This window comes from Lagopus leucura, unplaced genomic scaffold (assembly GCF_019238085.1).
Source record: "Lagopus leucura isolate 7727_CA_CO unplaced genomic scaffold, USGS_WTPT01 Super-Scaffold_100002, whole genome shotgun sequence".
Classification (NCBI taxonomy): Eukaryota; Metazoa; Chordata; class Aves; order Galliformes; family Phasianidae; genus Lagopus; species Lagopus leucura.
In genome coordinates this window covers 731,644-862,550 of record NW_024962263.1, presented here as the reverse complement: position 1 = coordinate 862,550, position 130,907 = coordinate 731,644, and the positions used below count along the sequence as shown (strand labels likewise).

Here is a 130,907-nt window from a genome sequence, read left to right as displayed (position 1 = left end):
AGGAAGGAAGGAAGGAAGGAAGGAAGGAAGGAAGGAAGGAAGGAAGGGAGGGAGGGAGGGAGGGAGGAAGGAAGGAAGGAAGGAAGGGAGGGAGGGAGGGAGGGAGGGAGGATTAAATTATTATTGCAGAAGTCCAAGAAAATGCTCACACAGGAAAGCTGTCCAACCTTTAATTTGTATTTTTTCTCTCACTCTTCACACAATTGTTTCCTCCCAGCATATCTAACCTTACTTCCTACCATTTCATTTACAATTTTACTACACTGCTATAAGAAACTTCATCTGCAAGCTGCAGAGTGACCACCACTTTTTGTGAAGTTCGTGTACCTGCTGCTTTGCTCTTCCTGTGCTGAAGATCACGAGGGCTGAAGATCACAATATTGCTGGAGCCTCAGGATTTCAGAGATTACCAGTTGGTTGCAGAGGCATGGAGAACTAGTGCAAATAGCTACTAGGAACAAGTTGGTTACTTTGCACTGGCTGGTCTGTCGTTCCCCTCCCACCTGTAAAAATTAACCCAACAAAAAGAACACTGCCAAAAAGCTGCCAAAAACAACACTCCTCATTTGTCCCCACCCTTTCTCCCCATCACCCCCCGTCACCGCTGCTCCCCTTACCCCCAAAGAAAAAAAAAACAAACAACTTGCACCACATCTGGGCTATTGCTTAGGGGGGGAAAAATGTAATCTGTCTGTGATAAGCTTAAACAAGAGGATATCTCCTGTCCTGGACCAAAAAAAAAAAAAAGAAAAAAATGTTTTTACAGAGTGAAGAGATACTACATGTGTAATGTTGAATGTAGTTGCCACAACAGGTTTTTGTTTTGTTACCATAACAGCAATTGCCAATACTTTCTCACTGACACAACAAAAATACAATGAGAAGGTCGTTTTCTGCAGAAGTCCAGGAAGTCTTGTTGACTATCCAAACATGATAATTTCCTATGGTAGCGGTGAAAAAACTCATTCAGGAAGAGACAAAACTCAGAGAGGCAACAGTTCTAGGATATATCAGCTTCCAAGACCCGTTAAAAATGAAGAATCCTTCTCTCACTGTTTATATTTTTTAAAATCAAATCCTTCTGTCAGATAGGCTATTGAAAGCCTTTGCAAAATAGGTGTCAAATGCCAATTTTGTCTGCATTTTCTTCCTTCGAAGCAACTTTCCCTTGAAAAGTAGCATAAAAAGAAATCAGGCTTCACAGCATTAAGTACGACTCTTCAAGTCATTCTAGATTGCAGCTGTGACCTCTGAAAGAGCAACCTGATCTGACCACTGATTCAAAAATTCCCAAAAAAGTGCAACACAGTACTGGAATTACACATCTCTGGCTTCCTAGATCACTCCTGCACTGTAAGTGCAACACTGCTTGCACTACTAATACCTACCAGCATTCACATCCATCTCAATTTGTAGATTTTTATGACATTTTCAATTGCAAAAAGTAGACATTTATATACAATATTTTTCAGAAGCAGACTTCAGAAGAATACAATACTTTTCAGCTTCTTCCCCCCAGACTCACATAAAAGCATTGATTGCATGATACTGCGTCCATGACTCAACATGAAAACTAATCAAGTTGTTGTGGAGCATAATACAATTAAAGCCCAAGTCTTCCAGAAATAATATGGGAGATGCACACGATCGAAAAAACAGGACTGTAGATCTTTGGCAAGACTGCTGAAATACTCAGCTGTAGAGAGTTACTCATCTGTAGAGATATTCACCAATATCCTGTGGTGTTTATTTTGCTTATTTGTTTCTCCTGGTGTATTTTAAACTTCTCATTCTTTTTCCAAAAGAAAGAGAAGGGACATAGTTAATAAACTATTTTCTCACACACACTGTAAAGAGACTTATGCAGCTGTGCTGACTGCTCAACCTCTGTTTCAACAAGAATTGTTGTGCTGTCATAAGAACATTTCATTGACACCCTATCATTTCCTAGCAACAATCAATGTTTTGTACATAAAAAGTGGGCAAGATACTGCCTATCAATGCTTTGTTTGTTGTTACTGCTGTTAAATTTTTCTCCCTCTCCCTTTTGAATGGGAAAGATTCTTATCTGGGACGTAATGAGGAACTTCAGACATTGCTATGTCTTGTACTTTATTACCAGAGACAAGAAATCAGATTAGGTTACTGAAAGATACCCTTTCTAGAAATAAAGTTAGTGCTAGTTCATAAAGTCCAACACAGATTGACAGTTTCTGAATCTTGCAACTGTTTGTCCCATGAGCAAACAGAGATCTGGCCATCTTGTTTTTCAATGGACTACTCAGTTCTGCTCTGTGAAAATAATATCCAGTTTTACCATTCAAATTCCTCGTCAGCCAAGCCGCCAAGAATAAAGAATGATTCACTGTTGTCTATCCCCAGTAATAAATCCCTAGCAATGGTGACAGCATACCTGGATTGCTGTGCGTTACTTCTGCAATGTAGCACTGAATGCAGTGCACAGAGGGGCAGCAGAGGACATCCTGTAAATCGCTTTTATGCAGGTGTCACGATGCCTTGATACAGGAAAGGACCAGCATGTGCAGCTATTGAAATGCACGCTTTCTAATTCTGTTCATTTGTTTCAAACAAACGGAGGAGGAAATTCACTGCGACCTGGCTTCCTTCAGACTCTTAGTTAGCAGCAAGCCCACCTCTTGGGTGCAATCCAGTGATGGACAGCAGCTGCTCACAACTCATCTCTTTCCAGCACTGCTAGCTGGGCTGCAGAGCATGTATTGAAGTTGTGCACAGTGAAGAATAATTTTAAAAAGTAATTAATTAATTAAATTAATTACAAGTTTTCAAATTCTTAATGTTCTACAGAAGTATAAGCTTTTTTTTTTTTTTTTCCTTAAAACTTTTCAATGTCTTTAATATGATCTTATACCTCTTAGACAAGAGGAAATGAGACATGGCTTAGGTTTCCTCCCCAGCTTCAAATAAGTAGTGACAGGACTGGCAGAATTGCTTCCTAAAGCTTTTCTTGAACTAGAATAGAATTAACTAGGAAATGCAGCATACTACTGGCACAGAAATACAAGAGAGGGTTTATTTTTGATCTTGGGAATCAGTAAAAAAAAGCATTATTACAAAAAAAGCTGAACAGAAACTAGTCACTCTATCTTAATACATGGAGCATCTTTTCCTTCTAAGAAAAAAATATGTTTAATTTATTAAAAAAATAAACAAGAGAGGAGATGATGCAATCACAGAGTCCAATCTATCTAGAAAGTGTAGGGGAAAGATTTCTCAAAGCCATGTAAAAGATTTCTTGAGGCATTCAGCACTGTCAGTACACCCAGAAAGCAGAATTCAAGTCAACATTTGCCATTTTGGGAAGACAAAGTAGCATACAAGAAAAAAATTTGCTTCTGGGGAGGGCTTTGTGTTAAGAGCGCTGTGTCCCATTCCTCCCTCCTCTCAGGAAAGAAGTTAGTAGGCTCATGAAAAGGGCTGTCCATCAGCTGTAGGATCTGCAGCTCGACATTACTGCACAGAACTGACACTGCCCAAGGGTGAGATACGCTGAACAAACAGGCAAACCTTCCTAGGCACAAAGTGCTTCCTGGAGCAGTAGTAACACGACGACTTCACAGCCATTTGTGCAGATAAACCACAGAAGCTTAAAGGCTCATTTACAGAACTTCAGTGTTTGAACAAGTTCTGCTTGCAACCCAAGATGAATATAATAAGATACTGTATGCTATTTCATTTTTCTATAGTTTACGAAAACAGTGCAAGCAAAACAAACACACCAGCACATTACTCTAGATGAGAACTTGAAAGAGTGGATTTTATTCAAGGACAAAGGTGAGCAATGCAACAGTAACAAGAGTTTCACTAAAAATTTCCTCACCAGCTGTAATTACTAACTAACATATATTACAGGAATCAATTTACATTTACATACAGAGTATGAGAAATTAAGCCAAAAAAAAGCATTAGCTTTAAAGATATTTTTCAGTTATTATTCTCTTAGAGATTATTGACCAAAGCAAGACTGTGTGTCCATGCAAAGACTTTCCAACAGTGAACACTGTTACAGTGCAACAGATCATACTTGTTACTTCCAGGAACACACACTGGCCATTATGCGTGCACCAGTAGCAGACAGCCTGAACACACTGCCACACTGGCAAACACACACACATACTTCTAACAACCCCCAAAACAGAAAAGTCAAACTGTTTTCTTTAAAACTATGGCAAATTGTGGGAAAACGTGTGCAGCAGAGGTAGTGATTTATGTCACTCATACATAAAAGCAGCTACAAGAAACCAGTCATCATCACCATCATCATCATTAAAAAAAAACAACAAACAAACAAACAAACAAACAAACAAAACTCATATTTTTACAACTTATTCCATCTTCACCAGTTAGCACTCAACAAACCTGTGATCCAGAAAAGGTATTAGAATAGCAAAAAAGAAAAAGAAAATAAAAAGAGTCTGTGCAAGGATTGAAACATAGGAATGATAGTCAAGTACTGCTGAGTTATGATCCCACCTAGTGGATGAGGGAAGGTCTGTGGGTGTGTGGTTGCAGCCTACCTAGACTTCAGTAAGGCCTTTGACTCTGTTTCCCACAGTATTCTCCTGGAGAAGCTTGCACAAGTGTACTCTTTGCTAAGTAAAAACCTGACTGCTGGGCCCAGAGCGTGGTGGCAAATAGAGCTGAATCCAGCCAGCAACACTAGTGGTGTTACCCATGAATCAGAATGGGGGTCAGCTCTGCTTAATATCTTTACAGATTACCTGAATTGAGGGGATTGAGTCCATCTGCAGTACATTTGCAGATGACATCAAGTCGGGAGGAAGTTGGGAATCTGCGTGAGGGTGGGAAGGCCCTACAGAGGGATGTGGATAGGCTGCATCAGTGGGCTGAGGCCAACTGCATGAGCTTGACAAGATCAAGTGCTGAGTCCTACTCTTTAGTCACAACAACCTCATGCACCCGTGCATCACTGCCAGCTTGGAGCAGAGTGGCTGGAAAGCTGTGCAAAGGACCTGGGGGTGCCAGCTGACAGCTGGATGAACGTGAGCCAGCCATGTGCCAGGTGAGCAAGGAGGGCAATGGCATCCTGGCTTGCAACAGTGTAGTCAGCAGCACCAGGGAGGTGATCATCTCCCAGTACTTGGCACTGTGAGTCCACACCTCAAGTGCTGTGCTCAGCTCTGGGCCCCTCACTACAAGAAAGACATTGAGGCCTTGGAGCGTACGCAAAGAAAGACGATGAAGCTGGTAATGGGTCTGGGACACAAGTCCTACGTGGAGCAGCTGAGGGAACAGTTTAGTCTGTTTAGTCTGGAGAACAAGAGGCTCAGGTGAGATGGTATCACTCTCTACAACTGCCTGGAAAGAGCATGTAGTGACTGGGGGTAAGCCTCTTTTCCCAGGTGACCAATGATAACACCAGGGGAGGTTCAGGTTGGATACTAAGAGAAATTTTTTCTTAGAAAGATTGGTGAGGTATTGTAACAGGCTGCCCAGGGAAGTGGTAGAGTCACCAACCCTGGAGGTTTTCAAGAGCAGATAGGGCACTTAGGGACACTAGTGGGCTGGGGTAACAATTGGACAAGATGATCTTAGTGGTCTTTTCCAACCTTAATGATTCTGTGATTCTATGATTCTGTAATGTGTGTTCTGCATTCTGCAGTTTTGAACAGTAGCTTCAGGACATCTAACTATGTATCTAATTACATAGGATTGACAACTGCTATGATTTCAGGATCTCTTGTGCCATTCCCAGGACTCTTTTTCTATATCCTCACCTACTGCATGTTACCACTGTCTTATGAAATATAGATTATTCTAGGACATAAGAAAACATTTCACAATTTAAGAGTTCCCTAAAAGTTAGGCTGCACAATCACTTAAGCCCCTACTATTCTGAATTGGAGCAATCTCTTTTGATAAAAGTTTTAATGTACAAACTAGTGAAAGATTGATTTAGTCAAGGAACAACAGATTATTTACTATAATCCAACTATCATCACTAGTCCTTTTTATGGGCTTGAAAAGCAATGCAAAACACCAGCACCAGCTTATTTATCTTGCTTTAAGTGTCTGTGTGGGGAATGCTTGCACCATACGAGTGAAATTGGTTTCAAAGAATCATAGATTTATTTTTGTTCCTCAATGTGTTTTCTTTTTCCTAAGGAAAACTTAGCAAATATTTTAATACTGAAATTCGGTGTAATTAATGTTCTCCACTCTTAACCTGTAATTTAAAAGGTGAGCAAGTAATCTAAATTTCCTGGTGTTTCCTAGTGTTTAAATCCTTGCTACGTAGTTTGGTGACTGCAATTATCCCATGGGCAGGTGATTTCTACAACCAATCAAAAATAATCAACAGGATTGATTTTTTTTAAAAGATAGGAATCCTGCAGTTTCACTTTTTTGATATCCTGAGCTCTTGGCATCCTGGTTGACATCAAGCTAGCCACAAGATGCACCTCTGCATCAGAAGTGGCCATTATTTTTCTGGGGTGCATTGTCAGCAGATCAATAAACGACATCCTTCCTCTCTACTCACTTGAGTAAAGTGAGGTGAGGCTGCACTTGAAGTACTGTTCTGTGCTCCTCCCTACAGGAGAGATAAAGACAGAGTGAGGTGATTTCAGCACAAAATGACAGTGATGATGGAGGAGAGGCTGAGACAACCGTAACTGGAGCGGAGAGAAGTCTCAGGGTTGGGGAGTGGTCTCAGAAAATGTGTATAAATACCTATTGAATGACAAAGGAAGCATACTTTTCAGTAGTGCCCACTGACAGGACAATATATGATTGGGAGAGTAGTTATTCTGACAACCTGGTCACAAGGATATGTCAGTGTCAACTCTGAATCTAGGCCCAAATACAAGGTTTTATCCTGCGGCTGTGAAAGTGCTTCAAAAAATTTCTCCCTGACAAAGAGGCAACTTTTACCTTTCAGCTTTCAGGGAAAGGAAAGTTGGATCCTGGAACTCTGACCTTTTCCTTTACGCCATGGCTGTGTTTTGAAGGCTGAAGAGAAACTGGTTAAAAAGGTGAGTATGTTAAGCATATTGTATTCAAAGACATATGAGAAAGTGGGTGGAAAAGGTATGAAGAGCTTAAACACACAGTAGCAAAACCATTTGTAACAGTGCAGATACAAATTCTGAGGCAAGATCGTGTCAGCAGTTTTTGAGAGCAAAGGAAAAAGAGATCTATGCAACCCTCAAAATTTTATGCCCCCTTAACAACATTTAACATATAAAATCCTGAAACAGTATTTAAAGCAACGGCCAAAGCCCATCACTTTAAAGCCATTGAAGACCTGGATGCAAAAAATATCCAGGATTTACATAGTGGAGAAGTTTTTGTCTCTGAGGGGTGTTAATTCATGTAGTATCATTGCTTTTAAAAAAAAAAAAAAAACAGTGCTGTTCCTAGTGATGTTATTACATACAATTCTGCACTGCTGGTTATGGAGCACATCAGGTTGCTGTTTAATAAGCTGTCCACTCAGACTGCACAACTCACACTGCAGAATCATCTTTTTGACTTACATAGAAAATACTGAGTCCCACTTGCACAGTTCAGATACAGCTGTTGTCTCCACGTTATTTGGCCTTTGCACTCAATTTAGAGTCATTTTTTACAGATTAAAGAGAATAGAAATTGAGTTACTATCTCTTGCAAACTGTGTAGATTTTATAAAAATGAGATCATTTGTGAATGTTAACTGGAGGTCAGTAACTAGATATATATCCCAGGGGCACTGATACTGAGTCCAGTAATGATATTCACTAATGATCTGGATGATGAAGCAGAGTGTATGCCCAGAAAGTTCACAAATAGAACAAAACTGGTAGGAATGTAATGTCTAGCACAACAGGGATTTGCACTACCATCCAGGGAACCTTTGATACGCTGAAAAAAATGGGCTGACAAGGACCTCACACACTTAAATGAGAAGCGCCAAGTCCTTACATGAGAGGAGGAACAACACCAGGCGCTGATATATGCTGGGGGCCAATAAGCTGGAAAACAAGTTGGAAGGAAAGGAGCTGGATACCATGGTGGATGCTGAAGTGAACATGAGTTGGCAAAGCACCCTTGCTGAAAGGAAGGCTGCAAGGATATCCTTGACTGCACTAGGTAAAGTACTGCCAGCAGCCCAAGGGAAGGGATCCTTCCCCTCTACTTGGCCCTGATGAAATCACATGCAGAGTATTGTGGGCTCCTAATACAAGATACAATCATACTGGAGGGTACAAAGAAAGGGCAGAAAGGTGACTGATCTTGTATGAGGTAAGGCAAAGATAACTGGAACTATTCAGCTTGAAGAGGAAGCTGAGGGAGGCATCTCAACAATTCCCACAAATACCTGAAGGGAGGGCGCAAAGAAGACAGAACCAGGCTCCTCTCAGTGGTGCCCAGAGCCAGGAAAAGAGACAGTGAGCACATAAGCATAGTTTAGTTTCATCTAAGCATCAAGAAATACTTTACTGTGAGGGTGATGAAGCATTGGCACAGGTAGCCTAGATGTAGAGATCTCCAAAAGGTGTCTGGATGCAGTCCTAGGAAAGCGCCTTTAGGGTCGAAGAAGAGGGTGAGACCAGAGAACCTCCAGAGCCCCTTTGCAACCTCAGTTGTTCTGTGATGCAATTTAAGAATTTTTTCCCAATACAGCATGTAACAAGAGAATTTAAAAACAAAAAAATAATAATTAAAAAAACTTCTCTTACATATATATGAAAATACTAGCAACATTGTAACCTCTCAATAAAAATATTCAGTAATTGAGAGACTGAAGAGGAAGCCCTTCACTTTATAATCTGTACCTGAAGAGGGAGCTTAACTGTTTTGTTTGTTTTTTAAATATTCTTCCCAGAGGTTATGGCTAATCAAGCATTAATTATAAAGTGGTATTAAAATATGAAAATGCGATAGAAACAATCCATTTGTAAAGCGTGGTCCTCTTGGCTTCAAAAGATGCTGTAAGGTGAATTTACATTCTCAATTCTTTCTGTAACATTTTTTCGTTAAACAATCCTGAAATCCAATTCTTCAAGTATTACAGTAAATGTCTAGGATTTCTTCAGGAAGGGTGTTGTGGGGGAAGGGAATCCTAAACCTTTACCTCACTAACCTGAACATCCACTACCACTTAAAACCTAACATCTGCATTTCATTTGACCTTCCACAAATTTAACGTAAGTTGTTTCCTATTAAATCTCCAGTCAGAAGTAAAGAAAAACGATTAAAATTCCTCCTTCACAGAATTACACATTTGTGTTTTGAAACACATTTACTATATTCACAGAAATCAATCAGCCTATTAACTCCTTTGATGAGTATATTTGGTCTTAGCCTCCACCAGTTCTTCTGCACATTCTAGTCTTTGTTATTCTAACTTTTCTAGTCCAATGTGAAGAGCTTCAGACATTTTGATTTTTAACAGAAAAACAGCCCTCTTAACCACTCAGTTCTGTTTCCAGAACTTTGGCCGCAGGATGAACTGTGGAAACAAGATCTTCATCTGAAAGAAGGCTTAGTTAGGCAAGACAGATAAATCAAGTGAGTACCTCATAAAAATCTTAGTGTTACCTGTTCACTACTAAAGGAAGACACCATAAAAGATGTACTGGCACAGCATGAGAAGGGTTTGAAGCAGAAATCTGTTCTGAGAGAACAAGAGATGTCAGAACTTTTATAAGCAAGAATGTTTGTAAAATAATTGGCAAAGACAGAGAGTAAAGGCTGTATAGGCAAGACCGTATAGGCAATGTGGATGAGAGCTCTGCTTCCTCTTCCTCGCTCTTTATTTTTACAAATTTACAAAACATGGTGAATTTATAACACGTCCAGCTTGCACATACCAGTGGTACACCCCCCAAGAATACTGAATTCCAAAGATTTTACCTTAGAATTACCAAAAAGCAAGCTGCATGCAGAATTCTTTTCATCCGAGCAAATATAAATACTGAAATTAGAAGTATTGTAATCTCTTCCTTTTTCAAGACAAAAGGGATCATAAAAACATCCACCTTTTTTAGATCCAAGGCAGAATTAAACATTTTAAAGCAACTACAAGTACTGCTCTTCTCATATTAAATATTCTCTAGGGTGATAAAATGAAAGATTTACAAAGAGAGGGAAACACAAACCATTTGTACAGATTAGAGGGTACAAGATGGAAAGTAAAAAAACGACCCCAGTTCTTTCAGTTCATTCAGCTCTGTCACTGGGGAAGCAAGATATTCCTCCTTGAGGATGCCCAAGTTAAGACCAAAAGAGAAACTGGAACATAATTCTACAGGAAACGTTTCAAGATCGCTGCCATGATGGTGGAACAATGATCACTTCTTACAGAACAGAAACTCTCTAACACAGCACTTACTGTTTTTCAGTCAAGATTCATACACCAGTAGACAAGACACACTCTAACATACAAAGCAAAAGCAGACATCATGATGCATCAGAGTACCCTTCCATTTTTGGGCTTGGCTTTTTTGACCGGTAAATTATACAACGTTATGCTGGAATCCTCATACAAAGTAGGACAAACTGAGGCTTCTGCCAAGTACAAAAATTTATATAACAACCGTACACTTAAAATACAAAATATATATAGAAGTTCAAATTAGTTAGTAGTAGCATTTGAGGTTTCTGGGGACTGAAGAAATTCATAGGGATCATGAACTATGTCTTGCTGTTCTCCAACACTCAGATGAGAAGGGCTTCCTGAAGAAAAGAGGAAAAAAAGATATCAAAACCTTCATAAGTACAGAAAAAGTGAAAAAGTGTGTGTGTGTGTGTGTGTGTGTGTGTGTGAGACATTGAAATGAAATTTAAATAGGGAGAGCCTGAAAAAGAGAGCACAAGATTTATAGGAATTTACATCCTTTTTGAAAAAGCAATGATTATTGTTACTTTGAGTTGAAGAATTACACAAGATGTAACTTAAGAATGTATGAGATGTTGTTTGGATAATATTAAAAGTGACACCAAATTGTTTTGTTACCCCACTATGCCATCACTAAACTACACAATTGAAAATAGAAGGTTATTGTGGAACCGTATCTGTGACTTGCTACACGTAAGCACATTGAAATTTTTATTTTTATTATGTAGTATCAAAATACTCAATACATTCCTTAGCATTTCCCAAGAGCATAAAAATGCAAGAGCCAGTTGGTATCGATTTACTTCATGTATTGGGTTTATATAGCAAGATTTTGTTATCAGAGGGCACTGCAATCTTTGAGAAGAGATGAGGAGCTGCCCCTGTGCTGGACACAGTTTGTTCCACCTAGCTCCACAACAGACCAGCTGCTTGCCAGTGCCAAAGCTGAGCCAATGAGCAATGCCACCAGTACCCTTGTGGTGACACTTACAAAATAGTAAAAAAAAAAAAAAAAAAAAAAAAGCCTTGCACAAGCTGCAGGAGTGAGGAGTGAAAAAAATGCAAACAAAAACCATGCAGACATCAACCAACATCAGTGAGGAAGGAGGGGGAGGCGATGTTCAAGGCATTGGAGCAGAGATTTCCCTTGCAACCTAAAGAGAAGGTGAATCAGGCAGTCATCTCCTGCTGGCCATGAAGGATGCCATTTGAAATGCAAATTTTAAGCTCAGAGCATCCTTTAAATCATTTCTTCACAGAAATATGCTGAGAAAAAGGGAAGGCATACAATTTTACCGAGCATTTGAATTTAGGAGACAAGTAGTATTTTTGACAGGCAGATTCACTACACTGGAAAATAAGAAAGTTCTCTTTCTGCACTAACATTTTATCTTTTTAAATAACTGAAGAGTGGCAAAATGAGGAACTCAAGAAGTTGGAAGGCCTTTTAACTAGGCCTTTTAACTTCAGGTCACTGACTGCAATCCAGGCTAGCTCTGTATTGATAAGCAAGTAATTACTCTTTGCCATCACTGAGGGATCTGGGGTGCTATGAATTAAAGACCTGGGCTAAAACCTAATGAAAAGCTCTACATGTCACAAAGGAAAAGAAAACCAAGTGCAATCAATTTAAACAGAAGATGACTGAGAGTACCTGTTACAATGTGCAAAACTGATTTTATGGGAAGAAAATAACAAATGTGATATATAATCTAGTCTTGTCAGGAACCCAGGTGTTTCAGCATCCAGCAGGAGGATGTGCACTGAAGGAAGCCACAGGCTGTGAAGAGCCCACACAGGAGCAGCCCCTGGTAGGAACTGTGGCCCCATGGAAAGGAGTCTAGCTTGGAACAAGTTTTCTGGCATGAAGTTCAACCCATGGAGGATTGCACCCCATGGAAAGAATCCATGCTGGTGCAGTTTGTGAAAGATTGTATTTCATAGTAAGGGAAGACACTAAGGAGGAAGGAATGGCAGAAAAGCAGCATTATGGACTGGCCACAATCCCCACTCCTCATCCCTCTAGACCACTCATTAGGGAGGAAGAACTGAGTAAAACAGAGCCTGGAAAGAAGATGAGGAAGGGTTATTTCTCACTACTCTACTCTTATTAAAATTGGCAATACATTAAATCAACCTTCCTAAATTCAAGTCTGTTTCGCCCATTATGGCAATTAGTGAATCATCTCTCTGTATTTATCTTGACCGATTAATTTTTCTTCCACTGTATTTTCTCCCTGTTTTGCTTAGGATGAGGAGTGAGAGAAGGGCTTAGCAGGTACCTGGCAACCAGCATTAACTCATCACCCTTCACAATTGCTTCAATTGTTCTTTATCTAAATCTAAAATAAGTAATTGCAACTAGTGTCTTCTTAGCTGCTTTTGCCATACATGCTTCAAAATTAAAAAGTTATCCTGCAGTTTGAACACTATTTTATCAGAGTAGTTTCTAGCAAAAGATTTATATAAAAGTTTTAAATTGAAGTTTAAAACGAGAGCTGAAATAGTGCAAATTCTGTGACACAGTTAACCTTACCAAGATGATGCTGATCTCTTTCAGAAGTATTGGAGAGGGAACTCAAATTGGATGATGGTCGGGATCCCACTCTGTCAGCTTGAGCCTCATGAAGGTCCTGCAGAAGCTTAGCTGTTTCATCCAGATGTAAATGGTTGTCATCATGATCTAGTTCCTTCTTCACTTTCCCTAAAGTCCACAAGTTAACAACAAAATCCAGAAAAAGCACGTTGACTGACTCATGAATTACTAAGTCACTTCAAATAAATTCTAAAATAAATGAAAGCAAGTATCCTGTATTAGAGTGAAACCCGAAACTTGCACTTTCCTTTGCACTTCTAAAAGGTATCAGACGTAGATCTGTTTTCAGTTTCAAGAAATACACGTAGATGTGCATTTGGACAAATGAGAGAACAAAGGACACATCCCAGGGAAATGGAATTGACTCTTAGTATTTGAACAGCTTAATTAAAAAGAGATTAATTTGTCTTTGTGATCTGTAGATCTCCAGACAAGGAATAACAGATCTAGTCTGCAGCAAAGGTAATGATGCCAGTAGAAGGGTGACTTAAATATCTAACCTAAAATACAGTTAAAATAGAATGTGTCGTTCAGGGAGGTGAAGAAATCCCCATTGCAGAAGGTTTTTAAGAACAGTCTCCATGCACATAATGTCTTCGTGTGAAGACACAAACAAACAAATAAAGCATTTCCCATATCTTTGGGCTGTCTTCTGCATGGATCTCACCTAACTTTCCAATAATTATGGGAAACAACATGCAATAATCACTCTCCAGAAACTAGAAGTTTATTTATAGAAAAACAACAATAGCGATTTTCAATGAAGCAAGGAATTCACAGCCAGACTGACACTGCTAACCATCATCAATAAAACAGCTATTTATTCATCTTCTTACTGAACTACAGTAATAATCAGAGCTTAAATTGCTTTTTTATGGGATAAACCTGTAGCTTTTTTTAATCTTCCAATCACCTTGCTTATGCTTTTTAATAGGTAGTGTGACATCTCTCACGTACCGAAAAAGCATCTTAAACTGTAATTTTTTATTACATTCTTGAAGACATTTGATCAGATCAGCAGCCAGCAGAAATGGGAATGTTATTTGCTGCAGTATTTAAAAAGGGATGCCTAGTCTGTAGGTTTGTGTGACACAACATCCCAGTACATTACACAGTCACCTTAATTGAAGATGAAATCTTTCCAACATCTGATGTTTCTTCTGTTGTTTTGGTTTTTTTTAGTTTGTTTGTTTTGGGACATTCAAGTGGTGCTATCATTGAGCTTCATATTTTTTATTACCTAGTTCCCAATTACTTGAAAAAGATATCATCCAAAGCAGTAACTTTTCTTAGCTAAAACTTCATAGTGCTTCCTATTTATTATTAGCTTACTTAGGCTAATATGAACACAAAAAACACAAGCAAAGCTATCAAAATTGCAAGATACAAATTCTTTGGTTTATTCAGTAGAACAGGAATAATTACCTTACCTAGAAAATGGATGTCCCAAAGATAAAATGAACTAAGTCTTCTTTATCTCTAAGACTTCTAGCTAAATCAGCTGTGGATTTGTTACTACTTTCTTTTAGCACATTTATTTCTTTGCAAATGCAGCTGTTACCTTGCCTAAACGGTACAACTAAACCATAATGGTTTAAATACTTTATTACTTACCTAATGAACTTAACATTGAAATATCAAGAGATACATCTGAATACGACTTCATAGACAGAAAGTCCAATTCAGAAGCGTTACTGTCTCCAGCAGATTCTCCAACCTAAATAAAAATTCAAGAAACAAAGACTAACAACAGTGGCAAGCTGCAACAAGAGCATGAATCCATATTCTCAAGGCGTGTGCATCACCAGTCCCTAAGACTGGAACTTCCATAACCATACTGGTCAACATTTAGCTTACAGGCAGCTTAAACATGCCTCCTTGACAGGCTCTGTCACACGACAGGCCAGGAGTCCATCAAGGGACATGCACAGTAGTCTAAATATCTTTCATCTCAACATCTGGGACTGCTAAAACCAGTATTATTAAATCCTCAGGGATTGAATTTCTTGCCAAATTCATCCCTGTTGCATGAAAGAATCTTGGGAGAAATGTTTTTGAAGGTGTAACTGGTAACAACTTCCAGAATCCCTTTTCCTTCAGTGTATCTCTAGATGTAGTGAAAATTTTATGTAAGTAATAAAATCTGTGAGGTGTGCCTTCCTATTCTAAGCAGTATCAGCTGCTCTATACTTTCGGATAATGAAATGCAGCTTGCAATTAATTTCAACTGCAATGCTTCCATATAATGGCAAAAAAACTTAAGTAAAAAAAATCATTAAGCCTCAAAATATGTTTTATCAGAATTCTGCAAAGCTGCCTGTTCTAGCAGGAATATGGAGGAGGAATATGCAACCTGGCATTTCTTTCCTACACTTCTTGAAAATAACTTAGCAGTTTGATGAAATAACCTACCTTAGTAATCTTTTAGAGAAATATAAACCCTTTATAGTTTCTCCTCAGCATAACCTGTATAATTTTTACATGAATTGTCATGGAATACAGAGCATATCTTCTGTTATCACATAATTTGCAAGACAGAACTAGTACCACTTAAAAGAAAGATTAGCTGATTAGTAACTATAAAAGCCTGAGATAAACATTATTTTCCCCTATGTTCCAACAGACATTTGCAATGGATCAAAAACTGATACTGATTTTCTTTTTTTTTTCCACTTTTACAGCAAGTTGAACCTCAAGTACTCATCATAAGCAGACCAACTATCAGTTTCCTAAGCTTCTGAGTTAGTCCATATGTACTGAATTAAACAGGAGAATACAGAATAATAGGACTAACAGACACTAACTAAAATAACAGAGTGTTTAAGAATCCCTTCTCAGTAGTTATAAGGAAACTTACACTAGATACTGAATTTTTAAAGCTCTGTTTCAGAGCATGCACATCCTTGAACTGAAGCAAAACTGAATGTACTCAACACCCCCATTTTCTACAAACCATTTTACCATGATCTGTTTGGAAGAATCAGGACAGGTGTTACGTAGCTTGTGTTCTTCTTTTATGAGAACTGGTAGAGCCTAAAAAAAATAAAAACATATTTTAGATCTTAGCATTTCACAGACTGGTTTACTGTGATCAGATCCTAAGCCACCACAGAACACTATTCAGCTTTGTGATGTTTGCACAGATCCTTTAAAAACAAAGTAATAAATGAAGACTAGACTCTCTTTAACGGATAATCATACATATACTCAAACAACTGAGAACTAGCTAGGATTTTAACAGGTTTTTTGTTTTTTAATCAAAATATTAAAAAGGTTAATAAATTGAATGTATATTATACAGAATAGAGATGCACATGAAATAAAATTAGGGATCGGAATGTGGAAAGCTGAGAAAATATCATGTTCTTAACAGTAAAGACCAACACACTTTTTCCAGTTAAAAAACAGAGTAACTTACTTTAACTTCATCCAGTGGCTTTACTGGGATGTTTCGTCTCTGAAGAGAAAGAAGAGTAACAATTACTTCTAGTCAACATATTAGAGAAGTCCCTCTTTCATACAATTTCAAGTATATTCAAGTTTCTCACATGAAATGCTAGACACAGTAAACTTTCAAGCATCTGCAATCAAAATTCAGCTGTTACTGCTTTGAAATATCTTAGTCACTACCTCACTGACTTCTGACTCCAGATCACTCAAGGTTGTGCAGATATTCATTCTTACTCACATGAAGCAGCACAAAATACTGAAGCACAACACACCAAAGCACACCACTACTGAAAGACATTCAACTGTACAAAATCTGTATATATATATGCATATCACCACTGAACAGCATTACAAAGTATGAAGAGGCACAGATCATTTGAAGGAATAAATTCTCTGCTAAGAAATTCTCATTGGAAACAATATTCATACAACTAGGTGTTAAAGAAGAAGCTGTCAAGTATGTGCTTTATTTTCAAGCTAAGCTATATGCGCTGCATACACACGTCTCTGCTTGTACAATAATACATAGAAGATTGTTTTAGAACACCTTTTTTTTTTTGAATACTTTCATTTTTCTCCTACTAGCGAGGTTTCATATGCAAAACTTTTTCCAGTGCAGATTTAAAAAATAAAATAAAATAAAATAAAATAAATTTTAAAATCCTCTATTTTTCATTCTCTTGTCTCCTTTTTCCCAGGCATCACCCACCCCATCCTACTGCTCATGCTACAAAGGTTTAGCATAATCTAATTTCCAGGACATCAGGAAGCCTGACTATCCTTCATTTCAACCCTCCACGGTCCCTCCATACCTTCCCTTCTTTTACAATCATTCAAAGCCTGAACATTTTAAGCAACAGGCAATTATTTTGAATTGAGAGGTATTAAGAGTGAAAACAACATGAAACAAAATTTTGTGCTTTTGTCTTAGCAATGCAAATGTGCCCACTACTATTACACACCCACCTGACACTTGAGCAAATTTCTTCTCCAGTCCTAGGAGAAAGCACTCCATCTCTCAGGTGGAATTCACTAACAAGCTACAAGCTTTTCCCTCATACACACTTTACAAATTTAAATGTTACCATTCATAGGCAATATGTATCAGTTACAGCATTATTCTCCAACATTATTTCAAGATTTTAAGTATTAAACCTTCTTCCACAAGGAGTGCATTCTGTGTTTAAACAAATGAAAACAGATCCTTACATCAAGCTTTGTAGTGCAACTCTGAGGCAGAAACTTAAGTCAATACATCAAGAGACAGGCTGCCCACACAGCCTCATCTGGTCAGTTTCCCTCCACTCAGTTGCACACCTCAGCCTCTTCCTTTCTCCAGTGAGGTTCACCACCTGACTGCAGAATTGACTGAGCTGGGGCAACGACAAAGGGAGATTACTTCACTGCTGATTGATTCTGTTCCTAACTTGGTTCATCGTGCTGTTGTACGAACAGCTAAGCATGCACAGCTTAAAGTGACACTACAAAACAATGCCTCTCAGCCAATATTAAAAAACCAGACGGGTCCATCTGTGTATTCATTAACCTGTGACATTTCTGTGCATCAACAGACACACCTGCTTTAGCTGATATACAGTTTTGGAATGATCTCCACTTGTGATCTGGTCCAAAAGATCATCTACTATTTTCTTGCTGTAGTGTCCAGCATCCTTCACAAATTCCTGTAAGCTAGCAGAAATGGGAGATAAGCATTACAGAAAATGTTTATGTTCATAAAAGGTATTTCAATTTCTAATGTGGTCTTCTCCACCTATGCTGTACTGCATTTTCCTCATTCTTTCACTTTTCCATGCTTCTTTACAGAAGAAACTAAAGCTTTCAAGATGCTGTGTGTTGTTTTCTTTTATTTCCATTATCAATGACAGCTCAAGAGAAGATTTACTAGCAGTTTTGAAAAACAATATTGAATATTTATTTCCTTCTATTAAACAAAAAATAGCAACAAAACCAAAAAAAAGAGTTAAGAAAAAAAAAGTCTGTGATTAATTCTTTCACTCCAAAACCAACAATTCAATGCCAAGTGGTATTTTCCTTCTCAGGAAGCTATGAGTGCTTTGAAACACCTTGAAAAACACCACTGCTTTAAACCAAGTATTTAAATTCATCACTGGTATCCAAGCTCACCTACAGTTAGGGTTTAAAGCAAACTGCTAAATCACTAGCAATGCACAAATTCCTGTAGTCAAAATATTTCTTAACAAACAATCTTGCAACAAACTCATAACAGAAATGCAAATTAAAAACAAAACAAAAACCCACTTCCCACCCCCCAAAAAAACAACCAAAAACAAAAAAGGTAGGATGAAAGGTAGCCAGCTTCATGTTTTACTAATTTGGCAATGTTTAGAGACTTAAGGGGGAGAGGTAGAAATTTTTGTGGCTTCTAGCTAACTTTTAGCTTATTTTAGTCAAAAATGACACAAAAGAGATGATGCAAGTCAATAAAAAATGCTGAAGCACTTACCTTAAGGCACACTGTATCCCAGTTTCATCACCATATGCTGAGTATAGGAGTTCCACTTCTTCTGATTTCAAATCATGAAAAATAGAGTTGTTGTGCATGGAAAGGGCTGTACTGGCACTTGTAAGAAAGGTTACTAGGCAGGTAGAAAAGACAGATAATAAGTAATTAACAAAAGTGTAAATGATTGGTGAAAAGCAAGTAACATTTCTTCTGTTGTGAAGCACTGTTGATTGCTCAAACAGAAACCAAGAGCAGTATCTCAAGGACACTTCTGGACTCCAGAATCAGTAACAGCATTAACAATTTTACATACATAACTAGAAAACAAATAATTAATTTGAAAACTTCTGCCCAACCTCCCAAATTTTTCCCGAATTTTCTATTCCTGTGCTTGTGGAGAACAGGTAGAGAGCAAAACTAAAAGCCTTTCTTCAACATCTGAAGGCCAGATTTAGTCAGGAAATTTTAAAAACACTTTCACAGTTTACGTGATATTACAGTGCTAAAAACAGTGGGTTACAAACTATTAAAGGTGGCAGCACTAGGAAAAACAGTGAACATTCTAACCAGAAAGGTGCTCCAGGTTGTGAAATTCTTGTCATAGGATTAACAAAGCAAACAACCAAAAGGGTTTTTCTCCAATCAAAGCATTGCTGGTCCGGGAAAAAAAAAAATTTCTTCACTGAAAATGGGCTACTTCTATTAAAAAGCTAACACTGTGGCAAAACATGAATCAATAAACGTCTCCTTATGTTTATTTAGACAAATAAGTCAATTTAGTCACAACCACATTCTGCTATAAATTCAGTAATTATACATTCTACAAATAATGAAGTGAACTTTTATTCTGACACAAGTGTAATCCCAAATTATTTTGTATCTGGAAATTGTTCAAACGCTTACCATCACCTTAAAATATGATTTGGCATTTACCTTTGTTTCTTCGTTCATCTTTAAAGCCCAGTGTAGTGAAGCCGGGTAAAAATTTGCTTGACAGTGAACTCAGATCTACTGGATGAGTCTCTTCCTCTAATAAATTGATTAAAAATAATTATTTTTTTTTAAATCTCGTGTTTAGGGTTTACTTAAGTGCTTTAAAAGTCACAGTCACTACAAAAGCTGAAAGTATTTTAAGCTGTATAGCTCTATTAAGGATAGGCAGATAAATCTAGGTTCTCCATTTTAATTTCCAATACAAGCTGTAAGTATGTTTCCAGCTCTAAGTACTAAGTTATTTTACTTCTAAGGCATTTACCATCATCTGAGATTCTTTTACTAGCTAATTCATAAACATTCAACATCCAGAAATTACAAAAACAATAAAAGCAACTTCTTGCATTGACTAAGCAGTAGCTCGTGTGTCGAAACCCATCCATATGAAGAACCTTTTTAAGACAGCACAATGGCGGCATAATTCTTCCTTCTGAATCTGATTCTGAAGAACGGGCCCATGAAAACCTAATGAGGTTCAACAGGGCCAAGTGCAAGGTGCTGGGGCAATCCCAGGTATTGATACAGACTGGGGGCAGATCTCCTTGAGAGCAGCCCTGCGCAGAAGGACTTGGGGTCCTGGTGGACGAGAAGCTGGCCATGAGGCAGCAGTGTGCGCCTGCAGCCCGGAAGGCCAGCTGTGTTCTGGGCTGCATGAAAAAGGGGCGGCCAGCAGGGAGAGGGAGGTGATCGTCCCCCTCTGCTCGGCTCTTGTGAGGCCCCATCTGCAGCGCTGCGTCCAGGCCTGGGGCCCCCAGCACAGGAAGGACGTGGAGCTCTGGGAGCGGGGCCAGAGGAGGCACTGAGATGAGCAGAGGGCTGGAGCAGCTCTGCTGTGAGGAAAGGCTGAGGGAACTGGGCTTGTTCAGCTTGGAGAAGAGAAGGCTGTGGGAGACCTCATGGTGGCCTTCCAGTGCTTGAAGGGAGCGTAGAAACAGGAGGGGGAACGGCTGTGTGTGAGGGTGGATGGTGATAGGACAAGGGGAATGGTTTTAAACTGAGACAGGGGAGGTTTAGGTTGGATATTAGGAGGAAGTTTTTCATCAGAGGGTGGTGAGGCACTGGCACAGGTTGCCCAAGGAGGCTGTGGATGCCCCATCCCTGCAGGCATTCAAGGCCAGGCTGGATGTGGCTCTGGGCAGCCTGGTCTGCTGGCTGGTGACCCTGCACACAGCAGGGGTTGGAACTGGGTGAGCATGGAGCTCCTTTTCAACCCAGGCCATTCTATGATCCTATGATCCGTTCTGAGAATTGCTTAATTGAAATGGCTCAAATCATTTGGAGTGTTTTTAATATTGAAAGAAAATAGAAAAAAAATATAAAAAAACAAGTATGCATTTAGAACATTTCCTGTTACATTAAATTTCATTGATTATGTTAACAAATCCAGCAGCTATGCTCAATTACTGAAAAACAAAAAAGGAAATTTATCTGTAGAACCTTAGTATGGAAAAAAAACAACTGTACAACAGAATTTCATACTGTAGTACTAGCTATAAATCTAGTATAATTACTATTAATACAAACAATAAAGAAGAATGTCTGGAGCAGTGAAACATAGAAAGTAGTACTGCTATTGACAACTCATACTGGAGCTCTGTTCTGCTCCCGTTACCACCACTGTCTAAATTTTCAGTGGACTGACTGCACATTTATCTATCACATTTATCTAATTTGTTCAAAAATAGTTAAGTGCATGATGCAGCCACAATGCTCAGTTTCATTCCAGAATGGTTTACTTCAAGAATGAAAAAGAATTCAGACAATCAGAGGATGCAAGGCCTGCAGCTCCCAATAATTTAAGTAAGTAAGTAAATAAATAAACAAACAAAAACATGGCTTGCCAAAAGGGCTCATGCATTCATCAATGCAGCAATAGCTATGCTGTGAATGAATTCCAATCTCAAAATGAACAGAGAAGGAAGTACTAAATCAGCAGGACAGATGGCAGCACAAAGACTACACCATTCTAATAATTACAAGCTTTCTAGACTTATGCATTTTGAGTTCAAATCTGGAGACTGAAAACTTGAGAGATAGATTCCTCTAATAATTCCACAACAAGCTACTGGGGAAAAACCATTGTGGAAATACAAATTAACTGAAAAAAAACAGAACAACTCATTTATCACACACAGGATGTGAACATACATTTAAGACTCTACTACAACATTCAATATTAGAAAGGTTTGCATAAAGATTTACCTTCTGCTTCTGGATCAGATGAATTTACTACACTGAACAATAAAGTTCCATCTCCATTTTTATTCAGATAACCGATCTGTAAATACAATCACAAAGACATACAAGTAATCATTCAAAGAATCTAATCTCAAAGGAAATGTCTGCTTACACAGAAGATTTTTAAAAGTTTTTTCAGCTATATTCAGATCCTGAACACCAGCATGAAGTCCCTTTTTAGCATGGAGAATTTTTAGAAATAACTACTTATCACCTTTTAGCAAATATACTGCTCATTCATGCATCCCATCCGCAACTTTCTGCATTTAGAAGTACTATTGTACACATGCTATCAAATTCTTAACAAACAAGTGCCGTGCCAGACCTACTGGAACACATGTGATTATACACTTGAGTGTTAAGTACTTAACTGGAATCTACAGTGGGCTGTCAAGCTGATGAACAGCCCAGACATGAGGAACAGAGTATCTAAACTCTTCCTTGAGTTGCTCTCTTCAGAAGTGACTGCATCCTGAAAGGCTTTTCCAGTATAGCTAGCAAGTAGTAGATTGGTATTGCTGTAAATGGTTTGTAAGAAAACAGCCTTACTTTATAGGTTTCCAAATGACGTTTGCTCTTAGCAAGTCTTCTTCCTAGCTTCAGAAATACACTGAAGAAGCTAAAGCTTCTACTCTGAGGCTTTTCTTCTTAATCTAGCTGACCTAGAAGTGATCATAGTCAAGTGCCATAGTTCCAAGTACTTGAGTTTGAAAACAACATTACCACCACCTCAATGCAGATGTTTCTTCTGCAACAGAAGTTATAAGATTAGGTGAAAAATGTAGGATGTTGTAATATCTTGAACCTTTCTTAAATTGAAGCAGTTACTACAGAATGTGAAATAATGAGGTATGAGGCCAGATATGAGGCCAATGTGTAATGGCGGTAATAAAGACTCCATAGGATGCAAGGGAAACAGAGTAACGTGTTTATCACAACATAGACCTGTAAGGAAAGTCTGCAGCATTAATTCCAAACCCTAGCACAGAATAGCAAAGGAAACCATTAGTATTACATATCTAGGAAAACCACAGCTCACATACAGGTCATGCTGAGAAAAACGTACTGAGAACCAAGGAGCTTTTCCAATTAGCACTCAGAACAGCACAAAAATCAAACGTCTGGAAGAGTACCAGCATCATGTTCAAGGTGATTAAACCTGTAGTCAGCAGTGTTCAAAATTCCAACACAGACACTGTTATAGTTATCTACTACTTACTGAAGGCTGCCTTGTGACTGACACAAGAACATGCTGTAACTGACAGCTACTACTGCTAGGTACAAAAATAAAAGAGATTCTGGACTTCTCACTGAAAACATTCACACTTCAGAATTTCTCAACTCTTTTAGGGAAAGGGAATCCTAATGATGGTTTAATCTATGCCAAAGTCTGCTTTCTATGGTTGCAACAACAGAAATATTGAATTGTTTGAGTTGGAACCCTTAAAGGTCATCCAGTCCAACTCCCCTGCAAGAAACTGATATCTGCAGCTAGATGAGGCTGCACAGAGCCTGATCCAGTCTGACCTTGAAAGTTCCCATGACAGGGCATCCAGATCTCTGGATAACCTGTTCCAGTGCCTCTTCACTCCTACTACATAAAAAACTTCTTCCTTCCAGCCAATCTAGAACTTCCCTTTTTAATTTGAAACCATTTTCCATTGTCCTGTATGAGAGTGTTGTGTTATTTTAATCATTTTCAATGCTAAGAGTTGCAACTAAGGAAGCCAGATCAAAGACTGAAGATGATTCATTGTTTTCTGCAAGTGAATTTTTAAAGATGTTTAAAACACGATACAACTTGAGATCCATTTAAGTTAGATACAACATGGAATTGTGAACTTTGTCATGCAGCAGACCTTGCTGTTGGGTAGATATCGATTGATCCTATCCCGAGCTTCATCTGCTGCATGTTCCACTAGTGCCAAGACATGTTCTTCAGCAGTGCTATCTGTCAGGCTGCAAGCATTTCCTTCAGGTTCAAATATGCAACTGAAGAAAGAAAAGAGTAGTAGTTGTAGGAATTAAAAGACAAAACACAAGGCTGAATTCTGAGCTTGCTAAACAGAATAGTCCCACTCCTCTCCCAGTGTCTGTCCAATGCAGCGTTTCAGTGGAATTACAGTTACACTATGAAAATAAAGTTTTGTAGCAGAAGAACCAGTCAACTCTTGAACTTCAAAATTTAGTTGTTTCTGTACTTCAGTGAAAATAACAGTACTTGAAAGCATAAATTAGAAATAGATTTCTTACATCATTACAAGGTGAATGATGCGTATGTCTCCCACATGTGTGAATACGCCATTATTCCAAATAAAAAGATGCAGGAAAAAGAAACAGATGATAAGGAAATGGAGAGTCTGTATTTCTGGGTGGGGGGAAACCAATCACTCGATGCTTTTGTGAGAGTCATCATTCAACATAAAAGAAATACTTCATAGATCAGAATCTATTGGAGCATTACATACCGAGGTTAGACCTAAAACCAACCATTTCGGGTACTACTCCTCATACCAAACCCATTTCCCTCACCTGAGGTACCTTTTCCATTTCTTAGCTAAGAATTTTTCTCTGTATAGAAATTCAGACTGAATATGCAAAAAAGCTTTGCTGTTAATGACAATTAAAAAATAACACTTTTCTCTCATGATCCTGTGGTAGTTTTTTTGTTTCATTCAGTAACTATTCATTCCTATTCTTCAGAAAAGGTTATGAAGAGCAGTAAAATTTGCTACATCAGAGGCTTTCTATACTGTACGCATAACAAACAAGAAGTTTGAGTGAATGTTTCAAAGAAGAGTTCTGTTCTAAGATGATCAAGCTAATTTTTAAAGTATAACACAGAGGTCTGAATTACTTTAACACTTTCCAGAATGATGATCTTCAGCTCTCTGCTTTTAACAAGCAGTTATGAAAGCAATCTAACGAAAGCTCTGCTGTACATCAAAAGACTATCACACGGATGCCAAAATACAGTTGGTTTAAAGGTCAAGTTAATCAGAAAAGAAACAGTTCTGGGTATTAAAATCACAAATATTTAAGAGAACAAGAAAGTAAGTTTACAGCATAATTGATCCCAAGGAAACTGGATAGCAGAATAGTTAAGAATAGCTGACAATTCTACTTGACTGCAAATCATGGTTGATTTTGAAGACAAAGCAGTACTGTGTTCTTTGGTAGTCTCAATTTCTTGATCTGTTTGCTCTCTTCCAAAGTTGTTTACTTTGAAAACAAGAACACAGAAGGTGGCAAAGTAGAAATAGACCTCTGTAATGCAGTTTACTTAGAAATTAATCAGAAAATAAATACGTACGATACAAACAAAACCACAGACTGATCAGAAAGAATCTGTATAAAGTCCCCTTTACAGAAAGGTACTTAATTCCTTCACACCTATTAGACAATTACTGAAGAATAATTTGTTTGTTACATAGCAGCAGGTGTATTTCTGTATGGTGGTACCATAGCTCCACACCCAAAAAATTACTCAGTTTAGAATTATTTTTGAAGAGAAGCGTTGCTGTCTCCTGCTGCTACAAAACAACTACACATACCTGCTCTTCCTTCACAGAGAAACAGGATTATGATTTTTTTTTTTCACTAAACCTGTGGCTGTTGAGAACTGTGAAACTTGTATTTAACAAAAGCAAACAAAAAAAAGCATGATTTTGAGGTAAGATTGCTCTTGCCGCCCCCCCAACTTCAGATATATAAGTAGATCTCAAGTAGTCAAAATATCTAACTAGCAATGTTTTGTTACAGTTGTTTTTTTGTGGTTTTTTATTTTTAATATAAAATTTGTCAATTAAATTCCAGATTTAATTCAGTGATTTTCCTTCAAAGTTGGCACTTACCACAAGTTTAAAGTAAAAAAAAGAAGAACAAAGTTTCTTCAAAACGTTAAAGATCTGTGGCTAGGATAAAACGAACATCTCTAACTGCCACAAGAAGGAACTGCTTATATTTTCAGCAAATATAAAGACATGATAAAACATTTACATATATACACATTAAATGTAAGGTATCATTTAAAAGAACATGCAATCATTCCACAAGGAAAGAGGCCACAGGAAGTCTTTTCTTCTCAATTATTTGCTCCTGACTAATATTACAAAAACTTCAACAGCCTAGAAAGCACACCAACGAAAACCTTTACCTAATAACTTCTTTATTTTGCTTTTTGGATTTCTTGGTAGTCTCTACTTGTACAGGCATAACTTCAGGAACAGGCTCCTCAACCACTGTGTCTTCATCACCCAAAAGAGCTGCCTGCTGAGAAAAATCCATGTCCTGCATAAACGACATGCTGCGCTTCAAAGCTAACAGCCGTTCCTAGAATCAGAAAGGACAGAGCGGCAGGGACTTAACCTTTCCCTCATAGCCAAGATGCTATGATAATGGGATGGGATGGGAATGGCCATGGCCTTATTTGTTCTTTATGCCTCATTTTCAATGGCGATGCAACATGATTTGTCATGGTAGCATGGCATCAGAATTTCTGCAGACCAACTATCAAGAAAGAGAAACAAACAAACAATGCATATGCAAAGACAACAAACCATTTCGTACAGGACTTACCATGCAGAACAGCAGCACAAGCCCATGCACACACAAAGCAGCTCACAAAATCAACTCAAGTTTTGCAGATCAAGAACTGTATTTGAGTATAAATTTAGCTTTGTATGCGTGCATTTATGAAATCTCTGAAACCTCCCCCATGCCCACCACATTTGAAAATGTAAAGATTCTTTGTTTATGCAAAATTATGACTTAGATGAGATTTTTGCATTCAAAGTTAAAGCCCAAAGCAACATTTTATAGCTAGGCTTTTCGCACCTAGATCCCAGTTGCTTCCACTGAAGCCAGTAGAATAAGCTCCCACAGACCTCAGTGGTGCAGATGAGGTTGGAAAATAAAGCTGTGTTTATAACACAAATGCTATCGAGCCCCTAAGCAGAGTAATATGAATAGACACAGTAATAAGTAATGGCAGATAGATGAAATAACGTTTAACACTGCTATTAATTACATTCGTTTTGATTATGACAAAAAAAAGAATCCCCAAAACAAAGAGTTTTTGCTTTGTTTTTAAAAGGTCTCTTACTTTGCTCATCATCTTAAAGCCTGTGTGCAGTATCTTCTTGGCTAGCTTGTAGTAAACAGTATCTGGTCTGTTGTAAGTCATTGCATTATCACACATGAGTTTAAAATCTGCCTGTAAAATACAAAACAAAACAAAAAAGCCCATTCAAATACCAAACTCCTTTACTGCACAACTTGCACACAGCACACTACCAAGGCTGCTCTGTATTCTTCTTAATATATAAACAAGTTTAACCTACGTGCCAACGTCTCCTTCTTTTTCATACACACCAAACAAATAAACGTAAAAATCAGTAACAGCACTGAGGGACCAAGTAAAGATTTACATGTTTTTCCTTCCTCACAAATCAGAATAGGTTAGAGAGATACAATAGCAAGAAGATAAAGTATATTATATATAATTTCATTTGTAGGAATTCGTAGTAACTTTCAGCCACTTAAACTGCAACAACAACAAAAGCCTTCAAAACTTAAGAACCAACTTTACAAACGCTCAATGCATGCAACAAGAGAACAAAACAGCCATTTTGTCCTCTCCTATCACATCCACGATCAGGCAATTTTTAACTGAAGCAACTTGCTGAAATCAGCTTTAACACATTCCACTGCAAGCTGAACCAAAAACATTTATTGCAGATCATGAGAGGTTTTTTGTTGTTTTTTTGTTTTTTTTTCCTCCCTAAGGGAAGACTATTTTAACCAAACATTATTGGTCCATTAAATAAAGAACAGAAAGCATTATTAGAAGCTCTATGAAACACTGAGCTGGAAAGACAGCATTACAGTCTTCTGAAAATTTAAGAAGTTGACAAATCAATAACCAAGAATCACACAGTAGCACTTCACAACTTGGACACTAACAAATTAGACTGGGGCATAGTTTAAGGACGTACTTGTTGCTCAGCGACTTCTCAATATTGAAATAATGACTGTTCAAGCAATTAAGCTTTAGTTTTTCTCAAGACACAAATACAAACACCGTCTGTGCAGCAGTCTAGTATATTTGATGATGATTTTGTTCTGTGGCAAAGATCCAACTCCATGGTGGGAGTTAACCTACCATGTTCACAGAACAGATTTTCTGACACAAAGATTTCTGATGAGACTCCTCCTGAATTCTTGCTCTGACACCAAACATTAATACATAAACCAAAATTCTGTCCCGCTGCATTCCTGATCATATATGGGGAAAAAAAGTTGTTTTTATGTCTTGTTCCCCTGCAGTGATGCCAGAGCAGCGCTCCTCTGATGATTTACTACTATTAGCTCCATACCAGCTAAGTAGATAAAGAGCTATAAAGGCTAGTCTGTGACTTCCTGTGACATTTAGGTTATCTGCCTTCATTTACAGAGACCATCACAAAAACAGGAATTGGGAAGGTGGCACGAGGGAGCAAACAATTAGGTAAGAAGGAAATAAGGAAGAGCAGGGGAGCAATGCATGTCGTGATGGTCTTTGAAATAGTGCAGAAAATAACAAAGCTTTTTGTTTGTCCGACTTTGGTATTTCTGCAGCAATTTCTCCACTGCTAAATACAGCATATGGCTCACAGGGAGTCTTCCCTTTGAGCAGGTACTGGCTTCTGACTAGCCTCAGCTGGTTGAAGCAGGTTTATCAGAAGTGGAAGAAAACCATCAGAGCACTCCTTTTTAGAGGTCAAAACCTAAGAACATTTCTGTATTATTTAACAATTACAAAAGCATGAGCATATACTCACATCTAGAAAGGAAGTCCTACCTCTGTCACTGGACAAAGAGGTTGGACACTGGACAGTGATAGATTTCTAGCAAACATTTATCACTCTTCAAAGAGTGCCAGCAGAAAACAAATCCTTCAGAGAAAAAGAATCTGTTAGTCTGAACAATGCAGTAATTCTCATTTTCTAAGACTGCTCTCCTACTGGCATTATCAATGTAACCATAACTGTATGTCAATACAGCCAGGGAGCTCCCATTCAAACATCTTTTTAAAATGACTCAGAAAGACAATTCAACAAGATTTCAAAACACAGATGGCACAGCTGGCTGATTGCAATGATAATATGTATTCTTATTTCCTATGAAAGTCTCCATTTAAAACAAACAAACAATCCCAATTCACACATAACAAAACAGACTAACATTTGTCAAAGGCCCTATAGGAAATCTAAGCTGCTCTTTGCTCACCTTGCTGGAATTTTCTATAGGAGAAAAAACAACCCTGAAAAGCAAGCCAATGTCCTCTGTGAAGCCTCGTTACATCACTTCTACAGCTGAAAGCAATGAAAGTTAAAGGCCGCTCATAGAACTTCATGAATAGGTTAAATAAAATTTCTTTCCTTCCAGGAGCTGACAATACTAAAAAATAAAAAAAAATGAAAAAAACTTTCAGCACTGCCTGCCTGTAGAACGACAATGCATTCAACAAGGTATTACTGCAGTGTCAACAGCCAGTGTAGCTAAGGCAAGTTGCCAATAACCTTGCTAAGTTTCTGCCAAAACACCATCCAAAATGGCAGTTATATGGAACACAGGGTAATTCAAAATGAAAAATACACAGCTGTTATTGTAACGCACTAAAAAAATGTTTCATTATCTCCAATTGTCATGCAAATACATTTAAACTGCCATTTAATCAATCTAATCAAGTCTAAATAGAAAAAATAAATCTAAGTTTCTTGAAATTCCTTAAACTCTAAATATAGGTAGGAATATTGTGTCTAGCAGCATGAATTCCACAGATCTTTACAGCATGTTATTCATTTCCACATTAACCTGCAGTGAACTTTTGCAGAACAGACAATTGAGCTTTGAACGAGCACACATTAAAATAATTAAGGTAAGAAAGACTTCTGAAGTCAAAATGAATCTGAGGTTTGTTACTGAAGTGTTCTGAAGTAACTGAATCTCTAACAATTCACCTTGAATTCAGTGACTGATTTGTATTCGTTTGCTGCAATTTTTTCCTTCATAGTTCCAAAATCCATGGGGTGTTTTATTATCATGGAATATCCTGGAGCGATGGCATCCGTGACTGGAAAAGCAAAAAACCCATGAGGATCTTTCCTAAAAATAAAATTTAAAAAGAAAGAAAGAAAGAAAGAAAGAGTTAACATTTAAATCAGCAAACAAGATGATCATTGTTTCTATACCACACAAACAGAATAAAACAAGTAGTGCCTTATTTAAAACGAAAAAAAATATTAAACAAAACCAATTTCACTAAGCAGTGAGGTATTTGACAAGTTCCCTGCTACAGAACAGAGTTTTGATTTTGCGCATGCAGACTTCTTTGAAAAAGATGAAACCAGCTCCTGATTTACTTAATTATTTCTCATATGCTATCTGTATCTCCACTTACACTCCAAATGGGTGTTTTGGCCTAGTAATAATTTCTTTATATAGTAGTAATTACAAGTAATAATTTCTTTAAATCTTCTTGTTCGTGAAATCCTCTAGAAGTAACTGCAGTCTTTTCTATTTTAGATCTGGTTCTGAATTCAGCTTCTTGTATTTATTAAAAAAAAAAAAAAAAAAAAAAAAGGATGTTGGTAATTCTCTTCAAAAAATATGAGTTACAGAGTTAACATCAGGAAAAAACAAATTTAAAGCATTTCTCCACATCAGAATATTATCAAGCAAGTGATATTATCAAGCAAACTTGCTTTGGCATCGGACAGAAAATGCAAAATACAACAATTTCATGACTCCAATCTTTATTAAAATTCACGGTTTTTTTGGTCTTTAAATTCAGTTATTAGTGCTTTATAAATCTCTAACTGCAATATAGTCTACCCCCAAATCATGCCTTGCTTATCCCCAGGCTAGAATGGCACTGCTGGTAATAATATTCATCAACTAACCTTTAAAAACAATGAGGTCTGATGCAGTTGAAAAGTTACCCAATATATTAAAGCCAGTCTCTGCATGATTTTAAAACAGAAAGCCAGAATAAGGAGTTGTAATCTAACACGTGTGTGCCAGACACAATCAACACAGCCGTGGACAAGATATTAATACCTTTGGAGCTGACGAAGGAAGTGTTCTAGTAATCGCTGGATTGGTGTGCTCTCATTTTCAGCTGCAGTTTGAGATGGAAACACAGGCAAATTAAAGGAACAAATATATGAATATATCTATCAAAACATACCTACTTTAAGTATACAATAACTGTTTCTCTTACTTAATGAGCTTTAAACTCATTTTTGAAAGATAGTTTAAATAAAATTTAACTCAATATCTACTAATAGGTTAAATACATCTATTAGTAAAATAAAGTAAGTTGTTATCCATTTTTACAGAAACGAAAAGTGATATTTAGCTACTCAAACTGCAACATTGGGATGCCCCCATTCTGGTAATGTTTTCATTCGTGCAGTTTTAATGGTTCCTTTGCTATAACACCCATGGAATTAGTATTCCTGAAATACAGCCTATTTTTTCCAATCAAAAAGAAGACAAGAGTGACAGATAGATGCAGACCCACTGGGAAGACAGGTATGGATTAAGAATCCACTTAACGTGCAGATTAAGCACATATAAGTTCTCACAAAGCTCACCTGGCTGAGTTCTGCATGCTCTGACAGGACGATCTGGAGGAGGCTCAACCTCCACTTTTTTCCCAGGATCAAAGTCATCAGTTTCTCCTTCAGTGTCACACTGCTCTTTTTCCCTTTTCCTCTTTTTCTCTTCCTACAACAGCAAAAAGACAGATTTCAGAACATACTTCAAATGCACAATCCTACCTACAGAAAAATAAGAGCCATTTTTATTTGGCATACTCAAGGTACAACTGATCCACGATATGGTTTAAATATTGTCTCTTTTTCCCAATTTTTTCCACTCTGATTAAACACAAAGGCATGAGCAGCACTACATAAAAGTACTGTTCTCTCATTACTCGCTGAACTTCCACCAAATGTATGCTGAACTCATGTAAAACCAGATTATAAAAGAAAAGCTGTTGTAGGCATTGAAACTGTTATGTTTAATTAACAACTTATTATATCGGAGCAAAGTTCATTCTAGATTTGAAAGGCTGGAAATACCTTTCATTCAAAGGATAGCAAAGCATATTTCTGAACCAGCTGAAACACGAAACATTAAATTTAAAAATGGAAGTATTTATAACGATACACAAAACAAATGGATAGGAAAAATATCAGTTAAAAGGAACAAGCATTTACAGTATTTAACAAATCAACACATTGATCACTCTTCTAAACGGCAGAAATGCACCAACCTGGATGGGCATTTTCTACACTTCACAGAAGCACAGAATGGCCAGGGTGAAAGGGACCTCAAGGATCATGAATCTCCAACCCCCCTGCCACACGCAGGGCCACCAACCTCCACGTTTAATGCTAAACCAGGCTGCCCAGGGCCCCATTCAACCTGGCCTTGAACACCTCCAAGGACGGGGCATCCACAAGCTCTCTGGGCAGCCTGTTCCAGTACCTCACCACTCTCTGGGTAAAGAATTTACCCCTGATGTCTGACCTAAATCCCCCCTCCCTCAACTTAAAACCATTTCCCCTCGTCCTACACATATCAACCCTTTCAAAGAGTTGATTCCTCTCCCCTCTGTAGGCTCCCTTTAGGTATTGAAAGGCTGCAATGAGGTCACCCTGCAGCCTTCTTTTCTCCAGGCTGAACAAGCCCAGCTCCCTCAGCCTGTCCTGATAGGGGAGGTGCTCCAGTCCCCTGATCATCCTAGTGGCCCTCCTCTGGACCCTCTCCAACAGCTCCCTGTCTTTTTTGTACTGCAGGCTCCACACTTGGATGCAGTATTCCAGATGGGGCCTCACAAGAGCAGAGTAGAGGGGAACAATCACCTCCCTGTCCCTGCAGGCCACCCCTCTTTTGATGGACCCCAGGATTCCATTTGCCCTCCGAGCCGCAAGAGCACACTTTAGGCTCATGTTAAGTTTTTCATCTATCAGGACCCCCAAGTCCTTCTCCACAGGGCTGCTTTCAAGGACCGCTCCTCCCAGCCTGTACGGATGCCTGGGATTCCTCCAGGCCAACTGCAAAACTTTGCACTTTGACGTGCTGAACCTCATCAGGTTCACCTGGGCCCACCTTTCTAGCCTCTCGAGGTCCCTCTGCATGGCATCCCTTCTTTCATCCGTGTTGACCGCACTGCTCAGCTTGGTGTCATCAGCAAACTTGCTGAGGGTGCACTCAATTCCTACATCGATGTCATTGATAAAGATGTTGAAGAGCACTGGTCCCAAGACAGACCCCTGGGGGACGCCGCTCATTACTGGCCTCCACCTGGACACAGAGCCATTGATGACCACCCACTGTCTGTGGCCTTTCAACCAGTTTCTTATCCATCGAGTGGTCCACCCATCAAATCCACATCCCTCCAATTTGGAGGTGAGGATGTGGTGGGGAACCATGTCAAAGGCCTTGCTCAAGTCCAGGTAAATGACATCGGTCGCCTTTCCCTTATCCACCAATGCCATCACTCCATCATAGAAGGCCACCAGATTGGCCTTCTATGATGGCCACTTCTGAGGTGCTGCCTCCAAACAGCGGTCTTCCTACTTAAATATTAAAAAAAACTGGGGGAGAACTGAGGGGGTCCTTTAGACTGTACCAGACCTGTATACACTTATCTGATCTCAGGTAAGTGAACATGTTTGAATGATGGTATGTCTAAATTCTAAAAATCACAGCTTACTTTTCTCTTTCTTCTTTCCTCATCATCAAGGTGCTTTTCTTTCTCCTTCTCAGACTTCTTTTTCTTTTTTTTCTTCTTCTCTTTATGCCGCTCTCGCTCATGATCTGATCTGTCATCGTAATAACTAGAATCATGTCCTGATCCAGAAAGTTCAGTTACTTCACTTCCTCCAACTTTAAGAACCAGCTTCAAAGGTTTTTCCAAAGGTTTGTCTACATAATCTAAATAAAAAAAAAGAAAAAAAAGTTGGAGATGCTGATGAAAGTGATAGCATGCTATCAATGAAGCATATAGGTGATGCTAGTTCTAGAAACGCTATTGGTAAGAATCTGATACACTTTGAAAGTGTATGCAATATAAAGCATCAGCTAAGAATCACAAATCCAAATTAACACGCAGCTGTTCCACATGCCCCAAAATATCACAGTTCTTGCATCCCACCATAAACCACCGCCTGTAAAACAAACCAACCAACCTGCTTCCAACCTTAGAGCACTCAAAACCTAATCAAAAACAAAAATCAAAACCTACCACTGCTGGAAAATCCACGCATAAATCAAGCAAACCGAGTCTTTACAGTGAAAACCGACAGTCACGGGAACTGTTCCAGTGGAATTTTCTCCTGTCAGTTTGGACTGCTGGAAGATTTTCTCGCATCTGCTAAACGACAAAGCTGTGTTCTGCCACAGCTTAACACCTCAAGCGGCACGAAAACCCCACAAACATCTGAAGAATGCTCCCCCAATAACAGCCAGGAAGGAGCTCGGTCTCCGCAGCTCCCCCGACCCGCCCTCACGCTCAGGCTGCTCCCCGCCTCGCTCCCCCCTCATCGAGAGGAATCCCGCCTTTTCTCTTGTCCCCACCCCCGGTCCCGAAAACGGGAGCCCAGGAAAGATCTCTCGCAGCATCTTCACCCACGTAAACGAGGGTTTCCCCCCTTCGTGCGCGGCGAAGGGCTCCCAAGCTCCGCCGGCAGCCACAAGAGATGAAGACAGGCGCGGCTCCCGCTGCCGCCCCGCGTTCTTACCGCTGTAGGCGGTGGTAGAAGCCGACCGCCACTCCGCCTTGTCTGCTTTATGCTTTTTGTGCTTCTTCCCCATCGCGAAGCCTAGCCCGACGGCCGCAACCTCCCTTCCCCCTCCGGAAACGCTCCTTCTCCGAGGAGGAAGATCCAGGTCAGGGGACGCGAGGCGGGGCTCCTGGGGCAGCGCGCCGCTTTTCGAATCGGCTGCGGTGGCGGCGGCGCCTCGGCTGTGCCGCGTGCCCCAGAACGGGCAGCCCTCGCAGCGGCCCGTGCGCGGAGGGGACGAAGAAGGTGCCGCTCCTCAGCTCGCCCGACTTCAGGTCACCGTCCTCGGGGCCCTGTCCGACGTGAGCTCCTTTCCCTTCCGTGCCGCTAACGCTGAGCGAGGAGCGGGCCGAGTGCCTGTTTATCGCAAAAGAAAGAAGGAAGGAAGGAAGGGGTGTGTTGGTGGACTGGGGGACGTGGTGTTCCCGTGCGAAGAGGGGCTGTTCGCGTTGCTGGCTGCAGCATCACTGAAAGCCTGTTTGTTGCCCCTTTCTCCTTAGGAGCAAGAAGGATGGATGAAGCGGCTGGGGATTTGAAGCAAGCCCTCCCAAGCGCGTGCGATACCCTTCAGATACACGTGGAAGTTCATCAGAAATCAAACAGGTCTCTCTCGGCTTTTAGGCTTTGTGGCTCCTTGCTGTGAATTTTTCGTCTGAATAATAGAAAAAGCGTATGTGCGTGAAAGCGGGAAAGGGAACGAAGTGCGTTGGAAAGGATCTCTGAAAACTGCCCTGATCCAATTTAGTCTGAAGGCAGAGCCTTCTGGTCTTTCAGGTTATTGATTAATCGTGTTTTGAGATTACGTAGTCACTCAGGACAGCTGAAGAGGTGTTTGACCCTCCTGCCTCGCCAGGAGCTGTGTTTTGTTGCTGGCTAGAACTTTGCTTGCGGCAGCTTGTGTCTGTTGCACACACAGCAGTCTTGCTCTGCATTCTCTTAACACATCAGTGAGTTCTTCTGTGTCTGTGAAGTATTTCTGCAGCTTGGGGCTGAACAAAACCATTTCTTTTCACATCTTGTTGGTGGCTGCCTTTTGGGCTTGCTCTAGTCCACTTAAATCTTTTACAGCAGAGCACCAAACTACTCACAGTAATGCAGGTGTGGCCTAACAAACAGCCAGAATCACTAGTCCTTTTCAACAGTTGCTTTTTGTCTAGTTGACCTCTGGTCTGTCCTGTTATCTGGGCAATGAATGCAGAGGCAAGACTTCATTTTTACTTTTATTGAATTTCCAGAGATTTTTGCTAAACCTTATGTCTAGCCTACAGTAGTCTGTCTGAATGGTAGCTTTGCTTTCTAATATGTTGATAATCCTCTCTGCTCTAGCATCATCCATAAACTTAATGCAGTTGCATTCCATCCCATTGTCCAGTGTGTTAATGAAGATGCAAAAATAGTATTGGTCCCAACATTAATCATTCCCTACTCCCTCCCTGCCTCGTATACTTGCTGCTCCACTTGGACTACTAATCACTCTGAACAGGACAGTCCAGGCACCCTGTCCATTTGTCCACTCCTTGTCTTACCAGTTTGTCTGTTGGGATTAAATGGGTGAGTATATTCAGGGCCCTGCTAAAAAATATCCACTGCTTTGAAGAAGAGAATCTTCATCAGGGTTGAAAGACAAGATTCTGCACTCAAATTTTAAAATTAACACCTTTCTAGAATCTTAAAATACTCTTCCTTTTCCTGTAGTTTTCACCTGTTTTACTGGAATTCTCCTTATATCTCTAGACAGAGGCATGCTATCAGTTGTTCATAGGAATAAGGAGGTAATTGAGCTTCCAAGCTAATTTCAGACTAGTAGTTTGGCTTTGAGTTTGTCCACTATTCATAGTAAAACAGTCAACATTTTGATACATATTGATTTCTGCTCTTGGAAATGTCTAGCTTTGTTATTCCACGACCCCTGGTTTGATTGCAAACAGATTGAGCAATGTTTTCTGTAATATCAAAGTTATTACTTTGCAAACAAACTAAATCTATTTGGTTGTTTCTGCAGAATGTTACTGCATTTGGTGTGTGTGGTAGTTTGTTTGTTTGTTTTGAATGGAGATAATTTTCCATGGAGGGAGGCTTACTGTAGTAGATAAAACACTCTGATATTTCAGATACTAGATATTACTTACCTTCTAAAGGTTAATGCCATAAATAACGCTGTTTGTTTCTTATTAGTACGGCAAAGAAAGAAGATATCAGGATGAGTGTCCTAAAACTGTTGAACAGACATAACATTGTGTTTGGTGATTACAAGTGGATGGAATTTGATGATGGCTTCCTTAACAGCAATGTGCAATCTGTGTCAATTGTGGATACAGAGCTGAAGTTGAAAGAAAGACAGGTATCAATCAAAAATGTACAGTTTTGTTCATATGCATATGAGCTAATTGTAGAGTAGTGATAGCCTAAGAACACATGCTGGATGTGTAGAAGAAGGTAGTATCTTTTACTAGACCAACTGGCACAAACAGGGAAAAGTTTTTTGAACTTACACACTCATTATTAAGATCTGAAACAGAAACAGTAGGTTTCAAAACTGAATGTTGGCTGAACACTGTAACTTTCATATTTTCTAATTATCTCTGAAGTGAGAAATAACGATGTACTGAAAGTCTTTTTACATCTCTCCTAGCCTATTGATTTGAGCAAAAGCAGTCTTTCCATTCATATTTTTCATCTGAACGAAGAAGGGCCAAGCGTTGAAAACTTGGAAGAAGAAAATGAGGATATTGTTGCAGCTAACCACTGGGTGCTACCTGCAGGTACCTGCCTGATAATTCTGAAAGATCCAGAGCGATTACAATGAAAGGAAAACATGGAAAGGCTAGAAGTGTTTGTAGGGTCATTTTTTAAAGGTAGTATGCGCATTGACTACATAATTTTGTCCTTTGTGGATGGAACCAATCTCTGGAATTATTTTAGTGGTTTTGACTGAGTCACTTGTTGCACTGCCTCCTACTACAGTCACTACAGGTGATCCTACAAAGTGCCATTTTTTTCTGTAATTGTGGTCAAAGTAATTGATCCTGTGGAATAAAGCTTGAAAATATACAGTCAAAATCACAAATGCTTAACTCTACAGGCATCAAATTTTAATTTGATGACCTACAAGAAATTCATCATTTTAAATACTGGCTTTCCAGAGCCCAGAGCTAGCTACCAGCCAGCAAGGCAGTGCTGCTGTTGCATTCTTAAATAGAAGCCAGTGGGTTGGCAACACTTGAATCTCTCTTGTATAAAACCTTTATCAAAACCACAACAGAAAAGGTCCAAGAGCTGGTAGTGCCTTGTTAACATGATGCACTGTAGGTTCCTGGTTCTTGCATCTTTTGCCTTTCTTTTTCTTTCTTTTTTTTTTTTCTTTTTTTCCTGTGAGAATTGATTTCTGAAATAATTTCAGTTTGCTTCCTGTATGATTGTTTTTAGAACCTGGTAATCTGGGGAAAAGCCTGACATTTTAAACAAATAACACTATCCTGAATTTCTTTTGACAACTAAATCATAAAATACATTTGTTCATAAAGCCATGTGCTAACAACATATTGCAAAGAAAATTGGAACAAGTTTTCAATTAGATATTGTTGCTATTGTCAGTAACCCAATATCTCGCTTTCAGTAAATTTGCAGATTGTTTTTCTAAAGAGAACAGTAATTTGCCTAGAGAGGAAATGTGAAGCTTACATCACGTGTATGAAGTAAGCTTTTTCCCCAAGAGGGAGCAAAGAAATTGAAGAGATACAACGTGCTCAAAAAGCTTCTGGAAAGAGTAATGGTTTCTTCTGCAGCAGAGCAAGGCCTGCCAGTTATTATTCTCTTGTGCCTGTTGAGGTTGGACTCTGTATCTGGAAGAAGTATAGATGTGAGCTTGAGGCCAAAGGAGTGCGAGTCTGACAATTCCTGTGCTTTTCATATTGTGAAAATATTTCATGTTTTCATGTTGTGAAAAGTGTAAATATTTACAACGTTCCTCCTTGAGGAGAATTCAGTCCATAATGGGACATTCCCATTGTATTATGGTTTATAGTTCTTCATCACAGTCCTTTTTGACTTTTTCCTGCTGTAAGGTAGAAAGCAACAGCTGGAAATGGTTGATTTGATCACAACTATAGTTTTGTAAAATACTTTATTTAACTGCTTTTTATTTTCTTCCTCTACCTGTTGATGTAATTTTTAAGAAATGTTGAATATAAGTTCACGTATATGCTCTATGTATATATAATAATATTCCATGCATTATTATATATGCATATGTAATATATATAAATTTAAGTATAGAGCCCTTAGAAAGTAGGGTTTGCTTTATGAGAAAATAACCCGTTTATTTTTTCCATATACTTTGAATGCTGTCCTAGATCTGTTCTTGATCCTTAATTTTGTCTGAGAATAGTTTGAAAACTGCTTTGCAATGCAATGGTAGATAACGAGATCCTGAATTGATCTGCCTTAAACAGCTGTGTAATGTATTGCTTTCACAGCTGAATTCCATGGCCTTTGGGAAAGTCTTATATATGACACTGAAGTAAAATCACATGTAAGTAGAAAATTGGTAACAAAATTGCTTGAGAAGAAGTAAGATTTGAAATGTATCCAGCATGAAGTAGTCTCATCATATGGAGAATTTTCTTGGCAGTAACCAGCTTGAGAGAGAATTCTGATGTCTGCTTAGTATACACTCCTGCACTGTGAAGAGTGGCATAGTTTTAGCCATTTTGCAAATCTTTATATATTTATCAAAATTTCTGTGTATTTTTAGTAATTCTGTACTTAAATGTAACTGTTGTATGCTTAACTAAAGAAGACAAAATTGACATTTTAAGATTAATCATCATATCTGAAATGTGTATTAGTAGATACTACTACAAAGTCTGCACCACAAAAAAAAACAAATTATATATATATATATATATATATATATATATATATCTTAGTTTCCATGTTAGAAGTTTCACTGATGATCATCCCAGAAATTATGCTTCATTTCTTCAGATGTGTTTGCTCAATTAATTAAAAAAATGAAGGGACTTCACTTCTGCAGCTTTTTGTAAAAGTTATTTGAGTGAATGTTCATTTTTTTTATGCCATGGAGCTGGCTGAGTGTGGTTGGATTTCCAGACTCTGAAATGATTCCTGTTGAGTTCCAAAATAGTACCTGTCTTTCTCAGGATATTGCTGGCAAATATGCTTGATGAAGCTCAGCTTTTTTTTTTTTTCTTCTTTTTTTCCCTGCTGTAATTGCTCCATCTTGTGGCAGGAATGCTATTTTATTGTCTTACTAATTCAGGTGGTCAATAGTATTACAGGTAACAGTAATAAAATAAAAAGATGTCAGGTGTTAAATGAGGGTAGCAATCTGAATAGATTAATATCTCATGGGAATATTCATGTAATTGAAGGAATTCTCTACTTGTGAATTCTGCAGTGAATTAACATTTTATTTAGAAGTAAACATTCAAGGAAATTATATGCAACTTCATTCATTTGGAAGGATAACAAGTCTGCAAACACCTGATAGAAATACAGAAGCACCTAAAATATGGCAGTAACTGCTTTGCTTAGTGAGTTGATCACAGCAGACTGAACAGATGTGTAGCTGTAATAACAATTAAACCAGAGTGTGAGTCTCTGACTGTACTTGGGATCTGAACTGAGCATACACTACAAGGGGGACAGTGACAAATGAAAATAATTTCACATCTGTAAAGCAATTAGTTTATTAATGTAAAGGTTCTGAAATCCATTTGTGGCCAGTGCATGCTTTTTTTTTTTTTCCCAAGGGCAGGCAGGAAGTGAATTTCCAGCCTTTACAGAGAAATTGTGGTCTAAGACTGAAAGACTTGAAGCCAGTTTTTGTTGTTGTTAGGGTACGCAGCAGAGATAATTAGCAGATTGCATCCACTTGTAATTGTATTTGCTGATATGTCTCTAATTTGTGTGTCTTTTTTTTTCCCCTGCTCATCTATTAGTTACTTGATTATGTCACGACAACATTACTATTTTCTGACAGAAACGTCGACAGCAACCTGATATCATGGAACAGAGTTGTTTTGCTGCATGGTAAGCATTGTGTGTCTTAAAATAAGTTGATGCACTGACAATCTGTTATGCTTCCCTTCAGGAAAAACCTGTGTAGTTCTTCCATGTAATGAAATTATGTGTTCCTGTGCTACAGTAAGCAGTGCTTCTAGACATATTCTTTCTGTAGCACAAAGTACTATGAAAAGTAATGTCAGAATCAAATCAGTGTTCATACTTACTATGTTTTGCAGAAATTTAAGTAGTAACATTTTATAAATGGAATAACAATAATCAATGTTCTTCATTTGAATCTTTAAGATTTTTTTTTTTATAAACTGCAAAAAATATTGCAGATATTGTGCACATCAGGAACCAGTTTGATGACAGTTCTTTGCAATATTAAAATTCCTTAATTATGTCTCCTTTATGAAAATTTTTGAGGAAACTCAAATTTATTCAAGTGTTCTAATATCACATTCTGTTGTCAAGTATGAAGGCAGTACTCTCACTTGTTTAATTATTACTCTGACTGAAATTGTAATGTTCAGTCAATCCAAGCTTACTATAATATTAATTATAAAAGAGATTGGCATCAACTGAATCAGTTTTGCTGCAAATTGCAGCTTGCTATTGATTGATTACAATTTTGTTAACCGGACTGGTATTCAAAAAATAACACTCATAACAAACATTTCCACAGTGACCTTTTAATTCTACGTAATTTGTAATGTTTAATGCACCAAGATTTTCCTTATGTATATGTGTACATGCAAACACACATATGTATGTGTATATATATACACACGTGTGAAACTGTAGTCGTGAGCTCTTTATTGCTACCGTAATGAAGTTAATACTGGAAAATCCCAAACTCGTAGTGCTAAATACCACATTTGTGCTGTAAAGGCAGTACTAACTTTGAATGGAAGTTCTGTCAGCTATCTGCTGTTCCCTGTTGTTTAGAACCCAAAAGTCAATCTCCATACATTCATACTCTGCTTAACTACGTTTTTCTGTTTAGAGAAAATCTCTGTGGCTTTTCTGTAGGGCATCATGGCAACAACAAAAGGTTGTGCAGTATGCTTCCTAAGATACTCTTAGTTGCCTCATAGTGGAGATAGAGGAATGTGAACAGTTGATGAAACCAGACATGATGGGTTTCAGTTACGCATGCTAGCAGGTTGCGTTTCAGAAAGATAGAAGTTTAAGCACAGGTTTTTGAGAATGCTAACATACAAAAGCCCAGCAAGAGCAAAACTTTGTTCTAATGTTGTTTGATTATTTTGACTCTATGGTGTCTGTACACAAGCTGGTATATCAAAAATGATGCAGCTTCAGAGCTTCTAGAGCACGGCCCTAGAATGGTAACTGGGTATCTTCTCAAAATACCCTGATATTCCCAGTCCTTGTCTTCTGTTGTCTGCAATTAGTGATTTAACGAGATACAGTAGTTAAAAAGATATTTTGTTATCAACAACCTGATGTAGATTCTTTGTAATATATGTATGAATTTGATTTGAATCCAGGCCCTCCTGGAACTGGCAAAACCTCTCTCTGCAAAGCATTGGCTCAGAAGCTGACGATACGACTATCGTACAGGTGACCTTTCTGGAATTTCTTCACTTTAGCTTATTGGTCTTAATTGTTCGTTCTCAGTAGCCCAAAGATGTGTAATACTTGATTTCAAGTGCTGACATTCCTAGCTCTGCATCTGCAATAAAATTGATCCAATATAAAAGAGAGAGAGACAGAGTATTATAAATCCTTCTGAATGTATGATGGTTTGTGTCAAATTGTGAAAAACAAATTCAAATGGCAATATAGTCATTTGTTTGTGCTTATAATATACATCTGTGAAGGTTAAAGAGGGAAGTATCACAGAGTATTAAGCCTATTATTTGTATATTCATGTTCAAGAAAACTTGCTTTTAGTAGCTACCAGTGTGTTTTGTACTGGAATTCTCTGAATGCTGAAGTCAGTCTGTATGTAGGATATATCAGACAAGTAATGAAGTTAACTATAAACTTGTTATCAAGTAGTAGCTGAATGAAAAACCTTCAGACAGTAAATAAACTTCACAGTCTTACTTGGTATACTGGAAATAATGTTGTATGAACAGAGGAATGAACTCATTAACATGGAAACAGTTTACTAAACTGTACTGAAGTAACAAATCAAAAAAATGAAGGAATCCTGGTAGGGATTTATTGTGAAGAGCTAGTGAGACTAGTTACTGGAAATTATAATTAAAAACAAACCAAATGTTGTGTTTTTAGAAGTGAATTGAAGTACTAATTCAAAAAAATTCCGTGGTTGAAGTGGAGGGTTTAAGCCTGAGGGGAGTTACTGACCTTACTGACTTATTTACAGTGCAGTAGAGTTGATGCTTATTTTTTCCTTCATATTTTAGGTATAGATATGGACAGTTAATTGAAATAAACAGCCATAGTCTTTTCTCTAAATGGTTTTCTGAGGTATGTATTGATTAGTAATAGTAAGTAATTAATTGTTGATAGTAAAATTGATAGTAATTAGTAAGTCGACTCTGACAGTATAAATTAAACTGTATCTATTGAGTTTGGTTCATAACAGTGTTTGCATCAAAGATTATTCGGGATACTTAATGTGCTTGAAAATAATTGAATAGAAGCTATATTTGAGGTTTACTTTAAAATAAACAAATGAAAAGTAGTTTTCCATTGCTCAACATGGTAAGACTTGAAAAGCCTGCTAAGGAAATAGTTAAATATATTCATATGACCTCTTTCTAGAGTGGCAAGCTTGTAACCAAGATGTTCCAGAAGATTCAAGAGTTAATTGATGACAAAGATGCTCTTGTGTTTGTACTGATCGATGAGGTATGACTCTAGTAGTATTGAAGTATGTAAAACTTAGCAGAAAGTCTTTAATTATGGGTAAGAATTCTTAAAGGACATTAAAATAATAAGACTTTTTTGTAAACCACGTAATTTTCTACAGAAGAATGAATTTTAATATTGACTGGAAGATTTGAGAGATCTCAAAAGGACACATTGTGATTTAGCAGACATATTCCAGCTGAAAATGAAGCAAAATCTGTCTTAGTGAGATAGTGGAGGTGAACCACTGGTTCACACTGAAATGTACTGCCCACTGCCTCACTGTGCTGTGCTCTTATCTACTGTTTGAATGTTTCAGCCTTTACTGAATCCACCTTGGACAGCATGGGCCAGTACAATCAAACAGGAAGCATTACTTTTGGGGCAGCCCTCGCAAAATGTGCAATATCAATAACATATAAGTAACAAAACATTTACATTTTTTAATACTTTTGTTTTACGTACCTTTTAAAAAAAGGAAGAAAAACATAAAACTAGAGGAATATTTGATTTTTTTTTTTTTTTTTTTTTTTGTGAAATTAACACATCAGTCTGGTTTGATGTTTGATGGCAGTGGTTGCAATTCTTAGTAGATCTCCAGGTATTCATCAGAGATTTTTTGATGAATTTTGTCTCTTCCTTTTCCTCATCCCTGAAAACATGGTCCACAGGACCAGAGGCAATCCATCCATGGGTCTTGAGGGAACTGATGGATGAAGTTGCCAAGCCAGTATCCATCATATTTGAAAGGTCATGGCAGTCTGGTGAACTTCCCACTAACTGGAAAAGGGGAAACATAACCACGTTTCCAAGAAGGGAAAAAAAGATCCAACGAAATACAGGCCAGTCAGTCTCACCACTGTGCCTGTCATGATCATGAAGAGATTGTGCTGAAGGCCCTACTCAGGCACATGGAAAATAAAGATGAGGTGTTTGGTGGTAACCAACATGGGTTCACCAAGGGCAAGTCATGCCTGATGAACTGGATGGCCTTTTGTGATGGAGTTACAGCATCAGTGGATAAAGGAGGAACAACTTATGTCATCCACCTGGACTTGTGCAAAGCATTTGACATGGTTCCACACAACATCCTGGTCACCAAACTGGGGAAAAAAGGATTTGCTGTACTCCCTGGATAAAATTGGCTGGGTGGCTGCACTTAAAGTTAAGGTCAGTGACTCAATGTCCAATAGGAGACCAGTGACGAGTGGTGTTCCTAACAGATCAGTTCTGGGAATGGTGCTGTTTAACATCCTTGTAGGTAGCATGGACAGTGGGACTGAGTGCACTCTCAGCAAGTTGGCAAGCTGAGTGGTGCAGCTGACAAAGCAGAGGGAAGGGCCACCCAAAAGGACAGACTTGAGAGGTGACCCATACCAAACTTGGGTTCAGCATGGCCAAGTGCCAGGTCCTGCACCTGGATTGGGGCAATCCCAAGCACAGATACAGGTTGAGTGGAGAAGGGCTTGAGGGCAGGCCTGAGAAGGAGGATGTAGGGGTATCAGTTAATGAAAGACTCAACACGAGCCAGCAGTGTGTGCTTGCAGCCCAGAAGGCCAATCGTGTCCTGGGTCGCATCAAGAGAAGCGTGACCAGCAGGTTGAGGCAGGTGATTCTGCCCCTCTGCTCTCATAGGTCCCCATCTGGAGCACTGCATCCACTTCTGGGGCCTCCAACACAAGGATATCAAGCTGTTGGAGCAGGTCCACAGTAAGGCCACAAAGATGATCAGAGGGCTGGAGCACCTTCTCTACAGGGTCAGGATGAGAATTGGGGCTCTTCAGCCTATGGAAGAGAAGGCTCCAGAAGGACCTTATAACGGCCTTGCAATAACTGAAACAGACCTACAGGAAAGCTGGGGAGGGACTTTTTATAAGGACAGGTAGTGACAGAACAAGAGAAAATGGCTTTTAACTGGATGAGGGTAGGTTTTAACTAGATATTAGGAAGAAATTCTTTACTGTGAGGGTAGTGACACGCTGGAACAGGTTGCCCAGAGATGATGTGCATGCCCCCATCCTGGAGGCATTCAGGGCCAGGCTGGAGGAGGCTTTGAGCAACCTGATCTAATGGGAGGTGTCCTTGCCTGTAGCAGTCAAAAGTGAAATCACAGCTGTGTATTCTTCACAGTTCAGAGGACTGTGTTTTGCCAGTGTATAAAAATGCATGCAGTTATTTGCCATCACTTGAGTCAGCACTGCTCAGCACTTTTCTCCTCACACCGTGGTTTCAGCTGGCGGTGCATTGATGGCACGCTGGTTGTTGCTGAGCAATGGGTGCGTGCCTGGGGTCACTCCATGGAGAAGAGCCACTGCCTTTACAGTGCATGGCAGGGGCAGGAAGCATTGCCAAACTGAGCGAGGCTGCGAGTTGGACGTGCCTGATTTAGTTCTTCAATACTTCATTAGCTTTCTTATTTGAAGTTCCCATTGCAAAGCTTGTTTTAAATAAAATTTATTTATTTTATCCTTTTTATTTCCCTTTCTCCCTTGATATTCTCTTTGCTCTCTCCCTTAATTTCTATCTAACAAAAGATTTTGAAGGTGAAATTTCAGATACTAAACTGGATCTGAAGGTATACTGAATTCCTTGCCTACTGACAGCATTCCAAATGTGCAGTGTTTTGTGTGTGAGTGTTGGGGTTGTTTGTTTCTTAGGGTTGGGGTTTTGCTATTTTTTGGAAGTCCTATGTTTTTTGTTTTTGCAGGTGGAGAGCCTCACAGCAGCACGCAGTGCCTTCAAGGCAGGCACAGAGCCTTCAGATGCTATTCGTGTAGTGAATGCTGTTCTGATGCAAATAGATCAGATTAAAAGGTAAATTCATTTTATTGCAAGGGCAAAAGGTAACTGTGGTAACTCTAAATCTTAATTCACATTTGGAACGCTAATCCAAATTGGTTAACGAACAATTCTTCATTAATGGTGCTAATTATGAAAGAAATTTGAATCATCCACAAGAACGTTTTGCCTGTTAGTAGGTGAACTAATCTACTAATCTGGGTATGATAAACTACAGATAATACAATTCCATTAAAGCTGTAGAGGGATGACAGATTGGTCATCATATCTACTTTGGAGAGATAAGAATAAGATCAGTGAAGAATGTGTTTGTCATTAACAGCTTCAGAATATCAGTCTAAAGCAGACTTGTACAATGTGTTGCTTATAAGCAATCATTAATGGTTCTTGGTCCACTTTGCTGGATTTAATACAGCACATCTCTTGTTTTATTATGGCCACTTCCTCCTTGGGCAGACTTGGCCCTGCTAGCACAAAGACAGGTGTCCTGTTATTTGGCCCTGTGTTGCTGCTAAAGGTAAGTAGAGTTTATTCAAACACAATACAAAAGCTTCATTGAAAAATTGCTGTGGTTAAACCTTTTCTTTATATTTTTGTTAGAGTAAGGAGTTACTTCTCTTTTAAGCTCACTTTAATGTCATGCAGTGTTGAATGTGTCATGTTAGCAGTTATACTACTTACTTCCTTCTGAAATGAAATGGAAAACACATGGATAAAATATTCCAGTTTACAAGTCTTAATTTTGTAACTTTATGGCAAAAACTGTGAAACTGTGCTGGTAGGCTCTCTTCATGCAAAGTAGTCAGTGTGTACTACTACTAAATAGGGTTGAGAAACTATACTTGCAAAATAGCTGAAGGGAAGAGACTATGTGTTGAAGTAGATTGGTGAAAGCTGTCAAAGAGCATGTAATTATTAGCTGATAAGAATGATGTGGCTGTTGATTGCAAGAAATGGCTTGAGTCGTTTCGTTAAGAAGGAAGGTATTCATTTGCCACTGCCAAGTGGAGCCCATTTATGTACGCGTGACCTAAGAATGTGCTTTTATCTTGAAGGTATCCCAATGTGGTTATCCTGACTACTTCAAATATTACAGAGAAAATTGACATGGCATTTGTAGACAGAGCAGACATAAAGCAATACATTGGCCCTCCATCTGCCGCAGCAATATTCAGGATATACCTTTCTTGCCTGGAAGAGCTGATGAAGGTAATATTTTGAAAGTAGAACTATAAGCCATCCTTTTTTATTAAAGATGATGTTTTCCTCAAACTTCCTAAATAACAGAAACACACAAATTTTATTCCTTCTCTATATTTACAATCTTAGAATTTAATTTTCAATGATTTTTTCAAGGTTTCATACTACAACGTGTAACTCTTCTTTCTAGTGCCAAATAATATATCCTCGACAGCATCTCTTGTCACTCAGAGAGTTAGAAATGATTGGATTTGTAGAAAACAATGTGTCCAGGTTAAGTCTGGTACTAAAGGAAATCTCAAGGTAATGTTTTTTAAATTCTACATGATGAGTGTATGTGTGCGTGTCTGCATTCATATTTCTATATAAACAAATTGTGAAATTATGTCTAAAAGTAATTGTATTTAGTAACAGCTGGAGCCCTGAAACATCTTGAGCTTACTTGTTGCTTGGGGTCTTTGTTTGTTGGGGTTTTTTTTTGTATTGTGACTAGTGCAAAACATCAGCAGATAAGAAGTGGGATTGATCGGGATTTGTAAATATTTCTTGGTATCAAATGTGGCTGGTTTCTGCTCTGCCCTTTGAAATTCTCTAGACAAATTGCTGTCTGACTTACTGAGATGCCTGAAATTTCAGTGGATATCATGGAATCATAGTTGGATCTTAAAGGTCCCTTCCAAACCAAACTGTTTGCAAATCCTGACTAATAGATTTCTCCTCTAGATTCATGAGATGCGTCATAGTGATTGTGGAGGGGCTTGATAAAAGCTTTGGTAGGCAAATGTGACTATGCTATTTCTCTACCCTTTTTTACTTTCTTGCACCATGTGGCCTCCCATACAATATCTGTTCATTTTCAGCTTCTTTTAAAACTGCTGCAAGTGAGCAAACAAGGTATTAAGACTTGAGTTTCATTAGAGTAATTTATGGGTGAAGGAGAATGGAAATGTCATCTTTTAAGAGTGAATATTTAGCATTTAAGAGTGATTATTTAGCATTGTTTATGTCTCTCTTTTACTATAGAAAAAGTGAAGGTCTTAGTGGCCGGGTCCTCAGAAAACTCCCTTTCCTAGCACATGCACTTTATATCCAAGTAAGCTTTTTTCTATTCTATGTATTTTCGGTTTGATTTTGAGCCAGCTAGGAAGGCCTTTGAATCCTTGCCTGAAGTAAATGATTAGTCCTAAAACTTTTTGCTAATCTAAACTACAGTTTTCTACTGCCATAATGTAAAATGAAATTGAAGAAGACTGATATCACTACTGATAGATTGTGACAAACCATTCATATTCGTTCTCTCGTGCTTCATTGCTGAAAGAAACCCCTGTCACTGCGTACATAATACTGATGTGTTCAAACGTTTGTTGAAGCAAATTCTCAGTAATGTTGATTGACTCAAGTCTTTACATAGTAAAGTTAAAGTCAAACTATGCTAGCTGGTTCATATGAGGTTTAGCATTTTGAGTGCTTTGTAACATGACAGTCAAATATTTCCTTTTCAAATAACTGTGCTTTGTATGCCTATTGCTGCGATGGATCTAACAGGATATTTTCATGTTTTCAGTCCCCCAGTGTTACAATGACAACGTTTCTTCAGGCTCTTTCACTTGTAGTAGACAAACAATTTGAAGAAAGAAAAAAACTTGCAGACTGTGTGTGATAGTTCACTGCTTTATGCATTTCTGTATTGTTACCATTGAAAAGTACTTAACTTTGCATACAAACTGCAATTTCTATGCATCTATAAAACAGATTGTCAAAACCTTACAAACCCTGGAATGCTTAACCCAGTTTTTCAAAACATTTATTAATAAACAGTTTTTACAGCACACTGTGCAATTTTATTTCAGTGCTGTGAGGCAACTGAAAATGTTCCTTCTAGGAAGAATTTTTACATCACTTGCAGTTATTAAAAGTGGGCAGGCTTCTGATCCTCGTGTCTTAACTTTCTATCCATAGATTAGTTTTTATACTTCTAGTTTCTTTCAAATTCTTGGAAGCAATAGAAATTCAGTATTTGATATGTGTGCAGTTAATGTACTAATAATTACTTCTGAAGTAGTAATGAACCTAGAAAAGACTTAAAGTGCTCAGTGATAAGCAGATGTTTTATGCTGACATCCTTTTACCCTGAACCTGAATATCAAGGCTTGTTATTTTTTATTACACCCTATTCAAGTTTTTAACTCAAGAGATCACTTGACTGAATTTCTGTAATGCTACTTTGTGTTGCTGCAAGCAGACTGAAAAAAAATTCACTGAAAAGTAACTAAAATATTCTTCTTCAAAAGGCCAAAGCACAGCATCACACCAGACACTGTGAAGAAGAGATCAACTGCCCTAGCTAAAACCAGGATACTAACCTATAAGTCTTAGTGTAACCTTAACCCCAACCCCAATCTGAACTGTAACCCAAATCATATACATAACTCTAACCCCTAAACATAAGCCTAACCCTAACAGTAATCCTAACCCTACTCTTAAACATAACCCTAATCTGTACTTCTAACCTTCAAATCTAATCCTAATTCTAAACCCAAGTCCTAACTGTAAATTTCACACTAATGATGATCCCTATCTCTGACAGGAATCCTAAATGGAACACTAATCATGTACAAAACTGTTGGAAATATCCAAATAATTTTCTAGGACGGTTTCTCTGATAAAGCAGATTTTATTCGCAATTGCAATGGCAGCCTCCTGCAAGTAGGAGAGCCCCGAGAAAACAGCATTGCATCTTTTATCCCCTACTGCCCGCCGCTGATCTCTTTCTCCCCTGGTTCCTCATTGGCTGAGTACTGCAGGTTCACACTCTTTCGTGACACTTCACTAACCATACAAACACCAAGTAGACACAGATCTTGGCTTCTCAAACACACGTGTCTTAATTGACTTCTAGCAATTGTTCTCTTAACAAACATTTTGGTCATAACTTTTTGGATGTCATTTTACAACATAAACATAGACATAGTCTCTCAACTGCTTAATTACCCCCTAACATTTGTGCCCCTTCACACTGTTCTTCATTGTTCTGGTCATTCATCTGCCCTTGCATAGAGATAAGCTCGGAAGGAGGATAGAGGGGAGTACCTTGGAGCCTGTCTGTGGCATCCTAACCTTCCCACAGAGTGAGACAGTTCTGCTTTGTGTAAAGGTCCTGACTCCTTGAAAGTTTGTTCGATGTATTTTATTTCTGCTGGTCTAATGAGCAGCCTTACAACATGTTTCCTAGTTCAGCATACTGTATTCATATTGTTTAGAACATTCAAAATCTTTGCAGCTTTGTGAGAAAGTGTTTACTAGGTAATGTAGTAATTATGTTTCTAAAATATGTTACTGATATGTACGGTATTCTTACTTTCTACATCAGCTATTTCTAAGGATATGTAACAGCTTAATTCTTGAGATCAATTTCCCTTTTCAATGTTCAATGCAGAAACAACACTTTCATTTCCCACAAAACCATAACACTAAACCAAAACCACAACTCTAAACATAATCCTAATTATAATTCGAATCCCAGAAGTTTGTGACAGCCTAACCCAAAATTGATAAACATAATTCTAACAGTAAAACCAAATAAAAACCCTTAAATATGATTATAGCTCTAACCAGTATGTTTAAAACTAGCCCTAAACCTAAAGATATATCTAACTTTAAAGAAAATCCCTAATAGTAATACCTAACAATCTAAGCCTAAAGCTAATTGTAACTAACTCCATCTCTATTTCTAATGCAAATCCCTAACATAAACCATAGAGGTAGTCCAAACCCATTTAAACCTAAACCCTAATCCTAAATTTAAACCAAAGGTAAACCCTAAAGCTAACCCAATGCCCCAAGCCTAATCTTAAAACCTAACCACAATCCTAAACCTAAACATAACCATAAGACAAATACTGAATCTAACCCTTACCGTAATCCTTAACCTCTCCCTAAATGGAACCTGACTGTAAGTCCTTACCCTAATAATCCTTAGATAACTCTAACCCTACTGAAACTTAACACGTGACTCTAGCCCTAACCCACAACTCCAACATCTAACTCTAAGCATAACCCTAATAATAATAAATGTAACCCTGAAAATAATAATAAACCTAGCTATAAACTAGAATTAACAAGTAACCCTCCTGCAAACCTTAACTCTAGCTGTAATTATAACCCTAAACCTAATCCTAACACTCACAGTAACCCAAATCCTAAGACTGTAACCCATGACTGTAACCATTACCTTAACATGTCAGTGTCCAGCCTTTTGCTCGTTTGGGCCACACTGAATGACTAGGAGTTGTCTTAGGCTGCAAACACAAAGGTTGCTCCAAAAGTAACATCTCTTATGTTTCCATAGAACTACAACGGTAACAAGGAGCACAATAACATTGCTTGATTGAGTAAAATTGCAGCTACGAAACGCTATTTCTCAGCACAGTGACCACCATTAGATATGCATTTTTGCCAGCAATGAACAGCAGGCTGTATGCTGCACTGCTGCTGTCGCCACTGCTGAAACACACCACCCACCACTCTGCTGTGCTCACATCTGCTGCTGGTTCCCATAAACATTCAGCAAGTAAGAGTCAATGGGTGCCAATTTTTCAGCGTGGAGAAATTCAATTCTACTCCTCTGCTTCATCTGCACTTCCGTGTCAGACATCTTTTTGTCAGTCTGCCCTTCTGCTGCCCTCTGTCACACAGCAACAACGTGGAACGGAATATTGGTGGCAATAAACCCAGTGGTTGCCTCCACCATGGTGAGCACGTAACGCTTACCATTGCGGATTCATGGCAAGGTGATGTAATCAGCCTGCCACACCTCCCGTATTTGTACTTTTCCATCGCCCTTCCCCCCAGAGAGGTTTCATCCTCTTGGCTTGTTTGATGATGGCACATGTTTCACAGTCATGGATAACCTGTGCAATAGTGTGCGCAGTTAAGTCCACCCCTCGGTCTCCAGCCCATTTGTATGTTGCATCACTTCCTTGATGGCCTGAGGTCTCATGGGCCCACCAAGCTAGAAATAATTCACCCTTGTTCTGCCCATCCAGGTCTATTTGAGCCACTTGAATTCTGGCAGCTCCATCTACCTGATGGTTATTTTGTTATTCAGTAGCCCAACTCTTGGGCCCATGAGCATCCACATGGCACACCTTTACAACAATATTCTTTATTTGGGCAACAATGTCTTTCCACAGTTCAGCAGCCCAAATAGGTTTATCCCTTTGTTGCCAGTTGTTTTGTTCCCACTGCTGTAACCACCCCCATAAGGCATTTGCTACCATCCATGAGTCAGTGTAAAGATAAAGGCCACCTCTCCCGCTCAGCAACATCTAAGGCCAGCTGGACAGCCTTTACCTTTTCAAATTGGCTTCTTTCCTTGCAGTGGCCTCTGCAACTTCTTGTGTAGGGCTCCACACAGCAGATTTCCATCTGTAGTGTTTCTCCACAATGCAACATGCTCCAGCAGTGAACAGGGCAAATGTCTTTTCACTTTCTGGTAGTTCATTGTATGGTGGGGCCTCTTTAGCACACGTTACCTCTTCTGCTGGTGATGTTCCAAACTTTTTACCTTCAGGCCAGTCCATGATGACCTCCAGGATCCCTGGATGGCTGAGGTTCCCCATCCGTGCTCATTGTGTACTCAGTGCAACCCACCTACTCCAAGTGGCATCAGTAGCAAGATGTGTGGGGGAAACCTTTCCTTTAAACATCCAGTTCAGCACTGGCAGTCAAGGTGCCAGAAGGAGCTGCATTTCAGTACCAACTACTACGGAAGCAGCCCGAGCCCCCTGATATTTGGCTAAGACTTTGCACAGTATTTTGCTCACTAGCTGACACTTAGTCCTTTTGACTTGCTTAAGCAATTGCTCCTCTCCTGTTAGAATGCATAAATATCTCTCAGTTTGTTTAAATAGTCCCATATAATCCATTTGCCATGTGGATTATAAAGCTTTCCTTTATCTCTTCAGCATATTGTTCTGCTTTTTAACATTCTGCTCAGTTAGCCAATACGTAGCCGCACCACTGCTAGCGCTTCCACCACCCACTCTTTCCTGCCCCTCTCCTTCTTTTGTTTTTTTCATTAGAAAAAGTTCCTTCACATCTTTAGGGAGTGAAACTGTTCATAAAAGCGTGCTGCATAAACAGTGTGTGTGAGTGAGATAATTTCTTGCTTTCCTAATCTGCTATAACTTCAGAAATTCCACCCTGTGCCACAACAGAAATTGGATGTTATGGCACACGGGAAATTTCTACATTAAAGAGTGCAAGGGCACATTACAGCCTCCCTATTTCTATGGGGGTTGGGATTAATATTTGAACAAAAGACCGGGCGCCAAGGTCATCCACCTAAAACACTGAACCCCAGAATATTTCTCATGACAATTTATAATTGCAGAGCAAGTTGAAGTACATTTGTAGTACATTTCTTCATTTGAAGTACATTTCTCACCTGAGAGTCAGAAATTAGCTTTGGCAGTTTGCTACACAATATTTTGTTCTGCTTCCATTGATAATCATAACTCTTCTATCTGAGTTGCTGTTTCCTACAACCTAGATGTGTTAACATTGAACTTTTTGCTCCCATATAAATATATATACATATACATATACTCTCTTTTTGGAGTGGAGGCCGGTCACCAGCGGTGTCCCTCTGGGGTCGGTCTTGGGACCGGTGCTCTTCAACATCTTCATCAGTGACAGACGATGGCATCGAGTGCAGCCTCAGCAAGTCTGCAGATGGCACCAAGCTGAGCGGTGCAGTCGATGCATTGGAGGGAAGGGAAGCATCCAGAGGGACCTGGGCAGGATGGAGAAGTGGGCCCGTGAAAACCTAATGAGGTTCAACAGGGCCAAGTGCAAGGTGCTGGGGCAACCCCAGGTATTGATACAGACTGGGGGCAGATCTCCTTGAGAGCAGCCCTGCGCAGAAGGACTTGGGGTCCTGGTGGACGAGAAGCTGGCCATGAGGCAGCAGTGTGCGCCTGCAGCCCGGAAGGCCAGCTGTGTTCTGGGCTGCATGAAAAAGGGGCGGCCAGCAGGGAGAGGGAGGTGATCGTCCCCCTCTGCTCGGCTCTTGTGAGGCCCCATCTGCAGCGCTGCGTCCAGGCCTGGGGCCCCCAGCACAAGAAAGATGCAGAGCTCTTGGAACAAGTCCATGGGAGGGCCACTAAGATGAGCAGAGGGCTGGAGCAGCTCTGCTGTGAGGAAAGGCTGAGGGAACTGGGCTTGTTGAGCTTGGAGAAAAGAAGGCTGTGGGAGACCTCATGGTGGCCTTCCAGTGCTTGAAGGGAGCGTAGAAACAGGAGGGGGAACGGCTGTTTGTGAGGGTGGACAGTGATAGGACAAGGGGAATGGTTTTAAACTGAGACAGGGGAGGTTTGGGTTGGATATTAGGAGGAAGTTTTTCCCCCAGAGGGTGGTGAGCAGCAAGGTGGAACTAGATTAGAGCCCCTGTGTTCTGGTTGCTTTCTATTGAAATATTCATTTCACTGTAAGCAATTTATATATTTGTTACCCTTCCAAATAAGCAAAGCTGCATGTATTTATCTTGAATGTTTACTTTTAAAAGCAATATTAATTCATTTTGGAACTATCTAGAACCTGAGATGTGAATTTATATTATTTTTTACCTCTAACAACACTTCATATCATTTTTTATTTTCTGTTACTGCTACTGGTTAAGTAGTTTTGATCCATTTCCCTGAGTAGGATGATATAATAGTATTTCCTGTGAGATCTCCATGCCCAAAGATGCAGCAGGAGGAGAAAAACAGAAGAAAAAAACAAAACCAACAAATGAACTTCATCTAATATGTTTGTTAGTATTACACCGGTTGCTGAGGAAGTTATGTGAATATGGTGTTCTTTCTGTTCGTGTGTGAGCATTCATGGACCAACTGGTGCAAACTCTGCAATATTCCAACATTGCCACCTTTGCTTTGCTGCGCACAGAAGCTGATACTCAGTTCCATACTCAGCTTTCAGGCCGTAATGGACTGACTCACACAGATGAGCTGAAGGAGCCACTGCTCCTTTTGTGGTGTGACAGCAGTGCACAGCTATCTGGTGCGCAGCTCATCTTTCTCATCACTGCTAGCACTGCTGAAACACACCACCCAGCACCTCGTTATGCTCATGTCTACTGTTTGGTCTCCATAAATGTTCAGCAAGCAGCAATGAATGTCAACAGGGGCAATTTTTTCCTCAGAAGAATTCAGCGCTCAAACTATTTACCGAGTACAAATAACAGATCCGAGATTTTTTTTCAGAAGAGCTGTATTTTCATAGCAGCACATGCATGCAACTCTGATCGAAATACACACATTTGAAAATGAGATTACACTTCATTGGTCAATTGTTTACCAGTTGCTGTAATTTTATCTCCAGCAGGTGGCAATACTGCATCATGGAATTCCTATGACTTACATTGTCTTAATTGGGCAGTATTCCTTAATCTGCTAGTAGTTCACATGAAAGAAACGCTTGCAGCTTACTATTACCCTCACCTGGAGCCTTTTAATTCCTTGCCTGAAGTATTTTAAACAGAGAATGTTATTTAAAACAGACGTGGCAAATCATAAACTTCAGGGAAATACTTTACAGAATGCAAAACATGTAAATTTGATTACTTTTATACATTTCTAAATGAAGTTTCCTGAACCAGGGACTAACCCCATCAGAAGCAACATAGCAGCATCTTAGTAAGTGAGGAAGCAAACTTTCCCTTTTATTTAGAAGCAGAACAAAGATAAAGAAAACAGAAGTTCCTTGTATTTCTGTATGTTTAAAAATAACACAGCATTACGATTTGTTGTTTCAGCACAGATTAACACATCATGGTATACTATACACATCCTAATCCAGTCAGGATTTACTAACCCACTACAGAAGTGTTCTCACAGGTCTTCAAAATATACTTTTAAATATAACATTTTAGCAGGAAAACAACCACACCTCGATTTTCATTTTTCCCATGTGCTCAAGCTCTTAAATGAAGCTGCTCCAATTACATCAGATAGACTTTATACATTTTGTTCCCTTCATTCGAAAGAAAATTTAAAAAAAAAAAAAAAAAAGAAAAAAACCAAGGTTAAGAATAAATGGTGATGACTTCACGTCCACTGCCTCGGACCAGGAGAACTCTGTCCAGGCCTTCTGTTAGAACTTCCAAAAACTCCATGTCTGAAGGATTGTTAAGTCAAAGGATCACGGAACAGAAGCAAAACAGCTACCAAAGATTCAAGACCTGATGTACAATTACACAGCACATTCATCAGGGAGCTTCCCCTTTACTGTCTGTTATGCTACGGCACTTCCACCTGCTTATTCAGATGGAAGTGAGGATTAATTTAGGGGATTTCCATGGGAAAACATGTTATTCTACCCTACTTACCTACAGAAAAAAGTAGTTTAAAGGACAAGTAAAAAACAGGAATTTCTTACATCAATTCAGTTGACAAAAACCCCGTGGTTGATAATTCCAAGAGTTGATAATGCTAGCACTTTTTTGTGTGTGTGAAAAGCAAACTAAAGCAAAGTGGAATCAAGTTCCAAGAAGTACACGAGCAATATTGTAAAGGATACAGTTTTCATCTCCTTTTCTGTTTTTAGGAGGTCCAGGCATATTCAGGAGAACTAGCTGAGCATGTTGCGATTTATTAAGCACCACTCCATTGAGCTTCACAGCAGTGTGCATTCTTCTCACATTTGACTGATTCCTAGCACACAAATATTTTTAGGTACTGACACAATACTCACATAACTGAATTAATAAATTCACATGTATCTCATACATCTGAATTTTTAATTTTATCTAAAATGCATTTAAACTTCAGCTTAAACTTCAGGGATTTTTTTATTTTAGCATATGCCTTCTGTGACTTATTTTCTCTTCAGAAGAAAAAAAGTTTCCTTGTTGGAAGTTCCTGAGGAAGTCATGCTGTTATTTATGTAACAAAATTAGCCAGAACTGGAAATGAGTCACATGAACCAGTGCAACAGAAATACCCAGTTATCAAAGACATCCACTGTCCTAAAGCAGATCCTTTACTGCAGTTGCTCCAAAAGGGAACTTTGGAAACATGGTGACAGCAGATCTCAAGAGCAGAACTGACAGGCTGACACAAAATGCATCACCATATCCCATGCAATTTCCTTAGCACTTCTACTGCAAGACTGCTGGTTAAAGCATAACCCTGCTCCACTCTGCAGTACCCACAGACTGTCTTAGGTCAGGGAGTGGACTGGCAAGTTAGTAGCAGCAGGACATGAAACATCCTCTGAATTGCCTGACCACGTCCAATTCCAGTAACAGCAGTCAAAAATGTAGCAGAAATGCTCCAGCATTGTTTCAGATCAGGAAACAATAGAAATTATTGATATTGCTATTCTATAGTTAAGTCCCATTTTCCTACTAACAGCTGTTCCCTTCACACATTCCCTTCATACAGCACATCTTGAAGTGTGCATTTATCCCTAGTGTTGCAGGTGCAAATATAGAGGGAAAAAAATGAAAAATGGAAGACTAAAAACTTAGCGGTCAATGGAGACCAATCCCACCAATTCCAGTTCTCCTTAAGAGATACAGTAACATTTCCAAAGCTAAGTTTATCAGTCTGCCCTGTCATGGGGCCATACGTCCCAAACAAGAATAAACTGTATATAGAACACATATAGAACAACACAATACTTGAAGGTCAGCTTTTCAAAGGCAGAACAGCATCTTGATAAGAACTACGAGGAGAGAGATAGAAGTAATTGAAGAGATGTATAAGTCCTGAAGTTCTCTTAAAATACAGATAAAATGCAGGGGAAGTGGGAAGAGCATAAATGTGTGGTGGGGCAGACAGGATTTCAGTGCTGAAATAAATGGTTGAATTGTTCACTGTGTACAGTGTGAACTGAGCTCGCTTAGCTTTCAAACACTGGTTGAACTGAAGTCATACATGGAACACAGTGTAAGCCTCCTAGTTTTCTTAAGCTGCTCAAACTGGAAAATTCACAAAAAGCCAACGCTGACCTCTGGGAAAAAAAAAAAACAAAAAAACAAAAAGCAGAGCAGTCTTAAGCTGGTTCTACCCAAGTACAAAAAGGGATGCAATGTCCAAAAGTGCAGCGACCATGTGCACTGATAAAGGCAAGCCTTCTCTGTTCTGAAGACAGAATGGTATGCAATCATAAAGGCTACAGTTGAAGCTGGAGTGTCTATACCACCTACAGCAGCACTGTTCGAAGCCTCTACCCACACACAGTGGCTGAAGGGGAAGTACAGGAAACAACTAGAACTTCTGTTGTAGGCACAGGGAGCAGATCTGCTTGCAAGAAGCGTGCCCAGACAGTAATCTTCTGCAGCAGGTAGCTGAGCATCAATAGGCAGTGAGAAGTTTGCACATCAGGGAACCTGAGAATGAGTTATGTGTGTCCATGCACAGTCTGCATCGGACCTACAACCAGAAACTCCCCCTCAAAAATACACTGAAAGGAACAACGCTCAAAACACAGAAAAATGTAAGCTTGTTATGGCAAGGACCTTTAGGAAGGTGGATGAGACCTTCCCTGCTGCCTGAGATGCCCTTGCAGAACTACTTCACTGCTCCAAAGACTGCAGAGGAAGGACCCATCATGTCACAGTAGACTCCAGTGTCAGTTGAGCCACTTGGTCTGTTCCCAGTACACTGAACAGTGCAAACAAAAGAAGTATTATGGGTGATAGTCATAGGGGTTTCTCCTTCGTGGCAAGCAGAAGCACCCATTTGCCAACCTGATTTAATCTCAGTAGAGGCTTGCAGCATATCAGGGACTCACATTAGGAACATTACCAGGAGATTACCAAGCTTTGAACAGCCCACAGACAACTTATCCACTGATGTTTTATCACGTGGGCATCAATTACTGTCAGGAGCATCCCAGTCATGTCATGAGGGGCTATAGAACCCCTCTGAGCAACTGCAAAATGCTCTTTGAGCACACAGTCTTCTCTTTGATCCTACCAGTCAAAGGAAAAGCCTTTGAAAGGCCTATTTGAATCTGGCAGATCAGCAATGGTTGCAGGACTGGTGTTACAGCCAGGGATTTGGCTTTTTAGACCATAGTTCTCTTTAAGAAACCTGGTTTACTGGGCACTGATGAATTCCTCCTGTCAGAGAAGTGCATCTTTGGTTATGGGCTTGTCAACAAGGTATATTTGGTATTATGATGAGAGTCTACTGCAGATCACCCAACTAGGTGGGAGAGGAAGAAGACAAATTCTATAAGCAACTAGAATACACACACAGTCACAAGTCCTTGTGTATCAGATGCAATGGGTTTATGAAAGGCAAGTCCTGCCTGACTAAATGATCTGCTCCAACAAGAAGGTGATCTGCCTAGGTGAGGAGCAGGATGTGGCTATTAGTGAAAATTTTAGTGAAGTGTTTTGACAGCTGACAACTTTATTCTCCTGGATATTAATTTACTCAAGCATATGCAGAAAAGACTACCATAGCTGGTGAAAGGATTAGAAAGCATGAGGACTGGCTGTGGAAAGCGGGATCGCCAGGTTTAGAGGAAAGGAGGCTGAGGGTAGATGTCACCTGTCTCTACAGTTATCTGGAAGGAAGGTGTCAGTCTCCTTCCTCTGGTGACAGTGACAGAGAGCGAGAAACTGTCTCAAACTGCACCATGGGACATTTAGATTGGACTTTAGGAAAAATTTCCTCATGGTGAGTGTGGTCAAGCATTAGAATGCATTGCCCAGGGAAGTGGTGGATTCCTTCTCCCTGGAAGTAATTGATAGTGGCGCTAATGGGACTCAGTAGGTTAGGTTGACAACTGAACTTGATATCTTGAAAGTAAAGAAACTTTGTTAAAGAAACCCCAACATAAAAGAATCTTTGATACTATGATTCAATTCTTTAATTTTCATCTGCTTGTGTCACTCCCAATGTATATCCATACATGGATGATAGAAAAGCCAGAATTGGCATTAAGTGGAAAGTTAAAGCTCTTTCTGATACAGCTAGCTGGACCATAAGGATGGAATTTGTTACATGAGGGAATATTTTTTCCAGACTAAGTATATATTCAGTTTTTAGGGGTAGTTAATTAGAAAACTAAATATTACTCTGGTGGAGAAGAGCACTCAAGTCTTGCATTCTTACAGAAACTAAAGTAATTCCTCTGTAACTTACCTTGAAAAGAAAACTGATAATATTTACACACAAAAAAACCCAAGCCATTAACAGGTCATGATGCAAACTGTTTTTCAGTGATAAATGCTAAAGCACAGCATAGAAAACAACATACACAAACTGCAAATCATGGCTTAGGAACATGCAGACAAAGAACAACACCACAAGAGCCAGGGAACAAAGCCTAAATTGCTTAAATGAAAGGAAATTTAGAGACTTACAGATTTCCCCATTCTCTATATGGGAGGGAAGCAAATGCATAAGAAGTTATTTTTATAGTATCGAGAACATTTTAATTCACCAGTAATAATAACTGTACAAGCACATCAAGTTCAAACTGTAATTTATACTCCCAATGATACGTAGTAGTTTCTAAATAAGAGTAGTTGAAGTCTACACTCTGCACAATTCTAAAGAAATAAGAGGAAATCTTTACAGGATCCTATTTTTAAAAAACTAAACACGCAACAACAACAAAACTCCTAAGAATGAGAGAATAATGGAGGCCAGAATAAAACAAAATAAAGGTATTCTAGAAGGTGATGGCCTCATTTTGCAAGGTGTCTGGAATTTACAAAAGATAAACTCTTTGCAAAGAGCATGGCACATTCACAATTTCGCTTTAAGCATGTGTAGAAAATTGACTAGACCATGCCTAGAACTCCTTTCTTACAGGCCTCAGAAAAGATGCACGCGTGCAACTTGAATCACAAAAAAAAGAAGGAAGTGAACAAGCTGATGTCCTTTCTTTAGTTACGTATGCCTACTATACCAGGCCTGACACAGGAAGTAGCTCGTGTTGAGAGTCTTCTGTTTGAAAAAGACATTAAGGAATATAACAGTTTCACCAGAAAAGATTGAATATATCAAAACATACATATAGAGCAGTATAAAACTTGTGGCTATACACTTAATTTACAGGATGAAAACCTAATGTCTTTTTCAAGAAAAAACAACCATATGAACTAAATATTTTGAAGAATTCATATCTGCTTCTTTGTACTTGCTGTACCCCCCAAAAAAAAATTAAGGCAAATAATATACAATAATTAGGTATTGAGGAAGGAAACAAAACACTTCAATCAAGAAGCTGAAAATCTTAAAAGCCTGATGCATTCGACCTTCATTCATGACATTCTAGTAAATATTTTAGGTGCGTATTAACTGTTCATTAGAAACACTGTTACCCCACCCAGCCCGTCTCACAAGGATGGCATTTAAGTTCATGGAAAGATCATATGTTCAGTCAATGTCAGATAAACCATGATCTCTTGAAAACAGACTGTGGAGCTCAACACAAACACACCTACAGAAAGCAAACAAGAAAACCCCCACAAAAAAGACAAGCTTCAACCACCACGTGTGTACTTACGGCTTCATGCTGAAAATATCTTTAAAACCTGACACATTTGTGTCTTTGTTTTTATGTTTTTCAGCTACAAACTTCTCTTTAGTCCAGGTCATTTGCACTTTTTCTGGCATGGCAGCAGCCACACTTGCTTTGACAGCTGGAGCTGAGCGTGAGGCTGTGTTTCTGTCATGGATCAACTGAGCCTGGCCACACACAGAAAAAAAATAAGATTATAGGTTACAGGTTATTAATTCTTGAAATGCAATTTCACTGCAGTGTAGCAAAAGAAGGAAAAAAAGAGTACCTTATTTTGAGAACAAATACGAGACAAACATCAGTGTTTTGAACTGGCATGAAAGGAAATTGCTTGTAGAAGTCCAGTTATTTATCTATGCAGGTGAACTTCAGGCTGGGATGTGATTTTTACAACATACTGAATAGTCTGAATCCAGTTGGAGGTTAGTCATTAGGACAATGCACTATCAGTTATTTTTAACTTGCTCTGACACTGCTATAAACACTGTAGTTCCCATCAAAGACAGAACAAGTTCACTTGCAGTTTGAATGAACGGGCATTAGGGGAGCAGTGATTGGTTTTGTGGTGTTTTTCTTGGTTGGAGTTTTATTTTGCTTATTTTTAAAGTTTTAATAGCTTTGAACTCTCCGCAGCGACTTGTCAAATCATGAACTGAGTCCTCCATTCTATTCAAGAGCTTCAAGTGTTCACTTTGGTCCCTCCATACACGTGACAACTCAGGAGAATTGATTTCCTTCAGTCCCAATGACATGAATAAAATGAAGGCAAATAAGAGAACTGTTTTCCATCTCTAAATACTGATTCCCCCAGTGGTTCTTGGTTTGTAATTTCAGCTGTTTTTAACAGTGTAAGAGCTCCTAAGTTTTTCCTAAATTATTTCTCTAGTTCCTAGTCTAACCTCGAGGATTCCCAAATCCTAGAGTTCAATTCTGTGGTTCACATATAAACACCACTTGTTTGATAGTCTTCATATCTCGCAGAAGACTGACTGATGAGTCAAGTCTACCAATCAGAAGTTACTGTGAATACAGCAGCAATTCTTATAACAGAACAAGTTAACAAATTCAGGCAGATTCATGCTGCAGAGCAGTAACCAACGTGCTAAAACTAACAGCTGTGAGGTGACTTCAATTGTGCTTTAATAGAAGCTAGAGATGGGCCCAAGAAAAAATCTGCACCTATAGCACATGTTCATAAAACTGCATATATAAAAAAGGCACATTTTTCAGTGCTACTTTGTAGCCAAATTAATTATATAGAATAAAGCATTCTTCTCACACTTCAAGAAGGGGAACAAAGGAATACACCACTTCTACAAACTAGGCACTGAATCTACCCAGATAAGCAACACTTGAAGTGCACACTAAAAGCATTAATTACAGCAGTCCATTTAATTTCAAACTCTCTATGTAGAAAAGTAGCTGTGACTCTTATGGAGTAACAGTTGCATATCAATACGCAAAGAAGCCTTTTCTACTTACAAAAATCCTAATACATCTATACGGACTTAGAAAATTCAGCACTTCGGTACAGCAACTATAAAGAAAAAACAATGCTCTGAAAGCATGAAATATTAATCTAACACCCACTATTAACATTTTTAAGAGAAGAAACAAATATTTATGCTTTTAACAAAAACATGCTCTCAGACAACAAATATTTCTTTTATGGAAACTAATAGTGACAAAATAAAGATGTCATTACTGTCACAAACATCATCTAGAGAAAGAAGGTACAGTTAAGAGAGTACTAAAAGTTTATGAAGGACTGCTTTAAGGACAATGAAAGGAACTTGTTCATTGCTAGTCTGGTTTGCAACAGTGGCACTTCAAGCGTTGCAATGGAAAAACCTACAGAGTGCTACTTCTAGCTACCTCCTCCTTTTCATAATCATTATTCAGCAGTGCCTGTACATCTTGGCCAATGGATTGTGGACTAGAGCAGCTTTTTCTTCTGACAGAACCTCGAGATTCATCAGTGATGCTCTGAATCTGGGACAAAAAGGTTACCAGTGACAAAAAAAGAGCCCAAGAAATAAGATGACTGTATCATTCAAAATAAAAATTGCCTTTTTTTTTTTTTAACAGCCCTTAGGTTGTTATAAACTTGGTTTGTTTTCACAAGCATGATATTTGTTATACACATTACTTATTGTGGGGTTCTTTTCATAACTAACTGCTAACAGTTTCAAAGTCTCTACACAGAGATTTTGTAAATCGTGATATTAAATCCTTTTGTCTGTATGAGTACCTGAAGTACACATGCATGAAAGTCTCATCCTTTCTTACATACGATGATTCAGATGAACAGGTTTCATTCACTCACAATCAAAATGTGGACAAAACATAAACAGACGAAAAAACTGCTTTTCAGCTCTAAATATTGATTTATTCCCCAACAGTTCACTAACTATAATTTCCCCACGTTTCTCTCAATCTTACCTACCAGCCACAATCTACAGAGCACCAATTAAAACAGTTCAGTACAATTCAATTCAATACAAAGCAGAGCTGTGATGGATGACTTCTTTTCCACAGCTTCAACATAACTGCTACCTGGCCCAACAGTTAGGACTAGTCACAGAAGGAAGACAACTGCAATCAAGCAAAGTAGCAACAAAGTGAATCTGCATCTACAGTTTCTTTCATATTTGCAGAAATATTATCAAACTGAATAAACGTCTGGCACATGGGCCTAAGTCTGCAGATCTTAAGCTCAGTAGGCATTTGTTGTGTTTACACTTAGATAGAAGAAAGCTTGCTCAAAACTAATAAGAATAGAAAAGAGCAAACAAAAGGAAGAAGTGCCCTGTGTTCCAAATCCACAAGAAAACCCAGCCATCACAGGGTCAAGACCAAACAAAGCTCCTTTAAAAACAAGTGAGAAAAAAGGAGAGGGGCAAGAGTGAGAACTCAGATATAGGAACAGGCCTACGTGAAAAACAGCAAAAGAACACTGTTCAACAAGTTCTCTCTTTGTATAGGTTTAAACCTGGTCTGAAGATGTACAAACACAAAAAGAAGGATAAAATATTAATTTTGTTGGTAACAAGAAACAATAGAAGTACATGCACTACTGAAAAAGCTGGAACATTACTGCAGTGCTGAGGAAAGGCTGAGGGAACTGGGCTTGTTGAGCTTGGAGAAGAGAAGGCTGTGGAGAGACCTCATGGTGGCCTTCCAGTGCTTGGAGGGAGTGTAGAAACAGGAGGGGGAATGGCTGTTTGTGAGGGTGGATGGTGACAGGACAAGGGGAATGGTTTTAAACTGAGACAGGGGAGGTTTGGGTTGGATATTAGGAGGAAGTTTTTCATCCAGAGGGTGGTGAGGCACTGGCACAGGTTGCCCAAGGAGGCTGTGGATGCCCCATCCCTGCAGGCATTCAAGGCCAGGCTGGATGTGGCTCTGGGCAGCCTGGGCTGCTGGTTGGTGACCTGCACACAGCAGGGGTTGGAACTGGATGAGCATTGTGCTTCTTTTCAACCCAGGCCATTCTATGATTCTATGATACTAAAGAGAAAACTATTTTAGAGACTATCATAAAACTTGAGTGAGGCTCAAGTTCTCCTAATCAGAAACAACAGATGAATTACTTTTTATTATCATTCCTGAATAAAGACTTCACGGGAGAGCAAATAATACTGGTTGTTGAAATTACCAAGGTACGAAGAAAGAAACTGACACTGTAATGGTGATGGTTACATTCAGACAGAAATGAGTAATAAAAACAATGGAGAACAGGGTAGAGGAGGAGGAGAGAACAAAGGATTGAAAGATTTCAGGTGACCACCACTCTGGAATAGTGCAGATTCCAACTAAATCACAGAGCCCAGGAAGTCTTTTGTCTCCACTACAAATTTATAAGCCATAGATTATAGTGCCCTGAAGTATCCTTAGGTTGCCTGTAGTTTTCATAAGGAAATTAAATCCTAGAGCCTGCTGTAGATTGATTAATCACTCAACTTCACTGGAAAATTGTTTGTGTGATCAGTAATTCAAAGCAAGGTATGACGAAGATTAAAAATTGTTTACTAAAGAAATACAGGAGAGGTCTTTTCACTAAAAAGGCATTGCATAGGCTCAGTCCAAAAGAGAACCAATAAAGAAAGGAGAATTTATGGCCATGTATTAACATAGCATTACAAGGCACCTTCAGGAAATCCTACAAATAGGAAAAGAATAAATAAGGATAAAAATAAAGGAAGTGCACAGACATTACGAATTAACACACAAAAAAACCCTAAGCTGTAAAATAAGCTACAATTTTTATTGAACAAAAAAAAAATCTAGTTATTTCATAAGTGAGCAGCTTAACACAATAAAGACGTTTTCTTTAGCACAGGACAGAAAACACCACAAATGACAGAAATGCCAAAATATTTAGTAACTTTTATACCACTAAAAAGTGTTAGCAGTGGTTAATAGAATAAATGAATGGATGGCGATCAAAAGAGAAAAAGGATCATATTTTAATACTGGGGAAAACACAGTTGCATGAAGCTAGTTACTACAGAATGCAAAACATCACTACAAACCAGCAAGAGCAGGAGAAGAGCAAACATGTAGGATTATAGTTAGTGTTCTGCTAACAAAGACACAAAACTGCTTCTGACAGGTACTTGGCAACACCAGGTATTCACAGATAGGCCAACAGACACATACAGAAAAAGCATCTAGCTCACCCGACTGGTGAAGGGGGGCTCTCTGACTACACAGCATTCTTAGAAAGCTGCCTAGGTCCAACAGATGCTCTCCCTCCTGTGCCTGGCCCTTACATGAGCACTGGGTGCCTCCACTCTGGTTCTCTCCTGTCACAGGAGCACAGTACAAACAGTCTGCCTGTGCTCCCTGGGCCAGACAAACCCTTTCACCAGGTGCTCAGTCACCAGTTCAAGCCATGACCTAACCGTTTCCCTACAGATACTCAGCCTAATTTTGGCTCCAGGAAGTAAGCTAAACAAAAAAGCTAATCGGTCCAGTTAAGTAATCATATCTCATTATTAGCATTATTTATCTCAATCTTGGAAGTGTTCCAGATGTTCTACACACTGCCACTCAAATACCTGCACTAAGCTTAACAAAAAGAACTGGAAAACTCTAGAAACTTTTATCTAAATGCAAAAGGAGTTATGTTTAAGATTCTTTTATTCTTGTAAGTGAAACCTGCTGCAGAGAAAGTAAGATAGAATGCAGCTATAAAAGCTGGTTACAAACAGATTAAAATCTTGGATTAAAAACAACCAAATAATTTTTAGATTTTTCATAGAATATCTTGCCAAGTTAGAAGTTCCTACCTCTCTTTCCCTTTCATTTTTTGATAGCTGCATCTGTTTTAGCATCTGGGATCGCTGTTCCATCATTAGTGTCTTCTCATATGTGAATGCAGAAATATCATTTTCAAACTGCAAAAATGATTGACATAAGAAATATCAGAAGTACTACTTAAAAAAAAAAAAAATCAAAAACATTGAGACACTTGTACCCCGCTTATTCTTGCATTCATTGAACCCTGGATTCATGAATGGCTTTAGAGTAATCCCAAGAGTATATTTCATTGATCATTTCTGTTACCTGAAGATTAAGCTTTAAGAATGAAGACAATCTTCTACCATTAACTATTATACAATACTAACAGCAATGTAGTATCAGCTGAATTTGAGATTCACATGACAGACTTTCCACTGTTCTGTTCCAATATAACTGCAGAAGCAGGTAAGGTAGCTGTTCGTTTAAACTACCTGCACCGCAGACTCCAGAGGATGTTTGCATAATGGTGTCTTTGAAAACAGTCTAGAGCTACAACATAACACACTGTCCTTTCTCCAGTGAGAACTGTTCAAAAAGAAGCACTAATGAAGCAATTTCAGCATATATTCCACCTGGAGTCCAGCTCTGGGGCCGACAACACGTAAGCACAACAAGCTGCTGGAGCGGGTCCTGAGGAGGGCCATGAAGATGAGGGCTGAAGCACCTTTCCTATGAGGACAGGATGAGGGAGGTGGGGCTCTTTAGCCTAGAGAAGGCTTCAGAGGACCTTATGGCAGCCTTCCAGTACCTGAAGAGGGCCTACAGGAAAGCTGAGGAGGGACTTGTTCCAAGGGCACGTAGTGACAGGACAAGGGGAAATGGCTTTAAACTGGAAGAGGGTAGATTTAGACCAGATATTAGGAAGAAATTCTTTGCTGTGAGGGTGGTGAGACACTGGAGATGCTGTGGATGCCCCTACCCTGTGTTCAAGGCCAGACTGGATAGGGCTTTGTGCAACCTGGTTAATGGATGTCCTGACCTACAGCAGGTGGATTGGGGCTACACGATCTTAAAGGGCCCTTTCAATCCAAGCCATTCTGTGATTCTCAGATCTAAATCTAAAACATAACCTAGAGCTCTTACTAATGTCAATGACATTTAAAGTATTTCTTATAATTTGGAAGATTCCTGTGCTTAAATACAGGCAAGATAAGAAAGAAATACATTGTGCTTCCTATATGTGCTTCCCATCTGCTTTAAATGTAACTAAGGGAGTCTTTTAATGGCACTCAATCTTTCAAGCTTCTTTCACCTGTGCATGCCACACTTATTTATGTTAAGCAATTCTTGTAACAGTCTATATTTGTTTTATGGCATGATAAACATTTTTGAGAGGTACGCGGCTCAAAAAGCTCCTAAGAACACCAGGTCCTGGGAGGAGCAACTCACTCCCACAACCCCTTCACTACACTTCAGATGAGGGCGTAGAAGATATGTTTAGTCTTAGCAATGGAAATGAAATCACACTTCTCCTTATTTGCCAGATGAGTGTGCAGGTTACAGCTTTACCTCTTTCTTTTTATCAGGTTATAACCAGTGTTTAAAAAAGAAGGAAGGAAGTTATGAAATTCAATTTATCACAATTTGAACTGTGAATCCATATCTATGTAGTCTTGTTGTTCATTGCCAAAGAGACTGGCAGTGCCACAGAGGCCAGAGATTTTTTATTCTAGAGATACATTTGTACATCAGCTGGAGAAACATATGTTAGTCACATCAACAATTACCAGTAATTCAGGCTTTTGCCCTCTTGAATGAACTCTTATCTACAGACCAATCTTCATAAAGTAAGTATTAATGCATATCAAAATTACTCACCTCTAATTGACACACCATTAAACTCACTACCACATCTGGCATTGCAGCATGGTATGATAGCACTGTGTTACAAAGCAACTTCTTTTTCTTGGTGGGACTGAAGTCTTGCATTTCTTGCAGCACTGTATTTGGGCTAACATGCTCGGTTTCCAAGTTTAGTCCTAATTTCAGCTTTATTAAAAAAAATGTAGTAACATACCATTTCAACAACTTCCACTTCAGCATTGAGGCGAAGATGGTACAAGAACATCTGAAGATCTTTCTTCATTTGGATGCTGTTATCATCCATTTGAGCAACCGTGAAGATACGCATCTTACATTTTCTCCAAACCTAGCCAAAAATAGTTTATTTTTATCTGTTCATATTACAATGATTGCAGACTCTGAGCATATTTCATTGGAGAGCTTTATGAAGACCTGCTATAAGAAAATGGAATCCAAGCTGTTTCTTATTGTACTTGCCTTGTGTTGACGAAGAAGAAAAGGCAGCAACATCAACATTCCACCATCATGAACAATCCACCAGATGTCTATGTTTCCTTCAGTAAAACGTTCTTGATTTGTTGGAAACAAGTCGATGTTTTTAGCCACCAATAAAGCTTGCTGAGCTGCAGTTGTTTCTCGTACAGTGTCTGCAGGGGAAAATAAGACATTTGATCAAGAACTTCTAGTTTTCATTCACAATGTTTGTTTTAAATTCAAAAGCTTAAATCCAGCTGAGTTTAGTGGCTAATCTGCTTAAGAGGAAAAGAGAAATCAATAGTTAAAGAGACTGAGGACTGAGAAAACCCACTCCACATTAAGTCAGAATTCAGGAAGTACTGAATGTCAACTGGATATTCAGCTTCACATCTTTTTTCCCCCGCAAAGGAAATCAGTCATACATCAGTCATATAGTTGTCTTACAATCATGTAAGAGAAAATAAAAAACAAATACCAACAAAATTTTTCCAAGAGAAGTGATTTTCTGTCTGCTTCCAGGACTGTGGCCATGCCATCAAAACTGTATTGTGTTTCATTCCTCCTAGGCCAGCTGACTGAATTAAATGTGATATTCCATCTCTGAAACTAGGAGATACCACAATCTGGCAAAATCCTTTAGTCTTTTCGACTCCCATTAAAGCTTTAACATTCTGTGGAAAAGGAAGATTACACATGAGGAAATACAGTCATCAACACAGATAATAAATACCATGAAGAGTAACAGCAAATATAAGCAAAACTTTAGATACTAACGTACAACCAACAAGATACCACTCTAATTCCCTGGCAGTGAACTGATCCTACAATTGAAGCCTCAAATAACACTACATAAGACACCAGAGGGTTTTCATTTGTTATTAGTCTTTTTCTTCCAAAGAAGATATGAATAAAAACATATTGACAAAGCTTTATTTATTTATTTATAAAGCTAATAAATATTGCTTCTGGTGAAGCCAAAACTTTATTGATTGATAAAAAACCATTTTTATGGGATTGCAGATCCTTTCCTTTGGAATCGGAAGGGTTTGGGAAATGGGATGCCAAAGACTTCAGGAGTCCTTGAGAGCTCTGATACTGAGAGGCTGATTCTGTATTTATCCGCTCCCAACATGGAAAAAAGAGATGTGCAGACTATCAGAATCACTGGCTGAATAATGACAAAAACTGACTGTATTTAAATCCCACAGCCCTTGATTTCAGTATGGCTCTCCTTCATTTAAACACTGACATAGACACATAACCAAACAATTTGTAAACACCATTCAAAACAGTATCAAGGTTGAGCAGGAAACAGTTTTGGCATTACCCACGCTCCCCAACAGCACGACTTTGAAAATCCCATCATTAATGATTTGCATGGAAGTTCAGCACAGTTTCCAAAGAAAACACTGAACCAATAAAACTTGGAATTTTGGCAAGCATCAAAATACTCAGGTTTGTTGTTGTTTGTTTTTTAGGGAAATCATTCAGAGGTTCAAAGGAATAGATTTTTAGGTTCACAAAATAACAACCAGCAGATGCAATAGCACTAAAACATTCCTATATTCTTTGAGCTGAAGCAGCCTGTAAAACAGATTGAATCACTAGGTTTGCTCACTGGCTTGGATGTTTTGTCAGAAACTAAGAATGCTGAGAACTATCAATTCTGCTCTGCATTTGACCAGACCATTACCATGCAGTTCACTCTGACCACAGTCTCCTCGAAAAGGTTATCCCTAACTTACCATCTTGTTTCTGTTTTCTTCTCAATGAAGGAGAGCTTAATCCTAACAACTCCTGACCCCTTCATACTCCTCATTTCATAGCTGCAAACTCGTAACTGTCTCACTGTGTAAAAGTTCTCATCCAGTTCCCTGTGTGCTGTTCTTTAAGCGTATCTCCATCTCTCCTTCCCCATGACAACTGGAGGCCAGAAGGCCAGACAAAAGAACTGTTGTTTAAAAAGCAAGACAATTATCTGCTCTTAAGTCCTATGCCTGACCACACAAAGACTCCCACTCAAAAAGTGCAATTCCAAGAGAACCCTATAAAACACCAGTAGGGAGACATTTGATTACAGAACGCCTGGTGCAAGCTTAGTGTGTTTCACATGAGAAATTTTGTTCTATGTAGAAAAAAATCTTCAAAGAAATTGAAAGTAAAGCTAACAAATCTGCCTGTCCAAACAGTATTTGTAGGGCTGTATCAGTTTAAATGCTTGGTTTTTCTCATTTCTCTTGAAAAAGAAAAAAAAAAGGTTTTCCACAAGTCTTCTAGAAACACTATTTTCTAGCAGAAAATTTCCAAAAATCAGTAAGCCCTTCAGACACTCCATCCTTTGAAATGTCTTCAATTCTATCCTAAAAGCAACAGCTGACTTCGACACCAGCAGGTCTAACTTCTCAGAGGATCATGGGGATTAGGTTTCCCTTAAATTCATTTCCAGCTCTTGGATCTATTTTTGAGATATCAGGTCTGAATAATTCACAGGAATCTTTACATAGAGTTGAAAAATTCTTCAATCGAAACAGCAGACATTTCAACTGCTTCTCATTGCCATTAACCATTCTGAAAGACATAACAGCTAAAGCCTACATGGTATTTTCTTAAAATGTTTCACTGTGCTCTGTAAAGGAGTAGGAGAGCTGTGCATAGATAAGCAACTGTACATCCATATCATTACCAAAGCATCAACACTGGAACTACTGGGGTATACAAAGTAGTAAACAAGTTGATTTAGATAGAACAGCAATGTACGCTTGCTTGGCACTGAAAATCAAAGTTGATCAGTGGATTCTGAAACAGATCTTCAGAATTTCTGTATTAATTTCCAGTTTTCATTCCAGTGACAGATTTAAAATCTTGGAGTTCAGATGTTTTTAGGTTTTTTCCACACAGTTGAAATAATGCCAACGTCTGCATTTCTTAAATGAATAAATCAATTTTCTTATGGAGTGTTTTTTTAGAAATATATCACCCAGATTTTACAAGAATATAAAATAAATTGAGCCCGTCTGGCCCTCAATGCTGAGAAAAATTAAGCAGCATCAGTATTGACTCGTTGGGAAATTTTGAAAGACATTTTGTTACAGTAGAGCAAACTTTTAAATTTAAATACGCAAACAGATCAATCAAAACATTTTTATAAAAGGCTTTTTTTTAAACTGTACCTGAATTCAGAATATCAGATTCGATATTTAAATACTAATAGAATTTACAGAAGGCTTGTAAGCTGACTTTTACACACCTCTTCGGCTTTCTGAGTTTCTACACATCTATCCAAGTAGGTTCCTTGAAGCACAGATCCCACAATAGTCAGCCCTTTACCAGCTTTCAGCTGAGAAGTGAAAGAAAGCAATCGCGGATGCTTCACCAACTGTTCGCAATCCAAATTTAACAAGACCAGAAGTTGGGGTCTGCCAAAAAAAAAAAAAATTACATGTGACGCATACATACACAGAAGTGGTAAAGAACTGAAAAAGTAGAATTAACAAGTAATAAAGTGCAGATTTAGTGCTTAATGCAAAAGTAGTAAACATCAAGTAAGAAAAAAAAATCACAATGAGCAGTGGCTGCCACAATTCAGGTACACGAGTAACCTGAAAAAAATCCAAACCAAACCAGTACCACCAAGAAAATTGTTGAAGCCGAATTATCACCCCCTGGAGGTTTTCTCGTGCAACCTGCTGCTTGAAGCAGTTAAATACTGAATTGTACTCCAGAGTGTTTAGGTCTTGGTCCCGTTGGATCTTGAAAACTTTCATGGCAGAGATTCTACCACCTCTTCCCATTATATCGCTTTCTCTTATTCTCACACCATATAGTGCTGTAAAGGATCTTGCTCCACAACATCTCCTGGGGACTGGATACGTATAGCTATTTACACTAGTTTTTGGTTCCACTTAAGCCTCCTTCAAGCTGTGTAAGACGAGTTGCCTCAGCCTTTCCTTTCAAGGGATGTGCTCCAGTGCCCCAACCATCCTGTTAGTCCTCTGCTGAACATGACACAGCTTACTGATGTCTGGTTGATGCTGGGGTGCCTAAAATGGGGTGAAATATTCCACGTGTACTCTGAAGAGTGCTGAGTAAAGAGGAATATTTGCTTATGCCAAGTCATATTGATTGTTTACTGCGCACTGGAAACAACAGATCCTTTTGCATCATTCCCATGCTGTACCACTGCACTAGGAAAAGATGTCCCATGGACATGACTTTGAACTTGTCCTGGATTTTCAAGATGTTCACATTGACTCATTCCTACACCTGACTAGGTCCTTCCTAAAGATAGTCATACCCTTGACTGCACTGATAGCACCACAAGTTCAATTTAGCCTCCATGCTAAATGTGGTTGCATTCCGTTTCCTTTATTCAATATATAGTATATAGAGTATAATTTGCATACTTTCCCCAAACTGAATCTAGGATTTTCCTCTAATTACCAAAAGTTCAAAAGAGCTGCAAGAGAAATTGAATGTACTTCCCTCCTCAACATCAGATTTTAATACGGAAGGAAGTCTTGTTCTAGCAATTATCTTAACAAAACAAGAGAATAAGTCATCTGGAACTGAAGTGATGGCAGACATTTAATGGAAGCATTGTCACATTGCACTAATGGTTGTCAGTGCTTGTCAGTTCACACAAAGTATAAAGACTAGTGGCTCACACATGCTATAGAAGCTGCTCATGTTTAACAGCTCCACAACTAAAGATAAAATAATACTGCTGCACTGAAGGGCAGAAGACCATTGCTTCCACAGGGGTGAAATCACAACTTGTGATAGTTTCTTTTTTCGTGTGTTTCACTGATTAAAGAGTTAATTTTTGCTGCATAAATTAAGAGTGACAATGTGTAAAAATGCATTTGTTTTTAAACCTTAAGTCATTCTTTGTGTTGGCTTAAAGGAAATTGATAGTTTAACAAGTAAAAGGAATTAACTGGAAAAATAGCAATGGGCACTTACTCCCATTAGATACAAAAAAGCTCCAAATGTAAAATTTTGTGTTAATGAGACCTAACTACTCTCAGAAGTGCTGCTATTAAATGAAATCTGCCTTACATTATAATAGGTATTAAAAAGTTCTGATACAAGTTGCAGCTTGTTAAGTCCCTTAATGGACAACCTTGCAGCTTGTTCAGATAATGGGAAGGGTCTGGTTTTGTACTGAACAGATAAGGGAGGTTCAACAACTTTGTATGGAATATGTACGTACGTCTGGGAAGACCTCTGCATGTATATAAATTGAAGACCTTTTTGTGCAAGGTACATGCGATAGGAGGACAGTATCCCATGCATCCAGCACTGGTATTAAAGAATGCCTACTTTCTAACACTCCATAGTGAGTCTCAGAGAGTTTCTTGATTGATCACTTTACAGTAACAGCAGTTCTAGAAATAATGATTCCTCTGTAAGTTTTCACAACATATTTCTGTTGAGGTTTAACCTGGCAGGCAGCTAAGCACCACACAGCATTCTGTTCCCTTCCAAATAGGACAAGGGACAGAACAGGAAACAAAACAGAACTTGTTGGTTGAGATAAACTAAGACAAAAAAAGGGAAACAGAAATAAAAATGTGATGATAACAATACATACATATATATATATATATATATATATACACAAAGAAATTACTCACCACCCACTGAACAACACCTAGCTAACAATACTTACCACTGTCACCCCTCTAACAAAGCAAAGTCTCACCACCCTTCGAGCTACGCCCAGCTAATCCTACACAGGGACCTGGCCTGCTTCTCACAGCTTTACAGCCTTCCCCATGAGGCCACGTGGTATGGAATAGCCTCTTAACTAACTCAGGCCAGGTGTCCTCAGGCTAGTTCTGCTGCACACCATAAAGGCATTAGCTCTTCCCTGCCAAGTGACCTGGTCTGGCTGCAGACATGCATCCGTTACTCAGCAATACCCGAAACAGTGCTGTGCTATTAACACTGTTTCAGTTGAAACCAGGACATTTTCACAGGGAATGACATATAAAAGCAAAAGAGCCTTATGCACTTGCAGCACATGTTTTTCACAGATACTCTAGGATCAAAGGTAACTTGCTTTGAATCTGGAAACCTCTAATTAAACAATATTCTGCATTTTAGAAAGCCATGTCAACAATGCATGGATGTCAGTTCAATTTTATCCATGTAATCAGCAATCTGCAAGGCTGATTACGTGCTACTCATAAATAATATTCCTTTACAGTGAAATTACAGAATTGTAACTATATCTATTCCACACTCAAGTTAAAACGTGAATTTAATGTTGACTTTCACTTTGGTCATTAGCATTACCAGTAGTGTTCCCAATAGCTTCAGCCTTATGTGTGAATTATGTGTAAACTCAGACGGCACAGGACTTTTACCTCCAGTTTTTGGTGTGAGGAGGACCATCTTCAACACGAAGCAAAGCATAGCGAGCTGCATTCAAAGAGAGTCCTCGTATTCCATCACCCCACTCTTTTTCCGCTCTTTGGTATGCAGAAGAGATTTAATTAACATGGTGCACTTTATTTATACAAATTAAGAATATTTTCCCATGTGAAAGGTAAAAAGTATCAAAAATAAGTTGTGTCTCCCCCCTCTTTTTTTTTTTTTAAATATGAAGGCTTAACAAAAATCTCATACTGCAGATTTATATCCCAGGTCCTTTCAAGAAATCTGTTTATAATATTTTTAAATATTTATTATGGTTTATGTTATACATAAAAGGTTTTAGTTTGTAATAATGGGAGCCTCCTAAGTTGCTTTCAAGCATTAGAATAAGCAAGATTTTATTTCCTATGTACTAGTGTTCTACCTTCTCCCCATATCCCTACTACCTTCTCTATTTCCTTTCTTTCTCAGCTCCTTCCAGAGAAACCTAGATCTTCATCCTTCTTCCCCAAACACTTTCCACCTTTACATTTTTGATCTCTCTTCATCCCAATGCAAAACTATTCCAGGTGACAAAGGACAGAAATGTTAGGCTAATGTTGCAATTACACTCTTTTATGGAAATGCTACTTTGGCTAGATCGATCTTCCTTCTCCCTCCTTTCCTCTCTGCCCCACTCCATTTCTCATCTCACCCATGCCTCCCTATTTCCTTTCATGAATTCTCACCTTCCTTTGTTATTTCTAGACCTCTTTCAAAATTTAGGTACTAAAAGTCAAAATTTACCTTAGAGAACAAGGTGGCAACTATAATGTGCACTGACAGATACACAGAAAGTTTCTTTTACTCAGTTACCCAATAATTAAAACTCTTTTTTTTTTTTTTGTCTAGATAACAATTTTTAGGATGCTTCAAGGTCTATTCTCCCTCACTCCTCCCACAAAAATCAGACTCTGCATTTATAAAGGCAGAGACTGAGTTTGACCAAAATGGAATCATTCCACAGGGTAGATGCAGCAGCCACGTTTCAACATTTCTAGAGTCTGTGTATGAATGTGGATGTATGTACAATGTTACATATGAATATACCAATAGACACACATCAGCAGAACTGATCATTTCATTGGACAAGGTAAAACAGACAAGAGAAATTTCCTGTTGAATCTAATAACAAGGAGCTGTTAGGAGGGCTGCTTCAAAAGTAACGCCTCCTTTTTGTTACATCAGCCCACGATGTCGGAGGCTAATGGATGTTGGTGGTATGGCAGCAGAGTCTGAACCTTCCCTGAGTATTCTGTTACATTCTGTTGTTGTGCAACAGATTGCAGCAGAGGGGAAGTCTGACAAAATGACATCTGATGTAGATGAGCATGTGAATCAAATGTGTGGAATTGAATTTCTCCATGCAGAAAAAATTGCCCTCACTGACATTCCTTAATTCTTGCAGATGTTTATGAAGACCAAATACTGGATGTTTACACAGTGAGGTGCTGGATGGTACACTTCAGCAGTGATGGCAATGATGTGAAAGACAAACCATGTTCCAGATAGCCACACAGATTTTTACGAGCATGGCATGCAGGCTCTTGTTCACTGCTGGCAAAAATACATAACTAGTGGTAGTGACTACACTGAAATACGGTATTTTGTAGCTGAGAATTTGCTTTATCAAATAGTGTCACTGTGCTCTTTTTATCTGTTGTAGTTTTCATAGAAATAAATAGGAGGCATTACTTTCAGAGTGACCTATGTACAATCCAGGAAAATCCTCTCCAGGTGAACATTTATTCTGCAGATAGTGATATGAAAAGATGGAGAATCTACAATATGGAGTAGTTTACATCAGTTGATCTACAAACATTTGTGCTTCATTACTTATCAAAATACCTAGACTCATTTCAATTTTCTGGTCTTGGTCTTTTTCTTGGCTAGCATCTTTTGTCACCAGATGTCGTTTCCTTGGTAATGGAAAATGTACACACTGATCAAGATTGCCTCTAAATTTTATGTATGTGTTTATTTAATGAATTGAATATGCTCTTTAACTCCCCTACCTCCTTGCATTTCTGACAGGTGTGGCTCTAAAAGTATATTGCAAATTAAAGATTATCTAGGCCTTAAAAAATAAATCATTTTCAGTGGGTGTTCTGGCTTAATTGCGATCCATTCTAAAAAGTGCTGAAGTTGACACAAAAGAGCAGAGTTTTACCACTTTCACAGAAGTTCACTATATTTTTGTATTAGTTGCTGCTTGGTGCCAAAAGATGATCACAGAATCACAGAAGAGGTTGGAAGGGACCTCAAGAGATCATTGAATCCAACCCCCCTGCTAAAGCAGGTAGCCTATAGTGGGTTGCAAACACAGGCACCTAGACAGATCTGAATATCTCCATAGAAGGAGAGTCCACAAATCCTCTGGGCAACCTGTTCCATGCTCCATTCTTCCACATGCTTACATGGAACTTACTACGTTCAAGTTTTAGGCCATTGCTCCTCATCCTATCACTGCACACCACTGAAAAGAGCCTGGCCTCATCCACTTGCTGCCCATCTCCCTGTAGATGTTTATAAACATGAATCAGATCCCCTCTCAGTCTTTCTTTCCCCAGGCTGAACAGACCCAGGTTACTCAGCCTTTCATCAAAAGGGAGATGCTCCCTGAATCATCTTTGCAGCCCTCTGCTGGATTCCTTCTAGGAGATCCCTGTCTTTTTTGAACTGGGGAGCCCAGAACTGTGATGTACCTCTACTACCGAATTTAACACCACAATATTTGTTTAAATTAATATTTCCCAGCTATATTGCTTCTTATTTTGATTAGTTATATTTACTGAGTGTTTTGGAACTGAGCTTCCAGAGAAGTAAGAATTTTCAGACTTGTAACCTTTAATGTAGATGGAATCTTACCTTGTTTCAAAGAATATTCTTAGTTCTATTGCTTCAGTTGTACATATTTTATATAACAAAAATCTTTTTGCTGAATATTAAATATATTAAATATAGAATAAATAAGATATTTGGTCTTACCCTCTATATTCTATGTATTTGTATATACATCCTGCGATTAGCATGGCAATCAAAGCATAGTACCAAGAGCAAATGAACATCAAGGCAAGACATAAACTCATTCCCAGGAATGAAAGAGTCCTAAAAGAAACCATTTTTTCCATTTTTTAAATAGGCATGCATATATTCTACAGTCAATTTCTTACTTAACTCCCCAGAAGACCTCTCCTTACCTTCCAATGTGAATTCATAGGTAAGTATAAGTAAAAATACACCTTCACAACTTTAGTTTATAAAAAATTACATTCTGAAGTCTTTTGTGTGAAACAAATGCAATTGAACTACACATAATAAATTTAATACACTTATCAGTTCTGAAACTCTTACCATTCCCTCCAAGTAGGATCAGTTTCAAATCATTTTGTCATCACTTACTATGGATTGGTTGAAATTTCTCAAGCAATCCGAAGGACATTATGTTACTTAGAGCAAAAACAGTTGATTAATTTAAATTAATTTTGACTCACAAATTATTTTTCCACTTACATTGTGATATGTCTCTTGTTTAAGGCTTGTCTTTCAAAGGCTCTCAAGAATGACTGAGCTAGAAAAGTCATAGAAGCATGTCCACACTGAAGTTTATGTGCCTGCTTTGCTTCCACTATAATTCAGACAGATGTAGCTCAGCTCAGAACCAGGCAGTTTTCTGGTTACATTTAGTTAGATACTTGAATTTCAAACACCTGCTTTCAAAGTCAGAACTTGCTTTCGCTGTACTGACAAGGAAGGCAGAAACAAGTTTTGTTTGGTTCCTTTAGTTTGCTTTTTTATTATCATGCAAGTACTGAGACCAAATGCATCCAGTTTCATTTCAAAGAAATGCTATCTTCTTTTCTGAGTACATCAGTCTAAATATATTTTTCAGCTGCTCTTTCATAATTTCAGCCAACTGAAGATACTGGTTTCACTTAAAAAATAGTCCCATCCCACTTCTGAACAAGCATTTTGACACTTGCTTTTTCTTAAAAAAAAAAAAATGATTATGTATTCACACAGTAAGTCAGTTGGCTCATTGGGAAAATGTAGGATAGGAGGAAAACTGTTGCCAAATTTTACAACTCTGCTTTTCCTTCCTTACCATGGTCCATCCTATTCTTGGTACCCTCCCATCTGCATTAGATTCTATGCTTTGTACTTCCTAATATTTCTCACACAATCCCATTATTTGTGAGAGCAGGTGCTTTAAAAACAAAGCAAAACAACCAACCAATCATAAGACAATTCCCCACTTTCTTCTTGATGTGGAAGTGATAAGACTTGAAAACCAGCATTGAAATATTTTGGGAATTAGGCGACAAACTAGTAAGCATTTACTGAGAATGCCCAAAAAGATATTTCAGGGATGAAAATATAGCATTTTACTTCCTCCTTACCATTTAAAGTGGGAAAAAAAAAAAAAACCCTCTTCCATACTAGAATCAGGCCTGTTCGTCTCCAAAAGGTTCTAGTCTTTAAAGCATTTTGGCACTAAAATTTCTCTATAGAATCAGCTAATAAAAAAATCAGATGCATTTTCAACATTGGGTCAAAATTTAAAAACTTTCCCAATCTTATTCTGAACTTCTTCATCCTTTAATCCATTAAAAAAAAAATACTTTTTGTATAACTGACCTTTACCAACTTCATCAAGTATTCACTTGTGCACTGTGTACTTTTATTTCCAAATGCATGCTCAAAGCATGACATATTTTAAAAATAGCTGTCAGTTACAGAACAAACTGGTGTATATTAATTACGGTATTTTCCCAGAGGTTTGTTTTTTTGTATATACATTACCAAAATGAAAAGAAAAAAAAAAATCAACATTCCCAAAATATTTTACCATTTTGCCCCCTCTACAAAAAGTGATACTCCATTTCATCTTCATTTTTACCCAATCAGAATGTCTCTTGGATTATTAACATTTTACCCTGCAGACCTTTCCCAGACCCTCTGTAATAGTCACGTGTTTTCAGGCTCACAATTACAACTCTATTCTAGACAGACAAAAATAAATACTACTGCTAGAGAAATTTGTTCATGCACTCAAACATTAATTAAGTCAGAAAGTCTGTTTTGATTAATGTCTGCAATAAAATTAACAAATCAAGGCTCTATAAGCAATTTTAATTATTCTGAATGAAAGAATATCCCCTACCAGTGGTAATACTTGAAACGAGGTCTCCAGTTGGGAGTTCGTAAGAGCGTTTGAACTGCACAAGCCAGATTTACAAACATATAGCACATCAGGAAAAACCTATTAAGGAAAAGAAAACAAATGCAGCCCAAAATCAGCCCAAAACAAATACAATAAACCTCCAAGACGGAGTTGTTATCCATTCATACCCTAAAATATGAAACTGTTTCAGTAGGGAAAATGTTCATTTATTTATTTATTGAAAGTTAAACCTTTTTGCTAGCATTCAAGAAATCCATCAAGGAAAGTTTATTATGCCTAGAAATTGTGATTTAAAAAGATTTTTGTTTCAGACTATCTCAAAGATCAGATAGTGTAACTCGTTAGAAAACTAGGTGTATTGGGTATTACTCCAAAGAGAAAAGTCATTGCCTAGTGAATTCAAACATAAAATACTATTAAGGTAAAAGAACATGAAATAACAAATTCATACTTACATTGAAAGAATGGGTGCAACATTGTCCAAAGAAGCTATCAGAATTCCTATTTCACAAATAGCAGCAGTGAGGAGCAGAGCCCATGTTGGTTCTCCATTCGCCTTTCCATGTCCGAATACCTAGTTCAATTCAAGCATAAAGTAAAATTGGAAAAAAGCTGCTTATTATGGTGTTTTAAAACACAGTGCAGACAGTGAACTACCTGGAACCAAACCCAGTCATCATTTAGGAGGGAAAAGAAACAAACAAAAAAAATTGTTGAAAAAAAAAGGGGGAGTGTAAAAACATTTATCTCCAATATGAAAAAAAATGTTTACTAAAAAAAACAATGACTACATTACATTGAAGTATATCAGCAGCTGCTGTTGAAATAATCTAAAGTAATTTAAAATCTGCATGCATCAGTTGCATTTAGTCTATAACAAGCTAACACAGTTGAAAGCATTATTTTTTATATCACACACAACAGGCACCAAGTCTGTGGTTAGATCAATACATGCTCTTTGGAGAGGACTGAGTCTAGTTTATTCTGCGTTCCCCTCCACACTTAAAACCACTACACACTCACTGCTACTTTCCATAATTATGTTCTTCTCGAATGTGTAGGTTGTTCACTTCATCCGTTCTTTATTCTGTGTTCTCCTTTCCCCTCTGCTTTCTCTCATGGACAGAACAATCGTGGAGGTTCTTTTTCAACCTTTGTGACTGTATTCTATTCCATGACTCATTGATAAGTCTACTTTTCTTTATAATAAAATGTTACTTTTTTCCTGATTATGATTTGAAAGTCCTTTGTTTCATTCTTAAAAGGTGCCCGACTGTTGTCCCCATATTAATCTCCTTTCGTTCCTAATTGCCCATGCAACAGTTGTATGACTCCAAAACTGCAAGTACCTTCCAAGTCTCAAATCCCTCAAAAAGAAAAGTCTTGATACATGGAGTCATATGAGGGAATTACATTGTTACTCTTGACTTCACTCAGCCTCCAAAAATGAATAAAAGTGAGAACTATATCTCTGATGTGAGAAGTGATATTCATCTCTATCATGAATTTAAATCAACTCAGTTCACAAACACCAATCATTAGCACTGTCTAGAGTCAGAAAGCTTAGTTGTCTCTTTGCTCATTTCAATTTACATAAGTTTTTCAGTCTTGACCTACTAACATTTATATATATGTATGTACATACAGACAAAAATAACTAAATTGCACTGAAATAACTGAACTTTGGTCTGCAGTAACTTACTATATTGCTGTAAATAAGTAGTCCTGACTTCAAATCTTTTTTTTTTTAGTTCTGGAAGAACAGCAGAAATAATGCTTCTTTTTTTTTTTCTGTCAACAAAATAAATGCCACACTTGAAATATATAAAAGTATTCTCTCACTTGAATAAATGGTACAATGCCATCTCTTGCAATGGCTTGCAACAGACGGGGTGCACCAGTCAGACTTTGGAGACCAGCACCACATGTTGAAAAGAATGAACCAATCACAATAACCCATGGAGAAGGCCAGGCCAGTGTACCAACCACTAGGTTTCCATCAACTGCTTCACCAAACCTTTGAGAAGGGAAAAACAACACAAAAGCAAGGAGTAAACACAAGTTAACAACAACAACAACCCACAGTAAACACTAAAACAATTTCTTTTATAGCTTCACAACTCATATCTCAATCTTTTTGGACAATCTTAGATGCTTAGATGCTGCCTTTTAAGATGACACAGTCACTATTAGCTACCCTGGCAAACTTTACAAGGTTAACAGTACCAAAAAAAAGGAAAAAGTCTGTGTCCCACCTGTATGTAAGACTGGCGTGCCCAGTGCATAAACAGATTTGTTGAACTAACGTTCACACTTTTAGTAGTGTGATACTAATATATAGACAAGGAGATACAGAGAAACTACTGGATACAACCATCCCAAGTTATTCATGTCTTCCGATTATTATGCCACCCAATGCAACTCAAAAGAGCAACTTTAACAAGGGAGTATCAAAAAAAAGGAAGAACTTCCATAATACAGCACTGAGCACTGAATCCAATGCCACCGATTCTTTCTTTACTCTTTTCTTCCTCCTAAAGATAATTGACTTTATGCTCATTTATGGACACGTTGGGTAAAGAATGAAAAACTTCTTTTTTTTTTCCCCAAATGATTTTGTTTTTAAAACAAGTAAGCCTCTGGTAGTTCATCTTAGCTTTGTAAGCAAGTAACCAAAATCAGTTTCAAGAACATGCGCTCTATGGTACTGTGGTAGCATATAACTTCTTCACTTTTTTTAATTTATTTTAATAAACACCAGAGAAAAGAAAAGGCTATAGGCTAAGAAAAGTTAAATACTTCTCTATTTGGACCAGCTACTTGACAAAGTTCAGAGACATAATAATCAGATCAGTTGTAAACAAGTGTTCAAGTTCTTGCATATTCTAAAGCTTGTACAGCCACATACTATCTTCAGTAGATGAGAAGACAGGAAAAGACATCCTTTAAATACAAAGGAGAAAAACAGGCTATGTTTCTCTGAGCTGCATCTTCATTCTTAATACAAGTACTGGAATTTGGCTCCATTTTTAAGAAAACTTGAAATGTGAAAGAATGTACAAGGTTTTTCTTTCCACTGCAAATATGACAACCCACAATGAAAAGAAAAACAGACTTTGAAATAGACAAATCGTGCTACATTTCATTCTTATGCTAGACTTCAGAAAAACATGAACTGGCAGCTGTGTAAATGAATCAACAATCTTGGATCAGTCATCTTGCTGCAAATGCATTCTGCTCTAGCAACAGATCTGTGGAGCTGTTGGAGAAGGTCCAGACCACAAATACAATCAGAGGGCTGGAGCATCTCCCCTATGAAGGCAAGCTGAGAGAGTTGGGCTTCTTCAGCCTGCAGAAGAGAAGGCTGCAAGGAGACCTCATTACAGCCTTCCAGTACTTAAAAGGGGATTATAAACAGGAGGGGAATCAACTTTTTACTCAGGTAGTTAGCGGTAAGACAAGGGGGAAATGTTTTTAAGCTCAAGGAGGGAGGATTAAGATTGGATGTCAGGGGGAAGTTTCTTCACAGAGAGTGGTGAGGTGCTGGAACAGCTGCCCAGAGAGGCTGTGGATGCCCCATCCATCCTTGGAGGTGTTCAAGGCCAGGTTGGATGGGGCCCTGGGCAGCCTGGGCTGGTATTAAATGTGGAGGTTGGTGGCCCTGCATGTGGCAGGGGGGTTGGAACTTGATGCACCTTGGGGTCCCTTCAACCCTAACCCTTCTATGACTCTGACAGATTACCTGCATTCAGCTTGCAAAATCTGTCCTAATATGAGTCCTAAAGTGATCATTTTAAAAACCAAGAGGTGTCATGCATCCACTAGATGGTATATTGTATTCTTTCTGATGAACTCCACTTGTCATACAGGTGTCAAAAAAAATTTTCATCTTTATTCCTCAGGAGCATACTACCTCTCCTGACCTAATAAAAACACACTTACCTCCATCTCAGCCAATTCTACAAATACCGACTATGCTTTTGTCTCTCAAGAGTGTTTAATTAGGAACAGTTCCACTTCACAAACATTTATCCCAGATGCTTCCTCTATATGCTTCCTCTAATATTCCACATGGATGTTTCCCAGAAGAGCCATTAATGAAATGAAATCTAATTAACAAAACTCATGATCATACATGCTCCCTATAGAATAACTAGTTGAATGCAACTTACTTATCTCTTAATACCACACCTTCTATACAGGCACCAAACAACACTATGCAAGAAAGATCTATTATTGAGACTGAAGGAAGATAAATTGTAAATAAATAATTATATAGAGAAAAACTTAAATGTCCATGATAACTAACTTCAGTTTTTTTGTTTTTGCTTTTATTATTATTATTCTCCCATACTACAAATGTTTAGTTTATGTTCTTTACATATGTCCTGCATTTGATCCACAATTGTTTTATAATGTATTGGAAGCAAACAGCTCATGCATCACAAAACAGAACATGTAATTTCTTATGCAAAGATATTTGTGTCTTCTAGTTACTGAATAAATAACAATTTCTACTGCTGTTACCTAGCTCTAAGATTTTCAGTGGCTGTACTGAGTACAAAGCAATCTGCCAACTGAAATATGCTATAAATCTCTATCGATTAACTATAAATAAATTGTAATTTGGAGTTTGCTGTAAGCTGGAGTTTGAAACCTTAGTAGAAAACAGGACATTTTAACCATCTATGTGCATATATTTTACAGTTATATATATATAAAACACATAATATATGTATATGCTTATAAATATGTAATATATATATATATAAATAAAAAAGATTTATTTTCAGGTTGGATTTCATTAATTTTATACTCAGGCTACTCAATGACTTAAAAAAAAAAAAAAAATCAATACCATGCCTACAGAATTTGGACTAGAAAAAAAAGTCACAGCACAAAGGATACAAATAAAAGAAGTAGTAGAAATAGCTAAAATTGTTCCAGTAGGAATAGATTTCTGAGCATCCTTAAGATCACCAGATCTGTTTGAACCTGCCATAATACCTAAAGAAAAAGAAATTTGTATGTCATAAAACCAGTGAATTCTAACTTCACTTAAATAACCAATAGAACTGGAATATTTAACTTTTATTGTATCATAACCAAAAAGCAAGCTACAGAAATTATTATATTACTGCATCAATCCTTATTTTGATTCATAAATTTGTGTTACCACTTATCTCTGAGGGAACTAAATCCAGAAGGCTCAGTAAAAACTTGATCATTTTTAGAACAGGAAAGTGTACAAGAAAAGCAAAACGTAGGAGATGGATGTTATAAACATGAGACTAGGAATTTTTACCAGCATGACCAGATGTACAAATTCTTACTAAGCAGACCATACATAGTAAGGTATGCAAACAAATCTACTAAATAACAAAAATGAAACAAAAAGAAGGGAGCAATAAGAAGCACAAAAGGAATGGTCATGAGATCACAGGCACACCTTCATGTTTCTCTAACCTAATTAGAGAACAAAAAATTTTTACTGACACAATGTTAAAAAGTAGAATAAAAACATTCTTCCCTAGAATTGCCTTATCACCACTAGAGACAAAAAACAGTAGCTAAGGTCAACACATTCCAATGCAAAAATATTGTTGAACTCCACACAGTGAAATCCTAACTACAAGCTGGGATATGATGAGGTGCTGATAAAGAGAGAAAGAGGGAAATACAGAAGTGAGAACAGTGGAGAATATGAAGAGACACCTCCATTTGGTATTCTATTAGTAAATAGTGCTGCAAATTTGAATCAAAATTCTGTTTTGTTCTTTGATATTAAATTGCTTGATCTGGGATTTTTCAATAAAAAGTTTTCTGGTAATTTCAGTAAAATGAAATCTGAGGGAAACTAACCTAGCTTTTAGTCTTGATCAAAAAAAGTCTACTGTTAAAGCTGAGAAGAAAACAAACAAACAAACCAAAAAACCCCACAACCCAGAATTTTAAAGAAGGTACAATGTACATAATACATAACAGTTTTCTTGCATGCATTTGAAGATTAAAACATTGTAAAGATAAAAACTTTTAATTCAGCTGCAACTTACTGTGAATAGCCATCGAGGTTTCTTTTTTCTGTGAGAGGTAGAAAACAGCCTGTCAACTGATCCATTAAGTTCTATAAACCCCTAAAATAAACAGCAGCCAGCTATGTCTCTCTAGCACCAGAAAATCTATTACTTAAAACTTGGACAGATAAGGAATTCCATGTGTCATCAATATTCACACCACATTTTTTTCTTCAGCTATAAACACACATTCTCATTCAAGAAAAAAAGTTTTAGTCTACCTGTTACAGATGGGAAATAAATCCCTACAAGCACTGTGAAGTAGGTCATGATGTCTGTGAAAACATAAGGACGTCCACCCATTTTTATGTCTTCTGATCCAGAAATTGATGGCTGACTTTTTTTCTCAACTATTGATCCTTTCTCCGAATAGGTGCTCCACAGATTATCTACAAGGGAGGGGGAAAAATAGCCATTGTAGCCTCTGACTCAGAATATTAGAGAGAGTGCAGTACCCTTGTAAGTTGGATGACTTTTCATCTATAAAAAGCATGACATTTCCCAATGCTTCTTTATGAAATTTAGACACAGCAGCAATAACATCAGTAACAGTCATAACTGGTGGACATTTCCATTGGATGCCAGTAGAGAAGTAGTGGTATATGGGATACGCTGTAAAAAATTTTCTTCTGTTAAAGACTGAGTCACAGAATTAAATTCTAACATATTCTAGAACATCCACTTAGATTATACAAATGTATGGATGTATTACCAGCTACAGTGTTCTAAAAAACATAAAAAGTATAGCAGTAAAGGAAAAAAAAAAATTTTTTTTAATCTCCAGATTAAGGAAATTTGGACAATAGCTCAAGATTTGGCTGTTCACACTGAAGGTATTCCAAATGGCCATTAGTCAAACTCCAGAAGAGGACCAATGAACAAAGGAAATTTAAACAAACAAAAGCAACACACACAAACTACAGGTAATGGTCCACATTCCCCCAGATATAAACTACGAATGTTTGCATAACGAAGGTCAATAAACTAGTAGCTTCCAACAGTTTACATTTGGGAAAATGTTAATTATGCCCCTCAAAAAGATGGTAAGGACTTAAACACAGATCTCATTCTAAAATAAGTCTTTGTTACCTTCAACACAATATGAAGATTCAGAATCAAAATCAATCTCCTATGGAGCCAAAGATTCAGATTTGCCCAAGAACTATTATAACTGCTATGAAATAATAATAAATGGAATCATGCATGAGAAAAAACTGTAAGCAAGAGAAGAGTTATGGTTAAAAGGAAAGGTAAACATGAATTACTACAAAGCAACTACACATGTTATTTCATTGAAATGAAGAACAAACTAATGTACAGGTGAAGACACATAAAAGCAAGAGCTAGGGAAAACAAGAAAACTGAAATTCAGGATTTTCAGCAAACATTTGAGTAACAGAAAATGAGGCAAGACCTCCAAATTCCCAACTACAGCATGCAGAGTACAAACAAACTACAGCAAGTCTTTGAACAAAGTGAAAAATAAGCCACCAGTGCAGAAAGAGTTCATTTGAGAAATCTTTGCTGTGCATTGAGTTCCAGCTAATATTACGTATCAGAACTCATGTTCACATTCAGCAAGCACAACAGTGTTTATCCAAGAATACCAAAGGACTTGTGCTGCTAAAAATTAATTTATCTGAAACTGCATTGCTACCCAAGGGTTAAAGTATGGCAAGCATAGAGTCAACTTGAAAGCAGCATCTGCAAATGAACAACTGGCAGCAACAACAGCAAGGAATATAAGTAAGACACACATAGGTATTACTTCTGAATTCAAATGTAATAAGTTTTCATTTTGAGTTTTGAGGAACCATGGAAGTCTAGCACAGCTTTTGTTAAAGAAAGATTGTACCTCAGAATTACTTAAGTTCCTTGGTAGAAACATACCTGAAGTAGATTTCTGAATTTAGCCCATCTAGACTTCCCATATGTTTCTGACAGATTCCTTGGGCAAAAAAGCTTAAGATGGACATGGAATAAAAGATTTCACATGTATTTTAAAGTGGTTCAAAGACAAAAAACAACAGGTAAAATTAAGTGTATATTCAGTTTTACAGCTCACAGAATCATAGAACTGCTCAGGTTGGAAAAGACCTTCAAGTCCAACCACAACCTAACCATACTACCCTAACTCTGACAACCCTCCCCTAAATCATGTCCCTGAGCACCACATCCAAATGGTTTTAAACACACCCAGAGATAGTGACTCAACCACCTCCCTGGGGAGCCTATTCCAGTGCTTAACAACACTTTCTGTAAAGAAGTGATTCCTAATATCCAGCCTAAACTTATCCTGGTGCAACTTAAAGCCGTTTCCCCTCGTCCTGTTACCTGTCACCAGTGAGAAGAGACCAGCCCCACTCTCGCTGTAAGCACCTTTCAGTTATTGGAAGAGAGCAATAAGGTCTCCTCTCAGCCTCCTCTTTCCCAGACTGAACAGCCCCAGTTCCTTCAGTCTCTCCTCACAGGCCATATTCTCCAAGCCCTTCACCAGCCTTATTGCCCTTCTTTGGACCTGCTCCAGCACCTCAGTGTCCTTTCTGTACTGAGGTGCCCAAAACTGAACACAGCACTCGAGGTGAGGCCTCACCAGTGCCGAGTCCAGGGGCAGGATGACTTCCCTGGTGCTGCTCACCACACCATTCCTGATCCAAGCCAGGATGCCATTGGCCTTCTTGGCCACCTGGGCACACTGCTGGCTCATGTTCAGCCCACTGTCCATCAGCACACCAAGGTCCCTTTCCATCAGGCAGCTTTCCAGCCACTCCTCCCCAGGCCTGTAGGGTTGCCTGGGTTTGTTGTGACCAAAATGCAGGACCTGACACTTGGCCCTATTGAAACTCATACAGAGAACTCATACAGAAACTCATACTTGGCCCTTTGATCCATTCTGTCCAGGTCCCTCTGTAATGCCTTTCTACCCCCTGGCAGATCAACACTCCCTCCCAACCTGGTGTCGTCTGCAAACTTACTGAGGGTGCACTCAATCCCCTCATCAAGATCATTAATAAAGGTGTTAAATAGAAGCAGCCCCAGTTCCAAGCCCTGGGGGATACCGGCTGCCAACTGGATTTAACTCCATTGACCACAACTCTTTGGACCCGGCCATCCAGCCAGTGTTTCACCCAGCGGAGTGTACGCTCATCCAAACCATGCCAAACGTGGGCACACAGCTTCTCCACGAAGATGTAGTGGGGGACAGTGTCAAAGGTTTAGAAAAGCCAAAAGCTCAGGAAACCCACCAGTAAACTTCCCCAAGAAATGGTACCAGGATGTAACCTGTGCTTTCCAATGCAAAGGTGGTGAATGCAAAAGCCACCTGCAAAGAACTACGCAAAAACTTTCTACTCAGTCACCAAGCCTGGTAAAGAAACTGATGAAATTTATCCATAGGTAAGTGTCAAACAACAAACACTGGAAAGTTTTTCCCTTACACTGAGCTTTCAGCAGACTCATAATGGTTGTTAGAGATCTTGGCTTCATGTGACATCAGGAAAATGAAATGCACTTTTATACAGTAGTACTGTATTACAAAAAAAACCACAGCTGTTCAAAGCTTAGAATACAAGACTGTTTTCTGAGCATACGGAGGGAATGTAAAGTAGCATGAGAAGAGATACGTAACATTTAAGAAAAAAAGATATATGTAGTAACTTACAAAATGCATACAGTAAATAAAATCTCAAGTCACAGTTCTTGCAATAAGCATTTTAGTCAAAAGCAGGATTTCATCTTTGATTCTGAGGAAGCTGAGTGAGTTTATATAAAAATTCAGACACAAAGCAGCCTGCATTTCAGCTGGAACTGAATGTGTATTTGTACACTTTATGTTTAATCTTTTAAATTGAGTTACTATGGCAGTAATAATATTACTTAGTGCCCCTATCTCTCTTTACAGAGAGTTGCATATTTCTATAATCAAATTCTATTTTAAGGGAACGTGGAGGACAGGAATCAGAATGTCCTTCTCATCCTCATAAACATTATTTGTTCCTATACAATACTATCTATTACATGTTCAAAATGAAATTTATGAACCCGTGCAATTAGTTTAAACCTAAAGCAGCCACAATTGTATAAAAACATAAACATAAGATATTCTACACACTTTGTAGAAAGTCTCCTGTCCAAATGCTAGACTGATAGCTAGAAAAACTTTATTTTTTCCTGAACTGGCATGCTGTACATTGTTGGACAAACAACAGGACTTTACTTTTCAACATGCCATCTGTAAATTGGAAAGAAGTTCTCCCTCACGGGATTTTGAAATAACTGAATTTGATGTGATAGAAAAATAGCTTTTGAAAGAGTGCCCGTAAAACCTTAACAATCCCCATATGAAAGCAATTCATATTAAGCTTCCAAAACCAGACGGAAATGTTAAAGAAGGAAGTAGACTCCAGGAAGCAATCTTTCAACACAAGTAGATTATTACTAAGGAGTAGTGTCAGGCTAAAATACTACATTACTGCACAGCTTCAGGCCGAATCAGCACAGATCACTGTGCTTTCTGACTTACCAATTAGAACTCCACTCAGTATTCCTGGAATCCCTTGAATTTCTGTTACATTATTGAGGCTGAAGTAGTCATCACACATAGCAGTAGGCAAAGAACTATTGCAGAAGAGCAGCCACAAGTTTGTGGTCTTTGTTTCATTATTCCTTTCAGTAAATTTGGCACAGACATCAAAGCTGCGCTTTGACAAGGTACGGTTTCCAAGAAGACAGATGCTACAAACAAAGCAAAACAAACAGTGTTTCTTCAGCATAGTAGTGTGCATTTAAGCATTTTTTAATCCATTAGACTTCCTCAGAAATCCAGTATTTATAGCACTTATGTTATGGGCTGTACAACATCTAAAGCAGAAGAGTCTCTCCATATAAAACCATCATCAGTAACATTTAAAATACCAGTCAAACATTTCCACTTTAAGACAGCTTCTATGCTTTCTGATTATTCTTTGGAAAATATAACAAATTCAAGCAGCTTGACCACTAAATAATAGGACTGAATATATCATGACCTCTATTAAAAAAAAAAAAAAAAAAAAAAAAAAAAGTGAAATGAAGTCATTTGATTTATCATTATAATAAATAATAAAATGATATTGATATATCATTATAAAACAGTGATAAGTTTGACCAAAAAAAATACAAAAGAAAAATTAAGCAAGAGTCGTGCACTTTCCCAAGAAGTAAGTTCTTTAGATTAAAAGCTAAGGAAGTAAGCCAGGAAAAGAGTAAAGTTTAAAAACACTGAACTCATAGCTCAAAGTATTGTATAGTTCTTGCAAGAAGCAATTATGACTCTCAGAAAACTAGGAATATTTTGCAAAAAGCAAATGGTTATTAAAAAAGAACATTAAACACTTACTACCTACTTTTGTTAACCCTTTGTTAAGCTATGCAAAAGACATTCAGGAGATATCTCCCCCAGGCTTGTTTAATAAAGTGGCTCATTGCATCTATGAAGATGAAACGAGGAATGATCAAATAAAGCATCAGAGTTAGGCAGGTAAGATATAGCACATAAGCAGTAAACATCTGGTACTTCTGAAGGAGTTCAGGAATCTGGTAACAAACAGCATAAACATAGCATTTGCTATCAGGCCAAGTATGCTAAGTCATGCAGTATGTTTACTTAGCTTAGTTTTTTACTTCCTGTTTCTGATACCAGTGAAAAGTACAAGAAGGGAAATTTACAGGACACCAGTACATCTCCAGGTACAGCAGCAAATCCATGGAGATCAAGCAGATTTAACAGAAAGCCCACTGCTAAAGAGAATGATCTTCCTTGTTTATTATTTTGCTATTGGATTTGGTTAACTACTCAACCTCTAGAAACTTCTTCCAGTTTGATTTGGCTGTAAGATCATGATGTGAGCTAATAAAGCACAGTATTTCACCATCTACAAAATGCCTACAACTAACAGAGATGGAATGAGGTGATAGACATAGCTAAGTGAATAGGGAAACTGGTGTTTTTATAAAATGTCCAAATGTTAGACTAGAAGCTAGAAAACTATTTTTACAAACCTACACCAACTTGCTGTATGACGGTGAGTTTGGTGACCTACTCATAGCTTTATTATAATGTGAAACCACATTTGAGTTTCTTCTTTTAGAGCAGATTCACCAAAATGTGAACAATTCTATTTATAGAAAGATAAGCTTTGTTTAATATTTTTTCCAAATAGTAATGTATCACAGGAGCAGTTTCCAGAAATTTGGTAATAAGTCTTACCAATGCTACATACCCAGAGAATCCCTCTTTTACCTATACAGACAAATAAAAGATTTAAATATTTCCCTAGTGGAAGTTTGAGTTTCTGAGAAATTCAAGTTTTCTTCAGAGAAGTGTCAAATTTGAACATATTTTTATTTGCCAACAGAAAGGTTTCTGTTTATCTTTTACAGTACAGTCCAAAAATACTGCCTAACTGCTCAATTTAAGCAGCAACCATTAACACGTCAGATTACTATGGAATTCTGCATCAACCGTATAGCAAAGGATCAGTTTGACATAACAGGTGGCAATGCACTACAGCAACTCTCATCTCTTCCACTACTGTTTTAAGCAGTACTGTTCTTTGCTCTCCAAGCAGGAAGAGATGCACAAAAACAAAACCAGCATACTGGTAACTGGACAACCAAACACATTTTCAGTGAGCTGAAGAAAGGTACAAGATAAAGATGTTGAGAAACAATATGCCATGTGCGACAACAAAACTAGACTTTAGTAACAAAAAGGTAGAAAAGTTTTTGTGTAAAGCAAGTGAATTGAATAATGTAAAGCTTCTACTTTGAATAAGGTGAATAGAAGTCTCAAAAAGTTCATGACAAATTTTTAAAGTATGCTACCTCCCGTTAATAGTTACAACATTTCCTTGAAGATTTTACTTTATTCTTCTGTATACTTCATTTCTTAATTGATTAGATAAAGCAGCTGTATTTACTGTCAGCAAAACCACTTTTGCATGTCGGTATGAAAAGAGCAGTGGCTAAAAACATTAAGTAACATTAAGCATGAAAGAACATTTTCCAAAGTTATGACTTACAAAGATTCAAATAGGTAGTTCACGATAACAGAAGATCACATATGTGCCTCATAAAGATATGAAACCTTCCACTGAGATCAGTGTGAGCATATTTTTAAGTTTAGCTTAAAACTTGGTTGTAGTAGCTATTCTTTCCCCCTACTTTTTTTTTTTTTTTTTTAATAATAATCTATACTATTTAATGATATGTTACTTACGGAAAGTCGGGTGGGTCAATAGCAGTCTTAATAACTCCAGCATATATGGCAATGATGGATAGAATCACACAGGCAAGGAAGACTAGTGCAAGTTTGTTGACATACTTGACTCCCACAAAAACTACTATGGCCATCAGAATGATAATACATGTCCCATAAACTCTCATGTTGTTCAGCATGGCCTCTGTTTCTTCACCAACCTCTTCTGCTTTAAATATGGCGGCACTTGGAGAAATGTAAGTCTGCAGGAGATATGGAAATTGCCTTTCATGTAATAACAATCATTTTATGAAGAACTAAATTTACTTGAACTTTAAAATCTAAACTACTACAGTTTACTACAGTTGGCAGTTTTCTTTCTTCACAAAGAAGTTCAACCAGATGGCATGGTTATTTAGTGAAGAAAGAGCAGAAACAAATATCCTCACATACGTCTGGCATAATGAAACAACAAAAAGTTATTTTCAAGATTTTTCCTAGTATAGAGGCATTGTAAGAAACTCAGGTTTAAAGTGCAATGAGGCTTTAATTACGTGCCACTCCCATTTTTCAACTACATCTTTTAGATAAATTACTTTGAAAACCAACATGTATAGAAAGTGGTATTATCAGAAAATCGTAAAGCTGAATGAGCATCCTATATAAGTGGAAAAGGAACAAGGGTGAAGATGAAATAAGAGGACAAAACAGAGTAGATATACTGAGAAAGAGGCACAGATTTTGGTCCAGCTTTTTCTCTGTTTTCTAACAGTTTCTGCCTCTCATAAATTTGTCTTTGCCAGACAAGAGAAAACAATAAGAAACAGAGGAAGACAAGGAACACAACAAGTATGTTTCCATGTGACAGGTACAGATTGCAAAGAGGATGCCACACTGTAGTGTCTGATACCCACACAAAGAACAAGCCATTGCTCATTCTTCTCTTCCTACACCAGAAATTCCAAAACTAAATCTTACTATTATGAGTAGTTTTCCTTGAACTATATAAGACTACAGTAGCATAAACATAATCTGAAGGATTCTTTTTTTATCCAGAGCATATTATGAAGAGGTGGCGAAGAGATACATCCCATTTGGTAAACTTACTAAACATCACTTACTGAATTGTTTTGTTCCTAATTTAAGTGGGGAAAAAACGTTAAACTGTTTAAATACTGATCATAATTTCATGATCATAAATTTATTATCATCATTTATTATTATCGCTGGGCTAGAGACAGCTCCACAAATCAAAGTTTGTTGAACTTCTTCAAATATTCATAAGAAGAACTGGAATATTGACATATTACAAATGTGGTACCAAAGCATTCAAAAATTGGACTAGAATACATTTTAGGTGTCATTATAACTTATCTATAATTATTATATTTAGACAATGCTCAGTGATCTCTCAAAATAGACTGAAAATAGACTTATGAGAAACCAGTACTTACCAATAGGATTTCAATGGTACCAAGAATGTACATTGCTCCTGCAAAGGTTGTACCCAGGTAAAAACAAAGTCCCACTGCTCCACCAAACTCTGGTCCTAAAGATCTTGAAATCATGTAATAGGAGCCTCCAGCTGTGAATTTAACCAAGAAGATTCCAACTTTTCAGATTAATAAAAGCAGTAGAGATCACAACATTCTGTCATTCAATCAGCCCAGGTACTTGAGAAAATCTCTGCATGCATCTCCATTAAAATGTTCTTACCAAACCTGTATTTGATGTTTACACCAAATGTGCTGTTAGAATGTACACTTTGAGGTGCACATCATCACATGCATTTTCACAAAAGCAGTGTTTTCAAAACATCAGCTACCCAAACATTTTAAGCATTAGGTTCGCTCATCAGAATTAAAGCAAAAAAAAAAAAAAAAAAAAAAAAATTAAAAAATGAAAAGAGATACTAGCCAGTTTTGTTTGTTATTTGCCTAAGACCATTTCTTGCTAAAGAAATGAAAATAAAATCAAAACACTCTAATCACTTAAAATCAGTAAGCTTTTTCTTTTTTAGACAGCTAGAACTGGCAAATGAAGATGTTCGTAGTTTTTGTGTTATACTACACAAATAATTCATCACATATCAAACAGTTGTACAGAAGTCCTGCAATGTTTTTCTGTTCTCATTAATCCCTGCCAATACTCAGTCAGTTCTGGTGCCGGCTTGGTCCTCAGCAAAGTGGTTGATTGTGGCACTACAGACTGCTAAACAACCAGTGCAAAGAAGAAAATATGACAGGTGATAGCTGTAGATGACTCTTTTCTGAGAGGTACAAAGGCATCAATTTGCTACCCTGACCCACTCACATGAGAGGTATGTCTCTTACCATGAGCCTATGTAAGTACTACAGATGTTACCAAGAAATTACCAAGCCTTGTACAGCTTGCAGAACCACTATCCATGGCTGTTATTTTATGCAGCACCAACAACACTGTCAAGAACATCCAAAGTGTATCATGAAGGACTATAGAACCCTTGGAACAGTGTCAAGAGGCCCTGGAGTATAAATGATCTTTTCAATCCTACCAATCAAAAGAAAAGGCTTTAAGAAGACCAGTACAATCTGGCAGATCAATTCATAGTTGCCAGACAAGTGATTTGGCCAAGGATATGGCTTGTTAGACCGTGTTACTCTTTGGGAAACCTGGTCTAGTAGGGACCAACGGTGTCAATCTGTTGGAGAGCTAGTACATAAGTGATAAAAAGAAAGACTAGGGGAAATGTGAGCTCTCTCCTGAAGAAACTGAGAGACGTGGTTACCCGGACATAGAGAAGGTAGTACTCAATGTCTTTTTTGACTCAGTCTTCACAGAAGGCAAAGGCAGACACTGAGAGAATAAAGAACTGCCCGCTGTAGGAGATCAGGCACAAGACCACTTAAGGAACCTTAACATGCACAAGTCTGAGGGACCTGATGAGATGGACATGAAGGTCCTCATGGAACGGCAGATAAATTTCCTGTGCATCTATTCATTACATTTGAAAATTCATGGCAGTCTGTTAAAGGGGTCTTTATAGGGGTCTCAGGGACTTGAAAAGGTAAAACATAACCCCCATTTTAAAAAAGAGAAAAAAAAAGATCTGGAGAACTACAAGCCAATCATTTTCACCTCTGTGCCTGGCAAGATCATGAAGCAAATCCTATGGTAAGGCACGTGGAATACACAAAGGTGACTGGCGACAGCACACATGACTTCATTAAGAGAAAATAATACCTGGCAAATTTGATTGCTTTCCACAATGAGGTGACAGCACTGGTGGATAAGGGAAGAGCTACTGACATCATCTATCTGGACTTGTGCAAAACATTTGACACTGTCTCACATAACATCCATGTTTTGAAAATGGAAGCACATGGATTTGATCGATTGACCACTCAGTGAATAAAGAACTGGCTGAAGGCCACACTCAAATGGCCAAACTCAGAGTTGCAGTGAATAGCTCAGTGTCTTGGTGGAGATCAGTGATGCCTGGTGTTCCTCAGGGGTCAGTATAGGACTGTTACTATTTAATATCTTTGTTGGTGACATAGTGGGATTGAATACACTTTCAGCAAGTTTGCCAAACTCAAAACAGTGTTGCAGTCAACACGTTGAAGGGAAGGGATGTCATCCAGAGGGATCTGAACAGGCTTAGAAGTGAGGCCTTGTGAATCTCATGAAGTTCAACAAGGCCAAATATTGAAAGCAGCCCTGCAGAGGACTTGGGGGTAATGATAGATAAAGAGCCAAACATGAGCTGGCAATGTGTGCTTCCAGCTTAGAAACCATATCTTGAGCTGCGACCAAGAAGCATGATCTGCATGCTGAGGTAGGAAATTCTGCCCCTTACACTCCATCCCTATGAGAACCCCACAATGCTGCCTTCAGCTCTGGGATCCCCAGCAAGAGAAAGATGAACCTGTTGGAGAGGGTCCAGAGGATGGCAATGAAGATGACCAGAGGGCTGGAGCACCTACTCTACGAAGAAAGGCTGAGTAAGTTGTGTTTTCAGAACCTGGAAAACATAAGGCTCCAGGAAGATGTTCTAGCAGCTAAAAATACATATATATTTTGACATGCAAGATCATTATGCCAAACAAAAACAAAAAAGCACAATGGGAATATCAATAGTTCTTCATGGCAGATAGAATTTTAGGATAGGAAATTTATTAATTAAAAAAGCAGATTCTTCATTTACAGTTTTTAAACATTGCCTTAAAAATATTATGAATTAAAGAGTTCCTTATGTCATAAGATCCAATATTTTTTATTCTAAAACATTTACAGTGAAGCAAGATTACTGGAACTCTGTAGAACCACAGGAAATACTATTGGAAGACTGTAAATTGATTTAGTTTACTGATTAGTACTTAATAAAACCAGAAAGGACAGCATGACAACTGTCTAATCAGACATACCGAAAACCTTCAGGCTTTCCTTAAACAAAGCTGGGTGTTTTTTTCAGAGCTAGAGATTTTACAAAGGGAAGGAAATAAAAAGGAGGATGAATACCGATGAAGTTTACCAAAAACCTTTCTCTGCTCTCCTTTGAAAAGTGAATAACAAATATTAGTTTCCAGTTTACAGATGCAGTGAACAGCTTAAACAGATTCACTGCTACTAACACTTGCTTTTTAACTTAAAAAGCAACAAAATCACTGAAAGTGATGAAGAAAAGCAGTAAGTTCGATACTCATAATGCCAAAGTAATGAATAAAAAGTTTATTTATTATTATTCCTTTCAATCGTAGGTACTTTGCCCTTTCCACATGTTCCAGGCATACTAGTACAATAAACTTGAAAAATAAGAGGGAAAAAGAGATGAACAGTGACTAGGATAACTATACTTAATTATAAAACAAAAACAATTGAAAAAAATTCTTACTGCATTTATATTTCACGTACTGTACTACATCTGTGAAACAGAATCATAGAATGGTTTGGGTTGGAAGGGACCTTTAAGATCATCTAGCTCCAGCCCCCTGCTACAGGCAGGAACACCTCCCTCTAAACCAGGCTGCACAAAGCCCCATTCAGCCTGGTCTTGAATGCTTCCAAGGAGATGGTATTCACAACCTCGCTGGGCAGCCTGTTCCAGCATCTCACCACTCTCACAGTAAAGAATTTCTTCCTTATATCAGTCTAAATCTACCCTCTTCCAGTTCAAAACCCCTTGTCCTGTCACTACGTGTTCTTATAAAAAATGCCTCCCCAGCTTTCCTGGAGGCCTCCTTCAAGTACTGGAATTCAAGATTCTGCACAAATTGTAGTGTTTAATTTTGCCCAACAACTTATGCATCCATTCTGGAACCTTACTAAGCTAGAAAAGCTCTAAAACTGAGTATTAATTCATTAATTAATTTAAAATTTATTTTTATATATATATATACAATTTTTTAAATTTAATGTAAGCATCTGTACAGGGTCCATAACATCAGAATACTGGTATTTTCAATTAACTTGTTGAAAACCAAAGATTAGAAGAGCTTCAAAAGCAAACTGATTTTGTGTTGAAAACATCTGTTTCATAATTGAAGAGGAACAATTTAACAGGCAAACTTGTCCTGAAAAAGGTAAATGAGACGAGCATAACCTAAAATGCTTATATAGGAGGAGATTATTACCAGTATGCTGGCTATTATTCTTGCAGAAAACCAAACTGTTTCAGATGTTAGTAAATAAATAAAAAGTAATCTAGGGGCAATTCCAGGGGGAAAAAAAGCACTTTATTTGTAAATTTAAGGTAGAGCAAATTTCTTTAGAAAATCAATCTTTATTAGCTCAAATTATGATATCTTTCATTCAACAGAATCAAATACTTGATGATAACAAAAATGTGCTACAGCTCCTGGAAGGTCTAGGTAGAGAACAGCATCTCACCTTAAAAAGTCAATTACAAGATACCTGAAACAATACTCCAAGTACTACTTCTAACAGTTCATATGATATATGGAATGGACTGCCAAGGCAGGTGGTGGAGTCACCGACCCTGGGGGGGTTCAAGGAAAGGCTGGATGTTGTGTTGAGGGACGTGGTTCAGTGGCAGCTATTGGTAATAGGTGAACGGTTGGACTGGGTGATCTTGAAGGTCTTTTCCAACCTTGGTGATTCTATGATTCTATGATTTCAATACCACAGCAAATTATCTCAGATTTGATTATTTATCATTTTACCATTTTTCGTCTAAGATTAAAAAAAAATATTGATTACCTGGAACCACACCATTTGTTGCTATTGCACTCATTGAAATTGCAGTTAGCATAGTCTGCAGAAAGATGAAACAAAACACATTTAAAGTATTTTGAAAATGGGACAAGACAGTGATCAAAGCACTTAAGAATTTACTAATAAAACTTCGTAGCAACTAAAACTGATCATCTTTGGTTAGATATTTCCATGTAAATGGAGTACAGAGCCTTCTACATGATGATTAAGTTTAGATGCTTCGAACAGCCTTCAAATAGATGAGTACAGACCACTGAGAATGTACTTAAAATATTCTTTATTCCAATTTATCACAGCTATGATGAATTCATCTACTGTTGGTTTCCCAAAATGAATTTACAGACACAATGCCAGTAGTTTATGTTTTGGTTTGTTCAAAAGTTGTAAAAAAAAAAAAATAATAATGGAAGACTTCAGGTCTCAATGTGATACAATGTGTATCATGAAATATTTGCTCGTTGAATAGAATCCATTAAATACTTCAAGCTAAAACCTACTATCACTGGATCACAGAAAACCCAATATATGCTGAAAGGACACATGACATTCAGTGCATACATTTAATTGTTATAGAAGACCCATCCTGTATCTCCCAATTGTTCTGAAATTTTATAGAAAAATTATTATTACTTTATAGAGAAATTTATCTTAAGGAAAAATCTTGTAATGTTTGTTTATACAAGAGAAAGCAGCTGTATTCTGGTAACAGAATAGTAAACCGATCAATAATAAAGAAAAAGATTATCTTACACAAGCACAGCACATGAAAACAATGATGAAAGATTCAAGAACTCCAGCTGTTCCTACAATCCATGTCAAACGCAGGAAAAGAATAACTCCCAAGATGTTTTGCAAGCAAGGGAGATACACACCAATAAATGTGCCCATTCGTGGAACCTGGAAGCAAAGACAACAGAACCATTCAGGCCTCACCATTAACCTTCTGCACTTCATGAACGTCAGCCTTTTCTGTTGAAATACTCAACTTAGAAGCAATAAATATGCATACTAGGTCTCCAGGTACAGAAGTTCATCTCAAATCACAACTCAGGCTGTAAAAAATGCAGCCAATTTAAAACAGCAAGCAAGGGTTGCACTAGATTTCCAAGTACATAAAAGGACACAATGCCATACAGACTTCTATCTTTATTTTTTAGCACACTGGATAATGTTGGTAACACTGATGTTGTATATAAGCTCAGTTACTACAGAATACTGAACAGTTAAGTTCAAAAGGACCTCTGCTGGTGACCTGGTCCAAACCCTCTGCTCAAGCTGGGACACCCAGAGCAAATTGCCCAGGACCATGTCCATACAGCTTCTAAGGTCTCCAAGGAGATTCCACAACTACTGCTCTGTGTCAGTTCTTTCTCACCTGTACAGCAAAGTGTTTCTTGACTTTTAGACAGAAACTCTTGCCTTCCAATTTGTGTCTACTGCCTCTTGTCCTGGCACTGGGCATCACTGAAGAGAACAGGGCTCCACCCTCTTTGCAACTTCCCTTCAGATATCACTGTGTATAAATTAGATCCCCACAAGTTTCCTCTTCTCCAGTTTGAATAGTTGCCTCTCTCAGTCTCTTTATATAGTAGAAGTATTCCAGTACTATATTATGCCATTAAAATTCTACTCTACCAGACAATTGCTTAATCTCAATTAATTTCAGACACCAAAGGGTAAAAAGAAAACATACACAAATCATGCTTTCAGGACACAAGCTGATATAGTGCAAGTAAATACAGTGTTCATTTGGCCAGTTAGTTCTAGACGGGCTAACACTGGGCTGCATTAACAAAAGCCAAAACTGAACAAGAAACTACAACTGATAAACAAGTGAAGAACAGCAAAAGGCTACGGACTTTATTCCACAGCCTTGATCATTGTCTGTCCTGGTTTCAGCTGGAAAAGAGCTGATTTTTTTCTTTGTAGTGTCTGGTATGATACTACGTTTTGGCTTTAAGAGACAAACAATGTTGATAACAGAGCACTATTTTATTTGTTGCAGAGCAGTGCTGTATGCAGCATACGCATGGAGCCAAGAACATTTCAGTTTCTCAGCTTATTGTACTGCCTTGCCGGTGAGGGTGGCTGAGAGGACACAAGGATTTGGCAGGAGACAGAATCAGGACAGATGACCTATACTAACCAAAGGGATTTTCCATACCATATGACATCACACACACACACACAAAAAAAAACTCTTGAAAATTAGTGAGAAGATGTCTAGGGGAGCAGCTGCTACTTGGGAACTAGCTGGACATCAGTGGGTGGCTGGTACACCACTTGTTTTGTGCATATATGATTATTAATACTACCACTTCCTTTCCTCTTCCTTTTCTGTCTTGGTAAAAGAATATTTATCTCAACTCATGAGTTCTACTCCAGACCCCCTTATTCCCCCCCCCAGTTCTTTCCCTCATGCCACTGGGAGCAGTTGAGGGGATGTGGGGTTGGAGGGGGCAGGGGTAATAAGCAAATGACTGCATGCTGCTTTGCTACATGTCAGGTTAAGCCACAACACTGTCCCAACAACTCCCAGTAGCAGTCAAGTCTTAACAAAAACAGTTCTAGAGCAAGTATTCAGGTACAATACTATAAATCCCTCCTATAAATAAATTCCAGTTATAACCTTAATTCCAAGCACCTTTTTGTATCCGTCTTCCCAGGTGCTTCTTTCCTTCTATTCTTTCTCATCTGCTTTTCCTTCTTCCTTCATAGCCCAGAATATAAGATCAGTAGAAACTCAAAGACGAATAACTGCCAGTACTCTCATTCTGCCAGTACCTACCCTAAGTTTCCCTGATTCAGCTTTCATGCCCTACCAGTCACAGCTCATCATCCCTTCTTGACTGCAGTTTTGTGTTATACATGGTTTTGATCTTGGCTTTCTCCTTCTAAGACAGCTTCCTGCTCATAGAAGATTCAACATAGTATCTTATTATAGCCTGACAAGGTTGCTTATGTTCCTCTCATACAAAGGCATAGATAGGCAGTTGGGGCACCCAGCAGACAACCGTTGGAGATCTTAGCTGCTCTCTTCAAGCAAATATGCTAGAGAGCCTCCTCCAAACACAGGAACAATAGACCTAATACAAAAAACAAAACAAACAAAAAACCCGCTGCCATATTAAGAAGCAAATACACTTCTGATCATAAAAAGTGGCTTGCTCCATTTCAAGTTTTTTCTAATTTCAACCTCAGATAACAATCCAGCCAACTGAAATGTATCAATAAACGATCAAATGAGAAGAATGTCAAACTGCATCCTCACCAAAGGTAAAACAAAGTTACTGTTGCTAATACAAGGACAGAAGGGAACAAAATTAAGAGGGAACTGAGATGCATGTAATGCTTGTTTTGGTTCTGAGTTTGACATACATTTCATATGGAACTTCTACAACAATGTGTTGCTAAAACACACTAGCAAGATCAATGAACACTTCTGCTTTTCTCTCTCCTGTTTTTAGAGAATTGTGTGATTTCTTTCTAGGCTAAAAAATATTTCTCTTTATGTGGCTAGCTCTGTCGTAACTTATCAGAAGTTCAGATACCTTGACTTCCTTTCGCTTGCTATCTTCATCTGCTTCATGTTCCACCACACCTTGAGTCACATTTGTGTAGTTTGCTAGTTTGTTAAGAAGAGATGACACCATTGGATTGCTATCCATTTCCTCCTGTCAGGATTTTAAGAAAACTGCATATAATAAAAACTTAAATTATGATTCTATGATAGTACTTCAAACATACACTCAACAGGTTATTCCTGAATCATTCTAATCTGAAAACTAGCATGACCAAATACCAGTCATGTCAAAGAACAAAAGTAAATCTTTATAGTTGAACTCTATATGATTATATTGCTGTCCCTCCCTATACTGCAGTGGCAGGGTCATGACATTTAGACACAAGCTGAATGCTGGAAAAAAAAACCCTAAAAGTAGCCTTAGGTAATTTTCTCAAGCACCTTCTCAAGAACCATGATCCATATGGACTACTCTTAAAACAATGTACATATTTTGAACAAATGTATGCTTTGGAACATATTCACATAAGATGTAATTAAATATATGTAATATTACTTGACACAGAAGCAAGCTGATCTTTCTTCAGCCAAATATCTGCTACAAAACCAAAGCATGGTGAAAACAATAATAAAATCCTAAAGAAACACACGCAATAAAAGGATACCAAGAGAAGCAGAACTAGAAGATTGAGTCAAGCATTCAGGATCAAATACTGGGAGGAAGACAACAGATTGGAACTGAAAACAGTAATATACAAAAACTAATCTTTGCCTGAAGGTATTAGGTCATGACAACACAGTTCTTTGAACTAACTTCTTTGAAGTTATTAAAGATCTTTTACAAATACAAGTCAGCTGAAAATGTTAAGACCTAGGAAACACATACTACAGAACACAGGATACCAAAAAAATCCAACGCTACATCAGCAGTGTGTTGAAAACAACTAATGCAAGCATATATTTCAAAGATGATTAGGGACAATGAGGGGGAAAAAAAAAGGAAAAAAAAAAAAAACAGCAGCAACAATTTGTCAACAGTGAGTAATACAATATCTTATTTGAACAAGAAGTAGTTTTGCATATTGATCTATGAATTCGAATTTGAAGGAGATAAATCCAGAGACAAAACTCTGGTATCATGATTTCCATCAAAAAAAAATAGTAAGAAATGTCATAAGTGGTAAAGAGATTTAATGACAAACATCAGTGACTCCTCGTACAATCTTCTCTAAAGTTCAGTGAAAAGCAGTGCACAAATTTTTGTCCGACAGGAGAACTGAAAGATTATGTTTTCTGTGCTAACATTTTTGGAAGAAAGAAGGTAGGAGCACAGAAGGACAACAAGAGAATGGGAGGTTGAATGCAATGCATATATGTAATGCATATATATATACTATATATATGTATAATAATATATAAATTACCAAACAAAACATGCATCCAGACACATACACAACGAAATGAGAACTTACCTCAAAGAGAGCCATATTTTTACCTTCGTACATGTTTCCTCTGTCCATCTCTGCACTGTTAATAAATGGACTACTTTCCCTGGAAACACCATCTCCTAGCAGAAAACAAAACAAAACAAAAATCAGCAAGGTTCATCATACAAGGGATATTCTCAGGATGTTGTTTTAAAAATATTCCAGGAAGCAAATGGAACTGCAGTCGAATTCCTACTTCAAAAACAGGACAACTATGAAATACCTAACCTGATAAGGAGCAACCACACTGAAAAAGCCACAGGTCACTTAAGGTAGCTCTACGATTTTAAAAAGAAATAACTTGGGTTTTTTTATTGTTGTTTTTTGATGCCTTAGGCTTTCAGTGTTCAAGAAGGTATGAGTCAGTTGCACAGGGACTCTATGACCACACCTAAGGAAATACTTCAGTAGTACTGAGACAGGAATTTATGAGAAGAAAAAAAAGTTGTAAGAATTATTTTGTAAAATTTGCAGAGACTCTATGATATGCCATGTTTATTCTATTTCTTGTTGAGGTACCAATCACACGCAGCTGTAGATTCTCTGACCAGCTCCGGAGCACCTTTTCAAATGCATCATCACTTTCACTAGTGTCTAGCCATACAGTGCAAGAATGTGCTCATACTGTCACAACACTGGAAACTCCAAATTGCTCATTTGGCCTTACAAGTTGCAGTAACAATAAATATATGTAGCCTCTTTGCTACACAATTGAAAAAGAGCTGGAGAAAAAAAAAAAAAAAAACTGTCCTCTCTTCCCTGTGTCCTTCACTATATCCTTCCCAGGGCACTTCTCCCAACCTGAAGTCCCAGAACAAACCTATTGTAAACACAGGACTCCTGACAGCAGTACTATCCTGGTTCTAACAGGAGAGAAGTACATCCAATTACCTCAAGAAGATAAGACTAAAAATATTCCTGAAAAAGATCCTTGCAATGTTCATCACTCCCTCATACAATAGGCTCCACACTATCACAACACTATGACAGAAGCTGCAATGGTATCATAAGAGATTCAAAACACAGCTATTGTCCATCAGTCCTCCAGAATTACTTCCATGGTCCAAAACAACTATTAATTCACTCACAACTACTGTTCTTACCTAACATTTTATCTTACCCACCAGCTTCCATTTTTGTTTCTCTATAGATTATAATTAAAGCCACGTTGCTTCAAGTCCTACAGCCTGGCTAGTTTTCCACACTTTCTCACGCACCAGCGTTTGGTTGGTTTTGCTGTATGTTTTCACAAGGCATGAAATGTATCAGTTTAGCACAAGATTGTCAGGGAAACTGGCTTTTATCCTTCAATTAGCCCCACTGTACTTAGAGAAAATAGTCCAGTTAACTTTTCTGCATAAAACAAAACACAACTGTGTCCTCAAATACTTGCTGACTTCTCACATCATCACACTAAAGCATACATACCAGTACTAGAACTTTGTAGTTTCTCACCAAAATCACCAGAACATTGTTTTCTTTAGCTGTGTTCCTTGAAATGACTATGCTATTTCTGTTAAAGTTTTTAAAAAGCATTCCTTACAAGACCAATTCAACAGCTAAAACTCTTACATTGGATAAGGTTTCTTAATATTTGTCTTACTAAGACCACAGTTCTGTTGACTTTTCTTGTCCACTGACAGCTAGTAGTGGTACTTACTAGCTAAATACTAACACTCCCTTTGGGGTACAAAGGATTAGTCTCCAAAAAATGAGTTGGTCCATTTCAAGTGTTGGTTTGCATTCGTACAGGGCGTAATGTAACTGGAGCTATGACTCAGCAGCAAATATTAGACCACACAAATTATCAAAAAGATATACTAAACTATTTATTGTGAATATTTATTCACTTTATTAGTCTTAACACTTTCAGAAGTAAAATGAACTCAGCACTGTACACTGATAATTTAGGTTATAGATAGCTGAATACTGAAGTCCTCCTTTATAAGCTCAGGTTTCACCAGGGAGGTTTAGGTTGGATATCAGGACAAACCTCTTTACACAAAAGGTTGTTAAGCACTGGAATGGGCTCCCCAGGGAGGTGGTTGAGTCACCATCCCTGGATGTGTTTAAAAACCATGTGGTGCTCAGGGACACGATTTAGCAGAGGGTTGTTAGAGTGAGGGTAGTATGCTTAGGTTGTGGTTGGACTTGATGATCTTGAAGGTCTTTTCCAACCTGAGTGATTCTATGATTCTGTTTCTTGGTTCTGTTCCAGTAAGAAAAAACTCAGAATATCATCTCTAACAAACAAGTCTTGTCAAAAACACCTTCAAACTTCAAATGGAAAAACATAAAACAGGGTTTCAATTCCTCAAATTCTTTTTTTTTTTTCCTCAACATTTCCAGCCAACATCGCACCTGTCCATGCCTCTCTAATAAAGTGATGAGAAAAGTAATTACACCTACTGTATCACTCTACCCCCTAACATACTAAGCTCTTTTCCAACAGCAGATACATCATAACACACAAATTACAAAATGACCCAGGGCTGTGTGCTGAAGTTCTAGCCCTAACGTTATAACTGTGAATGCCATTAAACCTTTTCTCATTAACGCTTCCATACAACGAATAAAACATACGCTGGAATTAGGCCTGTATTCAAAGTATTTGTCTTGAAGGGCAAAATGCACTTGGATCAAATTCGTATTCCCTTCCATATCCCATTACATTTTGTTGCCCTGCAGTATCTGACAGCAGAGAGGCAGTCTGAGAAAATGGCATCTGACCTGGAAGTGCGTGTGAAGCAAAGGTGCATAATTTGATTCCATTGTATGGAAAAAATTGTGCCCATTGAATTCACTGACACTAGCTGAATGCTTATGGAAAGCAAAGAAGCCATGGGCTACCCACTCTCTCCTGAGAGAAGGCAGTGGGCCCCCTGCTTGCACAGGGCCCGGAGGCATATGAAATCCCCCAGGAACACAGAGGGGCCCTTGTGTAGCCCCTCCATCAGATCAACGCTGCAGCCACTACTTGAGACCTGCAGTTGTACCCTTGGCTTCTAAACGAAATTGTGAAGACTCTCCCAGCACAACAGCCAGCAAAACAGGAGGCCAGGTGACTGCAGCTGTAATGTCTGTGCAAAGCAACAGATCGCTGCTGGGGTCTTTTAGTTTAAATTTGTCAGAGCAGAGAACCAAAGGATCCTCTTCTCTGCCTTCCTCTTCCTGTTGCTTTGAAGAGCAGAAGCGGCATTGCTGCCAATGGCGTGCCGAGCTCTGCTGGCAGGAGGAGCCAGGTAGAGCTGTGCAAAGGCAGGTGGGAGGGAGGTGGATAGAGAGAAAGATAAGTAGGAACAAAGCAGGAGGTTCTCAGGGATGGCAGGCAGAGATGGATGTTGGTTCTGCTCGTGTCTGCATTCCTCCACTCCATTTCTCCAGAGGCAGAATGAAGATAAGGCCCAGGTCAAAGGGTCTTGACAACATTAAAGCACAATGATTCTTTATTTTGCCCATAGGACAATCAGAATACCTTCTTACAATCAAAATACTTTCTTACAAAACTGTTAGTCTTGATGTTCAGAGATACTGTGCCTACTTTGGTTTCTCTGTGCCACTCTCAGAGCTGAAGTAAGCAGCTTAGTTAGACTTGTGTCCACCACTGTGAGGGACAAAATAAGCTCAGGCTTTTCCTACCTTTGTGGGCATATTCCCCTTCCTGCCTATAGCAGGGCAATTGGACATAGATGATCCTAAAAGTCCCTTCCAACCCAAACCAGCCTATTTATGTTCGCATACTGAGGCCACAGGTCGTGCGTTTCAGCAGTGATGACAGTGATGTGAAGCCACAAGCCACGTTGTGGACAGCCATGCACAGCAGTCAGGTCATGAAAGTGGTTCAATGACTCATCTACTCAAATTGGTTGACTATGGGCAGGGAACTGTGTACAGAGCTGAATAATGTCTTCAATGCTGTGGAAACAATTTGGAAATTCATTTGCAACATTGAAATATTGCAAATTTTTCACCAGGTGTTTCCCATGAATACTCACACAGGAACAGACTAGCCTCATACTAGTTTGAAGACTGTGAAGCACACTATCAATCTTGGCTGGACTGTCCTGAATCTGCACTTGGATGCTTGTTCAAGAGATTAAGGACAAAAAAAAAATATTCGACCATCTAATCTTTTTTTCCCGTGTTTCCAGAGATTGCAGAATTTCTGCATTAGGCAGAACAACTTTGAGAAAGCATGCTAAGATCTGACCCTAGTGTTTTCAGACTTGAAATAAAAATTGTAGAGTTTTATGATGGTGATGATGATTAAGGATTTTCAATCAGCAGAAAAATCTCAAAGCAGTTTTCCTTATTTCTAATTTAACCTGGCTTTTTTCAAAATTTTTGCTGTAATTTCTTAATACACCTTCCAAACACAACACGCAAGGGAAGACATGCAAGAAAAATTCAAGCTCTAAAAACCAAGTACAGCCTTCTAATATTAGGCTCAATTGTGCTATTTAAAGAAGCATAATAATCACCTTTCTACTCCAAGGATCATGCCAGCCCTCTTTAACACAGCATTAAACCAAGCTCATGCTATTCTATTCCAGCCTGATCCCTAAATCCTTTCCAGATTCATTATTTCCTTTCTGTTCCACACTATACCTGCTCTTTATTGCTCACACTCAAAAAAATGTTCCTATTTGACTTCATATTCAAATACATTTTGTCCAAACAAGCCCCAGTGAGCAAGCACCTGTATCTCTTGTTACACTACAAGAGAGGAGAGGAGAGGAGAGGAGAGGAGAGGAGAGGAGAGGAGAGGAGAGGAGAGGAGAGGAGAGGAGAGGAGAGGAGAGGAGAGGAGAGGAGAGCTTGCGTAGATTTTGAAAACTAGAAAAAAAGTGCTCCAAAATAGCAATTCTAAAGCACAGCCCATGCATGCTGGAATACGTTCTGATTATCAAGATACAATGAAATGTCCCTTTCCAAACAAAGACTTAAGTAGCGTAATCATGACATCAGTATTGGGTCAGATTAAGAACAGTCTAGCCACTGAAAACTGAAAACACAGAGGTCCTGTTTGCACAGGGGTAAATCCACTGTTAACATAAATAAATAAACAATGTAAGGTTAAAAAAATTGGTTTAAAAGTCACTTAATATGAAATATCAAAATGTCACACTCAAGAAAATTACCTGTGGCAAGAAGTACAATTCTATCATCTATCTCATACATATTTACTTTCTACATGTCCAATTGTATTTTTTTAATTAGCAAGCAGAAGGACTCAGATAATATTAAAAAATTAATTCCTTACCCCTCCTACTCCAAAAACATACATTTTATTGAAGTAAACTGAAGAGTACTAAAATAGACTCAAAGTAAGACAGTGACTTTCAAAAGTTTAATTCAAACTATGAAGACATCAATAACCTTGTTTGAACACATCCTGCCTACCGTAATTTTTACATGGGATGAGATTGAAAATTCAGTGCAATCTATTTCATTTACAATTTACTTCTTAATAAGGAGTTGTTTAAATTTTTTCAATAAATCATCGATTTCCGACATTATAACAATTAATGGCTAGCACAATTTATCTAAATTAACTTGAAAAGCACAACAGAACGTATTTAAGCTCCTTGTAAACCCCTTTACGTAATGGAGGATTCCAATACTATATCCACTCACCTTATTTGCATCCCCAAGTTTTAATTTCCCTATTTCCCTTTCCCTCAGCTATTTTAATAAGCACAGTGTAATTTCAATGACAGCACGCTGTAAAATTTTTATCAATTCTTTACAAGGCAGCAGGAAGTACAGAATCTGCTACTTCAGTAAAATACTCAATAGACCTATGGTACCGTGTTTTAAAGAGACTCACTTGGATTTTGCCCACTGTCTTCATTATCTCGTTCATTCATAATTAAGGAAAATCAAATAATTCCTCTCTGATGATTCTTCACATATCAAGAAGAGAAACAAACTGATGGTTGCTTCTTCCCAGCTTTGTGTAAGACCTCAAATCCTGTTTCTTACTAGTACTGGATTAATCCTGCAACAACTCATTAAGGATTCACACAGTGTGAAACAGGCACATGACACAGTCAAACTACATGACAGTCACAGAACCCACTGATCAGAATTAAGCTGAAGGATTTCCGTCAGCAATTAATACTATGCTTAGTGAAATGGGCAGGATCAAGTCACTCAAATCCCATGTCTTTACCTAATAATAAATGCAGCTTAAGGTTTTCTTCCCATTAAATAAATTCACTTCAACATGCTTCCAGTAAATGTTAACAGCAAATAATAGCAACCTATTCCAAAGACTCATCTATGGTCAAAAAAGCTGGTTTATGCATCAAGTACATAGGAATATGTCTTCAGCACATATAGCTGCTAAACACTGCTTTTACGGAGGAAGCACGTGCAGGGTACTGAAGATGTAGCAGATGAATAAAACACTTTTATATATAATCATAATGATTTTGCAAGCTCTTTTTTACATTTCAAAACACTTGTTTTAGAAAAGAGATTCCTTTTAAGCCCTCTTTTCTAAGTTGTTAATTCTCTTTCAAATTAGATACATCAATATCAATGTTTTCTAGTTTGTGTAATTTTATATATTCTATACTAGCCTAAAGCAACTTCATATAAATGGTTACAATTCATTGAATTGATTTCATTGCTTACAACGTACTATTTCCTGTGGCGTAATCTTTTAATCACACCAGAAATCTACTTTTCCCTACGATCCTAACACCTGCATAAAAAAAAAAACAACCTGTGGGAAGGCCAGAAAGCACTGAAAGCCATTCCAGGAACATTTCCTAAAGTTCCCCTTACAAGACCTGCTTTAACTCACTGATGCTGACAAATCTTACCTCCTGTCACTTTCTGTTTACTCTCCTCAACAGTGTCCACACACAGGCTGCTAAGCAGCTGCACAAAACCAGTCATGTCAGCAGTTTTTGAGGAATGCCATAAAATTCCCTTTCTCAGTCTGAAAAGACAATAGGCAAACTTCCCATTCTTCACAAAGCAAGAAACGGAATGTTTCCTTTTTTCTTCCAAATTCTTTTTTTTTGGATACATATTAGTTTTCATAATAAATAAATAAATGTTTTCTAAAGAGATTACCACTCAAACTATCACCATCCAAAAGCTCCCATAATGATTTCCTAAACAGGCTGGACACTGTTTATTTTTGATTGCTGTGAGTTAGCTAAAGATTATAGCTAATTAAGGAAACTAATTAAGAAAAAAGAAAATAAGAGCCACCCACAAAAGGTAATACTAACTTACAATTGCTTTCCTAGAAGGTGTAGCAGGATGTCTGGGATGAGGGAAATCTATCCCCGTGGGGAAAGAGCTACTCAGACACATTTGGGATTCCTAGTCTCTCCATGGCATGCACTGGCTTCTATTATAGAAAAATATAGTCCAGTGAGAGATGAGGGAAACACTGCTAGCTCCTCCGCCTTCATGGCTGCTTAGATTGAGGGCCTAGAAAAAAAGAATTATGACAAACAAGGAGAGGCAGCTGGCTGCTTCTACTGTAGCATGGCCTCTGTTAACAGCATTAAATCACCTAAATATTTCAGAACAAAATCTTGAGGAAGAAAATAACTCACTACATGATAGAGTTAAACAGCACAAGCATAAACTTGCTGCGCTTACAGATGAGGCCACCCAAACTGGCCCAAAACCACAAGTCAGGGCCCTGTCCACTGCAAGCAAAGGGGACCACAAGCAATCTGATTTCTATGGCCTTAACAATATTGGAAAGAAGAACTATTTTAAAAAAATCTGAACTGTGGCCTTAACAATATTGGAAAGAACTGTTAAAAAAAAAAAATCTGAACTAGAGGCCCTGGTAGAACTGGACCCGCTAGATATCCATCCTATAGTCATGCAAAAAAAAAAAAACAAGAAAGGCCAGGAGTGTACCACCTGAGGACTGAATTCCCCTCAAATAGCTATGCATGTTACAATTTCCCTTATACTACAGCCAAACCAATGAATGGATCTAGCCCAGCATTTCCAACAGAGGCCAAGAGAAGTGTAGTGGTCTGGCTACTAAGGCTATGGGATATGGAAGCTGAAAGAATTGTAGTAAATGGCCTCAAAATTCCTAAGCTAGCATATATTACAACACAACCAGCCTTAAGACAATGATTATATGACTGCCATATACAACAAGGAAAATCACTCTTTAATTCAATGGATTATGGCAGCCTGTTGACTGATGCGGCCTAATAATACAGATAAACCCCCCATAGTAGGGTATGAAATTCCATGAAAGAGCTCTGGAATTAAGGAGCTAGGTATGAGAGAAGCAAGCTATGAGGACTCTTCTGAGAGTCCTGACTTGGTCAAACTCACTTGCAGGTATGAGAGACTTGATTCTACAGTAAGCTCCCTCCCCATTGCTATAGGACATTTATAGTGATCTTAAATCTTTTGGTGGCCTTTGAGGCCATAATTCAACAGCCCCACTCCTGGCAAATGTGGCATAACCTCATACGGGCCAAGGTACAGTTTAGTAAGATTGAAAAACAACCTAACCATGTCCTCCTAGATCTGTGGAGGCAATTAACAACAGAGAAACAACAATTTACACTCTCACCCACTAAGAGGGAAGATATCAGGATTATAAAAAAAGATTCCTCCACAGGCACAGAGGGTAGAGGACACCCCAATACTGAATCTAAAAAATGTCCCTGGGGGCCCAAGCAGCCACAGCTGGGCCTCCAAAAGATTTCTCAACTCATGGCTTAAAGAGAGGGCATGGTCATCTGAGGATTAGGGCCTCCAAAGAGGAACAGAGGCCCTACATCAAATTGGCAATATGCTTGTCCCCCAAAAAATATACAAAGAGAAATGGCAACAGTTTACATGGGAGCTGAGATGTTTATAGTCCATGGTGACCCGTAAAGTTTCCAGTAAATGGGCTATTATAGGACAGTATGGGGGAAAAATGATCCCTGTGGCACAAACCTCATTAAAATTGGGTGTTGGATGCCTACCTCCTCAGGAGTACAAACTATATTCCTGTATTGGTAGAATAGATATTAGGCATAGATAAAGTGAGGGGACTGACTCTCCAAACTAATTTTGGAGAGTTCAGGTTACGAATTAGGAGTATTACTGTCCAGTCAGTACAGTCAATTGTGCAGGGCTATGCAAAGCATGAGTGCATTTGGGTGTCCCAGCCATGCCGGATCACTAATACAGAACAATATAAAATCCCAGGAGGTCAGGAAGAAATCACTTGAACAATACAAGAATTGGAAAAAGTGGGGATCATCAGACCAGCACGTAGCTCCTATAACTCCCCTACATGGCCTGTACAGGAACCAGAGGGGACCTGGTGGATGACAGTAGACTATAAAGAATTGAATAAGGTCACCATCCCAATTCGCATGGTACACAATATTGTCACCCTCCTGGACACATCAAGTGTGGAGCTAGAAACCTACTACTGCGACCTAGACTTAGCTAACATGTTCTTTAGTATCCTCATTGCTAAAGGATCACAAAACCAATTTGCATTCACATGGAAGGGCAGGCAGTGAATCTTTCAGGTCCTACCACAAGGATACATACATTCACCAATTTACTGCCATAATTTGGTAGCCTGTGACTTGGTGGGGTGGAATAAACTAGATAACATCAAATTATATCATTATATTGATGATTTAATGCTAACTTCTGCCTCTTTGGAAACACTTGGAAGAGTGGTAGGTTCACTATCAAACTACCTTATGAGAGCTGGGCTATCTATCCACAAAAGGTTCAAGGGCTCAGACTATCAGTGAAATTTTTGGGAGTCATCTGGTCAGAGAAGACAAAAGTTTACCCAGTGCCATTATGAATAAGATACTGATGTTTCCAATACTAACTACAGCAAAACATCTACAAGAATTTTTGGGCACCCTAGGATACTGGACAACCATTTGTCATGGTTTTGTGATTTTTGTTATCAGTATTCCACATCATAACATCATGTAGTGCTATGGGAACTAACGAGTTTACTCTCCAGTTCCATGGATTTTGATAGTTCTGGGTACACCTGTCTTAGAAGAGAAGAACTACATATCCCAAAAGACTTTTCACTGTTCTGTTTCCATTTTCCATTCAGAGGGAAAAATCAAACTGTTCATAAATCACAAGATGTCCTTTTTCCCTTTCTGCTTGTCTCTGCAGCATCTGTGCTCCATACCCATCTCATTTTCAGCATTAGAGTAAGGCCTTTGGTTTTTGGACATTCTCATTTTACATTATTTATTAGCTTCAATTCCAATCATACTGTATTATATTGTGTTACCTTGCATTCCAATATCTTTTTTAGTAAATTAGCTTTCCTTCTCAGATCGTTGCCACTGTTTTGCCCATCTCCCTTCCCCTTTTCCCCCTCTCCTGGAGCATGGGTCTGTGGGTCTCCACACCCCATCAGTCATGGAACCGGACCAAAGCAGCCTGTAAACAGTCAACATCTTCATACCCCACCATGCACAAATCCTGAGGTCTCTGTATAGACTAATTAAGAAAGGCTAATCGTGAGATAAGGGACAGATGGAATAAGATGCTTTTCAGCAAGCCAAATCAGCCATCAAACAAGCAAGGTACTTAGTATATTCAATCCCACTCTACCTGCCAAATTAGACAAGCATGTAACCCAGGAAGGGTTTGGATGGGGACTGCAGCAGTGTCAGGGTTCTGGTGTCAGGTTTGGTATGGAACAGAAGAAAAGTATAGCCCAACTGAAAAACAGTTATTGGCCACATACTCTGTCCTGCAGGCAGAAGAGCCAATAACACAAACAGCAGAAGCAGCAGTAAAAACAACACTACCTATTCAAGGGGGGGTAAAAGACAAATCGCATACTCCTAAGACAGGGATGGCCCAAGCCCAGACAGAGGCACATTGGGTTGCCTGTCTGGGGCAGTCAAGTCACTTGTCTTCACCATTAAAAGAAGAGCTACAAAAGATACTAGGCCCAGTGATGTACCATAGTGATGCTCCTGAAGAGACCACTATCGCTCCACCAGAGGGAAATCCTGTCCTAAAAATACCCTATGCTAGAAGACGCCTGGTACACATATGAGTCCAGCAAAGGAAATCATATTAAATGGCAAGCAATTGCATACCATCCCTCAACTGAGGCCATCTGGTTCAAAGCAGGGCATGGACAGAGTAGCCAGGGGGCTAAAAGCAGTGTGAATGCTTATAATCCAGGAACCACGTGACAGTGCATTGCACATCTGCATGGATAGCTGGACAGTCTACTGAGGATTTACGTTTTGGATTGCACAGTGGGCCACTCAGGATTGGACTGCCCAAACCTGACCAATCTGGAGCAGAGACATATGGTTGGATGCATGGGACATGGTCAGGCATAGAACTGTACACACCTACCATGTATCCAGACACCAGCCCACGCAGTCACTGGAGAATGATCACACAATCACAGAATTGTAGGGGCTAGCAGGGATCTCCAGAGATCATAGAGTCCAACCCCCCCTGCCAAAGCAGGCTCCCTACATCAGGTTGCACAGGTAGTTATCCAGACGGGTCTTGAATATCTCCAGAGAAGGAGAATCCACAACCTCTCTGGGCAGCCTGTTCCAGTGCTCTATCACCCTCACTGTGAAGAAGTTCCTTTGCATATTGGTGCAAAACTTCCTATGCTCCACTTTATGGCCATTTCCCCTTGTCCTGTTCCCACAGACTGAAAGACAGACAGAAAGAGGTTGGCCGTATCCCTTTTTCTCCCACACTTAATATATTTATAAACATTAATGAGATCTCCTCACAGTCTTCTTTTCTCAAGGCTGGACAGACACATGTCTCCCAGCCTGTCCTCACAGGGGAGATGCTCCAGGCCCTTGATCATCTTTATGGCCCTCCAGTGGACTCTTGATGATGAAGTCAACACAGTAGCTTGGATAAGGTGGCTAGATGATTCACCAGCCAAGAACATCAACCAGTAACTACATAAGAAGTTGTAACATTCTGGGCAGAAAACAACATGGGCAGCAGTAAAAGCATGGGGACTGCCTGTTCAAATGTCAGATATCATCCAGGCATGTCAAGAACGCAAAGCATGCTCCAGGATGAAGCTGAGACCTTTGCCAGAAACAACAGCACATCTTGCCAGAGGACACCACCCCTTGCAGAGACGGCAGAACAACTACACAGGCCCTCTCCCTCTATGTGAAAGGGCTAGATATGCCTTGACCTGCATTGACACAAGTGGATTAACACAGGCTTATCCAAAAGTGCCAAAAGCAGATCAAGTCCATACTATCAAGGCATTAACTAAATTGATGGGAGCATACAGGACTCCCCAGGTCATCAAAAGTGACTAGGATACACACTATAGGAACAATGGTATGAAAGTAGGCCAAGGAAAATAACACTGAATGGCAGTTCCATCTGCCTTATAATCTGACGTGAGTGCAACTGATAGAACAGCATAATGGCATTCTAAAGGCCATTCATCCTTGCAGGGATGGACTAAGAGACTACACAAAACGCTGAGAGATCTGAATGAAAGACCCAGTATCCTGCACATATCACACAGAATCACAGAATCACAGAATCACCCGGGTTGGAAGGGACCCCAAGGATCATGTAGTTCCAACCCCCCTGCCTAGCAGGGCCACCAAACATACACATTCAGATCAGGTTGCCCAGGACCCCGTCCAACCTGGCCTTAAACACGTCCAAGGACGGGGCATCCACAACCTCCCTGGGCAGCCCGTTCCAGGGCCTAACCACTCTCCTAGTAAAGAACTTCCCCATAACATCCAACCTAAATCTTCCCTCCTTCAACTTAAAACCATTTCCCCTAGTCCTGCTGTTATCAGCCCTTTTGAAGAGTTTACTCCCCTCCTGGGTGTAGGTTCCCTTCAGGTATTGATAGGCTGCAATGAGGTCACCCCGCAGCCTTCTCTTCTCCAGGCTGAACAAGCCCAACTCCCTCAGCCTGTCCTCATAGGGGAGGTGCTCCAGCCCCCTGATCATCTTAGTTGCCCTCCTCTGGACCCTTTCCAAAATCTCAATGTCTTTCTTGTACTGAGGGCTCCACACCTGGACACAGTATTCCAGATGGGGCCTCACAAGAGCCGAGTAGAGAGGGACAATCACCTCCCTGTCCCTGCTGGCCACCCCTCTCCTGATGGAGCCCAGGATCCCATTTGCCTTTCGAGCTGCCAGAGCGCACTGCTGGCTCATATTCAGTCTCTCGTCCATCAGGACCCCCAGGTCCTTCTCTGCCGAGCTGCTCTCAAGGACCGCTCCTCCCAGCCTGTACAGGTGCCTGGGGTTCTTCCGGCCCAAATGCAAAACCTTGCACTTTGCCGTGTTGAACCTCATCAGGTTCACCCGAGCCCAGCCCTCCAGCCTGTTGAGGTCCCTCTGAATGGCATCCCTTCCTTCCACCGTATCAACCGCACCACTCAGCTTGGTGTCGTCAGCAAACTTGCTGAGGGTGCACTCAATTCCCTCATCGATGTCATTAATAAAGATGTTAAAGAGCACCGGTCCCAAGACAGACCCTTGGGGGACACCACTTGTTACCGGCCTCCACCTGGACATAGAGCCATTGACCACCACCCTCTGTCTGCGGCCTTTCAACCAATTACTTATCCATCGGGTCGTCCACCCATCAAATCCACTTCCCTCCAATTTGGAGATGAGGATGTGGTGGGGGACCATGTCAAAGGCCTTGCTCAGGTCCAGGTAAATGACATCGGTCGCCTTCCCTTCGTCCACCAATGCCGTCACTCCATCATAGAAGGCCACAAGATTAGTTAGGCATGACCTTCCTTTGGTGAAGCCGTGCTGGCTCTCTCGGATCACATGCTCATTCTTTATGTGACCGAGCATGTTGTCCAGGAGGATCTGTTCCATGATCTTCCCAGGCACGGAGGTGAGACTCACCGGCCTGTAGTTCCCCGGGTCCTCCCTGCTCCCCTTCTTGTATATGGGAGTGACATGACCCTTCCTCCAGTCGTTCGGGACCTCACCTGACAGCCACGACTTCTCAAATATGATGGAGAGCGGCTCGGCAACCACCTCAGCCAGCTCCTTCAGGACCCTGGGATGCACGCCATCCGGCCCCATGTTACAAACAACTTGGGCCTCCCCACTTAGGATCCAAATTAAGAGAAGTGACATACAACTGAGATCCCCATTTGAATGATAAATAATCTTCTGCTCCCTGCCCCTGAGAATCTAGAAGATGACTTTGGGAAGTGCAAGTGGGGCCAAAATGGTGTGGCTTACTTACATCACGGTGGGAGTTATTAGAAGGGAAATGAATGATAATACCACAAGTAAATTGGCACTTGGCCATCCAAAATTATAATACACACTCCAATTTTTCATTACAAAGGGGACCTTAATTATGTCACTCCAGTAGATCAAAACTCCCCCTTTGATACCTAATATAATTATTCAATCATCAATATCAGGCTAAAGGGTGTAGTATAAAAGGCCTGGACATGCCTCGTCCAAGTGGAAAGTTTGACACAGGACAGGAATATGGTATGTATTTCACCATGGAGGGCAGATGTGCCTCTTTCAGTGCCAATTAAATACTTATGCTATTCTCCCCAAGGTCCATGGCTTGCCAGGACAACCAACAGAGACAGAAGCAGAAGGAGTTCTGGTGTCACTGAAGAATTACCCCAGTATGTTGTTCTTCAGTGACATTTTATGATGGACTTTCAAGCATTTCTTGCAAAAGAAGCTGGAAGGACATATCCCACGGGGTCAGTGCTGGGATCAATACTCTTTACTCAATGCTCTTTAATATCTTCATTAATGACCCTGACAGTGGGGTCAAGCACACTCTCAGCAAGTTTGAGGATGACACCAAGCTGTGGGGTGTAGTTGACATGAGGTTCAACAAATCCAAATGCAAGATTTTGCACCTGGGTTGAGGCAACTCTCACTACCAATACAAGCTGGAGGATGAAATGATTGAGTGCAGGCCTGCTGAAGACCTGGAGTACTGGTGGATAAGAAGCTGGACATGAGCCAGCAATGTGCCTTCACACCCCAGATAGCCAACCATATCCTGGGCAGCATCAAAAGAAGCATGGTGGAGGGAAGTGATCCTGTCCCTCTACTCTGTGCTGGTGAGGTCTCACCTGGAGTATGTGTACAGATGTGGAGTCCTTGGTACAGAAGAGACACGGACGTGGTGGAGCACTTCCTGATGAGGGCCACAAATGATCTGAGGGATGGAACACCTCTCTTGTAAGGACCAGCTAAGAGAGCTGGTCCTGTTCAACATGGAGAAGACTCTGAGGTGACCTGATCTGTGGCATTTCAGTATCTAAATGGGAGCTATAGAAAAGAAAGGGACAGACTCTTTAGCAGGGTCCGTGGTGATAGGATGTGGGGAAATGGCTTCAAGCTTCAAGAGGATAGATTCAGGTTGGACATAAGGAAAAAGTCTTCTCCAGTGAAGGTGGTGAGGCATTGCAACAGGTTGCCCAGAGGTGTGCTGGATGCCCCATCCCAGAAACTTTCAAGGCAAAGCTGGATCAAACCCTGAACAACCTGATTTAGCTGGGGATGTCCATGTTTATGGCAGGGGAGGTAGATTAGGTGACCTTTAAAGGTCCCTTCCAACTCTAAATATTCTATAATTCTTACGATAATTGAAGATTATAGATTCTTTAAGTCATGATGAAAAAACTGTATCCACTCAATGGGAAATAATATCAGCATCACAGCAAATGTCACAATTGCAATTATGAACCAGACCGCAAAGGATAGCTTGACCCTGATATGCTCAGCCATTGGTTCATGCTCTGAAACAGTGGAGTGTATGGGAACTATTAGGTCACAGCCTGAACCAGTGATTGAACCTGGTAAAGGGGCAAGGCCAGCCCTGGTTGCACAGGTGGAAACAATTCCCCTTGTAGCTATTAACAGAGCAGGAACACTTGCCTTGACATAGCTCCAATCATTATGAAATGTGAATGGATCAATTAGAGTCCCATGGCAGAGCTAGAAATTCGTCAGGAGATGATCTGGATGGCCAATGCCCCTCAAAGCAAAGATGACTCCTATACTTAACAATGGTGTCTGAGACCAAGTGTCATGTATGCATTTCTCTGCAACAGGAATAGTATTTTCCATTTCAGAGTTGTATTACACAACATTCCAGGGGTAAAGGGGAAAGCAACCAATGGCTTCTGTAAAAGGACACTGTTTCCCAAAGCTAAAGGAGCTAAAGGAGAGAATCAACCAGCATGTACGTAATGGAAATACAATTTATACAGTCTGCAAGGATCTCCGATACAATCTGACAAAACAACTAGTCATTCACTGAACATGCTTAAGGAAGTTAAGCTGCCATAGAATCAAAAAGGAGATCTCAGATAAGCCATTAATGTATAATTGAATAAGAAAATAGAAGAAATGTATGTTGTACTCAGATGAGAGAGGTGGTTAGAATGTAGTTTGACAAATTGTATTAACAGTTTCTAGCATTAAGTTCATAAGGTGATAGGATTGAGCTGTGATGTTTATGAAATCATGAGTGATCTGAAGAGGGATTGACAAGTATTAACTTGATTTTACGATTAGTTCAGGAACAAAGAAACAAGAGATTATATGCCTACGAGCAGTAGAATTTACTGCCAGTTTATAACATGCCTAAAATGACATGCCATTTTCCTGACTGTGTAAGGGGGAGGGGAAGGTGTGCTTTTTAATAGCTTACTTGAAGATGAGTAGGTTTGTCACTGATACTCCTTGTAACTGAAGGTCTTCAATTTAAGAATTTTTGTAGGAGTTACTTATCATATTCTTTTGTAAATAAGACACTGCTGTTACCAGGTAAATAATACCACGGGATGCTAGTTATGTTCTGAAATACTTGATATGTTGGATGGCTAATGAAAAACAAATTAGTATAAATCTGTCAAAACTTTGAAATCGATCAACATTCACTATTGCTACATGTAAAGATAAGGGAAGAAAGCCAGAAACTCTCAAAAAACTTCATTTACTGCAGTACATTCCTCCTTTTTCCCTGCTTTTACCAATTATTCCCTAACTACTCTTCCTTCACTTGTATGGAATTACAAGGACACTGAACAACACAAGTACATACAAATTCCTCCTGCTACTTTGTAGTTATGGAAGGCTCCAACCTTCAATTCTGTCTTTCAATTCATACACCAATTTCTACACTTCGCCCCTCATTCTTCATCACAAATCCTATCTTAGTAAGTACTATAATCCAATCAAATAGCCACTCACCTAAACTTCCCCCTCTTCAAAGATGTACAGGGATCACACAAAAAGAACATTTCAGAATTTCATATGTTCATGAAGGAGTTAAGAAAATACAGTAAGAAAATCCCAACTTACTCTATGATCACATAGGTTATCAGCAGAGAATGCATGAATAAGTACACAGAACAGTTGATAAGTATCTTGATAATAAGTCACCAGGAATATTTTATTGGTGATTCAATGGCTTACAGTCTGTTTCTGCTTCCTTCCAAAACAATTAAAAAGAAAAAAAAAAAAAACCAAACACAAAAGAAACCACTGCTGCAGACAAGACAATTCCAGAATGATTACTCACCTTTTACATCAGCTAATTCAACTAAAACATAAAATTCTAGATAGCCCAAATAATAAAATCATGTAGGGTATATAAACCATGGGTAATCTGAAGAGGAATGTACCATTCCACCTCTTTTCTTATTTCCATCCCCGCTCTTCACTGTATCCTCTCTGCACCTTGTTACAACTCTAGCAATCATCGTATTTTTGCAGCACTCATTCAGCTTACCTTCAGGAACAGGAGAAGCATGTTTTTCCCCACTGCATGAGTTTTGTTTTCTGGCAGTTTAGCCTTTAGATGGGCTTAATCACACTACCTTTTAGCTGCCAATAACAAAGCTTGTATTTTAGTATTTTTTTTATTAAGTTCTCAGGAGAATGAGCTACGGACAACTATTTGATTACAAAGCATTAATTTAACAATCTTATGCATCACAGCTTTACACAGTACACACATCCATACAGTACCTCAAGAAACTACGTACATTGCTCATTTCCTCAGCCCGTGAATTTGAGTAGAGCATTTAGTCTCCCTTACTGAACTCGGGCTCAGAACATGTTTTGACTGTAGTGCAGTGTCCAAACTACCACGTAAGACTCAATGAGTCTTCATACTGCTAGCAGCAGTTCAGGGACCATACTTGGAACTGCTGCTGCAACATGCTCTGCAAAGAGGAAGTTCCTCAGCTGAAGGAAGAGTTATTGCTTCCCTAGAAAAGCCTTACTGCCTGAGTGAGAAAAGCTCTTATTTAACCCACCGCTGCTTGTAGACAAATGTTCATCCTGTCGCCAAACAGGCTGCCCTGAGGACTGTCCTGCTCACAACGTTACAAAGCTTCACCTCAGGCTCTGTTCTGCTCACCTTCGCAACTTCAGGGGTGAGGCCTAGCAGAAGGCAAGGCTCCTACCACAGCACTGCCAGGCAGCAAAAACCTCGCCTAATGAGAGACGGATGCTGGCAGAAAGGCACACGGCTGGCCCTGAAACAAACCACCTACGATTACGCTTTTCTCCACGGCCTGAAACTTTTCCTCCTGCCTCTTGCTCTAGCATACTGTGGCAGGACTTGACTTTTAAGGAGAGACACATCTTCCACCCTGCCTGCGGCGCTGGTTCTTCCTGCTCTCCTGAGCAGGCGATAGCAGGCGGACCAGGCGCTCACCGCCCTCGGCGGGCCGCAGCGCCGCTCCGAGCTGAGCCGGGTCTGCTTCCTCGTCCCGGCCGGCGGCGGTGCAGCAGCGCGCGAACAGAAGCTCTCAGCCGCCTCTCGCGTTGGACTTTCACCCTCTCCCGAAGCGCACCGCCTCACCTGCGTAGGCAGAGCGGACGCCACCCACTACGGAAAGGAAACGTATCCGCCCCAGCAGCCGGCGCGGGGCCCCCCGGGAGAGCCTCGGCCCGCTCGACCGCCCGGCAGCGTCGCTGCCCCTGACGCGGAGACGCGGCGCTGCCCTCACCGAGCGCCCGCCGCCACCCCGCTCCCCTCTCTCACCGCAGCTCCGGTCTCTGTTGTCCTCCTCCTCCTCCTGTCGCCACGCATCCCGCTCCGCCGAGTCCCGCTCCCCGCCCTGCGCCTCCACCGGCACCACGGTGAAGTTGGTGGGCATTGCCGCGCCGCCGAGCCGCACGCGGAGCCGGGGACGCGGCAGCACCTCCTCCGAGGTAGCGGGCAGGGTGAGCTCGGCGCTACCGCCTCCCTCACGTGAGAGCCGTTTCCTCGGGCGGCGGGAGGTGGTGGCTTAGTGCCTGTCTCCACCTCCTGCTACCGCCGCCCCTTTCCTCGGCCGAAAGCGCTTAGGCCGAGGCTGTCGTGCGAACGGCGGGGGCCGCCTGGGGTGCGCCGCAGGGGAAACGAAGGCGAGATACGGTGTCGGTGAGGGTAAATAGGTCCAGCCGAGTGCCGTTGTGAAAGCGGCGTGAGGAGGGTGTGTCTAGCCAAGTGCTTGGAAGATAAACTGGATTATTTAGTTTCGTTTGTTTGTTTTCTAGCCATGGCTATTGGGCACGAAAAAGCTCCTTCTCCTTTGTCGTATCTTGACTTCCGTACGTGCCTGCAGCACTAGGGCTGCCAGGCTGCTGCTTCTCAGTTAGCAGCAGACAGAGGCTGTCTTCCAAAGGAAACTAGGGCCAGGCTGTAGGGCGCTGAACCTCTAAGGGATGACACCATGCACGAGTCCTAAGCAGGAGCGTAGCAGATCAGCTTTTGGATACTTTTAGACAAAAGAAGTCCTCTGCACACTACGGAATTGTCAGATGTAGAGGGTTCCTAGAAATCTGCAGAAGAAGAAATCAGCAGAAGAATTCCGTCAGTACATACCAATGCCTTTTGTAAGAGGACTCAGATAGGTTTGTGGGTTGCATGCCTCAGTGGGATATCTACCTAACGCAGTGATTGAGTAGAGGCCTCCAAAGAAGTGGGTGGGAAAGTGATTCTGGCCATCAAAATGATAGTGAAGTCACAGACGTGGAGGTAGTAGGGCTCATAGCAAGGAAAGGAGAAAGAAAAAGACATAACAGCTGGATAGCTAGTATGGTCTTGGTAGATCTGCCCCCATTCAAACTATGGTATAACTACAGTAATGGGAACGTAGCTACGTGAAAAACAATTGTCTTAGGAACGTCCTTCCCCTGTGCTGTTCTAATCTCCAGAAAATGAGTGGAATACTGCCTTTGTTAGTGACAGTAGATTCACAGTGTTACTAATTTTACTGCAGAGGCAAGGATATTTTGGAGCACATTTTAGTTTAATTTCATCATGGTACAGGTAATTATCAAAACTAGTGATACTAAGAAACCAGAAACAATGATAAATTATACTGACAAATGTAATTATCAAAAATATATAAACATAATAATTCTCTCTTCAAAACATGCTGAATAGTGCCCATAGAATCATGCATGAGCACTGAAAAGAAAATCAGAAGTAACTAACTGGTGATTTTTGAGTACCATCCATCTGGTGCTTAAGAATTCCACTGGAAGAAACAAAGAAACTCATGTACAATGATGTAGATAAAAACCTTATCACGGATGGTAGAGTGGTGAGAAATTAGAATTGTGGTGTTTAATTCTGGTTCAATTTAATTCTGATACAATTTCTATGTCTAGGAAAGGTCAAGAGCCAAAAAATAAGAAACTTTGGAACGAACAACTTTTGAATGAACAGAGGAACCAATTTCTTTTAAAGCTCCCTTCTGTTGTAAACATGGAGATCCACATGATGAAGTGTAAGTGTAATTCTATAGAGAAAGAATGGTAAGATCAAACAGGGTTGTGGATTATCTCCAATTACAATGGATACTCTGTAATATGAGAGCTGTGATTTCTGAGCGCCCGGATTCCTTTTGCCCAATATGAACCAGAGAATGGGAAAAGAAACTCTATTCTTAAGTTGTTTTTCTTTTTCTTTGTTGTTCATTTCAACGAGTGTGAGAGAAATAGTGTTGCAATACGTGCCAGGTTTAACACTAGATCATCTTTATTGTACCCTTCTAGGAATAAGAAATGAAAGAAGAGCAAAGGTAGAATGAGATTAAGACATTGTACAGATCTGTGTATAAAATGCACACTGTTGGAACGATGCATTACATCATTAATTAATAATTCATGGAATATTACATCAGAGTTTTTATATATATAAATAAAACCCAAATCTCTCAACTTGTGACAATATTGCTTTGGACCACCACAATGTTTTAGTTTGGCAAGATGGGAAATAAGAGAGGGGAGCTGAAAACCGTGGTGCACTTGGGAAATTTTGATCTTATTGCAATCATGGAAACATGGTAGGATGATTCACAAAACTGGAACACCACCACATTTTAGAAGGGATAGGCAACGTAGGAGGAGTGGGTGGAATCATTGCCTTCTGTGTTAAGAAGTGGAGGAGCTCTGAGAAACAGCCAGGAACAGGCGGAGAGCCTGTGTGTTAAAATTAGGGATAGGACCAATAGAGGACAGTTGGTGGTCAGGCTCTACTACAGGCTGCCTGTTCAGGAGGAGCCTTTTGATGAAGCCTTCATTTGTAAGCTGAAAGAAGTTTCACACTCAAAGGTTCTCATCCTGATGGGTGATTTCAACTAACCAGATATCCACTAGCAAGACAACGTGGTGAGCTGCAAGTGATCCAGGAGACTCCTGGAATCCATTGACAATAACTTTCTGATTCGGATTTTGGACAGACCAACAAAAGGTGAAGTGTTACTGGAAACGATGCTCACTAATGTGGAGGAGGTTGTTAAAGATACTGATATTGAAGGCAGCCTAGGCTGCAGCAACCACACCCTGGCTGAGTTTATGATCTTGAGGAACATGGCACTAGCAAAGAGTAGAGTCAGGGCCCTGAATTTCAAGAAAGAGATCTTTTGATTGTTGAAGGGGGGTTGGAACTACATGATCCTTAGGGTCCCTTCCAACCCGGGTGATTCTGTGATTCTGTGTGATGATTGAAGGAATTGTTGAATGAGATCTTCTGGGAAGAAGACCTTAGAGACAAAGGAGGTGAACAAAACTGGCTACTCCTTAAGGATGCCTTTCTGAGAATGTTCCATTTCTGAGAATGTTCAGAATAAGAAAGGAGGTAAGGGAGGCAGGAAACCAGCATGGCTTGGCAAGGGCCTGCTGGTCAAACTGAGGGTAAAGATGGGCAGGTACACACAGTGGAAGCAAGAGTGTGACACCTGGGAAGAATACAGGGATGCTGTCCAGACTTGCAGATATGGGATTAGGAAAGACAAGACACAGATGGAACTTGGTGAGTGTTGCGGTTTTGTGGTTTTCTGTTAGTATTCCTCATCACAACAGTCAGCAAGACTCTAGACTCTCAAGACTCTAGACACTGTACGAGTGCAGTCGGTGCAGTCTTCCTTTTCTAGCAACTGCCAGCTGCAAATGAATCTGTTCTTCATTTTAAGAGCATTATATAAAGAATTAAAGACCATTATGTTTCTTGGAACTTACTGGTTTCTTATTAGGCTCATCATTTTCAGTTTCAGAGTTGCATGTATGTATAACCAATTAAGGGCACTGATGGAGATATCTGGCTGGTACCTATACAGAGGGAGTAGCTAATTTTACAAACAAGCACAAGCTTGGCTTGTGCTTACCAAGCTTTATATAAATCTATACAGGAGAAAGAGAGTTTCCAAGCTGAGATGCAAAACAAAGGGGTAAATCTCAAGTCAAACCTGTCCAATCACAGGAGGCACCAGTATCAATGTCAGTTGCCCTTGTGGAGGGGCAGAAATGGAAATGGGTGTCATCACATCTAGAATGGAAAGAAGAAGTAGAGGAAGATCCAGGTGAGGGGCCTGTCCCAAAATCACCATAATTGAGAAAGGCAACAGAAAAAACTAAGAGACATGGAGATAAAAGTGAGGAGGAGGAAGTCACTGTTACCACTACTCATAGATCCCTGAAAATGGCTGAAATCTAAGGCTCATGAAAGGAGCTCATACGGCACCCAAACAAAACTATTGTCACCTGGCTGCTTTGGTGTTGGGACAACAGGGCCAGTAGTGTGTTTCTAGATTGTAACAAAGCTCATCAACTGGGAAGCTTTGCCAGAGACTCAGCTATTGACAGAGGAATTAGTAGATGTCTGGATGGAGTTGTCACCCTCTGGGAAGGAGTGTCGCTAGCTGTGAAGGAAAGATATCCCTTCAGAGATGATCTGGAGCCTGAGATGAGAAAGTGGAATACTGTTGAAAAAGGTATCCAGTATTTGAGAGAAACAGCCATGGCAGAGATGTTGTATGACCCATGTTTGTTCCTAACAACCCACCATGATCCTGAGAGAGTTAGGAGTACATCTGATATATGGCAGAAACTCACAAGAACAGCACTGGAAAGATATGCTGGTATACTTGTAGTAACGTTCCATAGGGTCCTTGATGAGGACCAACAAAGAAGACCCCAGTTTTTGAACTGATTGTTATGAACTTTATGAACTGATTGTCCATCCCATGCCTCCATTTCAGCCATTTCCCAGGTAACAGAAAGAGTAGATAAACTGGATAAGATGATAGATAAAATAATGAAGAAAAAACAGGATGGTATGTGAGGAATTGTCTCTATTGATTAATTGTGATGAACTCATGGCGGTATCAGAAACACCTGATGAAGACCAAGATGATCAAGAGTCTGCTGAAGGAGCTGATCAAACTGATTAAAATCTCAGCTATCAAATGTAAATGTCTTCCTGCTTGAGCAAATTACAGTAGTAAATCTATTTTGCCTGCTGCCTTGTAGAGTTACTTCTGTAAACATGGAGGAAACATGAAGAAGTGGCATAAAAAACCCAATCCTGCACAACAAGCACAAGTGAGAGAATTGCAAAACAGAACAACCCCCAATCAAATTGCTACAGTTACTGCAGATAACCAAGACAGGGGCCCTGTCCTCAGTGGGGGGGGAAGGAAAACTCATCTTTTAACAGCCTCATATGGCCAGTGTGTAAAGCCAGTGGAGAGTGGAGGCTGACGGTAGGCTACTGTCTGAATGAAAGCACATTCCCACTCAGTGCTGCTGTGCTGGACATGTTAGAACTCCAGTATGAACTGGAATCAAAAGCAGCCAAATGGTATGCCACCATTGGCATTGCTAACACCTTCTTTTCCGTTCCTTTGGCCAAAGAATGCAGGCTGCAGTTTGCTTTCATCTGGAGGGATGTTCAGTATAACTAGAACCATTGCCCCAGGAGTGGAAACAGCCCAACCATTTGACATGGGTTGATCCAAATTGCATTGGAACAGGGCGGTGCTCCTGAGCACCTGTAGTACATTGATGGCGTTGTGTGGGGTGATACAGCAGAAAGTTTTCAAGAAAGGAGAGCAAATAATCCAAATTCATACTGGTTTTGCTACAAAACAAAGTGAAAGGACCTGCCCAGGAAATTCAGTTCCTAGGAGTAAAATGGCAAGATGGGCATCATCATGTCCCAGCAGATGTGATCAACAAAATCACTAATATGTCTCCACCCATTAGCAAGAAAGAGAGACAGTCTTTTCTGGGTGCAGTGGGCTTTGGGAGAATTCTTGTTCCGAACTACAGCCTCTTTGTAAGCCCTCTTTATCAGGTGACATAGAAGAAGATTAATTTTAAGTGGGGCTCTGAGCAGCAGCAGGCTTTTGATCAGATTAAACAGGAGATAGCCCATGCCGTGGCCTTGGGGCAAGTGTGAATGGGACAGGATGTAAGGAGCATCCTTTGTACTGCTGCTG

General features: G+C 39.1%; 3 protein-coding genes across 6 annotated transcripts; 1 reads left to right on the top strand and 2 right to left on the bottom strand.

Moving 5' to 3' along the window:
* Positions 1-9,763: 9,763 nt before the first annotated feature.
* BRD9 (bromodomain containing 9) lies at positions 9,764-35,059 on the bottom strand. 3 transcript variants are annotated; one of them, XM_042868999.1, is made up of 17 exons: positions 34,941-35,059; positions 33,914-34,134; positions 31,785-31,917; positions 31,246-31,306; positions 30,147-30,291; positions 27,248-27,358; positions 26,300-26,475; positions 24,003-24,135; positions 22,108-22,183; positions 19,846-19,941; positions 18,913-19,045; positions 18,005-18,116; positions 16,396-16,434; positions 15,939-16,010; positions 14,592-14,694; positions 12,918-13,085; positions 9,764-10,719 (listed from the first exon to the last, which is right to left on the bottom strand). In XM_042868999.1, the coding sequence occupies exons 1-17, from the start codon at positions 35,011-35,013 to the stop codon at positions 10,619-10,621; spliced, it is 1,953 nt and encodes a 650-aa protein (XP_042724933.1). In that variant the 5' UTR covers positions 35,014-35,059; the 3' UTR covers positions 9,764-10,618. The 3 variants fall into 3 exon arrangements, with proteins under 3 accessions (XP_042724933.1, XP_042724934.1, XP_042724935.1); XM_042869000.1 differs by having other exon boundaries at positions 26,300-26,415; XM_042869001.1 differs by having other exon boundaries at positions 26,300-26,412.
* Positions 35,060-35,184: 125 nt separating this feature from the next.
* On the top strand, positions 35,185-49,578 carry TRIP13 (thyroid hormone receptor interactor 13). Of its 2 annotated transcripts, none has more exons than XM_042869004.1 (14): positions 35,185-35,284; positions 35,483-35,585; positions 37,158-37,323; positions 37,615-37,744; positions 39,458-39,513; positions 40,946-41,036; positions 42,524-42,596; positions 43,409-43,472; positions 43,770-43,856; positions 46,564-46,670; positions 47,711-47,864; positions 48,046-48,158; positions 48,879-48,948; positions 49,420-49,578. In XM_042869004.1, exons 2-14 carry the CDS (start codon positions 35,494-35,496, stop codon positions 49,513-49,515), a joined length of 1,299 nt encoding a protein of 432 aa, XP_042724938.1. In that variant the 5' UTR covers positions 35,185-35,284; positions 35,483-35,493; the 3' UTR covers positions 49,516-49,578. The 2 variants fall into 2 exon arrangements, with proteins under 2 accessions (XP_042724938.1, XP_042724936.1); XM_042869002.1 differs by having other exon boundaries at positions 35,185-35,376.
* A 5,892-nt stretch (positions 49,579-55,470) lies between these two features.
* SLC12A7 (solute carrier family 12 member 7) lies at positions 55,471-125,319 on the bottom strand. Its single transcript, XM_042869507.1, has 24 exons — positions 125,180-125,319; positions 106,120-106,214; positions 104,676-104,798; positions 101,875-102,021; positions 101,110-101,164; positions 96,366-96,496; positions 94,933-95,174; positions 92,197-92,408; positions 87,896-88,063; positions 86,509-86,607; positions 85,773-85,830; positions 83,443-83,617; positions 82,056-82,174; positions 81,580-81,678; positions 79,404-79,523; positions 76,367-76,471; positions 73,243-73,411; positions 70,471-70,666; positions 69,996-70,165; positions 69,733-69,864; positions 67,703-67,810; positions 62,394-62,575; positions 57,438-57,571; positions 55,471-57,035 (listed from the first exon to the last, which is right to left on the bottom strand). Exons 1-24 carry the CDS (start codon positions 125,292-125,294, stop codon positions 56,944-56,946), a joined length of 3,246 nt encoding a protein of 1,081 aa, XP_042725441.1. The 5' UTR covers positions 125,295-125,319; the 3' UTR covers positions 55,471-56,943.
* Positions 125,320-130,907: the final 5,588 nt, after the last annotated feature.

What these genes read in the sequence shown, in the direction of transcription:
- BRD9 (XM_042868999.1), bottom strand. Translation starts at nt 35,013, where the DNA reads ATGGGGAAGAAGCACAAAAAGCATAAAGCAGACAAGGCGGAGTGGCGG. An exon ending in CTGTATATCAGCTAAAGCAG is followed by an intron (nt 16,435 to 18,004) that starts GTGTGTCTGTTG and finishes CTTTCTCTTCAG; the next exon opens with AGACGAAACATCCCAGTAAA. An exon ending in TTCAATGTTAAGTTCATTAG is followed by an intron (nt 13,086 to 14,591) that starts GTAAGTAATAAA and finishes TGTGGACTTTAG; the next exon opens with GGAAAGTGAAGAAGGAACTA.
- TRIP13 (XM_042869004.1), top strand. Translation starts at nt 35,494, where the DNA reads ATGGATGAAGCGGCTGGGGATTTGAAGCAAGCCCTCCCAAGCGCGTGC. An exon ending in GTTCATCAGAAATCAAACAG is followed by an intron (nt 35,586 to 37,157) that starts GTCTCTCTCGGC and finishes GTTTCTTATTAG; the next exon opens with TACGGCAAAGAAAGAAGATA. An exon ending in TGAAGTTGAAAGAAAGACAG is followed by an intron (nt 37,324 to 37,614) that starts GTATCAATCAAA and finishes CATCTCTCCTAG; the next exon opens with CCTATTGATTTGAGCAAAAG.
- SLC12A7 (XM_042869507.1), bottom strand. Translation starts at nt 125,294, where the DNA reads ATGCCCACCAACTTCACCGTGGTGCCGGTGGAGGCGCAGGGCGGGGAG. An exon ending in ATTGACCCACCCGACTTTCC is followed by an intron (nt 92,409 to 94,932) that starts GTAAGTAACATA and finishes CTTTGTTTGTAG; the next exon opens with CATCTGTCTTCTTGGAAACC. An exon ending in AAACTCAGAAAGCCGAAGAG is followed by an intron (nt 70,667 to 73,242) that starts GTGTGTAAAAGT and finishes CCTTTTCCACAG; the next exon opens with AATGTTAAAGCTTTAATGGG.